This window comes from Heptranchias perlo, chromosome 7, assembly GCF_035084215.1.
Source record: "Heptranchias perlo isolate sHepPer1 chromosome 7, sHepPer1.hap1, whole genome shotgun sequence".
In the NCBI taxonomy this organism is placed as follows: domain Eukaryota; kingdom Metazoa; phylum Chordata; class Chondrichthyes; order Hexanchiformes; family Hexanchidae; genus Heptranchias; species Heptranchias perlo.
Genome location: NC_090331.1, coordinates 78907891 through 79052069, shown reverse-complemented (window position 1 = coordinate 79052069; position 144179 = coordinate 78907891).

The window sequence follows — 144179 nt, the reverse complement described above, 5'->3', positions numbered from 1 at the left end:
GAACTTGCTCTATTCTGCCCTGGCTGTGCTTAGCACTTTGAGCATTCCCTGGGCTAAAATAAATAGTCACCAAATGTAGTCATTTATCAGATTTTAAAAAAACAAATAAAAAGGTTGTTAAAGGTGGCTCAAGAAGCAGATGGGTTATTGAAGAATGGATTTGCACAATATTGGGTAGGATTCAGGCTTGATATAGAAAGTCACTGTTTTCATTTGTGGTTCTGGAAGAGAAGCAGCAACTCAGAGGAGGGGGTGGGGACATAGCAATACAATGTCTATACCTAGTTTGCTGTTCTGATGGAATACTTGAGTTGGTGCACTATTAAATTAATTAAAGACGCATTAACCACTTTTCTAGGCTGCTTCTCCAACTTGTTTCCCCCTTGCAAAAAAAACCCACACAATCCTTAGCTTTCACATCAGATGCGCACCATCGAACATATTGGCATTTTCTTAAAATGAACTTTCTCAACAAATTCAAGTTGACGAAAAAATTAGGATCATAAAACAGCGACTAGAAAAATAATGGCTCCTAGTCAACTTCTCTCCGAGAGAGAGAGAGAGAGAGAGAGAGAGAGAGAGAGAGAAAGAGGTGTCATATTCCGGTACAGTTCCACAGGAACCAGGGGTCTTACTGTGTCTCATCCAAGTGACCGTTTGAGTGTGAAACCAGCCAATAAGTGTGTGAGTTGTTGGGAGGGGGAAATCATAGCTCAGGTCCATCCTCACTGCTGTACATAATCTAACATGGGTCTGGATAACATTTAGAACCTGCAACCCAAGCCCTGGGGTTTGCAGAATAGTGTTCCCACTCTGCTTTGGCTGACATCAGCTAACTTAAGACAGGCTAGGGACCAAACCCGAGACTTTTTGGTTCCATACTGTACGTTTGCCCAAAAAGCCATCAGGGAGCTCTGGTTCTCCATCTTCAACAGATATTTCTGACTGAGGCTAGTTGACAGTTTAGCAACAGATAGAAAAGTCCAATAAAATGTTAGAATCCACAAGATTATTAGAAACATAGAAAATAGGAGCAAGAGAAGGCCATTCGGCCCTTTGGGCCTGCTCCGCCATTCAAAATGACCATGGCTGATCGTCTAACTCAGTACCCTGTTCCCGCTTTTTTCCCATATCCCTTGATCCCTTTAGCATTAAGAAATATATCTATCTCCTTCTTGAATACATCTAATGACTTGGCCTCCACTGCCTTCTGTGGTAGAGAATTCCATAGGTTCACCACACTCTGAGTGAAGAAATTTCTCCTCATCTTGGTTCTAAATGGCATACCTCATATCCTGAGACTGTGACCCCTGGTTCTGGACTCCCCAGCCATTGGGAACATCTTCCCTGCATCTAGTCTGTCTAGTCCTGTTAGAATTTTATATGTTTCAATGAGATCACCTCTCATTCTTCTAAACTCTAGTGAATATAGGCCGAGTCGACCCAATCTCTCCTCATACCTCAGTCCTGCCATCCCAGGAATCAGTCTGGTAAACCTTCGTTGCACTCCCTCCATGGCAAGGACATCCTTCCTCAGATAAGGAGACCAAAACTGCACACAATACTCCAGATGTGGTCTCACCAAGGCCCTGTATAACTGCAGTAAGACATCCCTTCTCCTGTACACAAATCCTCTTGCAATGAAGGCCAACATACCATTCGCCTTCCTAACTGCTTGCTGCACCTGAATGCTTGCTTTCAGCGACTGGTGTACAAGGACACCTAGGTCTCGTTGCACCTCCCCTTTTCCCAATCTATCACCATTCAGATAATAATCTGTCTTTCTCTTTTTTAGAACCAAAGTGGATAACCTCACATTTATCCACGTTATACTGCGTCTGCCATGTTCTTGCCCACTCACCCAACTTGTCTAAATCACATTGGAGCCTCTTTGCATCCTCCTCACAGCTCACATTCCACCCCAGCTTTGAGTCGTCTGCAAACTTGGAAATGTTACATTTAGTTCCCTCATCCAAATCATTGATATATATTGTGAATAGCTGGGGCCCAAGCACTGATCCCTGCGGTACCCCACTAGTCACTGCCTGCCACCCGGAAAAAGACCCGTTTATTCCTACTCTCTGTTTCCTGTCTGTCAACCAATTCTCAATCCATGCCAGTATATTCCCCCCAATCCCATGTGCTTTAATTTTGCACACTAACCTCTTGTGTGGGACCTTCTGAAAATCCAAATACACCACATTAATTGGTTCTCCCATATCTATTCTACTAGTTACATCCTCAAAAAACTCCCGTAGATTTGTTAAGCATGATTTCCCTTTCATAAACCCATGCTGACTTTGTCCAATCCCGTTAATGCCCTCCAAGTGTTCTGTTATCACATATTTTATAATAGACTCTATCATTTTCCATACTACTGATGTTAGGCTAACTGGTCTGTAATTCCCTGTTTTATCTCTCCCTCCTTTTTTAAATAGTGGGGTTACATTTGCCACCCTCCAATCTGTAGGAACTGTTCCAGAGTCGATAGATTTTTGGAAGATGATCACCAATGCATCCACTATTTCCAGGGCCACTTCCTTTAGTACTCTGGGATGTAGATTAACAGGCCCTGGGGATTTGTCAGCCTTTAGCCCCATTAAATTCTCTCGCACTATTTTTTTATTAATACTGGTTTCCTTCAGTTCCTCCCTCTCACTAGACCCTTGGTTCCCTAACATTTCTGGCAGGCTATTTGTGTCCTCCTTTGTGAAGACAGAACCAAAGTATGTGTTTAATTGTTCTGCCATTTCTTTGTTCCCCATTATAATTTCCCCCATTTCTGACTGTAAGGGACCTATAATTGTCTTCACTAATCTTTTTCTCTTGACATATTTATAGAAGCTTTTATAGTCAGTTTTTATAACAAACATAGGAACATAGGAACAGGAGTAGGCCATTCAGCCCCTCGTGCCTGCTCCGCCATTTGATAAGATCATGGCTGATCTGTGATCTAACTCCATATACCTGCCTTTGGCCCGTATCCCTTAATAACTTTGGTTGCCAAAAAGCTATCTATCTCAGATTTAAATTTAGCAATTGAGCTAGCATCAATTGCCGTTTGCGGAAGACAGTTCCAAACTTTTACCACCCTTTGTGTGTAGAAATGTTTTCTAATCTCGCTCCTGAAAGGTCTGGCTCTAATTTTTAGACTGTGCCCCCTACTCCGAGAATCCCCAACCAGCGGAAATAGTTTCTCTCTATCCACCCTGTCTGTTCCCCTTAATATCTTATAAACTTCGATCAGATCACCCCTTAACCTTCGAAACTCCAGAGAATGCAACCCCAATTTGTGTAACCTCTCCTCGTAACTTAACCCTTGAAGTCCAGGTATCATTCTAGTAAACCTACGCTGCACTCCCTCCAAGGCCAATATGTCCTTCCGAAGGTGCGGTGCCCAGAACTGCTCACAGTACTCCAGGTGCGGTCTAACCAGGGTTTTGTATAGATGCAGCATAACTTCTGCCCCCTTGTACTCTAGTCCTCTAGATATAAAGGCCAGCATTCCATTAGCCTTCTTGATTATTTTCTGCACCTGTTCATGACGCTTCAATGATCTATGTACCTGAACCCCTAAGTCCCTTTGGACATCCACTGTTTTTAATTTTTTACCATTTAGAAAGTACCCTGTTCTATCATTCACCTAATCTATCAATGTCGCTTTGTAATTTTATGTTTTCATCTACACTGCTTACAATGACACCAATCTTTGTGTCATCGGCAAACTTAGGTATGAGACTTTCTATGCCTTCATCTAAGTCGTTAATAAATATTGTGAATAATTGAGGCCCCAAGACAGATCCCTGCGGGACTCCACTAGTCACAACCTGCCAATGTGAGTACCTACCCATTATCCCTACTCTCTGTCGCCTTTCGCTCAGCCAACTTCCTAACCAAGTCCGTACTTTTCTCTCGATTCCATGGGCTTCTATCTTAGCTAACAGTCTCTTATGTGGGACCTTATCAAATGCCTTCTGGAAGTCCAAATAAATAACATCCATTGACATTCCCCTGATCACTACTTTAGTCACCTCTTCAAAAAATTCAATCAGGTTTGTCAGGCACGACCTACCTTTCACAAATCCATGCTGGTTCTCTCTGATTAACTGAAAATTCTCGAGGTGTTCAGTCACCCTATCCTTAATTATAGACTCCAGCATTTTCCCCACAACAGATGTTAGGCTAACTGGTCTATAATTCCCTGGTTTCCCTCTCTCCTTTCTTAAAAAGCGGAGTGACATGTGCAATTTTCCAATCCAGAAGGACTGTTCCTGAATCTAGAGAACTTTGAAAGATTATAGTTAGGGCATCTGCAATGTGCTCACCTACTTCCTTTAAAACCCTGGGATGGAAACCATCTGGTCCTGGGGATTTGTCACTCTTTAGTGCTATTATTTTCTTCATTACTGTTGCTTTACTTATGTTAATTTTATCTAGTCCCTGTCCCCGATTCAATATTAGTTTTCTTGGGATTTCCTGCATACTATCCTCTTTTTCTACTGTAAATACTGACGCAAAGTAATCATTCAACATGTCCGCCATTTCCCCATTGTCAATGACAATATCCCCACTTGCAGTTTTTAAGGGGCCAACACTGCTCCTGACCACCCTCTTTTTCCTAATATAACTATAAAAGTTCTTTGTATTGGTTTTGATATCCCTTGCGAGTTTCTTTTCATACTCTCTTTTTGTAGCTCTTACTATCTTTGTATCTTTCCCATTCGCCAGGATCTGTACCATTTTTTGCCGTTTTGTATGCCCTTTCCTTATGTCTTATACTGTCCCTTACCTCTTTAGTTGTCCATGGCTGTATTTTTTTGGCAAGTAGAGTTCTTGCCCCTCGGGGTATAAACCGATTCTGTATCACGTTAAATGTTTCTTTAAACATTTCCCACTGATCATCAGTCGTTTGACCCATTAACAGATTTGCCCAGTTTACTGTGGACAGTCTCTGTCTCATCCCATTGAAGTCGGCCTTACCCAAGTCTAGAATCTTAGCAGCTGATTCACTTTTTTCCCTTTCAAACACTACCTTGAACTTGATCATGTTATGATCGCTATTGGATAGATGTTCACGCGCAGTCAAACCGTTAACTAAATCTGGTTCATTACTCATTACTAAATCTAGTATGGCTTGCCCCCTTGTTGCCTCCAGGACATACTGCTGTAGAAAACTATCCCGGACACATTCAAGAAATTCACTACCTTTCTGACAGTTGTAAACAATTTTACAACACCAAGTTATAGTCCAGCAATTTTATTTTAAATTCACAAGCTTTCGGAGGCTTCCTCCTTCGTCAGGTGAACGATGTGAAAGTTGCAAGATCTGACAGTTGCAAGTCTGCTTTTCCCAACCTATGTGAAGGTTAAAGTCCCCCATTAAGACACTATGCCTTTCTTACACACTTGTCTAATCTCTGCATTTATACAATCTAGCACATCAGAGCTGCTGCCAGGGGTCCTATACACAACTCCCACTATAGTCTTAGATCCTTTCCTATTTCTCAATTCAACCCATAAGGTCTCTGTTGGCTGCTTACCTCTCGTTATATCCTCCTTTATCATTGAAGTAATTTCATCTCCAATCACTAATCCTACTCCTCCCCCTCTTCCATTTTCTCTATCTTTCCTGTAGACCTTATAACCCGGTATATTTAGTTCCCAATCCTGACCATCCTGCAGCCATGTCTCAGTAATAGCTATCATGTCATACCCTCCAATTTGAATTTGAACCTGTAGTTCATTTAATTTATTCCTTATACTCCGTGCATTTGTATATAGAGCTCTTAGTTGGGCCACACACCCTAGCCTGACCTTCAGCTTTGATGCTGGGTTAATCGCCTTACACCTTCTAGTTTTCACTTTATCTGTAGTGCCTAAAGTACACTTTCTTTCTGCTGCTCTATGCTTTTCCCTTTCACTTGTTCTTGAACAACTGTTTGTACTATTTGTATTATAAATTTCCCCTGGGTCTTCCCCTCTCTTGCTGCTCTCAACTTTACTCCCTTCTGACTCCCCTCTCGGGTTCCCATTACCCTGCCACTCTTGTTTAAACCTTCCCCAACAGCACTAGCAAACACCCCCGCGAGGACATTGGTCCCAGTCCTGCTCGGGTATAACCTGTCCCGCTTGTACAGGTCCCACCTTCCCCAGGACAGGCCCCAATGTCCCAGGAATCTAAATCCCTCCCCTCCTACACCATCCCTGCAGCCACGCATTCATCCTGTCTATTCTCCTGTTCCTATACTCACTAGCACGTGGCACTGGTAGTAATCCTGAGATCACTGCCTTTGAAGTCCTGCTTTTTAATTTATCTCCTAACTCCTTAAATTCACCTTGCAGGACCTCATCCCTTTTTTTACCTATGTTGTTGGTACCGATATGGACCACGACTACTGGATGTTCACTCTCCCCCTCTAGAATGCCCTGCAGCCGTTCCGTGACATCCTTGACCCTCGCACCAGGGAGGCAACATACCATCCTGGAGTCACGTTTGCGGCCACAGAAATGCCTATCTGTTCCCCTTACAATTGAATCCCCTATCACTATAGCCCTGCCACTCTTCTTCCTCCCCTCCTGTGCAGCTGAGCCACCAGTGGTGCCATGAACTTGGCTTTTGCAATTTTCCCCTGATAAGCCATCTCCCCCAACAGTATCCAAAGCGGTATATCAGTTTGAGAGGGAGATGGACTCAGGGGACTCCTGCTCTACCTGCCTAGTCCTTTTACTCTGTCTGGCGGTCACCCATTTCCTTTCTGCCTGCGTAATCTTTACCTGCGGTGTGACCACCTCACTGAACGTGCTATCCACGATAGTCTTAGCATCACGGATGCTCCACAGCGAATCCACCCACAGCTCCAGCTCTGAAATGCGGTTAGCCAGTAGCTGCAGCTGTACACACTTCCTGCACACATGGTCGCCAGGGACACCGGTAGTGTCCATGACTTCCCACATAGTGCAGGAGGAGCATATCACGGGTGCGAGCTCTGCTGCCATGAATTACCTTAGATTTACCCTGCGTTCACATCTCCGACTCTCCTCCCGCTCTCGGTCTCTCCTTTTACACTGTGCTCACCTCAGACTCTCCTGCCTCACCTGTGACTGCTGCTGCTTTTATTCCCCACTCTCAGTCTTCTGCTGCTCAGGTCCACCGCCGCTCTGCAGAAAAAGTTAGGAAAAGCAAGGCAAAGCAGCACCTCTTTCCCCCACTTCACCGAACTCCCACACTCACCAAACTCTCAGCTGTTCACTCTGTGCTCCGTTGCTAGTTTACTCTCATACTCTATGTTTCCCCTCTTAATCAATCTCTTTGTCCTCCTTTGCTGAATTCTGAACCGTTCCCAATCCTCAGGCTTGCCGCTTTTTCTGGCAATTTTATATGCCTCCTCTTTGGATCTAATACTATCGCTAATTTCTTTTGTAAGTCACGGTTAAGCCACCTTTCCTGTTTTATTTTTGTGCCAGACAGGAATGAATAATTGTTGTAATTCCTGCACACGTTCTTTAAATATTAGCCATTGCCTCTCCACCGTCATCCCTTTTAGCAAAGTTCCCCAATCTATCATAGCCAACTCGCACCTCATACTTTCATAATTTCCTTTATTTAGATACAGGACCCTAGTTTCGGATTCAACTACTTCACTCTCCATCTTAATGAGGAATTCTATCATGTTATGGTCGCTCTTCCCTAAGGGATCCCGCACAACAAGATTGTTAATTAATCCTTTCTCATTGCACAATACCCAGTCTAGGATCGCCTGTTCTCCAGTTGGTTCCTCAATGTATTGGTTTAGAAATCCATCACGTACACACTCCAGGAATTCCTCCTCCACAGTATTATTGCTGTTATTTAGCAATAGTTGACCCCTTCACCATAATCAAGTTACTTCAGTCTACATTTTTGACACTACACTTTTCCGGCACATATGTCAATGGCTCATAAGTCAGAGAAGTCTAGTTTTATTTAAGTGAAAATATTGGTTTGGAATTGTACCAAAAAAATTGTGACTTATTGTCTTTTATGAAGCCTTATTCACTACAGAGACAGAGAATAGATCCAGCTATATTCTAGATCAAAGTTTTAAAAAATGTTTCCCAGTTAATTGTACCCCTGTGCTCATGAAGTCATGGGCTTTTACAGCACAGGAGGTGTCAATTTCTGAAAAGGCTTTCCACCTAGTTCTATTCTCCTGAACTTTCCCCATATTCTAAAATTTTTATTTTTCACACATTTATCCACTTCCCTTTTAAAAGCTATTTCATATTTAGCTTCTACCACTGTTCCTACTAGGTGATTCCATGTCTTAACACTCTTCACCGTTAAAAGAAAATTCTCCTCAACTCTCCCTTCATTCTTTTGATGATGATCTTGTAAGAACACTGGGATCGAGACCCTGTAAAGAATATTTACGAAGGGCACCAGAAAAATCCTTAGCCCCTCCACCGTCACTCCTTACCAAGGAACTGTTTGGGGTTTAGCAACCCAATCTATGCCTAGGTATTAATGATGCCGAGAAAGAAAATCAGGGTGGGGTGAGGGGAATAGAAGGAAAAGGGAAGACAAGGCAAGTAAAAGTCAAGTCATTTAAAAAATACAGCATGTTTCAATGTCCGATTTCAGGGAATGAGCTGATGATTTACATAGTCATTCCCCTGGGTCACTGGCAGTCAAAGGAACGACACTAACTTATTATCCCCACTACTCATTGTAGAGATCTCACACCCGCCCGCTTCTGGCAAGTAGTGTCTAATATTTGTAGTTATAATACTGTGCTCCATTGATGCACACTTTATTCTCTTGATGCACAATGACTTTTTCACCATCTGTCGCAACATCACTGCAAGGTTTCAGTGATGTAAATAAGGAGAAACTGTATCCACTGGCAGAAGGATCAGTAACCAGAGGACACAGATTTAAGGCAATTGGCAAAAGAACCAGGAGGCAAGATGAGGAGATTTCTTTTCACTCAGCGAGTTGTTATGATCTGGAATGCACTGCTTGAAAGGGTGATGGAGGCAGATTCAATAGTAACTATCAAAAGGGAATTGGATAAATACCTGGAGGAAAAATTTGCAGGGCTATGGGGAAAGGGCAGGGGAGTGGAACTAATTGGATAGCTCTTTCAAAAAGCCAGCTCATTATCTGTAGTGCATTATTGGGCAAAAACAATCACTTCCTAGATCATTATAAAGTTAACTGGGCTGGTGGAGCTTGGCGATAACTGATCCTGTCAAAATGATCTTCAGTCCATCTCTAAGCCATAGTGAAGAGCTGTGGAAGATGAATTGTTGCATCAATTACTTTTTGAGTTAGGTTGTTTTATTATAGCAGTTTATTACACTTAAAAATAAAAACTTACTTATCAGATATTTGTGTAAGTAACCTCTCCCCAACCCACATAAAGCTCTGATCACCCACAGAGTCACATTCTCTTTCATAACCTTTGGAGTTCGAGTAAGTGTTTCTCTGGCTTCACACCAAAAACATCAAGTTAGAAATTGAGAAAATGTGAGCATGCTGCTAATATTACATTTTATAAATCTTTTCATTAGAATTGAAAGGATGCCAGGAATTCTGCTGTACTGATAATAAAAGAATACACATTTCTGTTAAGTAAAGACTCTTGCCAAGTTTAACAATTATAGGATAAAGTCACGAGCTGTGCTCAGTGAGACTGTGGGTCAAGGATAGGGCTACAACCCTGTCAGTTCTCTGACCCGCCCTCCTTTCCAGTGTGGTTTCCCACTGGGAGAGCAGTACTGGTGAATGTACCCTTAAATATACATTATATACCTTCGTGAACTGATTATTTCCTGTAAATATGATCAAGTCTACTGAAAAATGTCAGTAAATGCTATGGATAGCTATTCAGTGAACAAGTACACGGAGTTGTGTACTCAGAGCAGACTGGTCTGAGTACACAACTCAGTGTAGCAAGTTAATTGGTTAGCTAGATTCAATTTGGTACCTGAAGGTGGGGCAGGCCTGACTCATCTGAGTCTCAACTGTAGAAATACAGGGGCCTGTCAGTGCGGACAGCACGGTGTGAGGACAACAGTGTGCTGAGAGTTCGGTAAGTGTGGGAGTTTGGTGAAGTGGGGGAAGGAGGTGCTGCTTTGCCTTGCTTTTCCTGCAGAGCGGTAGTGGACCTGAGAGTAGAAGACTGAGATTGTGGAATAAAAGCAGCAGCAGACCTGCACCAAGAGACCACTACTGTGCGACATCACAGGGACTTAACTCCTGGACCTAAGATAAATAAGAAGCAAAAAGTAATCCAAGTGGGACGTCACCAAGGAAGAGGTAAGTGATTGGCTGGTGAGTATTTTCCTGCTGAATTTGTCTAAGGTTAGAGTTTGTGGATTCTCTGGTCTCTGTTGTGTAGTGGGGGACTGCTGTTCAGCAAGGGCCCTTGAGTATACCTTTTTAATTGAAGTGAAATTGGTGGGATTCATTTAATTTGAATTAATTAGTTAAAGGGTAAGTCATGTCAGGACAGCCCAGCCCCATGTTATGCTCTTCCTGCTCTATGTGGGAAATCAGGGACCCTTCCGGTGTCCCTGACGACCATGTGTGCGGGAAATGTGTCCAGCTGCAGCTACTGACAAACCGCATTGCGGCACTGGAGCTGCGGATGGATTCATTATGGAGCATTCGCGATGCTGAGAACGTCGTGGATAGCACGTTTAGTGAGATGGTCACACCGCAGGTAAAGGTTGTACAGGCAGGAAGTAATTGGGTGACCACCAGGCAGAGTAAGAAGAGCAGGCAGGCAGTGCAGGGGTCCCCTGTGGCCGTCCCCCTCTCAAACAAATATACCGCTTTGGATATTGTTGAGGGGGATGACTTATCAGGGGTAGGCAGCAGCAGCCAACTTCCTGGCACCAGGGGTAGCTCTGCTGCACAGGCTGGGAGGAAAAAGAGTGGAAGAGCTATAGTGGTAGGGGATTCTATTGTAAGGGGAACAGACAGGCGTTTCTGTGGCCGTAAACGTGACTCCAGGATGGTTTGTTGCCTCCCTGGTGCCAGGGTCATGGATGTCACTGAGCGGCTACAGGGCATTCTCAAGGGGGAGGGTGAGCAGGCAGAGGTCGTGGTCCACATTGGGACCAACGACATAGGTAGGAAGGGAGATGAGGTCCTGCATCAAGAATTTAGGGAGCTAGGTAGCAGATTAAAGAGCAGGACCTCAAAGATTGTAATCTCTGGATTACTCCCAGTGCCACGGGCTAGTGAGTATAGAAATAGGAGGATAGAACAGATGAATGCGTGGCTAAAGAGTTGGTGCAGGAGGGAGGGTTTCAGTTTCCTGGATCACTGGGCCTGCTTCTGGGGAAGGTGGGACTTGTACAAGTCGGACGGGTTGCACCTGAACCAGAGCGGGACAAATATCCTTCCGGGGAGGTTTGCTAGCACTGTTGGGGGGGGTTTAAACTAACTTGGCAGGGGGATGGGATACAGAGTGGAGCTACAATAGGGGGTGATGTGCAGCCAAATATAGAGAAAAAAACAAGTCAGCTTGGAAGACAGGGCAAATATGTAAGGGCAAGGCTGGATGGCATCTATTTTAATGCAAGGAGTCTTGCGAATAAGGTGGATGAACTGAAGGTGTTGATAAACACATGGGAGTATGATATTGTTGCTGTCACAGAGACATGGTTGAGGGAGGGGCAAGACTGGCAGCTTAATATTCCGGGGTACAGAATCTTCAGGCGAGACAGAGGGGGAGGTATAAGAGATGGGGGGGGTCGCAATATTAATTAAAGAATCAATTACTGCCATAAGGAGGGATGATATATTAGCAGGTTCCTCTAATGAGGCCATATGGGTGGAGCTTAAAAACAAAAAGGGGGCAAGCACTTTGATGGGAGTGTACTATAGGCCCCCAAACAGTCAGGGGGAGATCGAGGAACAGATATGTAGGCAAATCTCAGAAAATTGTGCAAATAATAGGGTAATAATCATGGGGGATTTCAACTTCCCCAATATTAACTGGGATACTCAGTGTAAAAGGCTTAGAGGGTACAAAATTCTTAACGTGCATCCAGGAGAGCTTTTTGAGCCAGCATGTAGAAAGTCCTACAAGAGAGGGGGCGGTACTGGACCTAATTCTAGGGAATGTGGCCGGCCAAGTGGAAGAAGTGCTAGTAGGTGAGCACTTTGGTGACAGTGACCATAATTCGGTGAGATTTAAGGTGGTCATGGAAAAGGACAGGGAGGGGCCGGAAATAAAGGTTCTAAATTGGGGGAAGGCCGATTTTAATAGGATAAGGCAGGATCTGGCCAAAATGGACTGGGATCAGCTGCTTGTGGGAAAATCCGCATCGGAGCAATGGGAGTCTTTCAGAAGGGAGATTGAGACCATACAATGGCAACATGTTCCCGTAAAGGTCAAGGGTGGTTCCAAGAACTCCAGGGAACCTTGGATGTCAGGGGATATACGAGAATGGATTAGGAAAAAAAGGAGGGCTTTTGGCAGATACAAAGGGCTAAAGACGGAGGAAGCCCTAGAGGAGTACAAAAAGTGCAGGGGGATACTTAAAAAAGAAATTAGGAGATCAAGGAGGGGCCATGAAATAACACTGGCGAGCAAAATAAAGGAAAATCCTAAGATGTTTTATAAGTATATTAAGGGTAAGAGGATGACTAGGGAAAAAATAGGGCCCATTAGGGACAAAAATGGCAATCTGTGTGTGGAGCCGGCAGATGTAGGAGGGGTTCTAAATGAATTTTTTGCATCTGTTTTCACTATGGAGAAGGACGATGTAGACATAGAAATACGGCAGGGGGACTGTGATATACTCGAACATATTAACATCGAGCGGGAGGAGGTATTGGCGGTTTTAGCAGGCCTAAAAATGGATAAATCCCCAGGCCCGGACGAAATGTATCCCAGGCTACTGTGTGAGGCAAAGGAGGAGATTGCGGGGGCTCTGACACATATATTCAGAACCTCTCTGGCCACAGGGGATGTGCCAGAGGACTGGAGAACCGCTAATGTAATACCATTATTCAAGAAGGGGAGTAGGGAAAAACCGGGGAACTATAGGCCAGTGAGCCTAACATCAGTGGTAGGAAAATTATTGGAAAAAATTCTGAAGGACAAAATTAGTCTCCACTTGGAGAAGCAAGGATTAATCAGGGATAGTCAACATGGCTTTGTCAAGGGAATGTCATGTCTGACTAATTTGATTGAATTTTTTGAGGGGGTGACTAGGCGTGTGGATGAGGGTAACGCAGTGGATGTGGTATGCATGGATTTCAGTAAGGCCTTCGATAAAGTCCCCCACAGGAGACTGGTCAAGAAGGTACGAGCCCATGGAATCCAGGGTGCCTTGGCACTTTGGATACAAAACTGGCTTAGTGGCAGAAGGCAGAGGGTGATGGTCGAAGGTTGTTTTTGTGACTGGAAGCCTGTGGCCAGTGGGGTACCACAGGGATCGGTGCTGGGTCCCTTGCTGTTTGTGGTCTACATTAATGACTTGGATATGAATGTAAAAGGTATGATCAGTAAGTTCGCTGATGATACAAAGATTGGTAGGGTGGTAAATAGCGAGGAGGATAGCCTCAGTCTGCTGGACGATATAGATGGGTTGGTCAGATGGGCGGAACAGTGGCAAATGGAATTTAACCCGGAAAAGTGCGAGGTGATGCACTTTGGAGGGACTAACAAGGCAAGTGAATATACAATGAATGGGAAGACCCTAGGCAAGACAGAGGGTCAGAGGGATCTTGGTGTGCAAGTTCACAGATCCCTGAAGGTGGCGGAACAGGTAGATAAGGTGGTAAAGAAGGCATATGGGATACTTGCCTTTATTAGCCGAGGCATAGAATATAAGAGCAAGGAGGTTATGATGGAGCTGTATAAAACACTGGTTAGGCCACAGCTGGAGTACTGTGTGCAGTTCTGGTCGCCACACTACAGGAAGGATGTGATCGCTTTGGAGAGGGTGCAGAGGAGATTCACCAGGATGTTACCAGGGCTGGAGCGCTTCAGCTATGAAGAGAGACTGGGAAGATTGGGTTTGTTTTCCTTGGAGCAGAGGAGGCTGAGGGGGGACATGATTGAGGTGTACAAAATTATGAGGGGCACAGATAGGATGGATACTAAGGAGCTTTTTCCCTTCGTTGAGGGTTCTATAACAAGGGGACATAGATTCAAGGTAAAAGGCGGGAGGTTTAGAGGGGATTTGAGAAAGAACTTTTTCACCCAGAGGGTGGTTGGAGTCTGGAACTCACTGCCTGAAAGGGTTGTGGAGGCAGGAACCCTCACAACATTCAAGAAGCATTTGGATGAGCACTTGAAATGCCATAGCATACAAGGCTACGGACCAAATGCTGGAATATGGGATTAGAGTAGACAGGGCTGATGGCCGGCGCGGACACGATGGGCCGAAGGGCCTCTATCCGTGCTGTATGACTCTATGGTCAAGTGAACAAATTTCCTGTTCATTTGAATCTCAAATCCTGAGGCGGTAATTTTAAGGTTTTTGAGATGATAGTATATGACACTGATACTGGATCATACAAGACTGTGGAGCTGCAGATTTCTTCTCCCACCTCAACCCAATATCTGACTCTCCTCTTGTGAAGGCATGGGCTCATGCTGCATTCCAGTTTTAGGGGTATCAGTATTCCTTTGATACCTCACTGAACGTTCCATTCTTCTTACAGCTGGTCCCAACTCCAATGATCATTCTTGCTCACCTGCAGCGGAAAAGATTGCTTCTGGAGCCAAGAGATAGCTTCGGGTAAAAGCTGGGAGCTGAGCAGGAGTGAGAAATGCATCGGGGGCCACACAGTGATTGCTGCAATCTCTAGCAAAATTCCTTTCTAATTTAATAGGACTGGCACCAAGTGTATTCCTCGGTCCTCTAGCTCCACCTCCATGTCCCAAATCATGGACCGGCACCTGAATTGAAGCAGGCTTGTGAGACAGTAACGCATTGAAAAGGCATGTTTCAGTCTTTTGCTAATCTTGGGTAATCAGTGGCCAATAATTTTAAAAACTGAAATGATTGCTGTAATGATTGGTTGAGGCAAGAATCAGCCCACATTAACCCTCATTTGAACCAACCCATTCCAGCCCACTTTAATCCCCATCCAAAATGAAAAACAAAACTGTATGCCTCACCTTGGAGCATTCACACATGCCTTTTTCGGTTCTACCCCTCCATGTCAAATGAAGCACTGTGTAAATCACGTCATTATAAAAGCAGAGCCAATACAAAGGCAGAGGCATCGTGGGCTGCTGCCATCAAGTTCTGCTGGCTCTGTTAATCACCTATGGAATGCAAGTTGTTAGAATTGAGCCCCTACGCCATTAAGGTTGGATTATCAGGGAGTATTGCTCAATTAATCTTGGGAGGCAGGGAAAATTTCCACAAAGGTTTATCTTTCTGGAACCTTTACCTGCAATTTACCTCCTTGAGTGATGTGCCCCAACCCACACAAACAGTGAACTCGAAGTGTTGAAATGGTAAAACTTGAGGCAGCAGCACACAAATCAGCAGATGTTGCCAACTTGGGAGTCTTGTACTACGGTGTTCCTCAACAGCACAGTTTAATGCCGAAATGTCTGAATTAAAATGATGCAATTAATGGTACAAGTTGGGTAGGATCAAATTGCGGAGAGAACAGTTTTGATCTACTAAATCTACTTTATTAATCCAATGGCTCTGAGAACTGGTAAAAGTCCTATGTGTAAGACAAGTGATCCACATACTCAACTGTTGTACAAGTGACTCATCCACAGTGCCAGCAGTGAATAAACCATTGAGCCTTAGTTCAGCTACTTCTGACTTTATATTTAGAATATTTAATTGTATTCTGAAACAAGTATTAAATCCAGTTTTAAAAAAAACTTCAATTGGTCATTGTAGCATTTATTGCTTTAATTGGACGTCTGTTCCATGTAGCCACTACTCTGTGGGTGAATAATAGAAGATATCTTCTAGTCTTGCTTAAAGTTTATTAATTTTCTACTCATGGACTTATAAATATGTCTATTGTCTTCATCGCATTTTTAATTAGAGCTCAAATAACTGGTCAATCAAGAGAACAAAGGGGTACTTTGATTCCAGAACAAGGATAATTCATGGATTTAAATTACTAATGGCTACATCAATATAAATAGCAGAATTTCCTGTTACCTGAACAAGTGATAGTTTATCCATTACGAATGTCTGAATTTTTTGCAAACACAAATATAGTTTCCTGCTGACCTGATTATTTTAATCTGGTTAAGCTTCACTTCAATTTACCCAAAACTCTGCCATCCATATCCTATTCCTTACTAAGTCCTACTCACCTATCAATTGAGGAGAGCTGTCCCCTCAATTTCTGCTGGCTCTTCATTCCCCATTGCATTAATTTCAAAATCCTTATATTTTTCAAATGCCTAATCCTCCACTCCCCTCTCTGGAATTCCTCTAGTCCCAGCTCCCAGTTTGCAGAGCCTTCAGTCATAACAGGCCTGCATTCTAGAATTGTCTTCCTAATGCCTCTGCCCATATATACATATTGCCTACTGCTTCCCACCTTCGAAAGCCTTCTCAAAACTGTTCTTCTTGATCAAGTCTTTGATCACCTCTCCTAACTTCTGCTCAGTGTCTATTCCTCTCCCCTCATGTAAGCACCTTCCATGTTTTGCTGTATTAAATTAGCATCTGTGCATGCATATGCGAATAGTTGATTGTGAATTCTGTATTAAAGAATTGTGTCACACCGTTCAATTCTTTTGAAGACTGATTTGTAACAAACTTAATGCTTAAAACAGACACTGGAAAAGTCTTGTAGTTCTGCTAGATGCTTCAGTCAGAGAGAAGGCTTATTTCTTATTTGAGGGAAACATTTCAAATTACAATCACACAAATACTAAAAATTGTACGAGAGGACCAAAACTATTGAATTCATTTTGGCAGTAACCAGAACTTAGTTTTTTAAACTCCCTAAGATTTGTTTATAGCCAAAGACATTTCTTCTGAAGGGTATCTAGCCCATTCATCTTTTCTCATTGTTGTTTATATTGTGTTATGTTAGTATGTTACCAAGTGTTCTGCACTTCATATGTGTTTAATTGTAAATTAACTATTGTAGTCTGACTGCCTGAATTTAATATCTGCTGTAGTAAGTATTTTATTACAAACAAGGACAATTGTTAATCCCTCAGGTGACACAGCCCAACATTGAGCACAGGCAATGTTCCATCTCAGAGCAAGGAAAGGTTGGCACTTGGCCTTGATCCAAAACATACAAAGAAAATTACCATGCTACCTTCCCAGCTGTGGATGACTGCATGGAAGGAATTGTGTCACATAAACCAACATCATTAAAACAGATTATCTGGTCATTATCACATTGCAGTTTGTGGGACCTTACTGTGTGCAAATTGGCTGCTGCGTTGCCTACATTACAACAGTGACGACACTTCAAAAGCACTTCACTGGCTGTAAAGCATTTTGGGACATCCTGAGGTCGTGAAAGGCATGATATAAATGCAAGTCTTTCTTTCTTTATAAAACCAGCTTAAATACATTTTTGCTCTTCATTCCATATGTATATTTAACAGTTAATACAATGGAAGGTAACAGCAGATCCAATGAATGTCATTTTGCTTTGTAAGGTGAAATACAATTAGTTACACTGAATCTACCCTTAAAATAAAAGACGCATGACCATAATAGATTTATATGTTCAATGTTTATGCAGTGGATTTGATTATAACAGACAACTTGTAGATCAGCATGTTGATAATGCCGAGGAGTTCAGTCCAGATTAAATACATGTACCTTTGGACCCAGTCCACAGTGTGTCTGACAATTTTCAGAAAGATACTGGAGCCTGACAAAGCTTGTACACTGACAGAGAGTGGAACATGTTTCAATCCTTAAAAACAAAATTCTTCTATTCTAATTAGCTTTTTCTTAGGATGTTTCACTATGTAAAGGTGCTATATAAATGAAAGTTGTTGTTTGTCAATTTTATGTCAGTTTCACCTACAGTGAAGTGAAGCAATGTCAAGAGCCTGACTTACGTATCTGCTGCTGTGAAATATCAGGCCAGGAAATGACCCAATCACCACCCACCCCCCAAATCAGTGCACGTTTATCAATTTCTGACTGAGAACAGATACAAAACAGATCCAAAGAACTTCAAGACAACACTGCCTTTGTTTTAACACTATACCTTAGGGTGCATATAACACTAAAACTGTACCATTAGCGTGAGGCAGTTTTGCTTGCAGTTATGGTGTAGATGCAGCCTGAATCTAGAGTCTCACTTTGCTTCAGAGTCACATCAGGCGGTAACACCTTATTTACACTACACAGGTTTAGTGTTGTGAAGCCGAAACTTGGCACTGACATTAAACTAGTGGTGTTAATGCACCAAAACACTGTCTGGTCTTTAATACATGCAATTAGGCTTCTTAACAAGATCAGTGATCACTCAGTGAAATTAGGCACAAAAACAAGATTACTAGGATTGTCTGAGCATAGGCAGCACTAGCTGAAGCCAATACTGAGGGGAGTAACTCTTCACACCCAATATTCGATTATGTTTAGACCCAATGGGGGTTAAATTCGATAACCCCCAAATCCAGGCGCGGAGGTCGCAGTACGCGATTAACCCACGCCCAGTCGTTCCGACGTAGGCAGCACGTGAGATTCGTCCGCACAGAGTCTGAACGGAGATCAGACATTGCACACTTAAAACACAGATGTAGATCCCGTCCCTATGTTTACAAACTGTTGAGTTACGTTAAAACATTGAATAAAGGTTGCGCACTACTAAATCCCACATCCTCGTTAATCTGCCGTTCTGAGTTTGTACCAGGCCTGCGAGAGACCGTGCACCAAGATTCTCTGATGATGTACTAGAGGCCTTGGTGCAAGAGGTGGACAGAAGGGGGGGGCAAGAAGCCCTCCAGACATATGCTCAAGAGGCAGTGGGAGGCAGTGGGGATGAAGTCAATGCCAGGTGCAAAACACCACGAACATGGATGCAGTGCAGGAAGAAGTTCAATGCTTTGACACGAGTGGTCAAGATGAGTGAGGTCAACTGTCAAGTGTCGTCTCCTACCAACTGCACCACAAGCCGCATCCACTGCTCCACACACTACACCCTCCATCACCCACATACCAACAAACTCTTTCCATCAGTACTCAACTCTTCCAATCAGATGCTTCCTCTCACCCTCACACATTACATAAGAACATAAGAACTAGGAGCAGGAGTAGGCCATACGGCCCCTCCAGCCTGCTCCGCCAGTCAATCAAATTATGGCGGATCTTCGACCTCAACTCCACTTTCCTGCTGTTACCACAGTTGCAAGCCGCAGACCCACAACTCACAGGCCACACACATTGGCAGCTATTCAACCATGACAGGCGCATCACTCAACCATCCTGCAGGACACTCACCAACGCACATCCCGCTTTCTTGCAGGAGAAGGTGGCGCATATCAGGAGGCAGCAAGCGGCAGTGGCATTTAGCCCCTCGAGCCTGTTCCACCATTCAATGAGATCATGGTTGGTCTGTGACCTAACTCCATACCCCTTAATACCTTTGGTTAATAAAAATCTATCAATCTCAAATTTAAAATTCACAATTAAGCTAGCATCAACTGCTGTTTGCAGAAGAAAATTCCAAACTTCCACTAATCTTTGCGTATAGAAGTGTTTCCTAACTTCGCTCCTGCAAGTCCTGGCTCTAAATTTTAGACTATGTCCCCGTGTCCAAGTATTCAAGTATAGGAGATGTTCAAAAACCGTTACCACTGCATCAGCAGCCAGAAGCAATAATCCAGCAACTAACCTATAAATCCTGCATGGTCCCTTTAAATAGCGCGAGTGGGTGGTCCTTCAGGCTTTCTACAACATGTTCAGCTGCTCGTGGCTAAGACAGTGCATTGGCTGGAGCATTGAGCGCCAAAATGATATCTATCCCTTTAAATCTGCGTTGCGTACTGATCTAACGCATATTCTCCTTACTTTACATGGTACTAGCGTTCGTTATCTGCGCCTGGGCAAATGCCTTGACCAAGATGGCGTCCAGTACACATCATGCCAGAAGTGTGTGCGTGCATTCCGGACGTCATTTTGGGACCTTAGGAGGCTGTGTTGCGCCTAAAAAATGGGCGCTACACGGCCAAATTTATAGCCCATTTTATCCAGTCTTAGATTCAGAACAAATTTTCCATTTCCCTCCCTCCACACCTCCCACCCAAAGCCAATGTTAGAGATTAAATAAATAAAATAGTTATGACAGGGCAGGAGATGTGTTGCAGCTGCAATATGTGGGAGCTACTGGACAGGTTTGTCCAGGGTGACTACATCTGCGGTAAGTGTCTGCAGCTCGAGGAACTTCGGCTCAGAGTTGAGGAGCTGGATCCGAGCTGCAGACATTGCGAGGCATCAGGGAGGGAGAAAGTTACCTGGGCACTTTGATCCAGGAAGCAGTCACGCCCCTTAAACTAAATACTGTAGAATCGGCACGTGGTCAAGGACAGGACGGTGTGACTGCGAGTGAGGCAGGTACGGAGATCCAGGAGGTAGCATTGCAGGAGCCTCAGCCTCTGCACTTGTCCAATAGATACGAGGTTCTTGCAGCCCTTGTGGACGACTGCAGGGACTGCAGGGAGGATGAGCAAACTGGCCACGGCACCGTGGTTCAGGGGGCCATTCAAGTGAGGGGAGTAAAAAGGAATGTGGTTGTCGTAGGCGACAGTACAGTTAGACACTGTTCTCTGCAGCCAAGAGTGAGAGTCCCGAAGGCTGTGTTGCCTACCCGGTGCCAGAGTTAAGGACATCTCCTCAGGGCTGGAAAGAAACTTGGAGTGGGAGGGAGAGGATCTAGTTGTCGTGGTCCACGTAGGTACCAACAACATAGGTAGGACTAAGAAAGAGGTTCTGCTGAGGGAGTTTGAGCAGCTAGGGACTAAATTAAAAAGCAGAACCACAAAGGCGATAATCTCCGGATTATTACTTGAGCCACGAGCAAATTGGCACAGAATGCGTGGCTCAAAGATTGGTGTGGGAGATGTGGGTTTCGATTCTTGGGGCACTGGCACCAGTACTGGGGAAAGAGGGAGCTGGTCTGTTGGGACGGGCTACATCTGAACCATGCTGGGACCAGTGTTCTGGCAAACCGAATAAATAGGGCGGTAGGAAAGGCTTTAAACTAAATAGAGTGGGGTGAGGGCTCAGGTGGGGCGAAGTTTAGATTGATAAAGAGAAAAGACAAGGAAGTGGTACAGGAAAGTGATGGGGGTAATGATAAACAGAGTGTGTCAGGAAGGGACAGAGCGTATAAACATAAGAGTGAACTAACAAATGGGGTCGGGATAGGAAAGAATGGTAAAAAGACAAAATTAAAGGTTCTTTATCTGAATGCGCGCAGCATTCGTAATAAGATAAATGAATTGACGGCACAAATAGAAACAAATGGGTATAATCTCGTGGCCATTACAAAGACATGGTTGCAAGGTGACCAAGGTTGGGAGCTAAATATTCAGGGTTATTTAAGATTTCGGAAGGATAGGAAAAAAGGTAAAGGTGTTTGGGTAGCTCTGTTAATAAAGGATGAAATTGGTATAATAGTGAGAAATGATCTTGGCTCAGAAGATCAAGATGTTGATTCAATTTGGGTGGAGGTAAGAAATAGCAAGGGAAAGAAATCACTGGTGGGAGTAGTATATAGGCCCCCTAACAGTAGCTACACTGTAGGGCAAAATATTAATCAGGAAATAAGGGGGGGTTGGTAAAAAAGGTAATGCAATAATCATGGGCGATTTTAACTTTCACATAGATTGGACAAATCAAATTGGCAAAAATAGCCCTGAGGAGGAGTTCAGAGAGTGTATTAGGGACTGTTTCTTAAACCAATACGTTGGGGAACCAACCAGGGAACAGGCCATTTTGGATCTGGTAATGGGTAACGAAACAGGATTACTTAGTGATCTCAAAGTAAAGGATCCTTTGGGAAGTATTGATCATAACATGATGAATTTCACATCCAGTTGGAGAGTGAGGATATGGGTCTGAAACTACTGTATTAAATTTAAATAAGGGCAATTATAAAGGAATGAGGGCAGAATTGGCTAAAGTGGACTGGGTAAACAGATTAGATGGTACAATGGTGGATAAACAGTGGCAAACATTTAAAAAGATATTTTATGACTGGCAACAAAAATATATCCCTGTGAGGAGGAAAGAGTCCACAAAAAGGGTGAACCAACCATGGCTAACTAAGGAAGTAAAGGATGGTACCAGGTTAAAAGAAAAAGCATACAACATGGCAAAGATTATTGGTAAGCCCGAAGATTGGGAAAACTTCAAAAACCAGCAAAGGATGACTAAAAGAATAATAAAGAGGGAGAAAATAAATTATGAGAGTAAACTAGCAAGAAATATAAAAACTGACACTAAAAGCTTCTACAAGTATATAAAAAGGAAGAGGGTAGCTAAAGTAAACATTAGTCCCTTAGAGGATGAGACTGGGGAAATAATAATGGAAAACAAGGAAATGGCAGAGGAATTGAACAGATATTTTTTAATCTGGCCTCGCAGTAGAAGATACTAATAATATACTAATAATGGTAGAAAATCAAGGGGCAAAGGGGAGGGAGGAACTAAAACAAACAATCACTATCACTAGAGAAAAAGTACTAGGTAAACTAATGGGTCTGAAGGCTGACGAGTCCCCTGGACCTGATGGCTTGCATCCAAGGGTCTTAAAGGAAGTGGCTACAAAGATAGTGGATGCATTGGTTGTAATCTTCCAGAATTCACTAGATTCTGGAAAGGTTCCAGCTGATTGGAAAACCACAAACGTAACACCCCTATTCAAGAAGGGAGTGAGACAGAAAGCAGGTAACTATAAACCAGTTAGCCTAAGATCTGAAATTGGGAAAATGCTAAAATCCATTATTACGGAAGTATTAGCAGGACATTTGGAGACTCATAATACAATCAAGGAGAGTCAACATGGTTTTATGAAGGGGAAATCATGTCTGACAAATTTATTAGAGTTCTTTGAGGAAGTAACAGGCAGGGTGGATAAAGGGGAACCAATGGATGCAGTATGTTTGGATTTCTAAAAGGCATTCGATAAGGTGCCACATAAAAGATTACTGCACAAGTTAAGAGCTCATGGTGTTGGGGGTAATATACTGGCATGGATAGAGAATTGGCTAACTAACAGAAAATAAAGAGTTGGGATAAAAGGGTCATTTTCAAAATAGCAATCTGTAACTAGTGGGGTGCCGCAGGGATCAGTGCTGGAGCCTCAACTATTTACAATATATATCAATGACTTGGATGAAGGAACAGAGTGTCTTGTGGCCAAATTTGCAGATGATACAAAGATAGGTGGAAAAGCAAGTTGCGATGAGGACACAAAGTGTCTGCAAAGGGATATTGACAGGTTAAGTGAATGGGCAAAAATTTGGCAGATGGAATATAATGTGGGAAAATGTGAAGTCATCCACTTTGAGAGGAAAAATAAAAAAGCAAAATATTATTTGAATGGAGAAATATTATAAACTGCTGTGGTACAGAGGGATCTGGGTGTCCTCGTTCATGAAACACAAAAAGTCAACATACAGGTGCAGCAGGTAATCCGGAAGGCAAACAGAATATTGGCCTTTATTTCTAGGGGGATGGAGTATAAAAGCAGGGAAGTCATGCTACAACTGTACAGGGTGCTGGTGAGACCACACCTGGAGTACTGCGTACAATTCTGGTGCCCTTATTTAGGGAAGGACATACTTGCATTGGGGGCAGTTCAGAGAAGGTTCACTAGGTTGATTCCGGGTATGGAAGGGTTGTCTTATGAGTAAAGATTGAACAGGTTGGGTCTATACTCATTGGAGTTCAGAAGAATGAGAGGAGATCTTATTGAAACATACAAGATTCTGAGGGGACTCGATAGGGTAGATGCTGAGAGGATGTTACCCCTCATGGGGGAATCTAAAACTAGGGGACATAGTCTCAGAATAAGGGGTCACCTGTTTAAGACGGAAATGAGGAGGAATTTCTTCTCCCAGAGGGTCGTGAATCTTTGGAATTCTTTACCCCAAAAAGCTGTGGACGCTGAGTCATTGAATACATTTAAGGCTGAGTTAGACAAATTTTTGATCAGCAAGGGAGTCAAAGGATATGGGGAAAAGGCAGGAAAGTGGAGTTGAGGTAAAAATCAGATCAGCCATGATCTCACTAAATGGCGGAGCAGGCTCGAGGGGCCGAATGGCCTCCTCCTGCTCCTATCTCTTATGGTCTTATGATTGCTGTAGCTTTTTTTTTTGGGACGTATCTCACTTTCAGAAGATAGGTTAGCAAAAACAAAATGGAAATGTTGCAATGAAAGCATCAGGAATATCAATCTCATCATAACTTTATCCTTATTAGGATTGTCCCTCAAGAATGCAATGTCTAGATGCTTGAGCTGTGCCTAAGTTTTCTAACTTGGATTAAATCCTTGTGCTCCTTTTCCAACACTACCTTGCCCCAAATGGTCTTCTCTCAACCATTTTCAATTTGCCAGCTATTATTATCGTTACTTGTTTCAACTCTAGATAGCCCTCAGCATAAGGATGGATTTGCACATTCGCGGATTCCAGATTAGAAAATCAGCACATAAATTAGGTCTATAAGTAGACAACACCCTGACCAATATAAAGGACATAGAGACAACAGTATCCTTGTTGCCAGGATACATCACAGAACACATTGTTTCAGCCCACTATTGTGGCAACTAGAAGAAAACAGCAGTCTTATCAGAGAGGTTTAAGTCTGAAATATTCCCTAAAGGGGATTAATTACTTATGAACTCATACATACTTTTTCCAGAATTGTGTGGTAGAAGCCAATGGAAAAATAAGGATGATCAAGAAAGAGAGAATAAACCTCCCTTTTCAATACACAGATAGATTTATTAAAGGGGAAGCACAGTTTTCTGTATTTTCCCATGGTTCTAAGTGTGACCATGGAAGATATTTATACACTGATAAATGTCTTATTCTCTCTTTTACCTCACAGCAGCGCTACCAATGGTGGCCCCAAGTTAAATACAGCATTGCGAGGTAAATGAGATGGTGCTGCTGCTTCTCGAGGCATCGAGTCACCTAAAGAGGTGGGCTTCTTCAGCATCTCTGGAGATAGTGCTGTCCAAGCAACAATACAAAAGTTGCCTCCAGAGGCAGAAATTCCCATTCATTTTGGCTGCCAGCAGCCCAAGCATCCCATGCCACCCATACCAGCCAGTAATGCAGTTTTCCACTCGCTGGCTTCCACAATCATTGGTGTTAAATGAGGAATGGAAGAGGGTGACGTGTTCAAAAGAAGAGAAGGTGCTGGAGGGGTAGGGGAAAAGGCCAGTTTGTGATTTGGAGATGAAGGCCACTCTCCGAGCACAGTCTCCATCTCCAAGTCACAAAATGGCCTTTCCCCCTACCCCTCCAGCACCTTCTCTTCCTTTAAGTACTTCACCCTCTTCCATGTCTCACATCTTTCATTTGAAATTATTGCCATTTATTAGTCTCCTTTCCCCAAGCTCCATACCAGCTTCCTCCCCAAGATATTTGACTTCTCTCTTTCCTTAGCCTCTGCAACAAAAGAATTCACTAAATATTTGGGGTCAATCTTCAACTAGGTCCCTCTCCTCCAATCTCATCTTCTATATTAATTCCCTGACCTATATTCTTGGCCACTCTTCCCACTTTGCCATCTCTCGTGGCCTTTCTGCACCCATGGTCTCAGTTTCTGACACAGCTTTGTGAGCCATCAGCAGCAGCAGAATTGTATTCCACTACAATCTGTAACCTCATGGCCCGGCATATCCCTCACTCTACCATTACCAGCAAGCCTGGTTCAATGAGTGTAGAACAGCATGCCAGGAGCAGCACCAGGTGCATCTAAAAATGAGGTGCCAACCTGGTGAAGCTACAATACAGGACTACATACATGCTAAACAGCAGAAGCAGCACGCTATAGACAGAGCTAAGTGATTCCACAATCAATGGATCAGATCAAAGCTCTGTAGTCATGCCATATCCAGTCATGAATGGTGGTGGACAATTAAACTACCAACGGGAGGAGGAGGCTTCGTGAACATCCCCATCCTCAATGATGGCAGAGTCCAGCACGTGAGTGCAAAAGACAAGGCTGAAGTGTTTGCAACCATCTTCAGCCAGAAGTGCCAAGTGGATGATATCCCCACCATCACAGAAGCCAGTCGTCAGCCAATCAAGAAACGGCTAAGTGCACTGGATACAGCAAAGGCTACGGGTCCTGACAACATCCCGGCTGTAGTGCTGAAGATTTGTGCTCCAGAACTAGCCGCACCTCTAGCCAAGCTGTTCCAGTACAGCTACAACACTGGCATCTACCCGACAATGTGGAAAATTGCCCAGGTATGTCCTGTCCACAAAAAGCAGGACAAATCCAATCCGGCCAATTACCACCCCATCAGTCTACTCTCAATCATCAGCAAAGTGATGGAAGGTGTCGTCGACAGTGCTATCAAGCGGCACTTACTCACCAATAATAACCTGCTCACCAATGCTCAGTTTGGGTTCCGCCAGGACCAATCGGCTCCAGACCTCATTACAGCCTTGGTCCAAACATGGACAAAAGAGCTGAATTCCAGAGGTGAGGTGAGAGTGACTGCCCTTGACATCAAGGCAGCATTTGATCGAGTGTGGTACCAAGGAGCCCTAGTAAAATTGAAGTCAATGGGAATCAGTGGGGAAACTCTCCAGTGGCTGGAGTCATACCTAGCACAAAGGAAGATGGTAGTGGTTGTTGGAGGCCAATCATCTCAGCCCCAGGACATTGCTGCAGGAGTTCCTCAGGGCAGTGTCCTAGGCTCAACCATCTTCAGCTGCTTCATCAATGACCTTCCCTCCTTCATAAGGTCAGAAATGGGGATGTTCGCTGATGATTGCACAGTGTTCAGTTCCATTCGCAACCCCTCAGGCAATGAGGCAGTCCATGCCCGTATGCAGCAAGACCTGGACAACATCCAGGCTTGGGCCGATGAGTGGCAAGTAACATTCGCGCCACATAAGTACCAGGCGATGACCATCTCCGAAAAGAGAGAGTCTAATCATCTTCACTTGACATTCAATGGCATTACCATTGCCAAATCCCTCACCATCAACATCCTGGGGATTACCATTGATCAGAAACTTAACTGGACCAGCCACATAAATACTGTGGCTACAAGAGCAGGTCAGAAGCTGGGTATTCTGTGGCGAGTGACTCACCTCCTGACTCCCCAAAGCCTTTCCACCATCTACAAGGCACAAGTCAGGATTGTGATGGAATACTCTCCACTTGCTTGGATGAGTGCAGTTCCAACAATATTCAAAAAGCTCAACACCATCGAGGACAAAGCAGCCCGCTTGATTGGCACCGCATCCATCACCTTAAACATTCACTCCCTTCACCACCAGTGCACCGTGGCTGCAGTGTGTACCATCCACTGGATACACTGCAGCAACTCGCCAAGGCTTCTTCAACAGCAACTCCGAAACCCGCAACCTCTACCACCTAGAAGGACAAGGACAGCAGGCACATGGGGACACCACCACCTGCATGTTCCCATAGAAGTCACACACCATCCCAACTTGGAAATATATCACCGTTCCTTCATCGTCGCTAGGTCAAAATCCTGGAACTCCCTACCTAATAGCACTGTGGGAGAACCTTCACCACACGGACTGCAGCGGTTCAAGAAGGCGGCTCACCACCACCTTCTCAAGGGCAATTAGGGATGGGCAATAAATGCTGGCCTTGCCAGCGATGCCCACATCCCATGAACGAATAAAAAAAAAGTTATCTTAGACCACTTTCTTTTATCCCTTATGTTCCACATCCACTTATCCTCCGCCATACACCCCTATGGGAAATAAAACTCATCCAGGTCCCTTACAGTCTCACTCTCAAATCCCTCAATTTTTGCCCTCTTCTCGACATGACACCTATGCCACTGTTGATTTGCTTACCTGCTCCCTCATCTCTACCTATGATGCCCTTGTTCCCAGCAAAACAATCATCGGCTACAACCTCTATTACTGCCCCAGTACAGCGCCACCATCACTCCTTCATGTCAGAAGGTATAAATTTTCACGTAGCTGACGCACAACTGGTCTAGCCATTCATCATCAGGTCTGGTTTGATCACCTCAAGCACTATCATGCTTTGCTCTCTTCAGCCCACTATTCCAGGATCATCCCAGGGGGGCAAGGATAACCCCAGATTCAATTTTCCATAATTAATCACCTCCTTAAACTCCTCTTGCTCGCCAGCTTCACCGTGACCTCAGACATCCAGTGCGAGGAGCTCATGAATTTCTTTATCACCATGATGCAGACCAACCATGCAACTGCTTCCACTGCTTCCTTCCTTTTGCCTCACCCTCATGTCCTTCTTTCTGCAGATTCTTCCTTACCCCCCTCTCTAAATTCATTTCACCATGAGATCTGCTACCTCAATCACCTCCCGACTCCCCACCTAACTCCAATCCCCTTCAAACTGCCACCGTCACCCCCGCACAAAACCCATTTTTGACATTTCCATCCTTGCCAACTATCATCAATGCCCAACCTTCCTCTCCTCTCTAAGATTCTCGAATGTGTCATCACCTTCCAGCTGCATGTCCAACCCTCCCAAATCTCTCTCTTTGAATCCATCCAGTCCAACTTCACCATTCTCAGCATTTAAAGGGCCTTGACCAAAGTCATGAATGACATAATTTAAGAGTGACCACAATGTATTATCCATTCTTGGTTTTTCTACAGTGTTAGACACTGTTGACCATGACATCTTTCTCCAAAATCTCTCTTCTGTTGTCCAACTCCACATAACTGCCCTCGCATGGTTCTTCTTTTACCTATCGAAACTTAGCCAATGCATCTCCAGCAACAGCTTCTCTTCCCTCCCTCAATCCATCGCCTCCAGATTACCCCCCCCCCCCACTAGAAGAATCTATCCTTGGTCCTCTCCTCTTCCTCATTTACATTCTACCTTGTGGTAACATCATCCGCAGGCTGACGGTCACCTTGCACATTTATGCTGATGACACCCAGATCATCTTCTCCTGCAACTCTCCTGATCCTCATCTGCCTCTGTACCATCAGATTACTTGCTCAACAACTTCTTCCAGCATAACAGTGGGAAAACTAAAGCTGTTGTCTTCAGCCCCCACCACAATTCAATACCGCTGTCATTAATTCCATCCTCCTGCCTGGCCACTATCTCAGACTGAACCAGACTGTTTGCAGGCTCAGCATCCTGTCCGACTCCGAGATGAGTTTCTGACTCCGTATCCTCTCCATCACAAAGACCGTGTAATTGCTCCTCTGCAACATTGCCCATGTCTGCCGCCAGGTCATCAAAGTTGTCACCGAAACCTTTGTCATCTCCAGAATCAATTACTCTCATGCTCTTCTTGCTGGCCTCCCATCCTTCATACGCTCCCAACTTGTCCAAAACTCTTGCCGCACATATCCTATCCCGCTCGCCCATTAGCCCTTCTCTTGCACATCCCCTTCATGGGAACAAATGCAATTTGTACCAGTGATAATATAGTGAGAATGGTTCAGCTTGGCTCAGTGAAGCAGATGATTTGTCAATTAATATGGGGAGATTATATCCTGAAATCATTAACTCAGAATCAATAGAAGTGGGAAAGAAGTACGCCTAACTAACCCAACAAACTACAATTTAACATTCAAGTGAAACAATCCAGTGACATGTTTTCCTACCTTCAGACATGATGGCCTGACCTTTGCAGTAGGATCCCTAATGAAAGGAATTGGCAATAAATAGCCCTTTTATAAAGACCTCTGAAGTGTCAGGCAATCCTGGAATTCGAATGTGCAATATGTGAGCTGTGATAGTCGAATCTTATTGGCTGTTTTTGATTGATTGAACAGATTTTGATGTCAAAATGATGGGTAGTGATTCTGGAATCAGCTGTTGGTAAAGAGACATGGCATAAGGTGCTCTATTAATAGCACAGTACTTTGGGGAAAAAAAGCCAAATAAATGTTAAAAATGTGAAATCAAAACCCAGCTATCTTGTTGGTTGAATTAACCAATAAAAATGGGCTTTGTGTCTATAGTTTTGTTAAATTAAGGCTACACTCAATAATTGACAGACTGCAACCTTTTCTCTTGTCCAGTTTATTCTCAATTGGATAGAAAGTCGAATGATTGTCCGATATCTTTTCAACTTTTAAACTAGATTACAGACATTACAATTTCAATTGGAAAAAGAGACTGCCAAAGCAATCTGATCAGACTTACTCAAATTAAACTGACTAATGACAGAGGAAGACTTTCATAATTTCCAGGCAGCTGTGTTACTAAAGAAATAATCACTCTGAGTTGAAGACTGTACTAAAGGCCTAATTAGAAGAACGTACTAACATTTAATTAGCAAATAGGGACTGTTTAAGGTGCACTGGAGAAAGCGCGAGTGTGTGTGTGTGAGGTGTGTGCTGGTAATAAGGAATATTCAGGTGCACTATTAGGCAGTATGTCCTGCCCCAGAGGGTTGAGATGAGTCTTGCACATGCTGCTGGTACTCAGCAGATACCATTAGGACAGAAACCGAAGGAAATCGGTGCGACTTGTATAAGAATAAGACAAACTACAGAATAGGAAAAGGTTCTTTAGCCCACTAAGTCATCCCTTCCACACATCATGTATGGTTCGGCACATCGCAAACTCCATCCAATTTATTTAATCTCCTGAGGGAAAGCTTTCCTAAGTGTCTCCTTCCACTCCAAAAATAATTGAGCAAGATGCCAGGATATCTATGCAACCTCACGGCCCATATTGTTCAACCTATCTGGTTGTTTTAAGCAGATGACTTTCCCATTGCCCACAGAAATCTGTGCAAATTGGACTTTATTTCTAAAGCCATTACAGCTTGGTCTGTGAAGGGGGAAACAATTATTCAGTTCTGACATGTAGGAAGGTTTGTGAAATGATAATGTAGCTGTGACTGCTGCAATTGGTGTGTGTGTGTGTGTGTGTGTGTGTGCATTGCCACCTAATTAAATAACTTGACAGCATTCTTAGCACTTAAGATATGAAACGCTGGGAGCACACTGAGGTCGGGTGGGATTTACTTTGTCAGAAGCTTGTAGGGGGGGAGCTGGCCACCCCGAATGTTGCGGTTCTGCTTGGGGTGAAAAACGGTTGGGTGCAGAACAGCCCCACTCAGCAATCAGGCATCGGAGGTCCTTCTGCAAATGGTGGCCTTATTTGGAGGGAAAGGCTCATGTGGAGATAATAGTTGTGCATTTCTTCTTCATCCTGAAACATGGTTCAGGCAACAATAATCTCGGAGACTTTGGCTGGGCTGAAATATAGAACTCCACCTCATACGTCCAAGCAACAGACTGACTGCTTGAGGATACCTAAGGTATGCTCTGCTCTAATCCTGATGGAAATGTGGACCACATTGTACCTCTCCTGAGGTCTTGTCCTTTGGTGATATCAGGAGGTGTCGTTGCAGGCTAATCCTTGGTTCTTTGACAGCCATCCCTGGAGTTTTCTTAGCTCTCCAAATAACATTGGCACTATTTACTGCCACAGGATGTAGGAGTCATGGGAGCTGCCAGGGTAGCGAGCACTAACATACATAATTCTGTTGTTATGATCACAGAACAGCTGCACAACCATGGAATGGCAGCCCTTTTGATTGATGAATGGAGTTGCTTTGAGGGTAGAAAAGAAAGACTTGCATTTATATAGCGCCTTTCACAACATCAGAACACCCCAAAGCGCTTTATAGCCAATGAAGTACTTTTGAAGTGTAGTCACTGTTGTAATGTAGGCAACGCGGCAGGCAAATTGCACACAGCAAAATCCCACAAACATCAATTAGATAATGACCAGATAATCTGTGTTTAGTAATGTTGGTTGAAGGATAAATATTGGCTAGGGCACCGGTGAGAACTCCCCTGCACTTCTTTGAAATAGTGCCATGGGATCTTTTACGTCCACCTGTGGCGGCAGACTGGGCCTTGGTTTAACACCTCATCCAAAAGACAGTGCCTCAGTACTGCACTGAAGTGTCGGCCTAGATTTTGTGCTCAAGTCTCTGGACTGGGGCTTGAACCCACAACCTTCTGACGCAGAGGCAAGAGTGCTACCAATTGAGCACTATAGCTACATGAGTGCAGTGAATTAAACCCTGCACTTAAGAACATACATAAGAAATAGGAGCAGGAGTAGGCCATACGGCCCCTCGAGCCTGCTCCACCGTTCAATCAGATCATGGCTGGTCTTCAACCTCAACTCCACTTTCCAGCCTGATCCCCATATCCCTTGATTCCCCTAGAGTCCAAAAATCTATCTATCTCAGCCTTGAATATACTCAATGACTGAGCATCCACAGCCCTCTGGGGTAGAGAATTCCAAAGATTTACCACCCTCTGAGTGAAGAAATTCCTCCTCATCTCAGTCTTAAATTGCCCACCCCTTATCCTGTGACTATGCCCTCTACTTCTAGACTCTCCAACCAGGGGAAACAATCTCTCAGCATCTACCCTGTCAAGCCCCCTCAGAATCTTATATGTTTCCATGAGATCACCTCTCATTCTTCTAAACTCCAGAGAATATAGGCCCATTCTATGTAATCTCTCCTCATAGGACAACCCTCTCATCCCAGGAATTAATCTGGTGAACCTCCATTGCACCACCTCTAAGGCAAGTATATCCTTCCTTAGATAAGGAGACCAAAACTACACACAGTACTCCAGGTGTGGTCTCATTAAAGCCCTGTACAATTGTAGTAAGACTTCCTTCCTTTTGTACTCCAACCTCTTGCAATAAAGGCCAACATGCCATTTGCTTTCCTGATTGTTTGCTGTACCTGCATGCTAGCTTTCTGTGCCTCTTGTACCAGGACACCCAAGTCTATTTGGACACCAACATTTAATAGTTTCTCACCATTTAAAAAATATTCTGTTTTTCTTGTGGGAAACCTGCCACATCGTAGAAGTGGAGGGCTTGCTCTTACTGCTGGCTCCTTTCTAGAGGAAATTTGATGAAACCATTAGCGCTAGGCAAAAAAATGCCAGTGACCTGACTGTACTTGTGTGCAATAAAGGTTGGGAGATGTGACAGAGATCGCCAACATTTGTCTGGAAGGAACCTACCTCCAAAAAAAGTCAACACAGCTGTAACCTTCACAGCCACAGACTAAGGCATCTCTGTGTTGGAATTGGTTTGCGAGTTTGAACTGCAGGATTCTGCACAGTTCTGTTGTGAATCTTTTGGGAATAGTAGGTGAAGTAGGCACACATGATTGGCAGCATAAGCGTGTGTTCAAATGGAGTATCTAAGGTGCAGTTACACATGCCATGCCTGTCTCCTCTGATCCCCTTTCTCTCCCCCCTCCAGAACCTGCAATTAGAGAGGGCATGCCCATAGGGATGCCCATAGCTGCACGCACCATGCTCACTAACAGAAATAAAAACAGAAAAAGGCTGCAGCAGGTCAGACAGCATCTGTGGAGAGAGAAATAGAGTTAACGTTTCAGGCCGATGACCTTTCCTCAGAACTTACTAACTCTCACTAACAGCTTCAGCTGTACAAACAGTTGCAGAAAAGAGATGCACAGTTTTTAAGAAGCATCAGGAAAGCTCAAAAAGTCTCGCTACAAGGCCAAAACAATGCAGAAGCACTGAGTTGCTAAGATATATAGAAAAAACAGCAACGTGCCTTCAAGAACAAGGACCCAATTAAAGTGAAAAGGTTTCCATCGCAATGTTTGTCTTATATGGATGCTCAGCCGATTGGGGGTGGCTCAGGCCTCGAGATTGCATCATTTACATCAAATTTGGTCCTTTAATAAGCCTTACACGCAATCTGCATGCAGGCTCCAAGAACTCAAGGCACTTCCACATCACATTGCCACAAGCTGCGTGCATTGAGCGCAGAGTAAGTCTCAGGTCTTGGTGCTCGATAGTATGGGGCTTTGGCACGTGAAGCACAGCGGTACTTTGGACATCTCCGATCGCATTATTGGCCTTATAGCATGAGATCATGCCCTGATACAGTACAATGTTCAACTTCTTCTAGATTGGTCACTTTCTGACATGGTTTTCATTTGTTCCTACATTGGTGCTCCCACATCTGTGTCAATTGAGTAGAATAGGCTCATATTCTCTGGAGTTTAGAAGAATTAGAGGTGATCTCTTTGAAATGTATAAAATTCTTAGAGAGCTTGACAGGGTAGATGCTGAGAGGCTGTTTCCCATGACTGGAGAGTCTAAAGCTAGGGGACATAGTCTCAGGATAAGGGGTTGGCCATTTAGGACTGAGATGAGGAGAAATTTCTTCCCTCAGAGGGTGGTGAATCTTTGGAATTCTCTATCCCAGAGGGCTGTGGATGCTCAGCCGTTGAGTATATTCAAGGCTGAGATCAATAGATTTTTGGACTCTAAGGGAATCAAGGGATACGGGAATAGGGCGGGAAAGTGGAGTTGAGGTTGAAGATCAGCCATGATCTTATTGAATGGTGGAGCAGGCTCGAGGAACCATGTGGCCTACTCCTGCTCCTGCTCCTCTTTCTTATGTTAATTTGGTTGTCGCGTAATTGACCAGTTTTAGTTGATTAATTTGCAGATTGTTTGGAATGTCCTGGAAATACTTGCATTATTTGTGCTCTGGTCAGGCACAACTTGAGTTCTGTGATCAGCTCAGGTTGCCGAGACACAAGGCTGAAATTCAAAAGCTGGAGTTAGCTCAGAAAAGAGCCAAAAGTCTGATTCTTAGTGTTAGAGGCCTGGAACTAGGGCTTTTCGGCCTGGAAAAGAGGCATCTGAGAGGAGATCTTATAGAGGTATACAAAATAGTAAAGGGTATAGAAAAGGTTAATCCAGAATATTATTTTAAAGTAAATTATGAGAGTAGGTCAAGTGGACTAAGATTCAAACTAGGAAACGGCAAATTTAGGACTGAGGTCAGGAAATTCTTCTACACACTACGAGTGATAAACACATGGAACAAACTCCAGGGTAGAGTTGTGAAGACAAAAATCTGGAATCATTTATGAACAAATGGATGCTGCAGTGGGAGAAGTGCGGGGGTGAGGGGGGATGAGGGTACTCTTGGATGGAGGAAGTAGGATCGGCCGATTTGCCTTCCTTATTCGTAATTATCTTGTGATCTTGTGAAATTACTTATTTTAACAAAATCCCAAGATTCGCACATCCAGCCAATATTGCAATTTCTTATTGGAAGGCTATTCGATTGAGAAGAAGATGAAGGAACATGTGCAAATATGATAGTTTTAAAGTTAATGTTATTGAAGTCAATAAATTACCCTTTAAAACTAGCCGATACTCAAAAGGCGAAACAAGCTTCAGCAAGGTGCTAAGTCACCAGGGAAAAGTTTAACTAGTTTGGAGGAAAAAGTTGGAAACATCTTGAATATTGTTCCTGAGAGGGAAACATTTACATAGAATTACACGGAAATTACAACATGGAAACAGCGGTTCAACTCCATACAAGCAGTAGTCCTAACCCCATGCTGTTCCCATAATCCCTTTATCCCCCTTTCCTTCAACCACCTAATTTACTCTTAAATATTGACATGGTTTCTGTTACAATCATTAACTCCAGTAGTTCATTCCACAGCCTCATAACCCTCTGTGTAAAAATGTTTGTCCTGCTCTCTGTCCTAAATCTATTACATTTACTCTTAAATCTATATCCCCTTGTTCTTGACTCTTCTATCACTGGGAACGGTCTGTTTCTATCCACCCATTCTCATCCCTTCATAATGTTTTCTCCTTATTTGTATTTCCTCGAAAGAGGCAGCATTCTACTGTATCCGTGCTGTGCGAACATAGGAGCAGGAGTAGGCCATTTAGCACCTCGAGCCTGTTCTGCCATTCAATGAGATCATGGCTGCTCTGAGACCAAACTCCATATACCCGCCTTAGACTTAGCCCCATACCCCTAATATCTTTGGTACCCTCTCTATTGCCTCAACATCCTACTTATAGTGTGGAGCCCAAAACTGCACACAATACTCCAACTGTGGTCTTATTAGGGATTTATATAGATTGACCATTACATCTTGACGTTTATATTCAGCAACTCTTGGCATAAAACCCAATATATTCCATTAGCTTTTTTATGGCCTTATCCACTTGAGATGCTACTTTTACTGTTTTGTGAATCTATCCCACAGTCTGATGTCTCGTTCACTTCAATTACTAGTGCTCCTTCCAGTCAATCTTCTAGTGCCCAAAAAAAATGTTTAGAAAAGCTCTGTGCAGAAATATAAGTTGAGCAGAATGCCAATAAATGAGTATTAAGTATCGAACCTGCACAAAATATCCTGTGACAATACCATATAGTTGCACTCTGCATATATAAATCTTTTACTGCAGATGCCCCATCTCCACTTCCACAGAAAATATACAAAAAGTGTTTGTAATTTATCCCTTTCTGTCTACCCTAATAGGTTCTTGGCCTCTACCAGCTGTGCTCCACCTATTGCAGAGGCCATTTCCATTTGTGAGGGGACTAGCAAGGCATCAGCGGTCGAGAAATTCACTGGCAAGAAGTATTGATTATCTGCAGCTGCAAAATCTATCCATGTACGGAAAGGTGTCCACAATCAGTTGCTAAGTACTGGGAGGCCCATCACTTGTCACTAAATCCTCCATAGTGCCTACCAAGGCGTACCTCAAACAATCATGAAGTTCCACACTGGCAGACGGAGGAACGCATCAGGCACAAGAGGCAGACTCCAGCTTTGTTACAGCTCCTCTCCCAACATCCAGAAGAGGGTATGAGAGTGCTGAAGTTGGCCACAGAGAATGTCCATGACATTGTGAGATCTGGGAACACCCAAGATGCAAACTGATATGTTTCACCTGCATAACACTCTTTCAGTTGGGGTGGGCTCAACAAACTGACTTTTCAGTTAATCTCTTCACCCATACTGGAGCAAAAAAAACATTCCTCTGCCACATTGCACTGAGCTGCATACATTTGCAGTGGAGATAACTGGAGTAAAGTCTTATTATTCTAATAGAATATAATAATATTTTACTTATGTTAATTGTGCCATTCAGAGCTCTTCAGAGACATTTAAAAGTCTTTCCATGGAGCAGTAGGGCCAACATCGCTTTACATAGAATTACATATAATTTACAGGACAGAACCAGGCCAACTGGTCTATGCCAGAGTTTATCTCCACATGAGCCTCCTCCCACCCTACTTCATCTAACCCTATCTGCATATCCTTTTAGTCTTTTCTCCCTCATGTGTTTATCTACCTTCCCCTTAAAGGCATCTATGCCATTCACCTCAACTACACCATGTGGTAGCGAATTCCACATTGTAACCACTCTCTGGGTAAAGATTTTTCTCCTGAATTCTTTATTGGATATATTAGTGACTATCTTCTATTTATGACCCCTAGTTTTAGATTCCCCTACTGCTCTGTGTGGTCCCTTCTCTCTAGGGTACCATCCTGTGGAGAATCCTTCAGCAGACAAGTCCTCCAAAGCGTAAAAAACAGTTTTTCTTAAATCTGAAAAATTCAAAAGAGAGATCCTGTGTTAGTGTATGTATCCTACACATTGAGATTCAAATAATAGTTTGATTAACACTATTTTATACCAAATATTTGCACAGAAATACAAGGTAATGGCAGACTTTGCCCTGAGATACAGTGCTGTATAAATATCACTTACAAGTTGAACAAATCAGGCTGTAGTGGAGATAACTGCAGTAAAGTCGGTCTTACCTTTGTATGGAATATAACAATATTTAACATGTGTTCCTTTTAATGATTTTCCAGTTGTTGAAATAAGGCCCCTTTTCCTCCTAATGTCAGTCTTTCAAACCTAGTTCTTATGTAGAGTGAATCCTTCCATATGGTGGTTGCTCTCCCTCCCTCTCCCTGGTGGGCCTGTAATTGCATCTGCAATGTTCAATCCAAATGGAGCTCTTTTCTCCCTGGGGTCCTGACAATATTACAATATGCACTTGGAGGTCATCTTGCCTGGTGCCAGTTGTGAAAATGCAGTGCTGTTCACCCAAGTATATACTGCACACATGTCCATTCAGTGAGCGTGCATTCGGCTCCTCAGCACCATACTGCACTTTATAATTAAAACCCGCTTTCATTGTACTGATTTTCCAACTCTGTCACCAAGTTAAGGCTGATCTTAATGTGATGAGGAAATTTGGAAATTGCTATCTGGCCAAAGTTACTTAGATCCATCCCATTGATAATTGGCTTAATTGCTACTAATTGACCAGTGTTAAAATTTTACTGCCCAGTTAAACCTATGCTATAAAATGACAACCAGCTTCACCATCAGCTAGCTGCAGTTTTATGTCCCATATGACACAGGCGCATGGTATTAGATGGACTTTAAAATTACCAGCAGGTGGAATATCATCACCTTTTATGTTACGATTCCTCTAACCCATCTAAGACTTGATGACATCACCAGCTCTCACTGTTTAAACAAATATATTTTACTTAGGTAGACATAAAAAATCCATAAAGGATTTTAAGTAACTCAATTTGTGACTGTTTGATATCTAAATGGAGCAGCAATGATGAAACGCAATATTCAAATGCAGACCATGGTGCCTGGAACAAAGCAGCCAATGTCATGCCACATGCCACACTCGATTAACATTGATTCATGAATTGGCACCTTAAAAAAGTGTAGTCACCCTGATATGGTCATATGGAAATAATTTACTCGCTGTTTGTAAACAATGATGTGCAATATTGTAATTGATGACAGTTTCTGAAAAAGAAAATCTAACTGTATGCAGACTTCTCCAACAACTAGTATGGTGGGCCCATGAAAGGGGTCAAAGCCTCTTTAAACTCCTCAGGAACTGGAGGAGGGAATTTCCAAATTACCTGGTGTTTGTGAGTCTGCAGTCTAATTAGAGATTTATTTCAGAAAAGGCCTGGAAACAGTGAGAGCATGTAGATGGTTGGATTGGATAGGGTTGGATTTCGCTGTGATGGTTCCAGTGGTTAATTAGCCGGCCAGTACTCACTATCTAGACATACATATGCAAAATGGCCACTGGAGTGAGGTACTGGGAGGGCTTGCTGTTAGCACCTGTGGAACACATGTCCCCATATCTTCCGTCAAAGTTACAACGGCCAATCAGGAGAACCCCTGAGGAAATTCCTGGCAGTTATATCTATAAAGATGCTCACTATATTTAACACTCACTACTAATGACGTGGCTGACAGGACATTGAAGGGTGACAAAGGGCTTTGGAAGAGTTGTGGAAGTGGCCCTGGAAATAGTGGATGCATTGGTGGTCATCTTCCAACATTCTATCGACTCTGGAACAGTTCCTACAGATTGGAGGGTGGCAAATGTAACCGCACTATTTAAAAAAGGAGGGAGAGAAAAAACAGGGAATTACAGACCAGGTAGCCTAACATCAGTCGTGGGGAAAATGCTCAAGTCTATTACAAAGGATGTGATAACAGAACACTTGGAGGGCATTAACGGGATTGGACAAAGACAGCATGGGTTTATGAAAGGGAAATCATGCTTAACAAATCTACTGGAGTTTTTTGAGGAGATAACTAGTAGAATAGATAGGGGAGAACCAGTGGATGTGGTGCATTTGGATTTTCAGAAGGCTTTTGATAAGGTCCCACACAAGAGGTTAGTGTGCAAAATTAAAGCACATGGGATTGGGAGGAATATACTGGCATGGATTGAGAATTGGTTGACAGACAGGAAACAGAGAGTAGGAATAAACGGGTCTTTTTCCAGTTGGCAGGCAGTGACTAGTGGGGTACCGCAGGGATCAGTGCTTGGGCCCCAGCTATTCACAATATATATCAATGATTTGGATGAGGGAACTAAATATATCATTTCCAAGTTTGCAGACGACACAAAGCTGAGGTGGAATGTGAACTGTGCGGAGGATGCAAAGAGGCTCCAATGTGATTTAGACAAGTTGGGTGAGTGGGCAAGAACATGGCAGATGCAGTATAACGTGGATAAATGTGAGGTTATCCACTTTGGTTGTAAAAAGAGAAAGACAGATTATTATCTGAATGGTGATAGATTGGGAAAAGGGGAGGTGCAACGAGACCTGGGTGTACTTGTACACCAGTCGCTGAAAGCGAGCATTCAGGTGCAGCAAGCAGTTAGGAAGGCGAATGGTATGTTGGCATTCATTGCAAGAGGATTTGAGTACAGGGAGCAGGGATGTCTTACTGCAGTTATACAGGGCCTTGGTGAGACCACATCTGGAATATTGTGTGCAGTTTTGGTCTCCTCATCTGAGGGAGGATGTCCTTGCCATGGAGGGAGTGCAACAAAGATTTACCAGACTGATTCCTGGGATGGCAGGACTGAGGTATGAGGAGAGATTGGGTCGACTAGGCCTATATTCACTAGAGTTTAGAAGAATGAGAGGTGATCTCATCGAAACATATAAAATTCTAACAGGACTAGACAGACTAGATGCAGGGAGGATGTTCCTGATGGCTGGGGAGTCCAGAACCAGGGGTCACAGTCTCAGGATATGGGGTATGCCATTTAGAACCAAGATGAGGAGAAATTTCTTCACTCAGAGTGTGGTGAACCTGTGGAATTCTCTACCACAGAAGCCAGTGGAGGCCAAGTCATTAGTTGTATACAAGAAGGAGATAGATATATTTCTTAATGCTAAAGGGATCAAGGGATATGGGGAAAAAGCAGGAACAGGTTACTGAGTTAGATGATCAGCCATGATCATTTTGAATGGCGAAGCAGGCCCAAAGGGCCGAATGGCCTATTCTTGCTGCTATTTTCTATGTTTCTATGTTTGTAGACTTGGTCCTACATGGTCGTTGTTGGGACAGGGAATGGAGACTGAATTCGAGAAGTTACAACAGAGTAACTTGTGGTCCATGTAAGATGCCCATGAGATTTAAACATTGATGGAAGCTTTTGAAGTAATTTTAATGTCTCCATAAGCTTGAAAAAAATGTAAGGAGACACGTTTTATGATTATATATTGCCCCATTTATTGCTTTCTTGGAACGGTTCAGACACTTTTATTGTAATGGGCCAAGAGGAAATCTGACTGCTCTTGATGTGCACTAAAATAATCATTCCGACTTCATTATAGACAAAGAAACTGAATTTGATAAGGTACGGCAAATGAGAAAATGGATATATAAAGATAATTTGTGAATTTATCGAAACATTAGAATGTTAAATCATTATTAAACATCAGGTTCTGTATCCTTCCACAAAAGTAAATTTTAGATAAATATCATACTGCATTAAACACATGGGCCTAGAAATCGGATTGCCTCCGAAATCGGGCATGCACGGGGTAGGACGCACACTGCCCGCTGTCATGGTGGAATAACTGATAGTCTGTGTGTGAGATGTGTGTTGTGAGTAAGTGAGGGTTGTAATTGTGGTGAGTGTGAGGAGAAGGGGGTTTAGTGAAGAGTGCTGCAGTGATTGTAGGAGAGTGAAGGGTAGTGGGCGAGGGCAGTGTTGCGAGTCCTGTGAATGTTGTAATTAAAGAGGCAAATTCAATGATCTATCTAGAATTGTTAATGTTACTACAACTTTCTCATCACAGCTACTCATAGCCGGCAATGGCCATTTGCACCATTTCTCTATGTGTTCCACCAAAGCTACAGTGGGAAACTGGGAGAATCCTCACGGAATTTCAGGGCAGAGATAGCTAGTGTGGAAAAACATAAGGGAGAATTGGATAGATATTTGAGGGAGTGAGTGATACGGAAGTATTCGTTTTTGACTCGCCAGATGAATAACCGTTAAGTGCCACTGCTTTGACTGAGATTAGCGAAGTAGCACAAACTGGGGATTAAACCTGGTTTTTGTGACTTAGTACCACACCCAGAGGAAAATACACCCACTGAGCCTTTGGAGCAAGGTCTCTAAATGTTTCAGGTGAAAAGAATTTTCAATATCTAGCGGTGTCCCATTATAGGGTAGTGGAGGGAGATCTACTGTGGTCACTTTGTGGAGTGGAATCTTTTCGAACATGTTTACGATGTCACCACACAGCGTGTTCTACCTCCACTATGATGTCTAATTTCTGGGACATGATTACACCATTCCCTTTCGATACTAGTGCTTTCAAATAGAAAGCTCTTACAACACCAGGCCCTCAGTAGCTCTTAAATCCCTAATCATGATGACCCTGAAATGACCTCTCGGGATACTCACATTCGAATATTTAACACGTTTGCCTGAAGTTCATCTCTCTGCTGTTTTAGTGAACACAACAATCTATTTAAAATAAATATATTCGCACCTCCGATCAAATACCAGAGAGAGGAATTTCAGGCACAGGTTAAATGCTCGGACACAATTACTCCACGGCTTAATTTCAGGGCCCGATAAATGTAAGCGGCATTGGTTGAGTTTAACATGCGAAATTGAAAAGCATTGGAAAGATGCAATGCCCATTTCAACATCAATCTCTGCAAAGCCGATTCCAAGGAGATGTGCTCAGCGATGCGAGTGACGTCATTGCAACACTTGTGTACAAACACACCCCAAGAGATTCTGCTGAAATCTTTCCAGCAGGTGATGATTCTGAATCTGGACATGGCCATTGATCTGACGTGAGTCGTGTTGGAAGAGGAGACAGAGAGCTGATTAATTCACGGAGCACGGCCACGTGCTTTAATCAACTCAAGGGCCTCTCTCTTCCACAGGCCACACTGGCAGCTTTCAATACAATTATTAATGGACACAAGTGATGGTAAACAGATAATGCCAGTTTAAAGAAAGATAGACTTGTATTTATATAACGCCTTTCATGACTTCAGAACAGCCAATGAAGTATTTTGAAGTGTAGTCATTGTTGTAATGTAGGAAACACAGCAGCCAATTTGCAATTTCCCACAAACAGCAATGAGATAATGATCAGATACTCTGTTTTAGTGATGTTGGTTGTGGGACAAATATTAGCCATGACGCTGGGGAGAACTCTGCTCCTCTTCTTCTAAATAGTGCCATAGGATCTTTTACATCCACCTCAGAGGGCAGACGGGGCCTCGGTTTAACGTCACATCCAAAAGACAGCACCTATAACAGTGCAGCACTCCCTCAGTACTGTCCTGGAATGTCAGCTTAGATTTTGTGCTCAAGTCTCTGGAGTGGGACTTGGTTTAACAAGCTCTACATACCGGTGGTGGTCATACTGTGGCCCACCTCCTCTCTACGTCTGGCCCTCAGCAGTCGAGCTGCTTCATGTGTCTCTGGGTCTCGATCCACAGCCCGCCATGATCTGTGGAGTTGCTGCTGCCAGGATAAATACATATGTAGGAGAGAGAAACAGATATGAGGATTGTGGCTCTTGACAAAAATCCCAGTGAGTAACCCTGCTCCATATCATAATTAAAATCACTAAAATTCCAGTTACCATGTGCTGTCCCTGCCCGAACAATCTGTACTATTTATGTAACTGCTTATTAACTTAAAGTATTTCTTCTAAAACATTGATTTTATTGGCCTAGTCTCTCCATAACATGGCCAGGACTGCCATTTTGGACTCCACGCAGCTGGTCCACCCCATAATGCATTTGGTGTAGCACCGTAGCAACCTCAATATTCTTATTTTAAAGAAATCAGTACATATCTTGCTGCTGGAAACTGCAAAGTGGAAGCACCATGGGGCTGAAATTGATCTTTGGCAGTCACGCAAAACAGGCGATAACGAATCGGTGGCCTGGCTTACACCCCACCCAATTTTCTTTTCCAATGGAAAAGTGAATCGAGGGGGTTTTAAATGAGCTGTTATTGCTCGTTTCATCTGATCGCTGAAGACCAATTTCACTCCCCAAGACCTTCCAACCTGAGGAAAACTTTATCAGCTTGACCAATTGACAAAGTGCTAAAATAAGACATAGACAAATAGCTTTAGGGTTTAGGTGACCTCAGATATGATCCGAGTCATTTTTGAGCATACAAAACTTGGAAAAGCTGACAATCAGCTTCAAAAATGGCTGGCCCAGCCCCCAGAAAAGCTAACAACTCAAAAACCAATACATAACTGAGAAACATCCCTGAATAAAGGCCTATGACTAAGGCCACTGCTTCAAGGAGACTGAATAAATAAACTTTTTATTATTATATTGGATTTTCTGATTATTGCTCGTGTTTTTGGATCACATTCTACAGTTCAGTTTGTTTTTTTTCTATTAAAACTGAAACTCGATGGGCCCACATATGAAGAGAAGTAGTTACAATGGGAGTGCAGCGGGACGTGAACATGTCATGACTTAATCTGTACTTATACCCAATATTCCATCAGTCATATTATTGGGGAAAAATTGAAATACACAAAAGTGCAATTTTTGCAGAGGTGGATTTAGAAATTTTTTAAGGGGAAGTGAACCGAAGGGTCCAAAATTAATTTCCTTATGGAGTCTTGGGTGGATGCCCCAATACATTTTTATTTTTGATACTTTCTGATGCATTTTCCGTCCCTCTGATCACCCTCGTAATGTCTGTCTGCTTGTTTCTACTTTCATCCCGGTGAACCCCTCCCCCTTTCTCCCTGCAGAATTTATTTTTGATCATCTGATGCAAAGGCTATGCGGAGGACCCAGAAACAGCAATGAGATAAATGAGCAGTTTATCTGTTTTGGTGGTGATAGTTGAGGGGGATCCTTCCTACTCTTCTTTGAAACCGTGCCGTGAAATCTTTCGTGTCCACCTGAATAGACAGGCAGGGCTTCGGTTTAACGTCTTATCCAAAAAAACAGCACCTCCGTCAATGCAGCACTCCCTCGGTATTGCACTGCCAGCCAAGAGTGTGCCCAGAGTGGAAGTTGAACTCATGACCTTATGACTCTTTGAATGCTACCATAGGGTCAACATTATAAATGCAGGTGTAGTAATAAGGTGTTGTATAAGCGGAAGTAATTGATTTCTTTTTCAGTCAAAGATCGATTAACTGCCAGTGCTAGGGACTTAAATAAAATAGATTCCACATGAGACATATTCTGGTTCCACCGAATCCTGGAGAACTTTGGCCGCTCCAAAATCAGCTGAATTTGAGCTCTCTGATGTGCGGTAATTACTATACATTCACACCGAACTCTGGCAAACCAGAATAACTGAAAGCTGATGTTCCAAGCAGGATGCTGTCCAACTTGCCCTGTAACCCACTGCATTATATTTCCAGTCTAGGTCCTATTCTGAAATGCTCCTCAGAATGCATCACAGTCTGGCACAATAAAGCTAGCAACATGATGATGTCACTACCCACGAGCAGTAAAATGCTTCAGGCCTATTTGGTTCTGGTTATGTCCTGAACTGTGCTGAGGCCAGCGTCGATGGGGACAGTTGGCATCTACGCAAAACGACATAAAATATACTATTTATCTGGAAGTTTAAAATCAAAAGGTAGAGCTGGATGTAGAAAAGTGGCACAGTGCTCTGGAATGCTATGAAGCAGTCTGGCCGAATGAGGATTCATCCTCACAAGTGACCACATGCTCACAGAGTGACCTATCCCCAAATCTCAGCCAGCTCTGCTATTGAACTGGTCACTTGGAAATACAGGAGATTGGCCAATGGTTACTTGACCTCTCATTTCTCTTTATACTCTGTGCCTGACCTCTGAACCGGTGTTACTTGTAATGGCATGTATGAGACTGACATCACACCATGTGGGGAATCTTAAGAGTAAACCATCTACCATTTGAAACAATTGTTTACAATACAAATTCCCTGCATCACCTTTTTGACAATGTATCTTTCCTTGGATTCCAATACCATGCACTGTTGAACAGTTGTTGTTTCACTCAGGGAACTATATTTGATTGTCAGATGATTAAAAAGCAGCCCTGTAGGTAGTGACTTTACAAAGAAACACACAGAATACCTGCACAAATGTCAGAAACAAAAAGAAGTAATGAACTCAAAGACCTATTTTTAAGAACTTGGCTTCTTATGTTGGCTTTGGCATGAACTCGAATTGAGATGCCAGAAGTTTGCAAAGGTAATACCGTACAATGATGTAATCTGTAAAGAAGGACATCATTGATCACATTCGTTGAGCTGTACCAATTCCCCTCGGGGCCAGGTAGTAAGAGAATGGGTCGGTGGCCGTTACCCCAGTCTGTTGTGCGTAGTTTTAATCACTTACCCGATTGGACTCTTCCTGCTCTCCTCACACACCTTCCCACCACTCTGTCCAGTTGCTACTCCGGCCAATCAGGTGCTTGGAATTCCACATGTCTAGAAAAGTCTGCACATGCTCAGAGGCATTCTGGGGTGACTTAGCCCAACGTGCTGCTGGAGGAATATAACAGCGGACTTTCAGCAGCAAACACTGACGTGCAGACAACAAAAACCTCAAAAACGTGGACTGTCCATGCGAAACGCAAACGGTTGGCATCTTTGGCTGAGACTCTGATGCATCTGTCAGTTTTCTCTCATTGCCGTAAAACATTACAGAGTGGCTCTCCTTAGCTTGAATCAGACCTCACCAGCCAACAACAACTTGCATTTATGTCACACTTTTAACATAGTAAACAATTCCAAAGTGCTTCACAGAGGTGAAGACAAGGGACGAGCTGTGTTGGGTGAAGAGTAAGAGAGCTGACCGAGCGCATGGTCATAGAAGTAGGTTTTGAGGAGGTTTTTAAAGGACAGAGCTATAAGGAGGCTCTGAAGGTTGAGCGGGGTAAGGTGCGATACAAAAGAGGCCAGAATCAGAAGGGCACGTAGTGGCACGGAGGAGACTGCAGAGGTACAGTGTGATGAGGTTATACTTGTGAACAAAGACTAGAATTTTGATTTCAATATGTTGGGGAACAGAGAGCTATTGGAGATTGGCGATGACAGAGGTGATAGGAGAGCCGGACTTAGTACCTGCAGTGGAGTTTTGGGTGACTTGTAGTTTATGCAGGATGGAATGTCAGGAAACGGACAAGGAGAACTTTGGGGAAGTCGAGCCTGAAGGTGATGAAGGAAGGATTTAATGGTGGAGTGAGGAAAGGATGGAGATTGGTGATTTACGGAGGTGGAAACAGGAGGTGTTAGTGATGGATAGGTAGCATTACATGAGCACTGGCCAGTGAATCAACCCTCTGTTCCACCTCTGTACTGATCTTCCCTCAATCTTATTGGGGTGCTGTTCTTGATTGATTGGATGGCTCATTAGGTAGCAGAGTGGAGCAGCGCAGGAGGAAGAAAACTAGTAATCACCAGGGGCCTTGATTTGTATTCTGGTTCTAAAGGAACTGATGTTTATTAAAAAAAACCTTCATTTATTCTGTTTGATACAAAATATACCAGAAATTAGATAAATGGATGCATAAACAACTGTATATTAAAAGGGTGGATGACACTTGTTTATAGGAGTGATTTTAAGAAACTTGGAAGGCCTGGAGCATTTCCATAATCATCAGTTTAAAAAGCCTTAGTTGGGCTACACTTCTAACACGGCCCTTTTGAAATAGGATGAAGAAAGCTATTCAATTCATCTTTGTTCATCCAACCAGAAAGGCCCTACCCCTCCATCACATTATCTAATGACATCTTTTATGGTTCCAAGATATTTGCCTCCATTACCCTACCCACAAGGTCATTCGATCTGTTGATCACTCTTATGTGACAAGCCCAGCACATGTAGAGAATAGACAGAATACACTTCAAAAAGCCAGTTCAGGAAACAACACATCAAATTCATTGGGTAGTCAAAAAAAAGATTAAAGATTAAATATACAGTTTGAAAAAGGATTAGATAGTACCAAAGGCAATAGAGAATTCATCAACAGAACAAATGTTCAGTTTTCCGAAAGGGTGTGCATGTGGCGGAGTTCTCTGTCTAATCCCACACCTGTCTGCCTGTTGGCTCTGAAACTACCTCAGTCAGTACAGGCCAGATTTATAGCGTCATGATCCTCACAGAAGGGGAGGTGTTTTTATATGTTTCAACCACTTTCATTCACGCAGTTCTCACACAACAAACGAGGTCAGTAATAGAAAGCAACTGCATGGAAAGCAAACTGTGGGAGGTGGGGGCAGTTGGGGAAGTTTCTATGCAACATTGTGATTCTGGGGTGGAGTACGTTTGGTGACATAGGGGTAGATTTTCAGCTTGCCACCCAAAGGTAAAACTAATGTTGCGGTTTGAAATAAATGCAAAGGAAAATCGTGCGGTTTCTATAATGGGCGGCCAATCCGCAGCACCAGTTTTACGACCAGGCATCAAGTTGAAAATCCATCAGACCAGGATCTCAGGTAAGTATTGGATAATTCAGGGACCCGCAGGATACAATCCTACATCCATTTGCAACACTAAACAAGTGTATCTGCCTACCTCTCCAGGGCATGTTAAATTGGAAAAAGTAAACTGTCACCAGTGGTTGACTTCCTCTACAGTCCTACAAAGACAGAGCACACAGTGTGCCATTATAAATATTGAAAACCAGGATAAGAACATAAGAAATAGGAGCAGGCATAGGCCATATGGCCCCTTGAGCCTGCTCCGCCATTCAATCAGATCATGGCTGATCTTCAACCTCAACTCCACTTTCCTGCTGAATCCCTATATCCCTTGATTCCCTTAGAATCCAAAAATTTATCCATCTCAGTCTTGAATATGCTCAACGACTGAGTATCCACAGCCCTCTGAAGTAGAGAATTCCAAAGATTCACAACCCTCATCTCAGTCCTAAATGTCCGACCCCTTATCCTGAGACAATGGGCATGATTTTAGCCTGGGGGCGGAGGGGGGGGAGGGATGTGGAACTCCTATCGGGAAACCTGGAAGTATGGGTTTCTCGGACGTCCTTACGATTTTGACGTAAGCGCATCATTTTTTTTTTGCCGGTTTCCCGCCCGACAGGCCATCCTGATTGATAGGCTGGCTCTCAGTCAGATAGGAGAAGAGCCAGGAAGAGGACGTGCTCAGGTAAGTGTTGATGGGGGATGGGGGGGTCGGGTATCACTGGAGGGGCGGGGTCGGGGTCACCGGAGGGGTCAGTCATCAGGGGGCTGTCACTCACAGATGGGAGGGGTCAGTCAACGAGGGATCTGTCATCCAGGGGGGTCAGTCATCGGGGGGCTGTCATTGGTGGGGGGAATCAGTCATCAGGTGGGTCAGCCATTGCGGGGGGGGGGTCAGTCATCGGGGGGCTGTCAGTCATCGGGCGGCTGTCAGTCATCAGAGGGGTCGGGGTTGTGGGTCATCGTGGGGTCAGAGGTCGCAGGTCGGGTCGGAGATCGTGTGGGGTCAGAGCTCGTGGAGGGGTTAGTGATCATGGGGAGGATCGGAGATCGTAGGGTGAGTCAGAGATGGTTGGAGGGCTGGAGATTGTGGGGGGGTTCGGAGATCACGGAGGGGGTTTGGAGATCGTGGAGGGGTTCGGAGATCGTGGCGGGGTTGGAAATTGTGGGGGGGATTTGAAGATCGTGGGGGGGGGTTCAAAAATCATAGGGGGGTGGGAGATCGTGGGGCGGATGTCGAAAATCGTGGGGGGTTCAAAGGTCATAGGGGGGTTGGAGATCGTGGGGAGGGGGTCGGAGATTGTAGGGGTGGGGTTGGAGATTGTGGGGAGGGGGTCGGAGATCGTAGAGGTGGGGTCGGAGATTTTGGGAGCTGTCGGAGATCGTGGAGGGGGGGGTCAGAGATTGTGGGTGGGGGGGTTGGAGATCGTGGGGGTGGTCACTGCAGGTAGACGTGTTGGGCCTGGGGGAAGCACTCCTGCACCTCTGGTCCTACAAGCTGTGCTAAAAGGGCACTTACCTGCACGTGGGATGAAGAAGGTCCAGGAATCCCGACCCTCAGGGGCTAAAATCAAAAAACCTTTGAAAATGGGGCCCGCAACCTCCTCAAAAGCTTTTAATGACCTGCCCACCTCCTAAGAGTGGGTTGGTCATCCACCCCTCGTCCCGCCCCTGTGAAAACCAGAAATGGGCGGGTTGGGAGCGGGTTTTAGATTTTTGCAATTGTTACTGGCCCCCACCCCCAACCCACCCATTTTTCCAGGCTACAATCATGCCCTATGTCCCCTAGTTCTAGACTCTCCAGCATCTACCGTGTCAAGCCCTCTTAGAATCTTATATGTTTCAATGAGATCACCTCTCATTCTTCTAGGTTCCAGAGAGTACAGGCCCATTCTACTCAATCTCTCCCCATAGAACAACCCTCTCATCCCAGGAATCAATCTAGTGAACCTTTGTTGCACCCCCTCTAAGGTAAGTATATCCTTCCTTAGATAAGGAGACCAAAACTGTACACAGTACTCCAGGTCTCACCAAAGCCCTGTACAATTGCAGCAAGACTTTCTTACTCTTGTACTCCAACCCCCTTGAAATAAAGGCCAACATACCATTTGCCTTCCTAATTGCTTGCTGTACCTGCACGTTAACTTTCTGTGTTTCATGTACAAGGACACCCAAATCTCTCTGAACACCATTTAAAAAATATTCTGTTTTTCTATTCTTCCTACCAAAGTGAATAACCTCACATTTCTCCACATTATACTCCATCTGCCACCTTCTCGCCTGTCTTAACCTGTCGATATCCCTTTGCAGCCTCTTTGCATCCTCTTCAAAGCTTACTTTCCCACCTAGCTTTGTATCACCAGCAAACTTGATACATTACACTCAGTCCCTTTATCTGAGTCATTAATATAGATTGTAAATAGCTGAGGCCTAAGCACCAATCCATGCGCCACCCCATTAGTTACAGCCTGCCAACCTGAAAATTCCTACTTCTGTTTTCTGTCCTATTTGGTTCCTCGACATATTGTTCTAGAAAACTGTCTTGAATGAATTCCATGAACTTGTCCTCCAAACTACTTTTGCCAATTTGGTTTGCCCAGTCTATGTGAAGATTAAAGTCCCCCATGATTATTGCATTACCCCTGTTACATGCTCCTCTAATTTCCTGATTTACACTCTATCCAACACTATAACTACTGTTAGAGGGCCTATAAACTACTCCCACCAGTGTTTTCTGCCCCTTATTATTTCTTAGCGCCACCCAAACTGATTCAACATCCTGATTTTCTGAGCTAAGATCCTTTCTCACTACTGTCTTCATCTCCTCCTTTATTATCAGGGCTACCCCCACCCACCCCCTCCTTTTCCATTTTGCCGATCTTTTCTAAAAGTCAAGTACACTGGAATATTTAGTTCCCAACCCTGGTCACCCTGCAACAACGTCCTTGTCAGCAGTGAAAATATATTAAATAGTAATAAACCAAAATGTCAGCATGGGAATAAGTAATGAGTTAGAGAAGTAAACAGCAGCATTGCATCATAGGCCTCCTGCTGACTTTATCAATGATTGCTCATATGCTAAACTACCTCAGCTGCAGAGGACTCCGAACATGAAACAGATGCATTTCATTAGTAAAGTTCACCTCATGAGGTAACCTTCAGCGTCCAAAAAAAACAAACTACATTCCAGCTTCTAGGAACGAATGCGGGGGCAGAGCAGGGGGATGTTGGAAATTCAAATAAGTAATCCTGAATACTGTATTCTATTAGAGAGGCTAATCTCATTGCCATCAAGAAGGTAGCATGAGGCAGTGCCGATCTCTATTACTTTTAGACAACAGCTAGGTATGTCTGAAGATAGGGATTATGGACAGTCCATGGGGTCTCCCACCGGGGGGACGATTTTGAACTTATCGTGGACTTCAGGCGTTTGTGGGAGTGATTACGCTGACTGCCCGGTGTCCTTGGTGATGGGCCCGAGCCACTTTAATAGTTGGGCCTCATTTGCATGGAGTTGGTGATCTGCTAAGCCAGAGCCAAGCTGGAAGTTAACAGTTGGTGAGGGGTGGGGGGGCGGCGGGGGGCAATCGCAGGAGGGGTTCATGGAGTGGCCAGATGTGGGTAAGAAGATATCTATGAGGCCAGAAGGAGCATTACCTTTGCTGTCTTTGTAGGCGGTATGCAAGGGTCCCTTTAAGGGCCAAGGTTAGGTCACTCCATGCCTAGTAACAATTGGTATCTGAAAATTGTGCCAGGGTCCTATTTACGTTATTGGACCCCGAATTGCATCCCTTAATGAGGCACCCGCCTAAAATAGGTGGGCAAACTGGCCGCCCATTTCCAGGACCGACTGTAAATGGTGGAGGGTTGGTCAGAAGCGGGAATGGTGTGGTAAGTTCAGCGCCTTGTTCTCAGAGCGCTACCTGCACCATTCTCACCTGGCAGGGGCAGTGAAAATTGGCGAGGTGGTATTTATTTTACCCACTTCAGAAAGATTAAAAGGGATTAGAACCCAATGCGACATTCAACGAGCTGATGAGCCAGCACCCACTGTCCTTTATTAAAAGGACAGTGAATAATTATCTTAAGTTCTGTTCTGTAATTATGACGTCCTTGCCTGTTATTTTTTGCTTTAAGGTTTGTACTCAAAGTGGGGAACGTCAGTGCTAGGGAGTGAAAAACCTTTTGCACCCCTTGTCAGTACCAGCTCAGGCACAGCATGGGTTAAATGTAGAATAAAGCAGCCTTTCCACTGCCAACACAATTAGCCTTGACCTCAACCTCAGAAGTCTGCCTTCAATAGGCAGCATTTCCCAAACCAGCCAACCTTACGGTCGCTCTGACTGAGAATGCTAATTGAATGATGGGCAGTTTCATGCTGTGGGCTTATGACCATTATGAATTAAGTTGAGACTGCCCCCAAATCATTTCACACAGGACCTCACAGACAGCAGAGAGGGGTAGATCTTGAAGTCAAAGGAAATAAAATCGGGAGAGATGTAAAACCGGCTGCTGACTTGTTGGGGGTAATTTTCACCCCCCCGCCAAGGGCGGGTGGGAGAGGGGCGGAACGGGGGGGTTAAATTCTTAAAAATTGCCAACCCGACCCCGACCCGCTGCGAACGTGCCTACTTCCGGTTTAACCAGGGGTGGGCAACTAACCCACTCTCGAGAGGCGGGTCAGTAATTAGGATATGTTAGTGAGGCACCGTGCCTCAGATTTTAGCAGCCATTTGGATTTAACAGCTGCAGGCCGGATTTCCCAGGGCTCGGGAAAACCAGCAGCTAAAGGGAGGCGAGAACTGCCGGATCCAGCAGGTAAGTGCTTTACCAGCGCTGCTAATGGGCCAGAGGAGCAGAAGTGCTTCTCCCCGGCCCCTCCAGCAAACCCGCCAACCTGGAAAACTAGCAAAAGCTGCCCAGCAGCTCCAAGAAGTGTGGCACAGTCCCTGAAAACTCACAAAGGGTTCTTATTATAAGCCGTGGACATGTGACAGTAAGTAGTTACATGGTTTTTATAACTTAAGCTGTAGGTATACCCAAAATTCCTTCGCGTGTATTGGAGAAAAAAACACATAAATACACGAAAGCTTGAAGGGGGAATTTCAAATGTTAGGGGAACAAAATGGGTGTTGCACCTTGGGGGAGGGGTGAGGCTTGCTCCATAGAATATTTGGAATGGTCACATTAAAAGTGATGGATTCTGTTGAATGTTAAGCAGTTTTATACTTCATAATTGATATATTTTCCATCTATAAATGGAATAACATTTGTATCTTCAACAGACCACCAGAACATCACTTTCCTAAAGTTACCTCAATAGTCACTCCAGCACATCAAACCGCAGTTCACAGATATTGTACCCCATCCAACTCCCCAGAGGCACACTTTTCCCTCTCCCCTCTCAATTCTACTCAGAAATCTTCTCTTGCTCTAACCTCGATCAAGGTGGTAACTCTTCTTCCAGGCCTCCTGTTTTTCCCTTCCATTCAAGCAAGCCCTTCAATCCCCTCCATTCATGCTCGCATTCTTCCCACTCTATCTCAGTTAATAATGGCACTCTGCTTCCCACAAAGCATCACTCCAAGTTTCTTCCCTGCAAACTACTACCACCAGCTTGTGTCCCTTCATCTCCTCTTCATCACCATCCATTTCCCACTTGCCTCTCCTTTTCTTTGTTCCCCATTTATTCCATCCCTTTTCTCAGCATTGCCATCCATTTAATCCGCTTTTATTCTACCTTTAATTGACATGCATTCCCCCTTCCCCATCCCAGCATTGCCATCAGTTTCCATCCCTTTCCCTACTATTGTCATCAGTTTCCATCCCTTTCCCTACTATTGCCATCAGTTTCCATCCCTTTCCCTACTATTGTCATCAGTTTCCATCCCTTTCCCTACTATTGCCATCAGTTTCCATCCCTTTCCCTACTATTGTCATCAGTTTCCATTCCCTTTCCCTACTATTGCCATCAGTTTCCATCCCTTTCCCTAGCATTGTCATCAGTTTCCATTCCCTTTCCCTACTATTGTCATCAGTTTCCATCCCTTTTCCTAGCATTGCCATCAGTTTCCATTCCCTTTCCCTAGCATTGCCATCTCTTTCCCCTTTCCCTTTCCTCTTCATTGCCATCTGTTTCCCTCCTCCCCTCTTCCCTCAATGTCACCCCTACCTGACTGCTGCCGTGAATGGATTGGACTGGGACCCCTTCCCTCAGTGCCACTTCTGTTCTTGTGACCGTTCCCAACTACGGTGGCCAGAGGCAGGGATTCCTTCCATAGCAGCAGTACTCGAGGAATGGCAATGAGGGAGAGTGGCCAGGTCTACAGGTGCTACAAAAACAGCTGACTAAAGCACATGCAACAATAGCCAGGGACTGAAAAGAAAGCAGTCTCCTGAAGTTGAATTGAATGTATGATGTATACCAGAAAATGCCCCTGACTACACTCCTGATCCCACAGGTAAAACAGCAGTGTGACAAAGATAGATTGACAGAGATGAACTTGTTTTCATTGGAGAAAATAGGAATAAGAGGAATCATCAGACAGATTATATTAATGCTGAGTGACATGAATAATGCAATTGTAAATAGGTTATTTAAATTAGACAGTGAGCACAGAACTTGAGAATATAAGAAAAAAAAATCATTATGCAAAACTAGAAAATGGAAGGATTTATTTACTAATAGTGTGAGTTGAATGTTTCTTGTTTGGCTGGATTGGGGGCGTTCTTGAGTTTTTCTTGATTATCTCTAGGAAGCATGAAGGATCTCTGCACAAACTTCCCTCACCAGATTCGGTAAACTGAATAGAATCAATATGGTGAGGCAGAAACAAATATCTGGTTGTAAAATGGAATCTAACAGTATCACAAAGAAATGGATATTCCCACCTGCCAGTATGGGCCATTGGATGCAGATTAGGAGAAGCCCCTGCTGGAAAGTACCTGACCTCAATGCAATATGCGGGAAACTAGAAAGAAATTGTAGAGAACTGAGTCCATTCATATCTGCATTGGGGGACCCTAATGACCCTCCAAAGCTGGAAATGTTGGGCCCCTTTGACCCCCCCCCCCACCAACAGAGGTTACAATGATACCAGCCTCCACTCTCATGACACATCTGGTAGATACAAAAAGCAGCTGCAGGCATATAACTGTAGCTCTCTCTTTCTCTTTCACAACTTTATGTGAGGCAAATCTAGGATGGGCATGTCTGGTCTGGTGCTTGGCACTTTAGGAGTGGGTGACGCAAGGGGCTGGGAGGTGCTCGTTTGAGTAAGTACATTGGACTGCTCTTGGGCACCCATAGGAGCAGAAGAACATATTTTAGAACGCTGAGCTTACAAGGTGAGACATCGTAGTATATTATGCTGCATCACTGCAGTGTATGAGGAAATGAGAGAGCAAGTCAGGGCACCAAGAATGAAAAACAGAGAATGATACTACATTCTCCCCTTCTCGCCAATTGCCTCCAGGCCAGAAGCTTCAGGGCCTCTCTTCGTAAGGATTCAAAGGTCATAGGTTATATAACCCTCCCCCTTACTCCAGGTCTGCACTGATTGCTGCCTTTACGTGCCTTTTCCTGCAGGCAACTAGGAAATGGATAAATGATGGAATATGGGAGATGTGTGTGTCACCAAAGTGTTCAGGCCGGCAGCCCTCTTGTGTGAGTTTGAGCATGCAGATACCTCATGCTGGCAGTGTGCTTGCTGCTCGCTACATTTAATGGACTACGGGGAAAATGCATTAACGGCAGCAATGCAGAACATCCTGGTAAAACACAGGTAGGCCTGTCCATTTGAAAAATTGACAGTGCACTGTGCACAGTTCCTCCGTCATGCTGCTCCAAACTACCAGTGGAGTGTTGTCGTTAAGATGTCTTATGAGAGAACATTGTAAGATTAAGCAAAAATGTGAGCAATACTTACCTTGGCAACCTTCCTGAGTCCAGCAACTTTCTTCTTCAACTGTTCCTACAATCTGTGTAGTGGTGAGACAGCACTGTCTGTTCCAGCCACCCCCATCAAAGCCCTTCTGGTCCTGCTCTTCTGTGGAGGATAGCCCTCTGCACCTTCTCTGTAGCAAGAGCTCCAAAGCTGGTTCCTTGAATGTTGCGATCGGGCCCCTTGGCTTTACTGCAGCCATTTTTCAGCACAGATATTATTGCCCCTTTATGGGCTAGCAGCAGCCCTTTAATGGGTGCTGGTGCCAAATATCATGCCCCAAATCCTGGTTGTGCTGTATGCCTGAAGATCCACAATAAGATGCTAATGAGCTGACCTTGTATTATAGCACGAGGTCAGCTCGCTGCAAGGTGCAATGGTCCTGGTTACTTTTGCACCCGGACCACCATTTAATGCTCGGCAACAAAAAGAAAGAGCTCTTTGAGGCACATCATGTGTGGATCAGGTCCGCACGTGTGCAAATGGCCGACGAATGAACGTTTGTGTGGAGTTCCCCTGTAGAGGTGACGGGGAGGAAGGAAGATCTAATGGCTCGTTGTACAAATGGCATTTTGGGTCATCCGTGGCCATGAATGCCAAAACCAAATTATCTGGCTGCCCACAGCAAAAAACAAACAATCTCTGTTTAATAAAGACAAACATTAAATAGACATTAATAACAAGCAAGCATATCCAATTAGTCAGTTGTCCTTATTTTTGATTGATTGCACCTATATTACTGTAATAACTGCTCACCAGTTTTTATCTACTGTTATCATAATCTTTCCAACTACAAATAACCATACAATATATGTATTAATAGATTCAATCACAAGCCAGGTCACTGAACCACGGCTAGAGGCTGCAGGAACAGTCTGAACAGCGACGGTACTGAGCTGTGGTCAGAGGCTGAGGGAACAGTCAGATCAGCGACTGTACTGAGCTGTGGCCAGAGGCTGAGGGAACAGTCAGATCAGCGACTGTACTGAGCTGTGGCCAGAGGCTGAGGGAACAGACAGATCAGTGATTGTACTGAGCTGTGGTCGGAGGCTGAGGGAACAGACAGATCAGCGATGGTACTGAGCTGTGGCTAGAGGCTGAGGGAACTGTCAGATCAGTGATTGTACTGAGCTGTGGTCAGAGGCTGAGGGAACAGACAGATCAGTGACTATACTGAGCTGTGGTCAGAGGCTGAGGGAACTGTCAAATCAGCGACTGTACTGAGCCGTGGTGAGAGGCTATGGGAACAGTCAAATCAGCGACTGTACTGAGCCGTAGTGAGAGGCTATGGGAACAGACAGATCAGCGACTGTGCTGAGCCTTGGTGAAAGGCTACAGGAACAGTCAGATCAGCGACTGTACTGAGTTGTGGTGAGAGGCTACGAGAACAGTCAAATCAGTAGGTGTAGTGAGCCATGATGTGGAGCTGTTGGAACAGTTTGATGAGAGACTGCATTGAGCTGCGGAGAGAGGCTGTGGGCACTGACTGTGATGACCCCCATAGTTGAAGAGCCCACTAACACTCGCTGTCAAGTTTCATCTGTGCAGAATGGCCACTATGGTGAGGTGCCGGTGGGTTGCCAGTCAGTGCCCATGGAACCAAACCTCAGCAAGAGCCAGCCCCTTCAGCAGAGGCAGTTACAGACAGACTCTGTCACTGATGTCAGCTGAGCAGAGCTCTGGATCCCGCCTTTGATGATGCAGCATTAGCAAGTTATATCTCTCCTTACAGTAAGCAGATTTATATATTAAAAAGTCCACAATGAGAAATCATTTACCTGTGGATAGAAGCATTTCTGTTAAGAATTTTTCACTTGGAAAATCTTCCTTGTCCTTAAGATGCAACAGCTATAATTCTTACTTAGCTGTGAGTGCACTTTAAACATAATCCACAGATTGTGAGGGACTTTGAGATGTCCTGAAGCACAATCAAGCACGATAGAATCAGAAGTTCTTTTCCCAAATTATGTACATGATTGTTGAATTGCAGTGTACATTGCCCCCTACAGGGATTTAATACCAACTGCCACACTACAGCAGCACGGCCTTATTATGGCTTTATGAGTGAGACTGCCCAATAGTTATTGACAGTTCGTTCCTTTGGATTTGCTTCCATGTGTATCCTGATGACACCCAGCTCTACTTCTCTGCCCTTGAATCCACAAATACTACTTGCTGTCAGACTGCTTGTCTGACATCAAATCATGGATGAATCAGGACTGTCTCTAACTTAACACTGGCAAGATTGATGCTATCCTGTTCAGCTCCTGTCAAAAATACCGTACCCTTTCCTGCAATTCACCTCCCTCCCCGGCTGCTCACTCAGGCTGAACCCAATGATGTGAACCTTAGGTTTGTTTTCAACCGTGAATGGAGCTACAAACCCTACATCCAGTTGATCACCAAGACGGCTTTCTTTCATTTTTGTAATATCACCCCTCCTTGCCCTTACCTCACCCACATATCTGCTTGCCTTTCCAGCCCTGTTCTCACAGACCTCCACTGGTAACTCATCCTCAAATGCATTGAATTCAAAATCCTTGTCCTTGTTTACAAATCCCTTCACATCCTTGACCCACCCGGCCTCTGCAACCTCCTCTAGCCCAGTTCACAACCTCTGGTCTTCTGTGCATCCCACCCCACTCTCATACCACCACCGTTGGCTGTGGCGTTACCTATGTTGGCCCTACAATCTGGAACACTCTATCTCACCCCTTCACCTTGCTATCTCTCAACACCTTCAAAATGCCTCTTCGATCATCTCCTCCAAAGAACTTCCATTGCAGCTAAGTGTCCATTTCTCCTCTGCACAGTATTGACCTGCAGAATTACCTTTGGGATGCCTTCCTTGTTAAAGGTGCTGTGTAAGTGTAATTTCTCGTAGTTTAGGGGTTTTGAATTTTTTTTCACTGTATAAACTCCTTAACCAGCTTAATTTTTTATAGTCTATGTTAAAGTACACTGTATACCTCACTGTTAAACTACACTGTATACCCTACCATTAAACTACATAGTATACCTCACTCTTACACTACACTGTATACCTCACTGTTATGCACTGTATTACCCACTGTTAAACTACACTGTATACATTCCTGTTAAGCTATACTGTACACCTTTCTGTTAATCTACAGTGTATACCTCAGTGTTAAACTACAGTGTATACCTCACTGTTAAACTACACTGTATACAATACTGTTAATCTACAGTGTATACCTCACTGTTAAACTACACCGTATACAATACTGTTAAGCTGTACTGTACACCTCGCTGTTAAACTACACTGTATACATTACTGTTAAGCTACACCGGATACCTTACTGTTAAACGACACTGGATACCTCACTGTTACACTACATTGTATACATTACTGTTAAGCTACACTATATACCTCACTGTTAAGCTATACTGTATACATTACTTTTAAGCTACACTGTATACCTCACCGTTAAACTGCAGGTGTATTTGTAAACTGACACAATTTCATCACACATCACACTGACTAAACAGCACAATGTTGAAATCAGATCAAATGGAGTTGGGATACATTATTCAAAATAATTGATTGCAACAGTATTTTGCAACACCGTATAATATCCCACGGGAAAGGGTTATTCTAATTGGGATAAACTCAATGGTGCTTGGACAAGAAGAAATAAAAGGTTACCACCTGGATATTATCTTGTCAATTAAAATGCATCATTAAAACAGGGCTCGGTTTTGCCTTGTAAGGAATAGTAACAAAATGGATCAGTGTTGTAAATGGTGAGTTTTAAAGGCTAAATGCAACCATTAGGAGTCAGTAATGTGATTATTTATTCTAGATTTGTCACAGGTTGTTTTTGATTGGGGGGCGGGACAGTTAAACACTAGTTTTTTTTAAGTAATCCTGATGAAGGATGTGACGGGAAAACCTGTATAATATTCATTAATAGTGGACGGTGCTAGCCCTCTTCCTACCATCACTGTGACACTTCTGACCATTCACAGTATCGCCGAGTCATTCGCCTCACCATTCAGTGTGTGGACCCCAACAGTCCAAATCTGATCTTCACTGGGGTCTGACACATCAAAACCTTTGCAAGGATTAATTCCCTATCCGCTAAGGTATTTGGTTTATGATATACTGTGGTGCTGGTCAAAAAAAAACCATTTAATTCGTGGTCCTGGGGCTCCAGTAAGTCCAGTGTATCTGCACTTACTGCGAAACAATGAACTACATTCACAAACTCTTGGCATGCTCAGAGAATGCGTGCCTTTGCAATGTGATCTTTTAATCTATTTTTAGAATGTACTGGCATTTGTTTCTCTCCTTTGTTTAAAACATTCTTTTATAATTCATTGGGGCACTGTTTAATTTTAAACTGACTTTACTGAAATTAAGTCAAAGCTGGTTTTATCGAAACTGTGTAAATGGGGCTGTGTCACCACTGATGAAGCATTTCTCACTGTATAAACTCCAACAGTGCTCATATCTACCATAACAAGCTATCCTTTTTATAACAAAATGCAAACTGTGCATTGATTAGGTTCAGAGCACAAGAGATATGGCATTTGTTGCAGTACAAACTGACATCTAACGTCATGACTACAGGGCTGAATTTTCCTCACAGTTTTCCCCTACCTGGTCTGAATGTGCCACCAGCCTTTAAATGATCCAAAACTTACCACCAACCAGGAAGGTCTCGGTCTTTGGTACGGGCCAAGTCAGCTGATCTCAGCTAGCACGCTGGCGAGTGTGGTGAAACCAACCTCAGACGGGGCCTCCTCTCCTCCTCTATCAACATAGGGAAGAGATATAAAAACAAATCAAGCCAGGGTTTCTGTTCCTGATCGACATCCAGTGAGCCCATGTATGTGGGTCAGGTGAGGGCAGTGGTGGGCTCAGTTGTGATCCCCTCTCTATGGGCAACACTTACTGTCTAGACTAGTAGATCAAAAAAATGGCCACTTGGACAGGATGAGAGCTGGTAAACCACACCTCAGCAAGGAGTCGGCACCTTCCGGGAGAAGAGAAAACTGATGGAAATGTTACCACAGCAACAGTGTATAATGTGGTGGAGTGTTCCATCCAAAACATTAACCTGTCTTTCTCTTTCAGATTTTGACCGACCTGCTGCATATTTCCAGCAGTTTATACTGTTTTTATTTCCAGTGCTCACAGATCTCTGTTTGCCAACACCATGTGATCCCACGTGCAATCCTATCTTTAATATCCGCTAATATCAGCCCAGAGCAAGGATCAAATCGGAGACCTTCTTGGCCTGTATTCCCACAGCACCACACGCTTTGCTGACCCACTGAGCCATCATGGAAACTCCCAGTAAAATGTATTTAATCGTAGATTCTGGACTATTTAAAAGAGGCGGCAGTGTCGCTATGAATCTTTTCCCAAATATATACTTTAAAGCGCTCCTCAAGTCGAAAGGATTTAAAAAGAATCATGGCTCAATCTGCCGTCTTACCCTGGCCAATATTTATCCCTCGACCAACATCATTAAAACAGATGATCTGATCATTATCACATTGCTGTTTGTGGGACCTTGCTGTGCACAAATTGGCTGCTGCGTTTCCTATAATACAACAGCGACTACACTTGAAAAAGTACTTAATTGGCTGTAAAGCACTTTGGGACGTCCTGGGGTCATGAAAGGCACCATATAAATGCAAATTCTTTCCTTCTTTAAAAAACATTAACCCTAACCCTAAAAAGAGGCTTGTTCTTTTCTTATCCTTTAATGCAGCTTTCCCCACCAATGCAACAAAGCCGTACTTGATGGTAACTGTGTCAGGAATATGGGGGCAATTCTCCTTGTTCCCGTGCCTTATTTCCACGCCATGGTTCTGCAGTAAGTACACTTTGATTCTCATAAAAAGCTGCGGGCAGGAAAATTGGCAGCTGCGCTAATAACTAGCTGCTTCCAATCCTTCAGTGCTCAATCAGATGGGACATAGAGGAATTTAGTTTGGGAAAAAAAGTATCAGAAATGCTGCTAGTATGATTATCCAAAATTAAATTGGCCGAACGAATTCTTTGTTCAATTTTCACTCCCCTTCCCAGTGGCATTGCCTTGCATTGCAGTATGGTTGCATAGCTGCTGGAAGCTCTCTGGTATGAGTGGCTGTTCTTCTGTGGGAGCCTGCACAAGCCTGGATCTTTCCAATTGGACAGGAGCCTGGCCAGAAGTGGGAAGGGGTGGGATTCGCTGACTTCCACCGTAATTTCCAGGTCAGTCTCGTTAAAATGTTTTGGACGAGCTGCAGGCATTAGGGACACCTCGGATTGGAAGCCCACCCGTTAGCTAGAGGGATATAGCCCACTCCAGCAGGATTTTTAAATGCCTATGGCAGCTCAAAGCTGCAGACATCGTCGTGGTTTTCACTGAAACAAAGTTCAAAGATGATGTCTGGCAGGGGTGTGGTGTGGGGGGGAGGGAGAGAGGAGGGAAGGGGGCAGAGAAGTCCCATGTTTGCAATGCCAGTGCTGTTGCAGGAAGCGAAATAGATGAGTGAGAGCCTCTCTGGCATGGATTTCTGCAGGGTCCTGAGGTAAGAGGTCCGGAGTCATGAGTTCAAATCCCGCCACCGCAGCTCGAGAATTTAAATTCAATTAATTAAATAAAATCTGGAATTTAAAAAATACTAGTACCAGCAATGGTGGCTATGAAACTACCGGATTGTCGTAAAAACCCATCTGGTTCACTAATGTCCTTAAGGGATGGAAACCTGCCGTCCTTACCCGGTCTGGCCTGTATGTGACTCCAGATCCACAGCAATATGGTTGATTCTTAATCGCCCTCTGAAATGGCCGAGCAAGCCACTCAGTTGTAAAATCTTGCGAAAAAAAGTCACAAGAACAATAAAACGGACAGACCACCCAGCACCGGACACGACAAAGGCAAACCAAGCCCAGTCGACCCTGCAAGGTCCTCCTCACTAACATCTGGGGACTTGTGCCAAAATTGGGAGAGCTGTCCCACAAACTAGTCAAACAACAGCCTGACATAGCCATACTCATAGAATCATACCAGAGCCAACGTCCCAGACTCTTCCATTACCATCCCTGGGTATGTCCTGTCCCACCGGCAGGATGGACCCGCCAGAGGTGGCGGTACAGTGATATACAGTCAGGAGGGAGTGGCCCTGGGATTCCTCAACATTGACTCCGGACCCCATGAAATCTCATGGCATCAGGTCAAACATGAGCAAAGAAACCTCCTGCTGATTACCACCTACCGCCCTCCCTCAGCTGATGAATCAATCCTGCTCCATGTTGAACACCACTTGGAGGAAGCACTGAGGGTAGCAAGGGCACAGAATGTACTCTAGGTGGGGGACTTCAATGTCCATCAACAAGAGTGGCTCAGTAGCACCACGACTGACCGAGCTGGCCGAGTCCTGAAGGACATAGCTGCCAGACTGGGCCTGTGGCAAGTGGTGAGCGAACCAACACGAGGTAAAAACCTACTTGACATCGTCCTCACCAATCTACCTGTCGCAAATGCATCTGTCCATGACAGTATTGGTAGGAGTGACCACCGCACAGTCTTCATGGAGATGAAGTCCCGTCTTCGCACTGAGGACACCATCCAACATATTGTGTGGCACTACCACCGTGCTAAATGGGATAGATTCAGAACAGATCTAGCAGCTCAAAAATGGGGATCTCTGAGGCGCTGTGGGCCATCAGCAGCAGAAGAATTGTATTCCAGCACAATCTGTAACCTCATGGCCCGGCATATTCCTCACTCTACCATTACCAACAAGCCAGGGGATCAACCCTGGTTCAATGAGGAGTGTAGAACAGCATGCTGGGAGCAGCACCAGGCGTACCTAAAAATGAGGTGCCAACCTGGTGAAGCTACAACTCAGGACTACATGCATGCTAAACAGCAGAAGCAACATGCTATAGACAGAGCTAAGCGATTCCACAACCAACGGATCAGATCTGCAGTCCTGCCACATCCAGTCGTGAATGGTGGTGGACACTTAAACAAATAACGGGAGGAGGAGGCTCTGTAAACATCCCCATCCTCAATGATGGCGGAATCCAGCACGTGAGTGCAAAAGACAAGTCTGAAGCGTTTGCAACCATCTTCAGTCAGAAGTGCCAAATGGATGAACCACCTTGGCCTCCTCCCGATATCCCCACCATCACAGAAGCCAGTCTTCAGCCAATTTGATTCACTCCACGTGATATCAAGAAATGGCTGAGTGTACTCGATACAGCAAAGGCTATGGGCCCTGACAACATCCCGGCTGTAGTGCTGAAGACTTGTGCTCCAGAACTAGCCACGCCTCTAGCCAAGCTGTTCCAGTACAGCTACAAAACTGGCATCTACCCGTCAATGTGGAAAATTTCCCAGGTATGTCCTGTCCACAAAAAACAGGACAAATCCAATCCAGCCAATTACCGCCCCATCAGTCTACTCTCAATCATCAGCAGAGTGATGGAAGGTGTCGTCAACAGTGCCATCAAGCGGCACTTACTCACCAATAACCTGCTCACCGATGCTCAGATTGGGTTCCGCCAGGACCACTCGGCTCCAGACCTCATTACAGCCTTGGTCCAAACATGGACATAAGAGCTGAATTCCAAAAGTGAAGTGAGAGCGACTGCCCTTGACATCAAGGCAGCATTTGACCGAGAGTGGTACCAAGGAACCCGAGTAAAATTGAAGTCAATGGGAATCAGGGGGAAATCTCTCCAGCACAAAGGAAGATGGTAGTGGTTGTTGGAGGCCAATCATCTCAGCCCCAGGACATTGCTGCAGGAGTTTCTCAGGGCAGTGTCCTGGGCCCAATCATCTTCAGCTGCTTCATCAATGACCTTCCCTCCTTCATAAGGTCAGAAATGGAAATGTTCGCTGATGATTGCACAGTGTTCAGTCCGAGCCCGCATGCAGCAAGACCTGGACAACATCCAGGCTTGGGATGATAAGTGGCAAGTAACATTCGTGCCAGACAAGTGCCAGACCATCTCCAACAAGAGAGAGTCTAACCACCTCCCCTTGAAAGTCAATGGCATTACCATCGCCGAATCCCCCACCATCAACATCCTGGGGGTCACCATTAACAAAAAACTTAACTGGACCAGCCACATAAATACTGTGGCTACAAGAGCAGGTCAGGGCTGGGTATTCTGCGGCGAGTGACTCATCTCCTGACTCCCCAAAGCCTTTCCACCATCTATAAGGCACATGTCAGGAGTGTGATGGAATACTCTCCACTTGCCTGGATGAGTGCAGCTCCAACAACACTCAAGAAGCTCGACACCATCCAGGACAAAGCAGCCCGCTTGATTGGCACCCCATCTACCACCCTAAACATTCACTCCCTGCAACACCGGCGCACCGTGGCTGCAGTGTGTACCATCCACATGATGCACTGTAGCAACTCGCCAAGGCTTCTTCGATAGCACCTCCCGAACCCGCGACCTCTAGCACCTAGAAGGACAAGAGCAGCAGGCACATGGGAACAACACCACCTGCACGTTCCCCTCCAAGTCACACACAATCCCGACTTGGAAATATATCGCCGTTCCTTCATCGTCGCTGGGTCAAAATCCTGGAACTCCCTTCCTAACAGCACTGTGGGAGAACCTTCACCAAACGGTTCAAGAAGGCGGCTCACCACCACCTTCTGAAGGGCAATTAGGGATGGGCAATAAATGCTGTCCTTGCCAGCAACGCCCACATCCCATAAACTAATTTAAAAAAAGAGGAGCCAGCTGCAACTGCCAAGAATGCGCAGAAGCAAGCATGCCTAGCACTTGTCATGGTCTCCCCCTCACATTGTGTTACAGCACTTTAATTACTTACCACCGATGTCCATTAGATGGTATGGTGCCTCGACAGCCCCATTTACATGCTCGCATGCATTCACTCTGCAAAATTAACTTGTACGGAATGCATCATTTGGTGTTCCCATCTATCGTCACATAGCCATTATGGGCTGTGTGACGACAGTGGCTTTTACTGCATGTTATTGGTAATCCAAGATAATTCTGTATTTTTAAATTCCTTTTCAAGGACTGGACAGCACATAATATGAGAGAGAGCTACAAAAGCCTCCAACCTCCAACCTCTCACCCCTTGTGAGGAAGGAACTCTTCAAAGCATGGAAAGGCACACCATAGAGAGTGTCGGAAATCCTCTCTGTGGCATTTGTCTCCCGGATTTGAAGACAATTTGAACTCTGCCCATCACAAAACCATTAACTTTTCTTCCTCTTTTCTTCAACATTATTACACTGGTGCCTCAATTGACCTCATTATATTCAGCTTATGTCATGGCTGCAGAAGATAGCCTTGAGCCTCAGAAGCGTCTCCAAGAATTGACTTTCAAGGTCAAAAAGTGCTGGCTTAAAATGAAAGCATTGTGGAGGCTGCCAGGGAAGCGAGCATTCACTGGTATAACACAGTGCTGCTGGTCATGAACGGCACACTGAGTGACTGGAATCCTTTCCCATTGACACAGGTCATAGCATCGAGCACAAGTGTGTATAGGGCTGTGCGGGTACAACCTATGACTCCTTGGACTCTCGGGAGTCCTGCCATTTAGTCAAATTGCAGTGACTTGTCAAGCTGCTGCCGACCGTCCATAGGGAGGATGAAACTGCTCCCTCTAGCAAACAATGCATTCATTACTTGCTTAATGCATCTGTGCACAGCTGATTGGCTAATGTTAGTGATGTCCCCAGTGGCAGCCTGGTTGTAACCTTGACAGCTACCACTTCCTCTAGTGAAGCACTTTTTCACACAAAGGATAGCAGAAATCTCGAACTCTCTTGCCCAAAAGGGTGTGGATCCTGGGTCAATTGAAGCTTTCAAGACTGAGGTCGACAGATTTTCATTAGGTAAGGGTATCGAGGGATATGGAGCAACGCGGGTAAATGGAGTTGCGGTCTAGATCAGCCATGATCTAACAGGATGGTGGACTGGCTCGAGCACCTGAGTGGTCTACTTCTGTTCCTATGCTCCTATGTATTGGCAGAGCCATTGCAGCTTGTGGCATAACTTGGTGACAGTATTCTTAGCACAGTGAAGCCTCTTCAGGCATAGCAACATCTCTGTCAAATGCAGGTGTTTGCACCTCGGCCTAGATATTCCGGTGTGGGGGTACTGGCTGGTGGGTCTCAATGGAAAATCCACTCTGTCCTGTGCGAAATTATGTTCCGTGTCATCTGCACTTTTGTAAGCCACCTGCTGCACGTAAGGCCCCGGTGGTGGTGAGGGGGTCCCAGAAAATCTCCTCCCCATCGCACTTTGCCATGTTTCTCAAACATCAACTCTTGCGAAGTGCAGTCACTGCCATTAGGTGGGCTGACACTGCAGCCCTTTTTGCTCACAGACAGCGAGATAACCGAGATATTTGTCTGTGTCTGGTGGGATTTGAGGGATGGGACACCCTCCTGCTCTTCCTCAAAATAATGAAAGAAAAAAGACTTGCATTTATATAGCGTCTTTCATGACCTCAGGGTGTCCCAAAGCACTCCACAGCCCAATGAAGTACTTTTGAATTGTTGTAATGTAGGAAACAAGGTTGCCAAATTGCGCACAGAAAGGTCCCATAAACAGCAATGTGAAAAATGACCAAATAATCTGAATTTTTTTTAATGATGTTGGTTGAGGGGTAAATATTGGCCAGGGCACCAGGAAGAACTCCCCTGCCCTTCTTCGAAACAATGCCATGGATTCTTTTACGTCCACCTGAAGAAGCAGACGGGGCCTCGGTTTAATGTCTCATCCGAAAGACGGCAGTTCCAGCAATTCGGCACTGCTTCAATGCTGCGCTGGAGCTGTCAGCCTGGGCTATGTGCTCGGAGTGTGGCTCGAACCCATGGACCTTTGAAGGTGAGTGCACTGCCAACCGAGCCAAGCTGATAATTAATCCATTAACCCACGGGAACTGGCTGAGGGGATTTTAGGAAAGAGATTATAAAGCGGGCGTGATGCGATTGCAGACGGTTTTGTTTTTGTTTAACCTGGAATTCCTCAGGCAGAAATCAAAACTATTTAATGTGAGGGGAAAAGGTTTTCAATGAAAACCATAAAATAATGACGCTGACTGTTCCGCTATTGCTTACATATAAAAAAAAAGCTGACACACACAACCTGTAATTTAAACAGAACTGTCTATATTATTTAGGGAAGCACAGTGCAGGGTGAATGAGCAAATACAAGTGGATTGAGTCAGCTCCACTGAGTAGATGCCAGGCTCAGCATTTCGGGTAAATGTTTATCTTGGCCGAATCCAATGGGACAGAATGAAAGAAGGGAATTATCTCCCTAGGCACTGCGGAAGTGAGTTAAATAAGTTATGTCAGGTGTCGGGATTTGAAATTCAAACCAGCGTCTCTAAAGTGAAAGTACAGCTATCCAGAGCAGGATTCGATGACTGCCTTAGCACAGTCCCTGGTTAATAATAATGATGGATAGCAAATGCACAAAGGCTGGTATGTAGACTATTCTCATCTTACTGCAAGATTTTTTTTGGTAATGCTCATTCTATTGAACTCCAGTGGGATCACTGCAACATCACTTTGGATTTACAGTTCAGGTCAAGTGAAAGTAGTCCAGGTCAGTCATGTTTCCAGATGCAGCGCATAAATCAAACAAGTGTGACAAAGGAGCCATTTGATTACCTGTAAAATGGGACAGGGAGCAAGAAACACAGTGTATAATAAAAAGCAAGAAGAGGTGAAGGAAGAACAGTAGCTCTCCCAGCCCATAATGAGTCTGGGTGAAGAGAAGGTAGCAGATTGTAAATCAAGACTGGGGACAAAAAAAAGTCGGAGGAAAAGTGAGGGAAGGTGCTGGTTCGATTTGGTATTCTAGGAAGGAGAACTTTCAAAATCAAGTACTTCCCCCAATCTTCTCGACATGCAAATCCATCCTTACATAATATATTAAAAGCTTTGAAACTTCTGGTTTGTGTTTTGTGTTATGATTTCTCCGTCCTGCTATTTGTATGATTCCTGGGTGTTAGCTTTAAATTGTAATGTTTGTATATTTACCGTTATACTCAGTTGTCATTCTAGGGTTGGTATATTTACCGTTATACTCACCTTTCAATCTAGGGTTTGTACATTTACCGTTATACTCACCTTTCAGTCAAGGGTTTTGTATACTTACCATTATAAGAACATAAGAATATAAGAAATAGGAGCAGGAGTAGGCCATACGGCCCCTCGAGCCTGCTCTGCTATTCAATAAGATCATGGCTGACCTTCAACCTGATCTCAACTTTCCTGCCCAATCCCCATATCCCTTGATTCCCCTATAGTCCAAAAGTCTATCCAGCTCAGCCTTGAATATACTCAATGACTCAGCATCCACAACCCTCTGGGGTAGAGAATTCCAAAGATTCACAACCCTCTGAAGAAATTCCTCCTCATCTTAGTTTTAAATGGCTGACCCCTTATCCTGAGATTATGCCCCCTAGTTCTAGACTCTCCAGCCAGGGGAAGCAACCTCTCAGCATCTACCCTGTCAAACCTCCTCAGAATTTTGTATGTTTCAATGAGATCACCTCGCATTCTTCTAAACTCCAGGGAGTATAGGCCCATTCTACTCAATCTCTCCTCATAGGACAACCCTCTCATCCCGGGAATCAATCTGGTGAAACTTTGTCGCACCCCCTCTAAGGCAAGCATATCCCTCCTTAGATAAGGAGACCAAAACAGTACACAGTACCCCAGGTGTGGTCTCACCAGTGCCCTGTACAAATGTAGTAAGACTTCCTTACTCTTGTACTCCAACCCCCTTGCATTAAAGACCAACATACCATTTGCCTTTCTAATTGCTTGCTGTACTTGCATGCTAACTTTTTGTGTTTCTTGTATGAGGACACCCAAATCTCTCTGAATGCCAACATTTAATAATTTCTCACCATTTAAAAAATATTCTATTTTTCTATTCTTCCTACCAAAGTGAATAACCTCACATTTCCCCACATTATACTCCATCTGCCACCTTCTCACCCACTCACTTAATCTGTCTGTATCCCTTTGCACTCTTTGTGTCCTCACAGCTTACTTTCCCACCCAGCTTTGTAATGTCAGCAAACTTGGATACATTACACTTGGTCCTTCATCTAAGTCAATAATATAGATTGTAAATAGCTGAGGCCCAAGCACTGATCCTTGCGGCACCCCATTAGTTACAGCCTGCCAACCCGAAAATGACCCTTTTATCCCTACTCTCTGTTTTCTGTCCATTAACCAATCCTCTATCCATGCTAATATATTACTCCCAATCCCATGAGCCTTTATCTTGCGTAACAACCTTTTATGTGGCACTTTATCGAATGCCTTTTGAAAATCCAAATATACTACATCCACTGGTTCCCCTTTATATACCCTATTAGTTACATCCTCAAAGATCTCTAATAAATTTGTTAAACATGATTTCCCTGTCATGTTGACTCTGCCTAATCACGTTATGATTTTCTAAGTGCCCTGTTACCACTTCCTTAATAACGGATTCCAGCATTTTCCTGATGTCTGATGTCAGGCTAACGGTCCTGTAGTTCCCTGTTTTCTCTCTCCCTCCTTTCTTGAATAGCGGGGTTACATTTGCTACCTTCCAATCCGCTGGGACCGTTCTAGGGAATCTAGGGAATTTTGGAGGATCAAAACCAATGCATCCACTATCTCTGCAGCCACCTGTTTTAGAACTCTCGGATGTAGGCCATCAGATCCAGGGGATTTGTTGGCTTTTAGACCCATTAGTTTCTCCAGTACTTTTTCCCTATTGATGTTAATTACTTTAAGTTTCTCACTCTCATTAGTGCCTTGGTTCCCCATTATTTCTGATATGCTTTTTCTGTCTTCTACTGTGAAGGCAGATGTAAAATATTTGTTTACCGTCTCTGCCATTTCCTTATTTCCCATTATAATTTCTCCTGTCTCAGCCTCTGAGGGACCAACATTTACTTTTGTTACTCTCTCTCTTTTTACATACTTGTAGAAGCTCTTACAATCTGTTTTTATATTTCTTGCTAGTTTACTCACATATTCTATTTTCTCTCTTTTTATCAATTTTTTGGTCATCCTTTGTTGGTTTCTAAAACCCTCCCAATCCTCAGGCTTACTACTCTTCTTCACAACATTATAAGCCTCTTCTTTTAATCTAATACTATCCTTAACTTCTTTAGTTAGCCATGGATGGATCACCTTTCCCATGGAGTTTTTATTTCTCAATGGAATATATATTTGTTGAGAATTTTGAAATATTTCTTTAAATGTTTGTCGTTGCTTATCTACCGTCATACCCTTTAATTTAATTTCCTAACCTATTTTCGCCAACTCACCCCTCATACCTATGTAATTGGCTTTATTTAAGTTTAAGATTCTAGTTTCGGACTTAAGTATGTCACTCTCAAACGCAATGTGAAATTCTATCATATTATGATCACTCTTCCCCAGAGGATCCTTTACTATGAGATTACTAATTAACCCTGTCTTATTACACAATACAAGCTTTAAAATAGCCTAGTTCGTAGATTTACCGTTATATTCACCTTTTAGTCTAGGGTTTGCATAGTTACAGTTATACTCACCTTTCAATCTAAGATTTGTATATTTACCATTATACTCACCTTTCAGTTTATGGTTTGTGTACTTACCGATATACTCACCTATCAGTCTAGGGTTTGTATATTTACCGTTATACTCACTTTTCAGTCTATGGTTTGTATACTTACCAATATAATCACCTATCAGTCTAGGGTTTGTATATTTACCGTTATACTCACCTTTCAGTCTACGATTTGTATATTTATTGTTGTACTCACATTTCAGTCTAGGATTTGTATATTTACCGTTCTACTCACCTTTTAGTCTAGGGTTTGTATCTTGACATTATACCCATCTTTTAGTCCCCTTAAAGCTAGGAGATGCTCCAAAAGTGCTCGATTTACTTTCCCTCTGTGTTCTCTGCCAGTTGTCTCTCTTCACCCAGGAGCTGCTCTGACCAGATCGCTCTCCCCACCAGTGACCCGCCACATCCCACTGGCCTGCGACCGTGACCAGATCCGTCCTCCCAAGGATGATCCAGCACCTGCTATATTTTCCCACCATATTTCGCAGGCTTTCCCCACAACTCCTACATGTAGGGATTCCCTTCCATGCAATCTGGAATCTCCCCATGAAAGAAAAAAGTAAATACTTGCATTTAAATAGCGTCTTTCACGACCTCAGAACGTCCCATAGCACTTTACAGGCAATGAAGTGTAGTCACTGTTGTAATGTAGGAAATGCAGCAGCCAATTTGTGCACAGCAGGATCCGACAAACAGTAATGGGATAATGACCAGATAAGTTGTTTTTCTGTGTGATGCTAGTTGAGGGATAAATGTTGGCCAGGACGTTGAGGAGAACTCCTCTGCTCTTCTTTGAATAGTGCTGTGGGATCTTTTACATGCACCTGAGAGGGCAGATGAGGCCTCAGATTAACATCTCATCCAAAAGACAGCACCTCTGGCAGTCCGCAGTCAGCCTGGGTTTTGTGCTCAAGTCTCTGGAGTGGGACTTGAACCCACAACCTTCTGACTTAGAGTCGAGAGTGCTAAAGTTCCTAGACTCCAGAACACTCCTCCCAATGCTTCTGAACCCCACCAATTTTCAACCTCCCCAAATCCCAGGAAACCCCCCCCCCCGCAATGGTCCCAGATCCCACGACTCTTCCCCAGTGCTGCCAGATCTCAACAGTACGTAGACACCCAATATTTGTGAAAGTGTGTGTGAGAAAGAGAGAGAGAGACATATCCATATGTAATGTGTGTTTGAGTGAGTGAGGGAACAAGATATATATGCATACAAAGAGAAAAGAAGAGAAAGTTTGCAAAGACGCAAACACAGTACGACATATTATGAATGAAAAAGTCAGAAAAAAGACATGCATACATAGAGAGAGAAAAATATATAAACTGTGTGAGAGACAGAATCAAGAAGATACTTATGCAAGGGCAGAAAAATTGGGGTACTTTTCAACTTCCCCACCTCGGCGGTATCCTGGCAGGGCGGAACGCCCACCCGTTGTAGAACCCGCCAGATTTTCGTTCCATTGAAATCATTCTTTCCCAGGGCTACAAGCTCCTTATCTCCCTCAGTCTTTCTTTCCTCCCACAATCTTCAGCTATTTAAAACTCAGATCAGCATCACCTAATCATTACTTGCTGATTTACCTCTTCTATTTTGCTCTTTTCAATCTTGGTGATGTCCTGTGCTATGGGCCTTGACATTTCACTTTGGTTTCCAAATAAATGTTAAAAATCAAGATAACCGATTTTGCTTTCTCTGGCTTTCTTTATCTTGACGATGTAACAAATGATCACAATTATTTTACTTGAATTGGTTTAAATGGTTTGGTGTTTTTTACTTCAATATTGTAAGTCAGGATGTGTAGTTTGATGTACTAGTAATCATAACAAGATATATTTGCTCACCTCTTGTAATACAGTAGACAATTTACAGGGTGAATCCTAGTTAGCAGTAATCCATTCTACAGTGTGATCAGTACACTCCGGGAACAGGTCAAATGGACGTTTTATGGCACCTTCAAATGAAGGCATCCAATAAAGACGTATTGAGAAAACGACAGAACAGATATGGGAAGATTTCATTTTAACCTTGAATAACGTTAGTGAAGGTTCACTTACCTCAGTCATTGACCTTGGTGATTATTTACAGATCAATGCGGACAAAGGCTTATCAGTTGACCATCTTACTATTTTACTTGTTCACTAGGAAAGGATGAGTAACACAGGGGAACTGACAAAGGATGGTTATGAAGAGGGGAAAGTGTGAAAATATTTGGAATCTGAACAAATCTCTTTGTGAACCATACAGACCAGTGAAGTCCCAGGCTCGTGCATGTCTGGACTGAGTTAGCTGATCTCAGTCTAGATGGTACGGGGGTGGGGGGGGTCACCAAAATTGGCCTCAGCTTCTTATGAGGCGGGAGAAGCGTTTCCATGGTTTCCACTCCTTGCTGTGATGCAATGACCTCTGATGGAAAATGCACACTCATGGACACTGAGTGAGGGCAGGTTCAGCCTCAGTAATTATTCTCCCCACAGCCAAATAGTCTGAGGATGTATGTAGGCTCACACATGGAGAATGAAGACTTGGGCGAGGTGCTGCAGGGATGGCAGTAGCCTGCGGAATTGTATCCCCGGATGAGTCACTGCATTCAGAAGAGGAGGAGAAAGAGGGAGGGGCGGGGAATTGCAGAGGAGATAAGATAAATAGACGAACTTCCAGCTAGCCTCTTAGAAAGTATTTTCCTCTTTTCTCTGTTTGTAGATGTTGCAGCATTTCACAATCAAGCTAACTATACTGCAGCCAATATAAGCATCTGAAAATGTAAGGCAAGTCTACTCTGGGCCGGAAAGTGGATATCAAACCCTGCCTTTTGGCATTTGACAAATACAGTATATAAAGATTGATGCTGATTCAGGCTCCAGTAAACTCTAGTGCCACCAGGATCCAGGGCATCACACTGCTATTGATTGAAGAGTGCTATTAGTACTCAGGTAGTCAATTCTACATTTCATCAGTGGGGTTATGATTGATGATGGAGTGATTATTGGAATATGTTACTTAATGGTCAATTAGATCTTTATTCGGTCAGTATTTTAGATAAATGGAGATTACATTCATCCCGTGAGAATTATTATCTGCATTTCGCTATCTCTCACTACATCTTTTTGCCAAGTATTTAGTAAACAAGTATATATCTTTAACTTTTGTGTTTCAAAAGAATTTTACACATTCTTACATGAAGGGTTAAGCCCACTGTTCATCTCACACTAACAAGGGTTCACAAGTGGTAAATTATCAGTAAACAGGGAATTCATGCAGAATCATCTTTCTTACTTCTTATGGTTGTTGGAGGCCAATCATCGCAGCCCCAGGACATCACTGTAGGAATTTCTCAGGGAAGCGTCCTCAGCTCAACTATCTACAGCTAGTTCATAAGTGAACTTCCCTCCATCATAAGATCAGGGGTGGAGCTGTTTGATGATGATTCCAGTGTTCAACTCCATTCCTCCAATAATGAAGCAGCCCATGCCATCCTACAGCAGGATCTGGACAACATTCAAGCTTGGACTGTCAAGTAGCAGGTAATATTTACACTACCTGAGTGTTAGGTAACGTCCATCTTGAACAAGTGAAAGCTCAGTCATCTCTTCAATGACCTTCATTGGTGCCAGCATCACTGAGTCCCCCCACCATCCATATTTTGGGGGTTCACAATTGACCAACGCAGTGGCTATAGGAACAGGGCAGAGTGTGGGTACTCTGCAATCGCAAGTGTGAGCCCGATCCCTTAAAGTCTCTCCATAATCTACAAAATTCAAATCAGGACAGTGATGCATCATTCCCCACTCGCCTAGATGGCTGCAGCCACAGCAACACTCAGGAAGTTCAACACCATCCAGGACAGAGCAATTCACTTGATCAGTGCCTCTGCCATTGGACTCGATATCCACCATCGCCACCACCGGTGCATTGTGGCTGCCCTGTGTACATCGAGTTACATCAAGTCTAAAGCACAGAAACAGGCCATTTGGCCCAACTGGTCTATGCCGGCTTTTATGCTCCACATGAGCCTCCTCCCTCCCTACTTCACCTAACCATATCAGCATATCCTTCTATTCATTTCTTCCTCATGTGCTTATCTAGCTTCCCCTTAAATGAATCTATTCGCCTCAACTACTCCTTGTGGTAGTGTGTTCCACATTCTTACCACACTTTGGGTAAAAAATGTTTCTCCTGAATTCCCTATTGGATTTATTAGTGACTATCTTCTATTTATGACTTCTAGTTTTGGACTCCCCACATCTTCTCTACGTCTACCCTATCAAACCCTTTCATTATCTTAAAGACCTCTATCAGGTCACCCCACTGCCTTCTCTTTTCTAGAGAAAAGAGCTCCAGCCTGTTCAGTTTTTCCTGATAAGTATATTCTCTCAGTTCTGATATCATCCTTGTGAATCTTATTCGTACCTTCTCCAATGCCTTTATATCCTTTTTACAATATGGAGACCAGAACGGTGCACAATTCTCCAAGTGTGGTTTAACTAAGGTTCTATACAAGTTCAACATAAGTTCACTGCTTTTCAATTCTATCCCTCTAGAAATGAACCCCAGCACTTGGTTTGCTTTTTTTATGACTTTATTAGCCTGTGTTGCTACTTCTAGTGATTTGTGTATGTGTTCCTAGATCTCTTTGCTCCTCTACCTCATTTAGACTCTTATTATCCAAGCAGTGTGTGGCCTCCTTATTCTTCCTACCATAATGCATCACCTCCCACTTATCCATATTGAAATTCATATGCCAATTACATGCTCATTCTGAAGTTGCTGTCTTCTTATTAATGTCTTCTTGTTTTTGTCCCTTTCTTCCTTTCTATTATCTACACCCTCCAATTTAGTGTCATCCACAAATGTTGAAATTGTACTTTCAATTCCCGAGTCCAAATCGTTAATGTAAATGGTGAACTACAGTGGTCTCAGCGCCGATCCTTATGGAACACCACTTCCCACCTTTTGGCAGTCTGAGTAGCTACCCCTAACTATTACTTTCTGTTGTCTGCTTTGTAGCCAGCTTGCTATCCATTCTGCTATTCATGCCCTGACTCCACATGCTCTGACCTTAGTCATAAGTCTACAATGCTGTACCTTATCGAAGGCCTTTTGAAAATTCAAATATATTACATCCACTGCATTACCCTTGTCTACTCTTTCTTTTACTTCTTCAAAGAATTCAATAAGATTGATGAAGCATGACCTTCTCTTTTGAAATCCGTGCTGACTATTCTTTATTATATTTTTGTCTATGATCTGCAGGTTGCATTGCAGCAGCTCACCAAGTTCAACCTCCTCCCTCACCTGCAATCTCTAACACCAAGAAGAATAAGAGCAGCAATGTTGTGGGAACACCATCATTTCCAAGCTCCTCTCCAAGTCTCACACCGTCCTGACTTGAGAATACTTCTTTGTTCCTTCATCATCGCTGGGTCAACGTCCTGGAATTCCGTAGCTAACATCATCGTAAGAGCACCATCACCACAAACACTCCAACAGTTCAAGGGGAAGGCCCACCAACACTTTCTCAGGGCAACTAGGGATGTGCAATAATTGCAGCCTTGCCAATGTCCCACATATCCTGAGAACAAATTTTAAAAATATAGATATTTACACCTTATAAAAACTGAATGGTGTAAACCACATGAAGGAGAAGTGATTGTATCTCACCTAGTGGTGGAAATAAATTGTGTTCCAAGATCCATTTCTCCACAGAAGGTTAGCACAGCACACACCCAGAAGTGAAGACGCAACTTTAAGTCTCGCCTTCTATTCCTATTTCACATTTGCCCTTTTGGGGGGCAGTCATGCAGGTCTGGCAAGACATATGCCACCATTTCCATGTTCTGTGAGATCTATCTGGCTGCTCCTCTTTGTGGAACAACCCAAATATTCCTCTAAGTGACACTTGGATCTTTCACAGTTTATGCCTTTGCTGGAGGGTGACTTGAGCCACTCTATTTTCCTGCGGGAGAGTATTTTCTTAAAGATGATGTGCATTTTAGGTATCTCCAGAACTTCAAATTCCATTCCAAGCCAGAAGGCCATGCATTGGATTTCCAGGCAGGTGTTGAGGCTGGAGTGCCTTTAGATGATTGATTAATTTAATTGATCTATTTTATATCGATTTCTATAGACATGATGAACTCCTCTCCAAACACATGTTACGAGAGATGTCGGTAGCTAATCTTAATTGTCTAACTTCAGATGAAATCGACTTAGTCTGCAGTTCCTCAACCATCGACCAGTAACTGCCTAGCCAAGGGACAACTGAAAATTCTTCACTGTATCTACACCAGACCAGAGGAGTGGTATCATTGGTGGCATGAGATTACAAAGCAGCGTTAAAGAGAGTGTGGAGGAGTTAGCTTCTGGACTTCTCCCTTAATCCAGTCATATTGGGCAATAATGCTGCATTACGTCAAGCCCATCACAGGTATCGCTACTGCACCCAATCTACTGCATTATCTTTTGGATCTTCCCCTGGAGGATTCTGCAATGTGACATGAGACTACGTTTATACTGCAGCTACTGACCTTAGATAAGAGTGATTAGCAGCTGGCAGCTCCTTATTCATACGCCTGGAGTATAAATGAGAGAACTATGTATTCCATTTGTTCATCTCAAGTAACATTTCTTCAAGTCTGGTCTCAGGAATTATTGAGCAGAGGAGCAGGTTGTACTAGTCCCAGTGTTCCCAGTTACCACTTGGGAATGCATAAGGTCGGACTTTACTGTGATGAGGTCCAGAAGAGGTCGGTAATTTACTCCCCCCACCAATCTCAATGTACAGAGGGATAGCTACCCAAAGCAATGCCCAGGCTGCACCTTCCCTTCCCATATTGTTATTTGCTTATTTTCCTTTCATTTTTATCCTCTCTCAGGCATGATGTTTAAGTGACTTAAAAAACTTAGGCACTTCAACCCCAGAAAGAGCCAGGAACTCACAGGGGTCCTTTAAGACCCTCTTTAAAGCCCATCTCTTTGGCCAAGCTTTTGGTCACCCCTCCTAATATTTCCTTTTTTGTCTGATTATGCCTCTGTGAGGGCCTTGGGATGTTTTTCTACGTTAAAGGCGCTATATAAATGAACGTCGTTGTAGTAAAAGTATATGATATATTTAATGGGAGAGAGAAACTGTACTTTCAGTTACAACCATGCAGCAGGACAACGTGGCACAGGTTCAAGGTGGGTGAAGGATAAATTTAGAGCAGACACCAGGACATAGGGGGGTGAAATTGGTGTAGGCCAGTAACGCGGGAGTGGCTGGCAGTGAATCGGCTGCCTCTTTTACACTGGGCCTGCTTTTCTTTTCCATTATGGGTAATGAAAATTGGGCACGGTGTAAATGGGCTGCCTGTCCGCTATGTGCTCGTTTCACACGACTGGCCTACACCAATTTCACCCCCTATTCCTTTACAGAGGTTGTGCTCCACAGCTGAAAAGAGTTGCCAAAAAGAGTAGTTGAGGGCAGGACACTGGACTAATTTAAGAACCAGCTGAATGGTGTAATGAGAAGAGAGCAGGGTTGGCTATCCTGAACGGATGAGATTGAAGGGACCAAAAGGCCTTCTTCATCAAATCTATCTTATGGAATACACATCCAGCCTTTTTGGATTGATCATTAGGAACTTTGAAAATCATGCCTAAAACCTTTCCTAGTGCAAGCTCCATGATTTAATCTCCTGATCCCAATCATCCCTGACAGCATTGGACCACACTCAGCCTCTTTGGCTTAGTCCTTATCAAGACTCACTACAATATCTTGTGTCTCGGACCTTTCAATGTTATTGTTTACTAACTTCATGTTGCCTCAGGTGTTTCACATTATAAATTTGTACTTAAGTTTATGCTGATGCAATATTGTTAACCTGCTCCACACAGTGTGAGGTTAATCGACTCACATTTTATTTCATTTTATTTGTACTTTTCCTTGGGTTTTTCCCTCGTGCGTTGTAGCTACTGTTTTAGAATTCGAAAATTCCAGGAGTGAAAGAGCAGGACTGTGTTTGGGTGAAAACCTTCAAATTAAAGACCAACAGAGAAAACGGATTCTTCCTCACACAATATTGGTTTGAAAAAGGGCCGTGTACTCAATGCATCAAGGACCCAGTGAGCTACATTTGTCTCCCAACACAGCCGCCTGCAAGGAACAAGAGACACATCCTTCACCATTAGGCTCTCGATGGTTGTGCACTCCCACCCCAACAGACTATTAATGATGTTCAAATGAACACAGCTGGCAAGTGAAATAGTAGCAGGATTTCAAACTAAAGATAATGTACCTTTATTTCCTTACATTTTTCTTTGAGGCCCAGACAAAGTGATGTACTGTTTTTAATCTCATTTTGATTCCCTATAGTAGTTTATCGACTTTAAGACTAACAGCCTTAAAGCAGATTAATTTGCCCCATCGAGCTGAGAGAAAGTAATAAATGGGGCCTGGGATCGCACATGTCCCAGTCACAAGTAGTAGTGGAATGAATCAACAATTTGTGCATCTGTGGGCCTCTGAGTTAGCAAAATGATTACTAATAGTGAACGTTATGGCTGCAGCTATTGATTGGGAAATTCTCATTTTATGAAAAATTCCGGACGTGAAACCGACAATGAAATCTTTCGGGATTAATCAATGCAATCTCATGTGAATTGATAGTCTCAACATTTTAGCAAGATTATGTCACACACAGAGTTTAAATCTTCAGGGACTAGGTGGAACGAGAACAATAAAATTATGAAACAATATATTTAATCATAGAATCTTACAGCACAGAAGGAGGCCATTCGGCCCATTGTGCCGGTGACAGCTGTTTGAAAGAGCTGTCCAATTAGTCCCACTACCCCGCTCTGTCCCCATAGCCCTGCAAATTTCTCCTTTTCAAGTGTATATCCAATTCCCTTTTGAAAGCTACTATTGAATCTGCTCCCACCACCCTTTCAGACAGTGCATGCCCGATCACAACAACTTGCTGCGTAAAAAAAATTCTCCTTATCTTCCCACTGGTTCTTTTGCCAATTATCTTAAACCTGTATCCTCTGTTTACCGACCCTTCTGCCAGTGGAAACAGTTTCACCCTATCTACTCTATCAAAACCCCTCATAATTTTGAACACCTCCCATTAATTCTCACAAAAATTTACTGAGAAACTAAAGTGAAGGGCCAAAGCCCAAGGACACCACCAGGTTTGAAGAGTAAAAGACAAGTGATAAGGTGACGTCAACATTGGGTTTTAAAGACTCAAGTGTCAGCTTGAGTCAATTGGTCACTTTCCCATTTCTGAGTCAGAAGGTTGTGGGTTCAAGCCCCACTCCGAGGACTTCAGCATTTAATCTCAGCTGACATTTTGATTCGGACAAAATGACCATAAAAACTTTAGGAAATGGATAGGCCATTTTTGCCACAACAGTCAGTGGTGTCCTGAGTTGAACTTAAAGTGTGTGTGACAATAGTGAATGAAGGAGCTGTCATCATATCTGACCAGTGCTGTATACCTGGCTCTGAACTGTTCTACACACTCCATGACAGAAAAGGTGAAAACATCCCATTGCCCAGCATCACCATTCCTCAGTTGGATGGGCACAAATTCACGACAAAAATAGAAAAAATTAAAGAGAGGGGATAGCTTCTGAGAGTTAGAGGGCAGGAATTAAACTGAAGTCTTTGGATGACAAATATAACCCACTAAAGTGAAGAATCTTACAACACCACCTGACGAAGGGGATAATCTCCGAAAGCTTGTGATTTTAAAATAAAATTGTTGGACTATAACCTGGTGTTGTAAGATTCCTTACATTTGTCCACCCCAGTCCATCACCGGCATCTCCACATCATCACTAAAGTGAAGGCCAAGTAATTCATACTTAACACCTGAAGATTGGATTTCTCTCTTTAATATCATGAGGTTTATTTTCTACTATTACTTTTTCTTAACAGCTGTGATATTTTATTTCCATTTCAGAGTGTCGTGTGACATATAAGCAGAAGCAATTAAAGTTTTTTGACATATTCTTGAATTAATATAGTATTTCTGACATAGGCTGTAAGGTAGTATTAACCTTATTAGTTCTGACGATGAGCTCCCCTGTTGATTTAATAGTTAAATGTAGTGCCTGGTGTGGAACGACACCGCACAGACCCGATGATTCCTGGTCTGTGCTGCATTAGCTGATCTCAGCGCCGCTGACTAGGGATAGGGGGGGGAAAAAAATCAACCTTGGTTCCTGCTGTTGACCAGTGGCTCCAGCTGGAAATAGAACGCCAGTGGCGAGCAGGGGTGGGATTGATCTTGCTTTCCAAGGCAGAATAGCCTGCCGATATTTGTTGTTTAGGCTTACACATGAAGACAGCTTGCCGGCTCCTGCAGAATTGTACGTCAGTCAGCAAGCGTCAGTCTCTATAGGAGAGAAAAGTACAGAACAGAAACTGCGACTAGAAAATAGAGGATTCATTCCCCGCCTTGCATATAGTGCCCAGCTTTACTCCACCGACACGCTGAGATTTAAATATATCTTTAGCAGTTCTGATGAAAGGTCATTGACCTGAAAGGTTAACTCTGTTTCTCTCTCCACAGATGATGCCTAACCTGCTGAGTGTTTCCAGCATTTTCTGTTTTTATTTCAAATTTCCAGCATCCGCAGTATTTTGCTTTTGTTTAAATATATCTCGTTAGGCTGAGCAATGCCGTCAGGAATTGGGGTGAGAGTGCCCAAAGTCATTCTAAATAAAGAAACAGATAATGGAAATCTGAAAAAAAAGCAGAAAACACTGGGAATACACAGCAGATAACGAATTGGAACCGAGATGGACTCTAGTTAAGACCTTTGCAGGCAGCGTGGGTGGAAGATTTTCATCTCATCAGCTAAGGCTACATTTGAATCCAGGTCCTGGAGGCAAAAGTATAACATGCTCACTCACTGACCACCGAGTTCCCCTCTGAGGCGGTGATGAGCTGCTTCTGGATAGTGCTCCCAGTGCTTGTGTGGTACTGTCTGAAGTAGAAGCTAACTTTTAATAGCACAAAGTTGTGACAGAAAAATAAAACCGATTGGTCTGTCTGAAGAAACATCCTTTACCAAAAAAAAATCAAAATGGTCCTGGATGCTCTTTCATCCTATTATTCATAATACAACAAGCACACAGTAGCCACTTGGTGTAAGATCTCACAGCCTCTGATGCAACAGGAACTGTGCATGGGTTTCTTTCCAACAGGGAAACTGGATAAAGCACCCTCTCCATTATAGTTTCTCTAGAATGTGCTTTGATGTACAGGTTTCCTGCCTTCATTCAAAAAGGGAGCTGGATAAGTTCCTAAGAGAGGAGAACACTTGATGTTGTAGACATTGATGTATAGTGGGATTCATGAGTCCTGGAGCTTTGCTTGATTGCCTTCAGGGTCAGAGAGGAATTTCTCAGTGTTTTTCCGAAACTGCTCTCGGGTTTTTCCGTCTCTCCCAAGACGTTACGGGGGTCGAGAAGTAGAGTTTCCGCTTACGGTAAAATCAGGATATTGCACCCAAAATGTGCTTGACATTGCACTGGTTAAGTTACAGTTCAAGTTTCAACTAAAATTCATTTGCATAATCACAAACTTAAAATCTTCCAGCACAATCAGACAGCGTAATAGAATGTAATCATTTCTTTTTTTTTCCCATTAAAAGTATTTCTTTTCTTTATTCGTTCATGGGATGTGGGCGTTGCTGGCAAAGCCAGCATTTATTGCCCATCCCTAATTGCTCTTGAGAAGGTGGTGGTGAGCCGCCTTCTTGAACTGCTGCAGTCCGTGTGGTGAAGGTTCTCCCACAGTGCTACAGGATTTTGACCCAGCGACGATGAAGGAACAGCGATATATTCCAAGTCGGGATGGTATGTGACTTGGAGGGGAACGTGCAGGTGGTGTTGTTCCCATGTGCCTGCTGCCCTTGTCCTTCTAGGTGGTAGAGGTCGCGGGCTTGGGAGGTGCTGTCGAAGAATCCTTGGCGAGTAGCTTGATATCATGCGGAGTGAATCGAATTGACTGAAGACTGACTTCTGTGATGGTGGGGATATCAGGAGGAGGCCGAGATGGATCATCCACTCGGCACTTCTGGCTGAAGGTGGTTGCAAACGCTTCAGCCTTGTCTTTTCCACTCACGTGCTGGGCTCTGCCATCATTGAGGATGGGGATGTTTACAGAGCCTCCTCCTCCCGTTAGTTGTTTAATTGTCCACCACCATTCACGACTGGATGTGGCAGGACTGCAGAGCTTTGATCTGATCTGTTGGTTGTGGAATCGCTTAGCTCTGTCTATGGCATGTTGCTTCTGCTGTTTAGCATGCATGTCGTCCAGTGTTGTAGCTTCACCAGGTTGGCACCTCATTTTTAGGTGCACCTGGTGCTGCTCCTGGCATGCTCTTGTACACTCCTCATTGAACCAGGGTTGATCCCCTGGCTTGTTGGTAATGGTAGAGTGAGGAATATGCCGGGCCATGAGGTTACAGATTGTGCTGGAAAACAATTCTGCTGCTGCTGATGGCCCAAAGCGCCTCATGGATGCCCAGTTTTGAGCTGCTGGATCTGTTCTGAATCTATCCCATTTAGCAGGGTGGTAGTGCCACACAACACATTGGATGGTGTCATCAGTGTGAAGATGGGACTTCATCTCCACAAGGACTGTGCGGTGGTCACTCCTTCCAATACTGTCATGTGCAGATGCATCTGCAACAGGTAGATTGGTGAGGACGAGGTCAAGTAAGTTGATGTATTTAAGAGTGGTAATCTGGTGCAGTTTTATTAATACAGCTGAAAATGGGCTTATCACCAAAAATAAGCATTTTTAATAAGGGTGTCTAGTCCTCCATCTGTGAGTAACCTGAAAATGATTTTTAAAAAATTATACTGAACCATTTAATAGAAATTTTTAAATGGAAGATTTGACGTTTGCGATTATGCAAATTAATTTTAGTGGAAGCTTGAACTGTAACCTAACCAGCGTAATTTCAAGTGTATTTTGGGCGCAATTTCATGATTGCGCCCAAAGCGGAAATTCTACCCTTGAACGTCTATGGCGAGCAGGTCATTGTTCCCAGATTTCTGTCTGGTAGCTTTTTCATTCACAAATTTATATAGGGAAATGATCAAGGAGTCAAAGAAAAAGAAATACAAAGGTAGACTGTATGTTACAGACCATGACTTGTGGGCCCAAGAAACCAAAACCTGTCCTTCTCCCGATCTCTAAGATATTTTCTCAGTGATTCCTCTTTAGTCACATTTACTGGTTAGAATCCCGTATGTGTTCCGTAGAGGTACATTTTTCTGCGATGCTTTGAAATGTTGAATAAAAATATACTGTAGGATGTTTAAGTGAAGGACAAGTCACATGGAAAAATTGGGTCCATGCTGAGTTGCTGTTGATTTGTGACTACAATTAATACCCGTTGTGTCATTGAGTCACTTTGCAGCACATTTTTCCCGCGTTGCAGTGGGAGCTGACTTAACTACAAAAGAATTACCTGCAGCTAACGTGCTGGGATTACTGAGTTCAGCCACAATGTCAGAGAGGTAACACTTGATGGATTTACTTTAAAAGCTTCTAGTGCCCTCTTGTGGTGGTTAGCTCACTAAAGTGCAATTCTCAAGGGCAATTAGGGATGGGCAATAAATGCTGGCCTCGCCAGCGACGCCCACATCCCATGAACGAATAAAAAAAAAGGTAATCAATAACAACAATTTTCATTTATATAGCACCTATAATGTAGAAAAACGTCTCAAGGCATTTCACAGAAGCATAATCAGACAAAAATTGATGGCAAGTCAAAGGAGATTTTAGAAGAAGTGACCAAAAGTTTGGTTAAAGAGGTGGATTTTTAGGAGAGTCTTAAAGGAGTGGAGGGAGGTGGAGAGGCAGAGAGGTTTAGGGAGGGACTTTCAGAGCATGGGGCCTAGACAGCTATGGGGCAAAGGGAGTGGGGGATGCACAAGAGGCCAGAGTCAGAGGAACAGAGACTTCTGGCTGTTTGTAGGGCTGGAGGAGGTTAGAGATAGGGAGGGGAACGGCCAAGAATTTTAAATTGGAGGTGTTGGGGACTAGTAGACAGTGTAGGTCAGCAAGGACAGGGGTGATGGGTCAGCAGGATTCGGTGTGGAATAGGAAACGGGCAGCAGAATTTTAGATGAGCTGCAGTTTACGGAGCGTGGAGGTTGGGAGGCTGGCCAGGAGAGCATTCGAATAGTTGAGTCTGGAGGTGAGAATGGATGAGGGTTTCAGCAGCAGATGGGCTGAGGCAGGGCCGCAGGCGGGTGATGGTTTGGAGGTGGAAGTATGCAATCTTTGTGATGGAGAGGATATGGGGTCGGTAGCTCAGCTCATGGTCATATAGGACGTTGACGTCGTGAACAATCTGGTTCAAATTGATATAGTGTCCGGGGAGGGGGATGAAATTGATAGCAAAGGTATGGAGTTTGTGCTGGGGGCCGGAGACAATGATTTTGGTTTCCCCAAGGTTTAACTTGACGAAATTATGGCTCATCCAAGACCGGATGTCTGACGAGCAGTCTGACAACATAGAGGCAGTGGAGAGTTTGAGAGAGGTGGTAGAGAGGTATCATCAGTGCACATATAGAAGCTGACCCCGTGTCGCTAAGGAGTAGCTTGTAGATGAGAAAGAGGAGGAAGCCAAGGATAGACTCTGGAGATAACAGTCTAGTGGCCAGAAATGAAGCCACTGTAGAGATTCTGTGGCTACAATTGGATAGTTAACAAACGAGGGCAGTCCCACTAAGCGAGACACCATACGAGACGCGTTAAAGGAAGGTGGTGTGGTCAACTGTGTCAAAGGCCGTAGAGAGGTCGAGGAGGATGAAGAAGGTGGTGTGGTCGACTGTGTCAAAGGCCGCAGAGAGGTCAAGGAGGATGAGGAAGGAGGTGTGGTCGACTGTGTCAAAGGCCGTAGAGAGGTCGAGGAGGATGAAGAAGGTGGTGTGGTCGACTGTGTCAAAGGCCGTAGAGAGGTCGAGGAGGATGAAGAAGGTGGTGTGGTCGACTGTGTCAAAGGCTGCAGAGAGGTCAAGGAGGATGAGGAAGGAGGTGTGGTCGACTGTGTCAAAGGCCGCAGAGAGGTCGTGGAAGATGGGGAAGGTGGTGTGTTGACTGTGTCAAAGGCCGCAGAGAGGTCAAGGAGGATGAGGAAGGAGGTGTGGTCGACTGTGTCAAAGGCCGCAGAGAGGTCAAGGAGGATGAAGAAGGTGGTGTGGTCGACTGTGTCAAAGGCCGTAGAGAGGTCAAGGAGGATGAGGAAGGTGGTGTGGTCGACTGTGTCAAAGGCCGCAGAGAGGTCAAGGAGGATGAGGAAGGAGGTGTGGTCGACTGTGTCAAAGGCCGTAGAGAGGTCAAGGAGGATGAGGAAGGTGGTGTGGTCAACTGTGTCAAAGGCCGCAGAGAGGTCGTGGAAGATGGGGAAGGTGGTGTGTTGACTGTGTCAAAGGCCGCAGAGAGGCCGAGGAGGATGAGGAAGGTGGTGTGTTGACAGTGTCAAAGGCCGCAGAGAGGTCGAGGAGGATGAGGAAGGATAGTACACTGCGGTCAGTCATAAAGGATATAAATGACAGAGAGTCTATTGACACCACTGTATCAGCCTAAGAGTTGGAGGCAGGCAGGATTTACAACAAAGTCTATTTACTCAGCAAATAGGGTCTATTCAAATAGCGCACTACAGAAAAATAGTCTAAAGAGTCCATTTAAAGAGTTTCTACAAACTAGAGGAAACAGAACTCATGACTGAAATGACAGCAACTTCTCCTAATAAAAGCAGGGAGATTGATCCAGCAAAATGCAGTGAGCAGAGGATAGTTACATAATACAAATTGATTATTTCTCCAGCAAACTGTAGTGAGTGGAGAATAGATACATAATCTATGAATTATATGCATAAAATTAATCCCAGTCACTTACAGCAGTGCGGTCTCCAGGCGTGATTGACAGGGGAATTACCCAATCATCTCCGTTCTGGCCGGGAGTAGTGGTCTCACTGTATGCAACCTCTAATTTGTGACTTTGATTTGGACTGTTTCAGTGTTGTGGCAGGGGCAGAAACCTGATTGGAGAGATTCAAACATGGAGTTGCGGGAGAGATGTGCATAGATTTGGGAGGCAACAACACGTTCAAGGACTTTGGAGATGGGGCAATAGTTTGCAATGAAGGAGGGGTCGCGGGTGTTTTATTTTGAGGAGGGAGGAGTTGACAGTGGTTTTGAAAGGGAGGGGGACAGTACCTGAGGAGAGGAAACCATTTACAATATCAGCTAGCATGGGCGCCAGGAACAGAAGTTGGGTGGTCAGCATTTTGGTGGGACTAGGAACAAGGAAGCAGGAGGTGGGACTCATGGGCAAGATGAGCTTGGAGAAGGAATGAGGGGAGATAGGAGAAAACCTAGAGAAAGACACGGATTCAGGATTGGATCTCCAGTATCATAAGAAACACTGATGATAAACCATCAATTTATTTCCTACAGCACCCTAGCTTGTCATTATAACATGCTGTATAAACAAAAATCTCTGATAACACATTCTCAGATAGCACAAATCTGCAGCGTGTTACTCACAATAGAGCTCATGGATTTGATTATGTTAAGTGCAGGATATGTATAATAAGTAATCCGTTACACACAAGCTGGAGTATATCACATGCAGAGTAATACTAATAATGGACAGTATTAAACACATTATAATACATTGGGCTGGAGTGGGTTATGTACAGGAGAAGACACAGGCTGCTACAAATAGGATGCAGTACAATAAGATACAGGACAATATTTGGGCTGGACTGTGATTACATTCTGGACAACACACAAGGCAAGACCAAAGCTTGAGTGCTTTAATAATATTGTCTCAATCTCTTGACTTAGTTCCTCCTTTGAAAGCAATGCCCCTCTATGTTATTATACGTGTGTATGGACAATGGCATTTCCGGGGGCAAGATATAATTTTATTTTATTCTTATTTTAGTGGTGGATGCCTTGGTGCACTGTGGCACACGGCATACTCCTGTGATCAAATCTCATGATATGGAGAAGTATTTCACCTCATGTTACAGGGGAACAGCGTGTTACAAGGCAGTAACATATCTCAACATTCAGGCAGCACATGTACTGCAAGAATAAAGCTAGAGAGATATGCCACAAACTGGTTTGTTGTTTGCAGGTGGAGTTCTGGGGCTCCCTTCAGCACAGAGAGAAATGTCAAAGATAAATCAAGTGTCAGAAGGAACAGTGCTAGATGGCAGATTTACATGGTCAGATCATATAATGTGAAATGAAATGGCACATTGCTGTGTGATTTGTCCTGGTGTGATATCCAGTTACAAAACACTAACACATTGTGGTGTACTATAAACCACAAAGACTGTTTTATAATATACACCGTGGCCCAGATTTTCCTGGGGTCTTGCACCAATCGTAGGGACCCTTCAATGGCGCAAAAAGAGAGGAAATTGTGGAGTAAGTGACTTACGCCATTAATTACGCCACTCCATACTTTCCTGGGACTTATGCGCTGCTCTGCCATTGCCCCCCCTGAAAACAATCAAAAGGTCATTATTATAGTTCCGTCCCCATTAAAATCAACGGCGATTGCGGTTTTCCTGTATTTAAGCCAGTTTTCACGTCGCTGCCACTTAGACTTAAAAATAATGGTCTAACTGGCCTGGCAGCGGTGTGATTTATTGCTCCAAGATCGGGTTTAAACACCCAGTTGTTAAAAATGTTTTACTGCTTAGAGATTAAACAACTAGAATCTTTGAGTATCCATTTCCTGCACCTGGGATTTATAATTTTAATATTGCCTCGCCATATGTCTGGAGCCCATCCAATTTATGAGAGTGTTTTCAGAATTTAATTGACCCCCTTCTCTGTTTTCCCACAGTGCTCAATCTCACGAAAGCCACTAACACAACAAACATATCTTCTCTAGTAACTCTAATTTGCTTATTAATCACTACTGCTTCAATCAGTAATGAGAAAATCGACTTACATATACCTCAAAAACATATTTTTGCTGTCCACAAAGATTTACGATCTTCAGTCTTGTTCAAACCGAAATAATTGTCAGAGCCTTTCAATATGTTAAAAATTCAAGGGTACCTTGCTTAGCCCTCGCGTTCCACGAAAATAAATCATTTATTTTATTCCCGAATTATGAAGAATTTATAATGTGGCGACTTGGAGTGGCCTGAGTTCATCGATCACACACCAGAGTGAAACCGATAAAAATCTCAAAACTCGAAAAGGGACACTGCAGCGTAAAATAATTGTAGATGAAAGTTTATTTTAAGAAGTTACACCTCCGGACACTGAAAACCCTCTCACAGCCCCGAACGGTGAATGTGTCGTCACTTCAGCTCTTAGATTGGCACCGAGTGCCTGATTCGGCAATGTGCTGGTTGCGTCCTATTCTAATTAGAAAACCAGCAAAAGGCGGAACAAGTTAGCAGAGATCGGAGAGATCAGAGCGCGAGATGGTGAGATTTACAGTGCACGTCACGAATCTCCCCATTGCAGAAAGATCTGGGCCGACATGTTTTAAGGGGTGTTTTTAATGTCATTTTGACCGATCTTGTGCCAACAGCCATGGTTAGTCTAGATCCTGCCAGCCAGTCTTATGACACACGCAACTTCCACGCCAGATTAATTGCCCTCACTGCAAGTTTATCGAGAAATAACTTTGCAGTCACTCCCTTGGGAAATTCTACAGCCACCACACAGTGTAAAATCAAAGGGTTAACTAACAAACCTATTTAAGATTCTCTTCAAAATTTCACACAGCTTAAGGTACAATCAATTTACAACAAAAAAAATTCAAACGTGCTGCCAGCTATACGCTTTAAAAATTGACAACCGCTACTTTACTGCTCAATGCAAATTGCTTTGTAACATCTGAAGGTAACATTTTAAGAAAGTATAGTTCATGAAATAGTGGGTAAGGGATGAATTATGGCACCTTTTCCCTTTCACTCTATTGCGAGGTCTGGAAAGGTCACAAGACGTTTGAGTGAATAATTGAGGTAGAGGATTTACATAATTTGAAAACACACTGACAAACGATTGTTATAAATTTCCAGGACATAGTCTGCATCCTATTTATAACTGTGGCTGAAAACTGAAAGGTTACTATTAGTGTTACAAAGGATGGGCAAACCGTTTGGTTTGGATTCCTTTCTTAAAAGGACAAGGACCAGTAATCCTACGTCTGGATAAATCATTTTTGCTGTTTGAGGTGAGGGATGTGGGGACAAAACTGGAGGGGTCCCTCTCCAAACACCACTTGATGCACCCAAGTGTCAGCATCAGGGACTCACAAGTCAAGAACAGAGCATCCACAAGCAGTGTTAAGATGCATCTTATTCTGCCCTAACCAAATCTCAGAAGTACATCTCCTGCCGCACCAGTAGGACATTTCCATTTCTCACACTGGCCGTCCTTGTGACTCTTTTGGGTAAGATTGTCAGTTTATTGCCTGAAATTTGAGCAGCTTTGTGCTGTGGGTCCATGTTCACTAGGATCTGAATTGAGACTAATCCAACCTATTCCACAAAGAACTCCACAGCAGAAAGGTCATTTTCATCCCTACAGCTGGGACTGGATTTGAATACCAATGAAAAGTGAAAGCACTTCAGTCCCTGGTGTAGCCCAGTCCGCCCAGTCTCCAGTATAAATATTTACTGCACTCTCATATTTTAAACCATACCCCAATAAACCTCTGCGAGGGGCTTCACTGGGATTCCGAGCTGGCCCACAATTTACAAATGACTCACTCTATCTTCCAGATCTCATATAAAATACACTTATTAACTTCAAATAACTTTCCTTCATTTTGTTAAATGAACATGTCATGTTGCTCCTGCTTTTTCAAAGGAGAGGAACCTTGGATCCCTTTGCTTAACTTGACAGTACAATGACCAGAATTCAGTACAATGACCAGAATTCAGTACAATGACCAGAATTCAGTACAATGATCCAAGTTCAGTACAATGATCCGAGTTCAGTACAATGATCCGAGTTCAGTGCAATGATCCAAGTTCAGTACAATGATCCGAGTTCAGTACAATGATCCAAGTTCAGTACAATGAACCGAGTTCAGTGCAATGATCCAAGTTCAGTACAATGAACCGAGTTCAGTACAATGATCCGAGCACAGTACAATGAACCGAGTTCAGTGCAATGATCTGAGTTCAGTGCAATGATCCAAGTTCAGTACAATGAACCGAGTTCAGTACAATGATCCGAGCACAGTACAATGATCTGAGTTCAGTGCAATGATCCCAGTTCAACACAATGATCCGAGTTCAGTGCAATGATCCCAGTTCAACACAATGATCCGAGTTCAGTGCAATGATCCCAGTTCAACACAATGATCTGAGTTCAGTGCAATGATCCCAGTTCAACACAATGATCCGAGTTTCACAGAATGATTCGAGTTCAGTACAATGATCTGAGTTCCACACAATGATATGAGCCCTGTACAATGATCCAAGCTCCACACAATGATGCGAGTTCAGTACAATGATCCGAGTTCAACAGAATGTCCGAAATCAGTAAAATGATCCGAGTTCCACACAATGATCCGAGTACAGTACAATGATCAGAGTTCAACACAATACTCCGAGTCCAGTACAATGATTCACGATCAGCCCAATGATCCAAGTTCAGTACGATGATCCGAGTCCAGTACAATAATCCGAGTTTAAAACAATGATCCGACTCCAGCACAATGATCCGAGTTCAACAGACTGTCCCAGTTCAGTACATTGATCCGAGTCCAGTACAATGATCCGAGTCCAGTACAATGATCCGAGTTCAGTACAATGATCTGGGTTCACTACAATGATCTGAGTTCAACACAATGATGCGAGTCCAGTAAAATGATCCGAGTTCAACACAATGATCCGAGTTCAGTACAATGATCCGAGTTCAGTACAATGATCCGAGTTCAGTACAATGATCCGAGTTCAACAGAATGTCCCAGTTCAATACAATGATCTGAGTTCAACAGAATGTCCCAGTACAGTACAATGATCTGAGTTCAACAGAATGTCCCAGTTCAGTACAATGATCTGAGTACCACTCTATGATCCGTGTTCAGTACAATGATCCGGGTCCAGTATAATCACCGAATTCAGTACAATGATCCGAGTTCAACAGAATGATCCGTGTCCAGTACAATGATTCGAGTTCCACACAATGATCCGAGTACAGTACAATGATCCGAGTTCAGAACAATATCCCGAGTTCACCACAATACTGCGAGTCCAGTACAATGATTCGCGATCAGCCCAATGATCCGAGTTCATTTCGATGATCCAAGTTGAATACAATGATCCGAGTTCAACAGACTGTCCCAGTTCAGTACAATGATCCGACTCCAGCACAATGTACGAGATCAGTACAATGATCCTAGTCCAGTACAATGATCCGAGTTCAAAACAATGATCCGAATTCAACACCATAATCCGATTTCAACACAATGATCCGAGTTCAGTACAATGATCTGAGTTCAATAGAATGTCCCAGTTCAGTACAATGATCCGAGTTCAGTACAATCATCCGATTTCAGTACAATGATCTGAGTTCAACACAATGCTCCAAGTCCAGTATAATGATCCGAGTTCAGTAGAATGATCTGAGATCATCACAATGATCCGAGTCCAGTACAATGATCCGAGTTCAACACAATGATCAGAGTTCAACAGAATGTTCCGAATTCAGTACAATGATCCGTGTTCAGTGCAATGATCTGTGTCCAGTATAATCACCGAGTTCAGTACAACGACCTAGTTCAGTCCAATGATCCGAGCTGCACACAATGATCCGAGTACAGTACAATGATCCGAGCTGCACACAATGATCCGAGTACAGTACAATGATCCGAATTCAGTACAATGATCCAAGTTCAGCAGAAAGTCCAAATTCAGTACAATGATCCGAGTTCCACACAATGATCCGAGTTCAACAGAATGATCCGAGTTCGACACAATGATCCGATATCCCCACCAATACAGAAGCCAGTCTTCAGCCAATTCGATTCACTTCACGTGATATCAAGAAACAGCTGAGTTCACTGGTTACAGCAAAGGCTATGGACCCCGACAACATCCTGGCTGTAGTGCTGAAGACTTGTGCTCCACAACTAGCTGCTCCTCTAGCCAAGCTGTTCCAGTACAGCTACAACACTGGCATCTACCTGACAATGTGGAAAATTGCCCAGGTATGTCCTGTCCACAAAAAGCAGCACAAATCCAATCCGGCCAATTACCGCCCCATCAGTCTACTCTCAATCATCAGCAAAGTGATGGAAGGTGTCGTCGACAGTGCTATCAAACGGCACTTACTCACCAATAACCTGCTCACCGATGCTCAGTTTGGGTTCCGCCAGGACCACTCGGCTCCAGACCTCATTACAGCCTTGGTCCAAACATGGATAAAAGAGATGAATTCCAGAGGTGAGGTGAGAGTGACTGCCCTTGACATCAAGGCAGCATTTGACCGAGTGTGGCACCAAGGAGCCCTAGTAAAATTGAAGTCAATGGGAATCAGGGGGAAAACTCTCCAGTGGCTGGAGTCATACCTAGCACAAAGGAAGATGGTAGTGGTTGTTGGAGGCCAATCACCTCAGCCCCAGGACATTGCTGCAGGAGTTCCTCAGGGCAGTGTCTTTGGCCCAACCATCTTCAGCTGCTTCATCAATGACCTTACCTCCATCATAAGGTCAGAAATGGAGATGTTCGCTGATGATTGCACAGTGTTCATTTCCATTCGCAACCCCTCAAACAATGAAGCAGTCCATGCCCGCAAGCAACAAGACCTGGACAACATCCAGGCTTGGGCTGATAAGCGGCAAGTAACATTCGCGCCAGACAAGTGCCGGGCAATGACCATCTCCAACAAGAGAGAGTCTAACCACCTCCCCTTGACATTCAAAGGCATTATCATCGCCGAATCCCCCACCATCAACATCCTGGGGGTCACCATTGACCAGAAACTTAACTGGACCAGCCATATAAATACTGTGGCAACAAGAGCAGGTCGGTGGCTGGGTATTCTGCGGCGAGTGACTCACCTTCTGACTCCCCAAAGCCTTTCCACCATCTACAAGGCACAAGTCAGGAGTGTGATGGAATACTCTCCACTTGCCTGGATGAGAGCAGCTCCAACAACACTCAAGAAGCTCGACACCATCCAGGACAAAGCAGCCCGCTTGATTGGCACCCCATCCACCACCCTAAACATTCACTCCCTTCACCTGGAATCCTGGAACTCCCTTCCTAACAGCACTGTGGGAGAAACGTCACCACACGGACTGCAGCGGTTCAAGAAGGCGGCTCACCACCACCTTCTCAAGGGCAATTAGGGATGGGCAATAAATGCCGGCCTCGCCAGCGATGCCCACATCCCATGAACGAATGAAAAAAACCCACCGTGGCTGCAGTGTGTACCATCCACAGGATGCACTGCAGCAACTCGCCAGGCTTCTTCAACAGTACCTCCCAAACCCGCGACCTCTATCACCTAGAAGGACAGGAGCAGCAGGCGCATGGGAACAACACCACCTGCACGTTCCCCTCCAAGTCACACACCATCCCGACTTGGAAATATATCGCAGTTCCTTCATCGTCGTTGGGTCAAAATTCTGGAACTCCCTTCCTAACAGCACTGTGGGAGAACCTTCACCACACAGACTGCAGCGGTTCAAGAAGGCGGCTCACCACCACCTTCTCAAGGGCAATTAGGGATGGGCAATAAATGCTGGCCTTGCCAGCGACGCCCACATCCCATGAGCGAATAAAAAAAAGTACAATGATTCGAGATCAGCACAATGATCAGAATTCAGTACAACGATCCGAATTCAGTATGATGATCCGAGTTCAGTACAATGATCCGCGCTCAATACAATGATCCTAGTTCAACACAATGGTCCGAGTCCAGTACAATAATCTGAGTTCAACAGAATGTTCCAGTTTAGTACGATAATCTGAGTTCAACACAATGATCCGAGTTCAGCACAATGATCCGAGTTCAACACAATGATCCGAGTCCAGTACAATGACCGAGTTCTGTACAATGACCGAGTTCAGTACAATGATCCGAGTTCAACACAATGATCCGAGTTTAACAAATTGATCCGATTTCAGTACAATGATTCAAGTCCCGTAGAATCATCCGAGTTCAACACAATGATTCGAGATCAGTACAACAATCCGCGTTCAACACAATGATCCGAATTCAGTGTAATATTCCGAGTTCACCACAAGGATCCAAGTCCTGTACAATGATCCAAATTCAGTACGACGATCCGAGTTCTGTACGACGATCCGAATCCAGTACAATAATCCAAGTTCAGTACAATAATCCAAGTTCAGTACAATAATCTGAGTTCAGTACAATAATCCAAGTTCAGTACAATAATCCGAGTCCAGTACAATGATCCGAGTTCAGTACAATGATCCGAGTTCAGTATAATGATCCAAGTTCAGAACAATGATCCGAGTTCAACAGAATGATCCGAGTTCAGTGCAATGATCCGAGTTCAACAGAATGATCCAGTTTAGTACGATAATCTGAGTTCAACACAATGATCCGAGTTCAGCACAATGATCTGAGTTCAACACAATGATCCGAGTTCAGCACAATGATCCGAGTTCAACACAATGATCCGAGTTCAACGCAATGATTCGAGATCAGTACAACAATCCGCGTTCAACACAATGATCCGAATTCAGTGTAATATTCCGAGTTCACCACAAGGATCCAAGTCCTGTACAATGATCCAAATTCAGTACGACAATCCGAGTTCTGTACGACGATCCGAATCCAGTACAATAATCCAAGTTCAGTACAATAATCCGAGTCCAGTACAATGATCCGAGTTCAGTACAATGATCCGAGTTCAGTATAATGATCCAAGTTCAGAACAATGATCCGAGTTCAACAGAATGATCCGAGTTCAGTGCAATGATCCGAGTTCAACAGAATGATCCAGTTTAGTACGATAATCTGAGTTCAACACAATGATCCGAGTTCAGCACAATGATCTGAGTTCAACACAATGATCCGAGTTCAGCACAATGATCCGAGTTCAACACAATGATCCGAGTTCAACGCAATGATTCGAGATCAGTACAACAATCCGCGTTCAACACAATGATCCGAATTCAGTGTAATATTCCGAGTTCACCACAAGGATCCAAGTCCTGTACAATGATCCAAATTCAGTACGACAATCCGAGTTCTGTACGACGATCCGAATCCAGTACAATAATCCAAGTTCAGTACAATAATCCGAGTTCAGTACAATAATCCAAGTTCAGTACAATAATCCGAGTCCAGTACAATGATCCGAGTTCAGTACAATGATCCGAGTTCAGTATAATGATCCAAGTTCAGAACAATGATCCGAGTTCAACAGAATGATCCGAGTTCAGTGCAATGATCCGAGTTCAACAGAATGATCCGAGTTCAGTGCAATGATCCGAGTTCAACAGAATGATCTGAGTTCAGTACAATGATCCGAGTTCGGCACAATGATCCGAGTTCAGTACAATGATCCGAGTTCAGCACAATGATCCGAGTTCAACACAATGACCTGAGTTCAGTACAATAATCTGAGTTCGGTAGAATCATCCGAGTTCAGCACAATGATCCGAGCTCAGTACGATGTTCCGAGTTCGGCACAATGATCCGAGTTCAGTACAATGATCCGAGTTCAACACAGTGATCCGAGTCCAGTATAATGACCGAGTTCTATACAATGACCGAGTTCATTACAATGATCCGCGTCCAGTGCAATGATCTGAATTCAGTGCCATGATCCGAGTCCAGTACAATAATCCGAGTTCAACACATTCCTCCGAGTTCAGTACAAAGATCCGAGTTCAACACAATAATCCAAGTTCAACGCAACGATCGGAATTCAGCACAATGATCCGAGTTCAGTACAATGATTCAAGTCCCGTAGAATGATCCGAGTTCAACACAATGATTCGAGATCTGTACAATGATCCGAGTTCAACAAAGTGATCCGAGTTCAGTACAATATTCAGAGTTCACCACAATGCTCCAAGTCCTGTACAATGATCCAAATTCATTACAACGATCCGACTTCAGTACGATGATCCAAGTTCTGTACGATGAACCGAATCCAGTACAATGATCCGAGTTCAGTACAATGATCCGAGTTCAGAACAATGGTCCGAGTTCAGAACAATGATCCGAGTTCAACACAATGATCTAAGTACAGTATAATGACCGAGTTCTGTGCAATGACCGAGTTCAGTACAATGATCTGCGTCCAGTGCAATGATTTGAATTCAGTACCATGATCCGAGTCCAGAACAATGATCCGCGTCCAGTGCAATGATCTGAATTCAATACCATGATCCGAGTTCAGTACAATGATCTGAGTTCAACACAATGATCCGAGTTTAACAAATTGATCCGATTTCAGTACAATGATTCAAGTCCCATAGAATGATCCGAGTTCAACACAATGATTCGAGATCAGTACAATGATCTGAGTTCAACAAAGTGATCCGAGTTCAACACGATGATCCAAATTCAACACAATGATTTGATTGTAGTACAATGATCAGAGTTCAACACAATGATCCGAGTTCAACACAATGATCTGAGTTCAGTACAATGATTCGAGTTCAGTACAATGACCTGAGTTCAACACAATGACCCGAGTTTAGTACAATGATCCGAGTTCAACACAATGATCCGAGTTCAACGCAATGATCGGCGTTCAGCACAATGATCCGAGTTCAGCACAATGATCCGAGTTCAGTACAATAATCTGAGTTCAGCACAATGATCCGAGTTCAGCATGTTGGCCAGGGGCTGCAGAAAACTACTGAGCTTAATTCGAATTGCTAACAAAGACACTGACTTTTGAACTGAGATGACCTGGAGTTCAGTCACTGGTCTGAACTGGCCAGAACCAGTTTGAATTCGTTCCGCTTCTTAGAGGGACAAAGGAGCTTTGATGAGACACCAGGCCTTATTTAGAAAAGGAGTAATGAGGTGATGCTACCGAGCCCCTTGGAACAGAGCCAATCAGGGGATGACACTGACCACTGAAGGAATTTTAAGCCAACCGAAGAAGACAGCATCATTCGAAAAGACAGACTTGGAGTTAAAACTGAAGAATTGCAGGCTTGGTGCCAGAGTGTGTGTTTTTGAGGGAGACTCCGGAGACTAACCATCGCGGAAGTTCAGTACAATAATCCAAGTTCAGTACAATAATCCGAGTCCAGTACAATGATCCGAGTTCAGTACAATGATCCGAGTTCAGTATAATGATCCAAGTTCAGAACAATGATCCGAGTTCAACAGAATGATCCGAGTTCAGTGCAATGATCCGAGTTCAACAGAATGATCCAGTTTAGTACGATAATCTGAGTTCAACACAATGATCCGAGTTCAGCACAATGATCTGAGTTCAACACAATGATCCGAGTTCAGCACAATGATCCGAGTTCAACACAATGATCCGAGTTCAACGCAATGATTCGAGATCAGTACAACAATCCGCGTTCAACACAATGATCCGAATTCAGTGTAATATTCCGAGTTCACCACAAGGATCCAAGTCCTGTACAATGATCCAAATTCAGTACGACAATCCGAGTTCTGTACGACGATCCGAATCCAGTACAATAATCCAAGTTCAGTACAATAATCCGAGTCCAGTACAATGATCCGAGTTCAGTACAATGATCCGAGTTCAGTATAATGATCCAAGTTCAGAACAATGATCCGAGTTCAACAGAATGATCCGAGTTCAGTGCAATGATCCGAGTTCAACAGAATGATCCAGTTTAGTACGATAATCTGAGTTCAACACAATGATCCGAGTTCAGCACAATGATCTGAGTTCAACACAATGATCCGAGTTCAGCACAATGATCCGAGTTCAACACAATGATCCGAGTTCAACGCAATGATTCGAGATCAGTACAACAATCCGCGTTCAACACAATGATCCGAATTCAGTGTAATATTCCGAGTTCACCACAAGGATCCAAGTCCTGTACAATGATCCAAATTCAGTACGACAATCCGAGTTCTGTACGACGATCCGAATCCAGTACAATAATCCAAGTTCAGTACAATAATCCGAGTTCAGTACAATAATCCAAGTTCAGTACAATAATCCGAGTCCAGTACAATGATCCGAGTTCAGTACAATGATCCGAGTTCAGTATAATGATCCAAGTTCAGAACAATGATCCGAGTTCAACAGAATGATCCGAGTTCAGTGCAATGATCCGAGTTCAACAGAATGATCCGAGTTCAGTGCAATGATCCGAGTTCAACAGAATGATCTGAGTTCAGTACAATGATCCGAGTTCGGCACAATGATCCGAGTTCAGTACAATGATCCGAGTTCAGCACAATGATCCGAGTTCAACACAATGACCTGAGTTCAGTACAATAATCTGAGTTCGGTAGAATCATCCGAGTTCAGCACAATGATCCGAGCTCAGTACGATGTTCCGAGTTCGGCACAATGATCCGAGTTCAGTACAATGATCCGAGTTCAACACAGTGATCCGAGTCCAGTATAATGACCGAGTTCTATACAATGACCGAGTTCATTACAATGATCCGCGTCCAGTGCAATGATCTGAATTCAGTGCCATGATCCGAGTCCAGTACAATAATCCGAGTTCAACACATTCCTCCGAGTTCAGTACAAAGATCCGAGTTCAACACAATAATCCAAGTTCAACGCAACGATCGGAATTCAGCACAATGATCCGAGTTCAGTACAATGATTCAAGTCCCGTAGAATGATCCGAGTTCAACACAATGATTCGAGATCTGTACAATGATCCGAGTTCAACAAAGTGATCCGAGTTCAGTACAATATTCAGAGTTCACCACAATGCTCCAAGTCCTGTACAATGATCCAAATTCATTACAACGATCCGACTTCAGTACGATGATCCAAGTTCTGTACGATGAACCGAATCCAGTACAATGATCCGAGTTCAGTACAATGATCCGAGTTCAGAACAATGGTCCGAGTTCAGAACAATGATCCGAGTTCAACACAATGATCTAAGTACAGTATAATGACCGAGTTCTGTGCAATGACCGAGTTCAGTACAATGATCTGCGTCCAGTGCAATGATTTGAATTCAGTACCATGATCCGAGTCCAGAACAATGATCCGCGTCCAGTGCAATGATCTGAATTCAATACCATGATCCGAGTTCAGTACAATGATCTGAGTTCAACACAATGATCCGAGTTTAACAAATTGATCCGATTTCAGTACAATGATTCAAGTCCCATAGAATGATCCGAGTTCAACACAATGATTCGAGATCAGTACAATGATCTGAGTTCAACAAAGTGATCCGAGTTCAACACGATGATCCAAATTCAACACAATGATTTGATTGTAGTACAATGATCAGAGTTCAACACAATGATCCGAGTTCAACACAATGATCTGAGTTCAGTACAATGATTCGAGTTCAGTACAATGACCTGAGTTCAACACAATGACCCGAGTTTAGTACAATGATCCGAGTTCAACACAATGATCCGAGTTCAACGCAATGATCGGCGTTCAGCACAATGATCCGAGTTCAGCACAATGATCCGAGTTCAGTACAATAATCTGAGTTCAGCACAATGATCCGAGTTCAGCATGTTGGCCAGGGGCTGCAGAAAACTACTGAGCTTAATTCGAATTGCTAACAAAGACACTGACTTTTGAACTGAGATGACCTGGAGTTCAGTCACTGGTCTGAACTGGCCAGAACCAGTTTGAATTCGTTCCGCTTCTTAGAGGGACAAAGGAGCTTTGATGAGACACCAGGCCTTATTTAGAAAAGGAGTAATGAGGTGATGCTACCGAGCCCCTTGGAACAGAGCCAATCAGGGGATGACACTGACCACTGAAGGAATTTTAAGCCAACCGAAGAAGACAGCATCATTCGAAAAGACAGACTTGGAGTTAAAACTGAAGAATTGCAGGCTTGGTGCCAGAGTGTGTGTTTTTGAGGGAGACTCCGGAGACTAACCATCGCGGAAGTAGGGACCCTACGTCAGGGACGTAGAGACGACGTCGAGAGAGAGAGAGCGAATCGTCTCGCCAGCGTTATCTCTCCTTTCTGGGTAATATAATATCCTTTCTATTCTGTGACCACTCAGGGAGTGTTAGTCAGAGAAACCTAGTGGGTGTGCATTTAAATCCTAATACTCAGGGAGTATTAGTCAGGGAAACCTAGTGGGTGTGCGTTTAAATCCTAGTTTGAGTATAAAACTGTATAACCTGCTGTAAACTGCATGCCTATATCTAACCAGACATATAAGCGGTATGTACATGATCTAATAACGTTAATAAAGCGAATTGAGAATTACAAGAGAATTGACTCTTCCTCTGTGTACTAAGCCAAAACCGTTAACTGGTGACTTCCGGTCAACAAGCACAACGATCCAAGTTCAGTACAGTGATCCGAGTTCAGTACAATGACCCGAGTTCAGTACAGTGATCCGAGTTCAGTACAGTGATCCGAGTTCAGTACAGTGATCCGAGTTCAGTACAATGACTCGAGTTCAGTACAATGACCCGAGTTCAGTACAGTGATCCGAGTTCAGTACAATGTTCCGAGTTCAGTACAGTGATCCGAGTTCAGTACAATGACCCGAGTTCAGTACAGTGATCCGAGTTCAGTCAAGTGATCCGAGTTTTTTTCTATTCGTTCATGGGATGTGGGCTTCGCTGGTGAGGCCGGCATTTATTACCCATCCCTAATTGCCCTTGAGAAGGTGGTGGTGAGCCGCCTTCTTGAACCGCTGCAGTCCGTGTGGTGAAGGTTCTCCCAGTGCTGTTAAGAAGGGAGTTCCAGGATTTTGACCCAGCGACGATGAAGGAACGGTGATATATTTCCAAGTCGGGATGGTGTGTGACTTGGAGGGGAACGTGCAGGTGGTGTTGTTCCCATGTGCCTGCTGCTCTTGTCCTTCTAGGTGGTAGAGGTCGCAGGTTTGGGAGGTGCTGTCGAAGAAGCCTTGGCGAGTTGCTGCAGTGCATCCTGTGGATGGTACACACTGCAGCCACTGTGCGCCGGTGGTGAAGGGAGTGAATGTTTACGGTGGTGGATGGGGTGCCAATCAAGCGGGCTGCTTTGTCCTGGATGGTGTCGAGCTTCTTGAGTGTTGTTGGAGCTGCACTCATCCAGGCAAGTGGAGAGTATTCCATCACACTCCTGACTTGTGCCTTGTAGATGGTGGAAAGGCTTTGGGGAGTCAGGAGGTGAGTCACTCGCCACAGAATACCCAGCCTCTGACCTGCTCTTGTAGTTACAGTATTTATATGACTGGTCCAGTGAGGTTTCTGGCCAATGGTGACCCCCCAGGATGTTGATTGTGGGGGTTTCGGCGATGGTAATGCCGTTGAATGTCAAGGGGAGGTGGTTAGACTCTCTCTTGTTGGAGATGGTCATTGCCTGGCACTTGTCTGGCATGAATGTTACGTGCCATTTATGAGCCCAAGCCTGGATGTTGTCCAGGTCTTGCTGCATGCGGGCTCGGACTGCTTCATTATTTGAGGGGTTGCAAATGGAACTGAACACTGTGCAATCATCAGCGAACATCCCCATTTCTGACCTTATGATGGAGGGAAGGTCGTTGATGAAGCAGCTGAAGATGGTTGGGCCTAGGACACTGCCCTGAGGAACTCCTGCAGCAATGTCCTGGGGCTGAGATGATTGGCCTCCAACAACCACTACCATCTTCCTTTGTGCTAGGTATGACTCCAGCCACTGGAGAGTCCCACACAATGATCCGAGTTCAACAGAATGATACGAGTTCAACACAATGATCCGACACCAACACAATGATCCGAGTTCAATAAAACAATCCGAGTTCAACACAATAATCCCAAGTTCAACGCAATGATCGGCATTCAGTAAAATGATCAGAGTTCAGCACAATGATCCAAGTTCAGTACAATGATCCCAGTTCAACACAATGATCCCAGTTCAACACAATGTTCCGAGTTCAACACAATGATCCGAGTCCAGTGCAATGATCCGAGTTCAACACAATGATTTGTGTGCAGTACAATGATCTGAGTTCAACACAATAATCCGAATCCAGTACAATGTTCCGAGTTCAGTACAATGATCCGAGTTCAATAAAACAATCCGAGTTCAACACAATAATCCAAGTTCAAGCAATGATCCGGGTTCAGCACAATGATCCGAGTTCAGCACAATGATCTGGGTTCAGTAAAGTGACCCGAGTTCAACAGAATGATCTGGGTTCAACATAACGATCAGAGTTCAACAAATTAATCCGATTTCAGTACTATGATTCAAGTCCCATAGAATGATCCGAGTTCAGTACAATGTTCCGAGTTCAGTACAATGTTCCGAGTTCAGTACAATGTTCCGAGTTTAGTACAATGATCCGAGTTCGATAGAATGATCCGAGTTCAGCACAATGATCTGATTTCAACACAATAATCCCAGTTCAATACAATGATCCATGTCCAGTATAATGACTGTGTCCAGTGCAATTATCCAAGTCCAGGACAATGTTACGAGTTCAGTGCAGTGATCCGAGTTCAGTACAATGATCCGAGTTCAACACAATAATCCGAGTTCAGCACAATAATCCGAGTTCAGGACAATGATCCGAGTTCCGCACAATGATCCGAGTTCAACACAATAATACAAGTTCAACACAATGATCCCAGCTCAGTACGATGTTCCGAGTTCAACACAATAATACGAGTTCAACATAATGATCCGAGTTCAGTACAATGATTCGAGTTCAACACAATGATCCGAGTTCAGTACAATGATCCGAGTTCAACACAATAATACGAGTTCAACATAATGATCCGAGTTCAACACAATGATCTGAGTTCAGCACAATTATCCGAATTCAACACAGTGATCCGAGTTCAGTACAATGATCCGAGTTCAGTCGAATGATCCGAGTTCAGTACAAATATCCGAGTTCAACACAATAATCCGAGTCCAGTATAATGCTCCGACATCAACACAATGACCGACTTCAACACAATGATCCCAGTTCAATACAATGTTCCGAGTTCAACACAATGATCCGAGTTCAGTACAATGATCCGAGTTCAGTACAATAATCTGTGTTCAGTAGAATGATCCGAGTTCAGCACAATGATCCGAGCTCAGTACAATAATATGAGTTCAGCACAATGATCAGACTTCAGTGCAATGATCCGAATTCAACACAATGATCCGAGTCCAGTACAATGATCCGATTTCCACACAATGATCCGAGTCCAGTACAATGATCCAAGTTCAACACAATGATCCGAGTCCAGTACAATGATCCAAGTTCAACACAATGATCCGAGTTCAGCACAATGATCCGAGTTCCACACAATGATCTGAGTCCAGCACGATGACCCGACATCAACACAATAATCCGAGTTCAGTACAATGATCCGAGTTCAACACAATGATCCGAGTTCAACACAATGATCCGAGTTCAGCCCAATGATCCGAGATTGATAGAATGATCCGAGTTCAATAAAACAATCCAAGGTCAACACAATAATCCCAAGTTCAACGCAATGATCGGCAATCAGCAAAATGATCCGAGTTCAGCACAATGATCCAAGCTCAGTACAATGATCCGAGTTCGGTGTAATGATTCGAGTTCCACACAATGATCTGAGTCCAGTATAATGCTCTGACATCAACACAATCATCCGAGTTCAGCACAATGATCCCAGTTCAACACAATGATCCCAGTTCAACACAATGTTCCGAGTTCAACACAATGATCCGAGTCCAGTGCAATGATCCGAGTTCAACACAATGATCCAAGTCCAGTACAATGATCCGAGTTCAACACAATGATCCGAGTCCAGTGCAATGATCTGACATCAACACAATGATCTGTGTGCAGTACAATGATCCGAGTTCAACACAATAATCCGAGTCCAGTACAATGTTCCGAGTTCAGTACAATGATCCGAGTTCAATAAAACAATCCGAGTTCAACACAATAATCCGAGTTCAGCACAATAATCCGAGTTCAGGACAATGATCCGAGTTCCGCACAATGATCCGAGTTCAACACAATAATACAAGTTCAACACAATGATCCCAGCTCAGTACGATGTTCCGAGTTCAACACAATAATACGAGTTCAACATAATGATCCGAGTTCAGTACAATGATTCGAGTTCAACACAATGATCCGAGTTCAGTACAATGATCCGAGTTCAACACAATAATACGAGTTCAACATAATGATCCGAGTTCAACACAATGATCTGAGTTCAGCACAATTATTCGAATTCAACACAGTGATCCGAATTCAGTACAATGATCCGAGTTCAGTCGAATGATCCGAGTTCAGTACAAATATCCGAGTTCAACACAATAATCCGAGTCCAGTATAATGCTCCGACATCAACACAATGACCGACTTCAACACAATGATCCCAGTTCAATACAATGTTCCGAGTTCAACACAATGATCCGAGTTCAGTACAATAATACGAGTTCAACACAATGATCTGAGTTCAGTACAATGATCCGAGTTCAGTACAATAATCTGTGTTCAGTAGAATGATCCGAGTTCAGCACAATGATCCGAGCTCAGTACAATAATATGAGTTCAGCACAATGATCCGAGCTCAGTACAATAATATGAGTTCAGCACAATGATCAGAGTTCAGTGCAATGATCCGAATTCAACACAATGATCCCAGTTCAATACAATGTTCCGAGTTCAACACAATGATCCGAGTTCAGTACAATGATCCGAGTTCAACACAATAATCCAAGTTCAACACAATAATACGAGTTCAACACAATGATCCGAGTTCAGTACAATGATCCGAGTTCAGTACAATGATCCGAGTTCAACACAACGATCCGACTTCAACACAATGATCTGACTTCAACACAACGATCCCAGTTCAACACAATGATCCGAGTTCCACACAATGATCCGAGTTCAGTACAATAATCTGAGTTCCGAGAATCATCCGAGTTCAGTAGAATCATCCGAGTTCAGTACAATGACCTGAGTTCAACACAATGATCCAAGTTCAACACAATGATCCAAGTTCAGTATAATGATCCGAGATCAGTACAATGTTCCGACATCAACACAATAATCTGAGTTCAGCACAATGATCCGAATTCAACACAGTGATCCGAGTCCAGTACAATGATCCGAGTTCAGTCGAATGATCCAAGTTCAGTACAATGATCCGAGTTCAACACAATTATCCGAGTTCAGTACAATGTTCCGAGTTCAACACAATGATCCAAGTTCAGTACAATGATCCGAGTTCAACACAATGTTCCGAGTTCAACACAATGATCCGAGTTCAGTACAATGATCCCAATTCAACACAATGATCCGAGTTCCACACAATGATCTGAGTCCAGCACAATGACCCGACATCAACGCAATGATCCGAGTTCAGTACAATGATCCGAGTTGAACACAATGATCCGAGTTCAGTACAATGATCCAAGTTCAACACAATGATCCGAGTTCCACACAATGATCTGAGTTCAGTACAATGATCTGAGTTCAACACAATGATCTGAGTTCAACACAATGATCCAAGTTCAACACAATGATCCAAGTTCAGCACAATGACCCGACATCAACACAATGATCCGAGTTCAGTACAATGATCCGAGTTCAACACAATGATCTGAGTTCAACACAATGATCCAAGTTCAACACAATGATCCAAGTTCAGCACAATGACCCGACATCAACACAATGATCCGAGTTCAGTACAATGATCCGAGTTCAACACAATGATCCGAGTTCAGCACAATGATCCGAGTTTGATAGAATGATCCGAGTTCATTAAAACAATCCAAGTTCAACACAATAATCGAAGTTCAAGCAATGATCGGCGTTCAGTACAATGATCTGAGTTCGGCACAACGATTTGAGTTCAGTACAGTGATCCAAGTTCAGTACAATGACTCGAGTTCAACACAGTGATCCGAGTACAACACAATGATCCGAGTTCAGTACAATAATCGCAGTTCAATACAATGATCCGTGTCCAGTATAATGACCGAGTCCAGTACAATTATTCGAGTCCAGTGCAATGTTCCGAGTTCAGTACAGTGTTCCGAGTTCAGCACAATGATCCGAGTTCAACACAATGATCTGAGTCCAGTACAATGATTCGACATCAACACAATGATCGGAGTTCAGCACAATGATCCGAGCTCAAGAGAGTGATCAGAGTTCAGTACAATGACCGGAGTTCAACACAATGATCCGAGTTCAACACAATGATCCGAGTTCAACACAATGTTCCGAGTTCAGTACAATGATCCGCTTCCAGTGCAATGATCTGAATTCAGTACCATGATCCGAGTCCAGTAACTGATCTGAGATCAGTACAATGTTCCGACATCAACACAATGATCCGAGTTCAATACAATGATCCGAGTTCAGTACAATAATCTGTGTTCAGTGGAATGATCCGAGTTCAGCACAATGATCCGAGCTCAGTAGAATAATATGAGTTCAGCACAATGATCTGAGTTCAGTGCAATGATCCGTGTTCCACACAATGATCCGTGTTCCACACAATGATCCGTGTTCCACACAATGATCCGAGTTCCACACAATGATCCGTGTTCCACACAATGATCAGAGTTCCACACAATGATCCGAGTTCCACACAATGATCCGAGTTCCACACAATGATCTGAGTTCCACATAATGATCTGAGTCCAGCACAATGACCCGACATCAACACAATCATCCGAGTTCAGTACAATGATCCGAGTTCAACACAATGATCCGAGTTCAGCACAATGATCCGAGTTTGATAGAATGATCCGAGTTCAATAAAACAATCCAAGTTCAACACAATAATCGAAGTTCAAGCAATGATCGGCGTTCAGTACAATGATCTGAGTTCGGCACAACGATCCGAGTTCAGTACAGTGATCCAAGTTCAGTACAATGACCCGATTTCAGTGCAGTGATCCGAGTACAACACAATGATCCGAGTTCAGTACAATAATCCCAGTTCAATACAATGATCCGTGTCCAGTATAATGACCGAGTCCAGTACAATTATCCGAGTCCAGTGCCATGATCCGAGTTCGGTACAGTGTTCCGAGTTCAGCACAATGATCCGAGTTCAGTACAATGATCCGCGCCCAGTCTAATGATCTGAATTCAGTACAGTGATCCGAGTCCAGTACAGTGATCCGAGATCAGTACAATGATCCGAGTTCAACAGAATGATCCGAGTTCAACACAATGATCCGAGTTCAACAAAGTGAACCGAGTTCAGTACAATGATTTGATTGTAGTACAATGATCTGAGTTCAATACAATGATTCGAGTGCAGTACAATGATCCGAGTTCCACACAATAATCTGAGTCCAGTACAATGATTCGACATCAACACAATGATCGGAGTTCAGCACAATGATCCGAGCTCGATAGAGTGATCCGAGTCCAGTACAATGATCCGAGTTCAGTCGAATGATCCAAGTTCAGTACAATGATCCGAGTTCAACACAATGATCCGAGTTCAGTTGAATGATTCGAGTTCAGTGCAATGATCCGTGTTCAGCACAATGATCCAAGTCCAGTATAATGACCATGCTCTGCACAATGACCGAGTTCAACACAATGATCCCAGTTCAACACAATGATCTGAGTGCAGTACAATGATCCAACATCAACACAATGATCCGAGTTCAGTACAATGATCTGAGTTCCACACAATGATCTGAGTGCAGTACAATGATCCAACATCAACACAATGATCCGAGTTCAGCACAATGATCCAACATCAACACAATGATCCAAGTTCAGTACAATGATCCAAGATCCACACAATTATCCGAGTTCAGTACAATCATCCGAGTTCAACACAATGGTCGGAGTTCAGCACAATGATCCGAGTTTGATAGAATGATCCGAGTTCAATAAAACAATCCAAGTTCAACACAATAATCGAAGTTCAAGCAATGATCTGAGTTCGGCACAACGATCCGAGTTCAGTACAGTGATCTAAGTTCAGTACAATGACTCGAGTTCAACACAGTGATCCGAGTACAACACAATGATCCGAGTTCAGTACAGTAATCCCAGTTCAATACAATGCTCTGTGTCCAGTATAATGACCGAGTCCAGTACAATTATTCGAGTCCAGTGCAATGTTCCGAGTTCAGTACAGTGTTCCGAGTTCAGCACAATGATCCGAGTTCAGTACAATAATCTGAGTTCAGCACAATGATTAGAGTCCAGTACAGTGATCCGAGATCAGTACAATGATCCGAGTTCAACAGAATGATCCAAGTTCAACACAATGATCCGAGTTCAACAAAGTGATCCGAGTTCAGTACAATGATTTGATTGTAGTACAATGATCTGAGTTCAATACAATGATCCGAGTTCAGTACAATGATCCGAGTTCCACAGAATGATCTGAGTCCAGTACAATGATTCGACATCAACACAATGATCGGAGTTCAGCACAATGATCCGAGCTCGATAGAGTGATCCAAGTTCAGTACAATGACCGGAGTTCAACTCAATGATCCGAGTTCAACACAATGATCCGAGTTCAGTACAATGATCCGCGTCCAGTGCAATGATCTTAATTCAGTACCATCGTCCGAGTCCAGTAAATGATCTGAGATCAGTACAATGTTCCGACATCAACACAATGATCCGAGTTCAGAGCAATGATCCGAGTTCAGTACAATAATCTGTGTTCAGTAGAATGATCCGAGTTCAGCAGAGTGATCCGAGCTCAGTACAATAATATGAGTTCAGCACAATGATCAGAGTTCAGTGCAATGATCCGAGTTCATTACAATGATCCGCGTCCAGTGCAATGATCTGAATTCAGTACAATGACCCGAGATCAGTACAATGATCCGAGTTCAACAAAGTGATCCAAGTTCAGTGCATCAGTCTGCGTTCAACACAATGATTCGAGTTCAGTACAATGATCCGAGTTCAACACAATGATCGTAGTTCAGCACAATGATCCAAGTTTGAGAGAATTATCCGAGTTCAGCACAATGATCTGAGGTCAACACAATGATCGGAGTTCAGCACAATGATCCGAGCTCGATAGAGTGATCCGAGTTCAGTACATTGACCGGAGTTCAACACAATGATCCGAGTTCAACACAATGATCCGCGTCCAGTGCAATGATCTGAATTCAGTACAATGAACCGAGATCAGTACAATGATCCGAGTTCAACAAAGTGATCCGAGTTCAGTACATCAGTCCGGTTCAACAAAATGATCGGCGTTCAGCACAATGATCCAAGTTTGATAGAATAATCCGAGTTCAGCACAATGATCCGAGTTCGACAAATTAATCCAAGTTCAACGCAATGATCGGCATTCAGCACAATGATCCGAGTTCGTTACAGTGATCCGAGCTCAGTATAATGACCCGGTTCAACACAATGATCCGAGTTCAGCACAATGATCCCAGTTCAATACAATGATCCGAGTTCAGCACAATGATCCCAGTTCAATACAATGATCCGAGTTCAGCACAATGATCCCAGTTCAACACAATGATCCGAGTTCAGCACAATGATCCCAGTTCAGTACAATGATCTGAGTTCAGTACAATTATCCGAGTTCAGTATAATGGCCATGCTCTGCACAATGATCCGAGTTCAGTACAATGATCCGAGTTCAGCCGAATGATCTAGGTTCAGTACAATGATCATGCTCTGCACAATGATCCGAGTTCAGTACAATGATCCGAGATCAGTACAATGTTCCGACATCAACACAATAATCTGAGTTCAGCACAATGATCCGAATTCAACACAGTGATCCGAGTCCAGTACAATGATCCAAGATCAGTCGAATGATCCAAGTTCAGTACAATGATCCGAGTTCAACACAATTATCCGAGTTCAACACAATGATCCGAGTTTGATAGAATGATCCGAGTTCAATAAAACAATCCAAGTTCAACACAATAATTGAAGTTCAAGCAATGATCGGCATTCAGTACAATGATCTGAGTTCAGCACAACGATCCAAGTTCAGTACAGTGATCCAAGTTCAGTACAATGACCCATGTTCAACACAGTGATCCGAGTACAACACAATGATCCGAGTTCAGTTCAATAATCGCAGTTCAATACAATGCTCCATGTCCAGTATAATGACCAAGTCCAGTACAATTATTCGAGTCCAGTGCAATGTTCAGAGTTCAGTACAGTGTTCCGAGTTCAGCACAACGATCCAAGTTCAGTACAATAATCTGAGTTCAGCACAATGATCCGAGTTCAGTACAATAATCTGTGTTCAGTAGAATGATCCGAGTTCAGCACAATGATCCGAGCTCAGTACAATAATATGAGTTCAGCACAATGATCAGAGTTCAGTGCAATGATCCAAGTTCATTACAATGATCCACGTCCAGTGCAATGATCTGAATTCAGTACAATGATCCAAGTTCAACAGAATAATACGAGTTCAACATAATGATCCGAGTTCAACACAATGATCCGAGATCAGTACAATCATCCCAGTTCAACACAATGATCCGAGTTCAACACAATGATCCAAGTTCAATATAATGATCTGAGTTCAACACAATAATAAGAGTTCAACAGAATGATCAGAGTTCGGGACAATGATACGAGTTCAGTACAATGATCTGAGTTCCACACAATGATCTGAGTTCAGTACAATGATCCAAGTTCAACACAATGATCGGAGTTCAGCACAATGATCCAACATCAACACAATGATCCAAGTTCAGTACAATGATCCGAGTTCCACACAATGATCCGAGTTCAGTACAATGATCCAAGTTCAACACAATGATCTGAGTCCAGTACAATGATCCGAGTTCCACACAATGATCTGAGTCCAGTACAATGATCCAACATCAACACAATGATCCGAGTTCAGTACAATGATCCGAGTTCCACACAATGATCCGAGTTCAGTACAATGATCCAAGTTCAACACAATGATCCGAGTTCAGTACAATGATCCGCGCCCAGTCTAATGATCTGAATTCAGTACCATGATCCGAGTCCAGTACAGTGATCCGAGATCAGTACAATGATCCGAGTTCAACAGAATGATCCGAGTTCAACACAATGATCCGAGTTCAACAAAGTGAACCGAGTTCAGTACAATGATTTGATTGTAGTACAATGATCTGAGTTCAATACAATGATTCGAGTGCAGTACAATGATCCGAGTTCCACACAATAATCTGAGTCCAGTACAATGATTCGACATCAACACAATGATCCGAGTCCAGTACAATGATCCGAGTTCAGTCGAATGATCCAAGTTCAGTACAATGATCCGAGTTCAACACAATGATCCGAGTTCCGTTGAATGATTCGAGTTCAGTGCAATGATCCGTGTTCAGCACAATGATCCAAGTCCAGTATAATGACCATGCTCTGCACAATGACCGTGTTCAACACAATGATCCCAGTTCAACACAATGATCCGAGTTCAGTACAATGATCCGAGTTCCACACAATGATCCGAGTTCAGTACAATGATCCAAGTTCAACACAATGATCTGAGTCCAGTACAATGATCCGAGTTCCACACAATGATCTGAGTCCAGTACAATGATCCAACATCAACACAATGATCCAAGTTCAGTACAATGATCCGAGTTCCACACAATGATCCGAGTCCAGTACAATGATCCAAGTTCAACACAATGATCCGAGTTCAGCACAATGATCCGAGTTTGATAGAATGATCCGAGTTCAATAAAACAATCCAAGTTCAACACAATAATCGAAGTTCAAGCAATGATCGGCATTCAGTACAATGATCTGAGTTCGGCACAACGATCCGAGTTCAGTACAGTGATCCAAGTTCAGTACAATGACCCGATTTCAGTGCAGTGATCCGAGTACAACACAATGATCCGAGTTCAGTACAATAATCCCAGTTCAATACAATGATCCGTGTCCAGTATAATGACCGAGTCCAGTACAATTATCCGAGTCCAGTGCCATGATCCGAGTTCGGTACAGTGTTCCGAGTTCAGCACAATGATCCGAGTTCAGTACAATGATCCGCGCCCAGTCTAATGATCTGAATTCAGTACAGTGATCCGAGTCCAGTACAGTGATCCGAGATCAGTACAATGATCCGAGTTCAAAAGAATGATCCGAGTTCAACACAATGATCCGAGTTCAACAAAGTGAACCGAGTTCAGTACAATGATTTGATTGTAGTACAATGATCTGAGTTCAATACAATGATTCGAGTGCAGTACAATGATCCGAGTTCCACACAATAATCTGAGTCCAGTACAATGATTCGACATCAACACAATGATCGGAGTTCAGCACAATGATCCGAGCTCGATAGAGTGATCCGAGTCCAGTACAATGATCCGAGTTCAGTCGAATGATCCAAGTTCAGTGCAATGATCCGTGTTCAGCACAACGATCCAAGTCCAGTATAATGACCATGCTCTGCACAATGACCGAGTTCAACACAATGATCCCAGTTCAACACAATGATCTGAGTGCAGTACAATGATCCAACATCAACACAATGATCCGAGTTCAGTACAATGATCTGAGTTCCACACAATGATCTGAGTGCAGTACAATGATCCAACATCAACACAATGATCCGAGTTCAGCACAATGATCCAACATCAACACAATGATCCAAGTTCAGTACAATGATCCGAGATCCACACAATTATCCGAGTTCAGTACAATCATCCGAGTTCAACACAATGGTCGGAGTTCAGCACAATGATCCGAGTTTGATAGAATGATCCGAGTTCAATAAAACAATCCAAGTTCAACACAATAATCGAAGTTCAAGCAATGATCTGAGTTCGGCACAACGATCCGAGTTCAGTACAGTGATCTAAGTTCAGTACAATGACTCGAGTTCAACACAGTGATCCGAGTACAACACAATGATCCGAGTTCAGTACAGTAATCCCAGTTCAATACAATGCTCTATGTCCAGTATAATGACCGAGTCCAGTACAATTATTCGAGTCCAGTGCAATGTTCCGAGTTCAGTACAGTGTTCCGAGTTCAGCACAATGATCCGAGTTCAGTACAATAATCTGAGTTCAGCACAATGATCCGAGTTCAGTACAATGATCCGCGTCCAGTGCAATGATCTGAATTCAGTACCATGATTAGAGTCCAGTACAGTGATCCGAGATCAGTACAATGATCCGAGTTCAACAGAATGATCCAAGTTCAACACAATGATCCGAGTTCAACAAAGTGATCCGAGTTCAGTACAATGATTTGATTGTAGTACAATGATCTGAGTTCAATACAATGATCCGAGTTCAGTACAATGATCCGAGTTCCACAGAATGATCTGAGTCCAGTACAATGATTCGACATCAACACAATGATCGGAGTTCAACACAATGATCCGAGTTCAACACAATGATCCGAGTTCAGTACAATGATCCGCGTCCAGTGCAATGATCTTAATTCAGTACCATCGTCCGAGTCCAGTAAATGATCTGAGATCAGTACAATGTTCCGACATCAACACAATGATCCGAGTTCAGAGCAATGATCCGAGTTCAGTACAATAATCTGTGTTCAGTAGAATGATCCGAGTTCAGCAGAGTGATCCGAGCTCAGTACAATAATATGAGTTCAGCACAATGATCAGAGTTCAGTGCAATGATCCGAGTTCATTACAATGATACGCGTCCAGTGCAATGATCTGAATTCAGTACAATGACCCGAGATCAGTACAATGATCCGAGTTCAACAAAGTGATCCAAGTTCAGTGCATCAGTCTGCGTTCAACACAATGATTCGAGTTCAGTACAATGATCCGAGTTCAACACAATGATCGTAGTTCAGCACAATGATCCAAGTTTGATAGAATTATCCGAGTTCAGCACAATGATCCGAGTTCAGCACAATGATCCGAGTTCAGCACAATGATCCAAGTTTGATAGAATTATCCGAGTTCAGCACAATGATCCGAGTTCAGCACAATGATCCGAGTTCAACAAAATAATCTAAGTTCAATGCAATGATCGGCGTTCAGCACAATGATCCGAGTTCGTTACAGTGATCCGAGCTCAGTACAATGACCCGAGTTCAACACAATAATCCGAGTTCAGCACAATGATCCCAGTTCAATACAATGATCCAAGTTCAGTACAATAATCTGAGTTCAGTACAATTATCCGAGTTCAGTATAATGACCATGCTCTGCACAATGGCCGACTTCAGTACAATGATCTGAGGTCAACACAATGATCGGAGTTCGGCACAATGATCCGAGCTCGATAGAGTGATCCGAGTTCAGTACAATGACCAGAGTTCAACACAATGATCGTAGTTCAGCACAATGATCCAAGTTTGATAGAATTATCCGAGTTCAGCACAATGATCCGAGTTCAGCACAATGATCCGAGTTCAGCACAATGATCCAAGTTTGATAGAATTATCCGAGTTCAGCACAATGATCCGAGTTCAGCACAATGATCCGAGTTCAACAAAATAATCCAAGTTCAATGCAATGATCGGCGTTCAGCACAATGATCCGAGTTCGTTACAGTGATCCGAGCTCAGTACAATGACCCGAGTTCAACACAATAATCCGAGTTCAGCACAATGATCCCAGTTCAATACAATGATCCAAGTTCAGTACAATAATCTGAGTTCAGTACAATTATCCGAGTTCAGTATAATGACCATGCTCTGCACAATGGCCGACTTCAGTACAATGATCTGAGGTCAACACAATGATCGGAGTTCGGCACAATGATCCGAGCTCGATAGAGTGATCCGAGTTCAGTACAATGACCAGAGTTCAACACAATGATCCGAGTTCAACACAATGATCCCAGTTCAACACAATGATCGGAGTTCAGTACAACGATCCAAGTTCAACACAATAATACGAGTTAGGAACATAGAACATAGGAACAGGAGTAGGCCATTCAGCCCCTCGTGCCTGCTCCGCTATTTGATAAGATCATGGCTGATCTGTGATCTAATTCCATATACCTGCCTTTGGCCCATATCCCTTAATACCTTTGGTTGCTAAAAAGCTATCTATCTCACATTTAAATTTAGCAATTGAGCTGGTATCAATTGCTGTTTGTGGAAGAGAGTTCCAAACTTCTACCACCCTTTGTGTGTAGAAATGTTGTCTAATCTCGCTACTGAAAGGTCTGGCTCTAATTTTTAGACTGTGCCCCCTACTCCTAAAATCCCCAACCAGCGGAAATAGTTTCTCTCTATCCACCCTATCTGTTCCCCTTAATATCTTATAAACTTCGATCAGATCACCCCTTGACCATCGAAACTCAAGAGAATACAACCCCAATTTGTGTAATCTCGCCTCGTAACTTAATCCTTGGAGTCCTGGTATCATTCTAGTAAACCTACGCTGCACTCCCTCCAAGGCCAATATGTCCTTCCGAAGGTACGGTGCACAGAACTGCTCACAGTACTCCAGGTGCGGTCTAACCAGGGCTTTGTATAGCTGCAGCATAACTTCTGCCCCCTTGTTCAACACAATGATCCGAGTTCAGTACAATGATCTGAGTTCAACACAATGATCCGAGTTCAACACAATGATCCAAGTTCAACACAATGATCCAGGTTCAACACAATGATCTGAGTCCAGTACAATGATCCGAGTTCCACACAATGATCTGAGTCCAGTACAATGATCCAACATCAACACAATGATCCAAGTTCAGTACAATGATCCGAGTTCCACACAATGATCCGAGTCCAGTACAATGATCCAAGTTCAACACAATGATCCGAGTTCAGCACAATGATCCGAGTTTGATAGAATGATCCGAGTTCAATAAAACAATCCAAGTTCAACACAATAATCGAAGTTCAAGCAATGATCGGCATTCAGTACAATGATCTGAGTTCGGCACAACGATCCGAGTTCAGTACAGTGATCCAAGTTCAGTACAATGACCCGATTTCAGTGCAGTGATCCGAGTACAACACAATGATCCGAGTTCAGTACAATAATCCCAGTTCAATACAATGATCCGTGTCCAGTATAATGACCGAGTCCAGTACAATTATCCGAGTCCAGTGCCATGATCCGAGTTCGGTACAGTGTTCCGAGTTCAGCACAATGATCCGAGTTCAGTACAATGATCCGCGCCCAGTCTAATGATCTGAATTCAGTACAGTGATCCGAGTCCAGTACAGTGATCCGAGATCAGTACAATGATCCGAGTTCAACAGAATGATCCGAGTTCAACACAATGATCCGAGTTCAACAAAGTGAACCGAGTTCAGTACAATGATTCGAGTGCAGTACAATGATCCGAGTTCCACACAATAATCTGAGTCCAGTACAATGATTCGACATCAACACAATGATCGGAGTTCAGCACAATGATCCGAGCTCGATAGAGTGATCCGAGTCCAGTACAATGATCCGAGTTCAGTCGAATGATCCAAGTTCAGTGCAATGATCCGTGTTCAGCACAATGATCCAAGTCCAGTATAATGACCATGCTCTGCACAATGACCGAGTTCAACACAATGATCCCAGTTCAACACAATGATCTGAGTGCAGTACAATGATCCAACATCAACACAATGATCCGAGTTCAGTACAATGATCTGAGTTCCACACAATGATCTGAGTGCAGTACAATGATCCAACATCAACACAATGATCCGAGTTCAGCACAATGATCCAACATCAACACAATGATCCAAGTTCAGTACAATGATCCGAGATCCACACAATTATCCGAGTTCAGTACAATCATCCGAGTTCAACACAATGGTCGGAGTTCAGCACAATGATCCGAGTTTGATAGAATGATCCGAGTTCAATAAAACAATCCAAGTTCAACACAATAATCGAAGTTCAAGCAATGATCTGAGTTCGGCACAACGATCCGAGTTCAGTACAGTGATCTAAGTTCAGTACAATGACTCGAGTTCAACACAGTGATCCGAGTACAACACAATGATCCGAGTTCAGTACAGTAATCCCAGTTCAATACAATGCTCTATGTCCAGTATAATGACCGAGTCCAGTACAATTATTCGAGTCCAGTGCAATGTTCCGAGTTCAGTACAGTGTTCCGAGTTCAGCACAATGATCCGAGTTCAGTACAATAATCTGAGTTCAGCACAATGATCCGAGTTCAGTACAATGATCCGCGTCCAGTGCAATGATCTGAATTCAGTACCATGATTAGAGTCCAGTACAGTGATCCGAGATCAGTACAATGATCCGAGTTCAACAGAATGATCCAAGTTCAACACAATGATCCGAGTTCAACAAAGTGATCCGAGTTCAGTACAATGATTTGATTGTAGTACAATGATCTGAGTTCAATACAATGATCCGAGTTCAGTACAATGATCCGAGTTCCACAGAATGATCTGAGTCCAGTACAATGATTCGACATCAACACAATGATCGGAGTTCAGCACAATGATCCGAGCTCGATAGAGTGATCCAAGTTCAGTACAATGACCGGAGTTCAACACAATGATCCGAGTTCAACACAATGATCCGAGTTCAGTACAATGATCCGCGTCCAGTGCAATGATCTTAATTCAGTACCATCGTCCGAGTCCAGTAAATGATCTGAGATCAGTACAATGTTCCGACATCAACACAATGATCCGAGTTCAGAGCAATGATCCGAGTTCAGTACAATAATCTGTGTTCAGTAGAATGATCCGAGTTCAGCAGAGTGATCCGAGCTCAGTACAATAATATGAGTTCAGCACAATGATCAGAGTTCAGTGCAATGATCCGAGTTCATTACAATGATCCGCGTCCAGTGCAATGATCTGAATTCAGTACAATGACCCGAGATCAGTACAATGATCCGAGTTCAACAAAGTGATCCAAGTTCAGTGCATCAGTCTGCGTTCAACACAATGATTCGAGTTCAGTACAATGATCCGAGTTCAACACAATGATCGTAGTTCAGCACAATGATCCAAGTTTGATAGAATTATCCGAGTTCAGCACAATGATCCGAGTTCAGCACAATGATCCGAGTTCAGCACAATGATCCAAGTTTGATAGAATTATCCGAGTTCAGCACAATGATCCGAGTTCAGCACAATGATCCGAGTTCAACAAAATAATCCAAGTTCAACGCAATGATCGGCGTTCAGCACAATGATCCGAGTTCGTTACAGTGATCCGAGCTCAGTACAATGACCCGAGTTCAACACAATAATCCGAGTTCAGCACAATGATCCCAGTTCAATACAATGATCCAAGTTCAGTACAATAATCTGAGTTCAGTACAATTATCCGAGTTCAGTATAATGACCATGCTCTGCACAATGGCCGACTTCAGTACAATGATCTGAGGTCAACACAATGATCGGAGTTCGGCACAATGATCCGAGCTCGATAGAGTGATCCGAGTTCAGTACAATGACCAGAGTTCAACACAATGATCCGAGTTCAACACAATGATCCCAGTTCAACACAATGATCGGAGTTCAGTACAACGATCCAAGTTCAACACAATAATACGAGTTAGGAACATAGAACATAGGAACAGGAGTAGGCCATTCAGCCCCTCGTGCCTGCTCCGCTATTTGATAAGATCATGGCTGATCTGTGATCTAATTCCATATACCTGCCTTTGGCCCATATCCCTTAATACCTTTGGTTGCTAAAAAGCTATCTATCTCACATTTAAATTTAGCAATTGAGCTGGTATCAATTGCTGTTTGCGGAAGAGAGTTCCAAACTTCTACCACCCTTTGTGTGTAGAAATGTTGTCTAATCTCGCTACTGAAAGGTCTGGCTCTAATTTTTAGACTGTGCCCCCTACTCCTAAAATCCCCAACCAGCGGAAATAGTTTCTCTCTATCCACCCTATCTGTTCCCCTTAATATCTTATAAACTTCGATCAGATCACCCCTTGACCATCGAAACTCAAGAGAATACAACCCCAATTTGTGTAATCTCGCCTCGTAACTTAATCCTTGGAGTCCTGGTATCATTCTAGTAAACCTACGCTGCACTCCCTCCAAGGCCAATATGTCCTTCCGAAGGTACGGTGCCCAGAACTGCTCACAGTACTCCAGGTGCGGTCTAACCAGGGCTTTGTATAGCTGCAGCATAACTTCTGCCCCCTTGTTCAACACAATGATCCGAGTTCAGTACAATGATCTGAGTTCAACACAATGATCCGAGTTCAACACAATGATCCAAGTTCAACACAATGATCCAGGTTCAACACAATGATCTGAGTCCAGTACAATGATCCGAGTTCCACACAATGATCTGAGTCCAGTACAATGATCCAACATCAACACAATGATCCAAGTTCAGTACAATGATCCGAGTTCCACACAATGATCCGAGTCCAGTACAATGATCCAAGTTCAACACAATGATCCGAGTTCAGCACAATGATCCGAGTTTGATAGAATGATCCGAGTTCAATAAAACAATCCAAGTTCAACACAATAATCGAAGTTCAAGCAATGATCGGCATTCAGTACAATGATCTGAGTTCGGCACAACGATCCGAGTTCAGTACAGTGATCCAAGTTCAATACAATGACCCGATTTCAGTGCAGTGATCCGAGTACAACACAATGATCCGAGTTCAGTACAATAATCCCAGTTCAATACAATGATCCGTGTCCAGTATAATGACCGAGTCCAGTACAATTATCCGAGTCCAGTGCCATGATCCGAGTTCGGTACAGTGTTCCGAGTTCAGCACAATGATCCGAGTTCAGTACAATGATCCGCGCCCAGTCTAATGATCTGAATTCAGTACAGTGATCCGAGTCCAGTACAGTGATCCGAGATCAGTACAATGATCCGAGTTCAACAGAATGATCCGAGTTCAACACAATGATCCGAGTTCAACAAAGTGAACCGAGTTCAGTACAATGATTTGATTGTAGTACAATGATCTGAGTTCAATACAATGATTCGAGTGCAGTACAATGATCCGAGTTCCACACAATAATCTGAGTCCAGTACAATGATTCGACATCAACACAATGATCGGAGTTCAGCACAATGATCTGAGCTCGATAGAGTGATCCGAGTCCAGTACAATGATCCGAGTTCAGTCGAATGATCCAAGTTCAGTGCAATGATCCGTGTTCAGCACAATGATCCAAGTCCAGTATAATGACCATGCTCTGCACAATGACCGAGTTCAACACAATGATCCCAGTTCAACACAATGATCTGAGTGCAGTACAATGATCCAACATCAACACAATGATCCGAGTTCAGTACAATGATCTGAGTTCCACACAATGATCTGAGTGCAGCACAATGATCCAACATCAACACAATGATCCGAGTTCAGCACAATGATCCAACATCAACACAATGATCCAAGTTCAGTACAATGATCCGAGATCCACACAATTATCCGAGTTCAGTACAATCATCCGAGTTCAACACAATGGTCGGAGTTCAGCACAATGATCCGAGTTTGATAGAATGATCCGAGTTCAATAAAACAATCCAAGTTCAACACAATAATCGAAGTTCAAGCAATGATCTGAGTTCGGCACAACGATCCGAGTTCAGTACAGTGATCTAAGTTCAGTACAATGACTCGAGTTCAACACAGTGATCCGAGTACAACACAATGATCCGAGTTCAGTACAGTAATCCCAGTTCAATACAATGCTCTGTGTCCAGTATAATGACCGAGTCCAGTACAATTATTCGAGTCCAGTGCAATGTTCCGAGTTCAGTACAGTGTTCCGAGTTCAGCACAATGATCCGAGTTCAGTACAATAATCTGAGTTCAGCACAATGATCCGAGTTCAGTACAATGATCCGCGTCCAGTGCAATGATCTGAATTCAGTACCATGATTAGAGTCCAGTACAGTGATCCGAGATCAGTACAATGATCCGAGTTCAACAGAATGATCCAAGTTCAACACAATGATCCGAGTTCAACAAAGTGATCCGAGTTCAGTACAATGATTTGATTGTAGTACAATGATCTGAGTTCAATACAATGATCCGAGTTCAGTACAATGATCCGAGTTCCACAGAATGATCTGAGTCCAGTACAATGATTCGACATCAACACAATGATCGGAGTTCAGCACAATGATCCGAGCTCGATAGAGTGATCCAAGTTCAGTACAATGACCGGAGTTCAACACAATGATCCGAGTTCAACACAATGATCCGAGTTCAGTACAATGATCCGCGTCCAGTGCAATGATCTTAATTCAGTACCATCGTCCGAGTCCAGTAAATGATCTGAGATCAGTACAATGTTCCGACATCAACACAATGATCCGAGTTCAGAGCAATGATCCGAGTTCAGTACAATAATCTGTGTTCAGTAGAATGATCCGAGTTCAGCAGAGTGATCCGAGCTCAGTACAATAATATGAGTTCAGCACAATGATCAGAGTTCAGTGCAATGATCCGAGTTCATTACAATGATCCGCGTCCAGTGCAATGATCTGAATTCAGTACAATGACCCGAGATCAGTACAATGATCCGAGTTCAACAAAGTGATCCAAGTTCAGTGCATCAGTCTGCGTTCAACACAATGATTCGAGTTCAGTACAATGATCCGAGTTCAACACAATGATCGTAGTTCAGCACAATGATCCAAGTTTGATAGAATTATCCGAGTTCAGCACAATGATCCGAGTTCAGCACAATGATCCGAGTTCAGCACAATGATCCAAGTTTGATAGAATTATCCGAGTTCAGCACAATGATCCGAGTTCAGCACAATGATCCGAGTTCAACAAAATAATCTAAGTTCAATGCAATGATCGGCGTTCAGCACAATGATCCGAGTTCGTTACAGTGATCCGAGCTCAGTACAATGACCCGAGTTCAACACAATAATCCGAGTTCAGCACAATGATCCCAGTTCAATACAATGATCCAAGTTCAGTACAATAATCTGAGTTCAGTACAATTATCCGAGTTCAGTATAATGACCATGCTCTGCACAATGGCCGACTTCAGTACAATGATCTGAGGTCAACACAATGATCGGAGTTCGGCACAATGATCCGAGCTCGATAGAGTGATCCGAGTTCAGTACAATGACCAGAGTTCAACACAATGATCCGAGTTCAACACAATGATCCCAGTTCAACACAATGATCGGAGTTCAGTACAACGATCCAAGTTCAACACAATAATACGAGTTAGGAACATAGAACATAGGAACAGGAGTAGGCCATTCAGCCCCTCGTGCCTGCTCCGCTATTTGATAAGATCATGGCTGATCTGTGATCTAATTCCATATACCTGCCTTTGGCCCATATCCCTTAATACCTTTGGTTGCTAAAAAGCTATCTATCTCACATTTAAATTTAGCAATTGAGCTGGTATCAATTGCTGTTTGCGGAAGAGAGTTCCAAACTTCTACCACCCTTTGTGTGTAGAAATGTTGTCTAATCTCGCTACTGAAAGGTCTGGCTCTAATTTTTAGACTGTGCCCCCTACTCCTAAAATCCCCAACCAGCGGAAATAGTTTCTCTCTATCCACCCTATCTGTTCCCCTTAATATCTTATAAACTTCGATCAGATCACCCCTTGACCATCGAAACTCAAGAGAATACAACCCCAATTTGTGTAATCTCGCCTCGTAACTTAATCCTTGGAGTCCTGGTATCATTCTAGTAAACCTACGCTGCACTCCCTCCAAGGCCAATATGTCCTTCCGAAGGTACGGTGCCCAGAACTGCTCACAGTACTCCAGGTGCGGTCTAACCAGGGCTTTGTATAGCTGCAGCATAACTTCTGCCCCCTTGTTCAACACAATGATCCGAGTTCAGTACAATGATCTGAGTTCAACACAATGATCCGAGTTCAACACAATGATCCAAGTTCAACACAATGATCCAGGTTCAACACAATGATCCGAGTTCAATATAATGATCTGAGTTCCACACAATGATCTGAATCCAGTACAATGATCCAAGTTCAACACGATGATCCAAGTTCAGTACAATGATCAGAGTTTCACACAATGATCCGAGTTCAGTACAATGATCCAAGCTCAACACAATGATCGGAGTTCAGCACAATGATCCGAGTTTGATAGAATGATCTGAGTTCAATAAAACAATCCAAGTTCAACACAATAATCGAAGTTCAAGCAATGATCGGCATTCAGTACAATGATCTGAGTTCAGCACAACGATCCGAGTTCAGTACAGTGATCCAAGTTCAGTACAATGACCCGAGTTCAACACAGTGATCCGAGTACAACACAATGATCCGAGTTCAGTACAGTAATCCCAGTTCAATACAATGATCCGTGTCCAGTATAATGACCGAGTCCAGTACAATTATTCGAGTTCAGTACAGTGTTCCGAGTTCAGTACAGTGTTCCGAGTTCAGGACAGTGTTCCGAGTTCAGCACAATGATCCGAGTTCAGTACAATAATCTGAGTTCAGCACAATGATCCGAGTTCAGTACAATGATCCGCGTCCAGTGCAATGATCTGAATTCAGTACCATGATCCGAGTCCAGTACAGTGATCCGAGTTCAATACAATGATCCGAGTGCTGTACAATGATCCGAGTTCCACACAATGATCTGAGTCCAGTACAATGATTCGACATCAACACAATGATTGGAGTTCAGCACAATGATCCGAGCTCGATAGAGTGATCCGAGTTCAGTACAATGACCGGAGTTCAACACAATGATCCGAGTTCAGTACAATGATCCGAGTTCAACACAATGATCCGAGTTCAGTACAATGATCCGAGTTCAACACAATGATCCGAGTTCAACACAATGATCCGAGTTCAACACAATGATCCGAGTTCAACACAATGATCCGCGTCCAGTGCAATGATCTAAATTCAGTACCATGATCCGAGTCCAGTAAATGATCTGTGATCAGTACAATGTTCCGACATCAACACAATGATCCGAGTTCAGCACAATGATTCGAGTTCAGCACAATGATCCGAGCTCAGTACAATAATATGAGTTCAGCACAATGATCCGCGTCCAGTGCAATGATCTGAATTCAATACAATGACCCGCGATCAGTACAATGATCCGAGTTCAACAAAGTGATCCGAGTTCAGTACATCAGTCCGCGTTCAACACAATGATCCAAGTGCAGTACAATGATCCGAGGTCAACACAATGATCGTAGTTCAGCACAATGATCCAAGTTTGATAGAATGATCCGAGTTCAGCACAATGATCCGAGTTCAGCACAATGATCCGAGTTCAACAAAATAATCCAAGTTCAACGCAATGATCGGCGTTCAGCACAATGATCCGAGTTCGTTACAATGATCCGAGCTCAGTATAATGATCCGAGTCCAGTACAATGATCCGAGTTCAGTACAATGATCCGAGTCCAGTACAATGATCCGAGTCCAGTATAATGATCCGAGTTCAGCACAATGATCCGAGTTCAGTACAATGATCCGAGTTCAGCACAATGATCCTAGTCCAGTATAATGATCCGAGTTCAGTACAATGATCCGAGTCCAGTATAATGACCATGCTCTGCACAATGACCGAGTTCAGAACAGTGATCCGAGTTCAGTACAATAATCCGAGTTCAGTAGAATGATCTGAGTTGAGTACAATGATCTGAGCTCAGTGCAATGATCCGTGTTCAGCACAATCATCCGAGTCCAGTATGATGACCGAGTTCAGTACAATGATCCGATTTTGACACAATAATCCGAGTTTTTTTTTATTCGTTCATGGGATGTGGGCGTTGCTGGCGAGGCCAGCATTTATTGCCCATCCATAATTGCCCTTGAGAAGGTGGTGGTGAGCCACCTTCTTGAACCGCTGCAGTCCATGTGATGAAGGTTCTCCCACAGTGCTGTTAGGAAGGGAGTTCCAGGATTTTGACCCAGCGACGATGAAGGAACGGCGATATATTTCCAAGTCGGAATGGTGTGTGACTTGGAGGGGAACGTGCAGGTGGTGTTGTTCCCATGTGCCTGCTGCCCTTGTCCTACTAGGTGGTAGAGGTCGCGGGTTTGGGAGGTGCTGTCGAAGAAGCCTTGGCAAGTTGATGCAGTGCATCCTGTGGATGGTACACACTGCAGCCACAGTGCGCCGGTGATGAAGGGAGTGAATGTTTAAGGTGGTGGATGGGGTGCCGATCAAGCGGGCTGCTTTGTCCTGGATGGTGTCGAGCTTCTTGAGTGTTGTTGGAGCTGCACTCATCCAGGCAAGGGGAGAGTATTCCATCACACTCCTGACTTGTGCCTTGTAGATGGTGGAAAGGCTTTGGGGAGTCAGGAGGTGAGTCACTCACCGCAGAATACCCAGCCTCTGACCTGCTCTTGTAGCACAGTATTTATATGGCTGGTCAAGTTAAGTTTCTGGTCAATGGTGACCCCCAGGATGTTGATGGTGGGGGATTCGGCGATGGTAATGCCATTGAATGTCAAGGGGAGGTGGTTAGACTCTCTCTTGTTGGAGATGGTCATTGCCTGGCACTTTTCTATTGCGAATGTTACTTGCCACTTATCAGCCCAAGCCTGGATATTGCATGCGGGCATTGACTGCTTCATTATCTGAGGGGTTGCAAATGGAACTGAACACTGTGCAATCATCAGCAAACATCCCCATTTCTGACCTTATGATGGAGGGAAGGTCATTGATGAAGCAGCTGAAGATGGTTGGGCCTAGGACACTGCCCTGAGGAACTCAGGGCAGCAATGTCCTGGGGCTGATTGGCCTCCAACAACCACTACCATCTTCCTTTGTGCTAGGTATGACTCCAGCCACTGGAGAGTTTTCCCCTGATTCCCATTGACTTCAATTTCACCAGGGCTCCTTGGTGCCACACTAGGTCAAATGCTGCCTTGATGTCAAGGGCAGTCACTCTCACCTCACCTATGGAATTCAGCTCTTTTGTCCATGTTTGGACCAAGGCTGTAATGAGGTCTGGAGCCGATTGGTCCTGGTGGAACCCAAACTGAGCATCAGTGAGCAGGTTATTGGTGAGTAAGTGCCGCTTGATATCACTGTGGACGACACCTTCCATCACTTTGCTGATGATTGAGAGTGGACTGATGGGGCGGTAATTGGCCGGATTAAATTTGTCCTTTTTTTGTGGACAGGACATACCTGGGCAATTTTCCACATTTTCGGGTCGATGCCAGTGTTGTCGCTGTACTGGAACAGTTTGGCTAGAGGCGCGGCTAGTTCTGGAGCACAAGTCTTCAGCACAACAGCCGGGATGTTGTCAGGGCCCATAGACTTTGCTGTATCCAGTGCACTCAGCCGTTTCTTGATATCACGTGGAGTGAATCGAGTTGGCTGAAGACTGGCTTCTGTGATGGTGGGGATATCGGGAGGAGGCCGAGATGGATCATCCACTTGAGAAGGTGGTGGTGAGCCGCCTTATTGAACCGCTGCAGTCCGTGTGGTGAAGGTTCTCCCACAGTGCTGTTAGGAAGGGAGTTCCAGGATTTTGACCCAGCGATGATGAAGGAACAGCGATATATTTCCAAGTCGGGATGATGTGTGACTTGGAGGGGAACGTGCAAGTGGTGTTGTTCCCATGTGCCTGCTGCTCTTGTCCTTCTAGGTGGTAGAGGTCGCGGGTTTGAGAGGTGCTGTCAAAGAAGCCTTAGCGAGTTGCTGCAGTGCATCCTGTGGATGGTACACACTGCAGCCACAGTGCGCCGGTGATGAAGGGAGTGAATGTTTAGGGTGGTGGATGGGGTGCCAATCAAGCAGGCTGCTTTGTCCTGGATGGTGTCGAGCTTCTTGAGTGTTGGTGGAGCTGCACTCATTCAGGCAAGTGCAGAGTATTCCATCACACTCCTGACTTGTGCCTTGTAGATGGTGGAAAGGCTTTGGGGAGTCAGGAGGTGAGTCACTCGCCACAGAATACCCAGCCTCTGATCTGCTCTTGAAGCCACAGTATTTATATGGCTGGTCCAGCTAAGTTTCTGATCAATGGTGACCCCCAGGATGTTGATGATCTGAGTTCAACAGGATGATCCAAGTTCAGTACAATGATCCGAGTTCAACACAATGCTTTGAGATCAGTACAATATTCAAATTCAACACAATGATCTGAGTTCAACACAATGATCCGAGTTCCACACAATGAGCCGAGTCCAGTACAATCATCTGAGTTCAGCAGGATGATCCGAGTTCAAAACAATGATCCGAGATCAACACAATGATCCGAGTTCAGTACAATGATCTGAGTTCAGTACAATGATCTGAGTTCAGTGCAATGATCCAAGTTCAGTACAATAATCCCAGTTCAGTACAATGATCCAAGTTCAATACAATGATCCGAGTTCAGTACAATAATCCAAGTTCAATACAATGATCCGAGTTCAGTACAATAATCCCAGTTCAGTACAATGATCCGAGATCAACACAATGATCTGAGTTCAGTACAATGATCTGAGTTCAGTACAATCATCCCAGTTCAACATAACGATCTTCCTCTGCTTCATCAATGACCTTCCCTCCATCATAAGGTCAGAAATGAGGATGTTCGCTGATGATTGCACAGTGTTCAGTTCCATTCGCAACCCCTCAAATAATGAAGCAATCCGAGCCCGCATGCAGCAAGACCTGGACAATATCCAGGCTTGGGCTCATAAGTGGCAAGTAACATTCGCGCCAGACAAGTGCCAGGCAATGACCATCTCCAACAAGAGAGAGTCTAACCACCTCCCCTTGACATTCAACGGCATTACCATTGCTGAATCCCCCACCATCAACATCCTGGGGGTCACCATTGACCAGAAACTTAACTGGACCAGCCATATAAATACTGTGGCTACTAGAGCAGGTCAGAGGCTGGGTATTCTGTGGCGAGTGACTCACCTCCTGACTACCTAAAGCCTTTCCACCATCTACAAGGCATAAGTCAGGAGTGTGATGGAATACTCTCCACTTGCCTGGATGAGTGCAGCTCCAACAACACTCAAGAAGCTCGACACCATCCAGGACAAAGCTTGATTGGCACCCCATCCAGCACCCTAAACATTCACTCCCTTCACCACCGACGCACAGTGGCTACAGTGTTTATCATCCACACGATGCACTGCAGCAACTCGCCAAGGCTTCTTCAACAGCACCTCCCAAACCCGCGACCTCTACCACCTAAAAGGACAAGAGCAGCAGGCACATGGGAACAACACCACCTGCACGTTCCCCTCCAAGTCACACACCATCCCGACTTGGAAATATATCGCCGTTCCTTCATCATCGCTGGGTCAAAATCCTGGAACTCCCTTCTTAACAGCACTGTGGGAGAACCTTCACCACACGGACTGCAGCGGTTCAAGAAGGCGGCTCACCACCACCTTCTCAAGGGCAATTAGGGATGGGCAATAAATGCTGTCCTTGCCAGCGACGCCCACATCCCATGAACGAATAAAAAACAACTCCCTCTCCAGTGGAGTGTTAGGATATAGATTTACAACCCCATCTCTCCCTGCCGTGTAGAGTGTTAGGATATGGATTCACATTCCCATCTCCCTGCTCTTTGAAGTGTTAGGATGTGGGTTCACACCCACTCCATATTAGGAAGGCCTGGTATTACCAGTTTTAATGGCAGTAGGCGCCTCAAGGGATAAAGTTCATTGCTCAAACAAGATTCCCTGAGGGCATGCCAATGGAAAATATATTCTGATGCCAAATGGCTCCAAGATTGTTGATACTGTTGTGATAGAAATTCAAATTCCTCGGGACAGGAAAAAGACATTTGGACCAACAAGCCTGACCCTGTTTCACTGCACTGAAGCACATCTATCCACCTTCTCATTATATCCCTTAAGCCCCTCTCTCTCTATCCTATCTATACCTTTCATTTCAATGACCCTCCCTTATAACTTATGTTTATTAGCTTTTGTGTAAACAAGTTCTGCCTGACTTACCTTCTTACTTCATTTTTAACTGAGTCTCTGATATTTAAGCCCTTCACCATAGTGAATTACTTGAATGGACTAACTTTGTCAATCCTCTTCACAATCTTGAAGAACTTCAGTTCGATCACTTTGCTCAAGGACTTTTGCTTGTGGATGAGCAGTGGCACCATATCCTGACTATCTTCTAGGCTGCTACATTTTAACGCAAGACCAGACAGACTTGTCTGACTTTCAAAACAGATTTATTTATCAGACGCCAACAACATTTTGGCTAATTCTTACAACACACTCCAGAAGGATCCAGCAGCCGATTGAGTCAGCCAGTCTTAGTCACAGGACTGATATTTAACTACTTCTCTTAAAGTGAAACACATTCCCATCACATCTCCCTAAGGAAGGAAACACCTCCTAACCGTACTTCGGGCTAGATGACCATAGCTCTGACCACAAGAATATTCCGTCCTTACAGCAATTTGCTGTCCTTGACCTTGAAGAAAGGACAGAAACAGATTCAGCAGCCTTAAGGTACACTGTGAAAGGTCAAATAATGACTTGACTATTCCAATGTTCTCCTGCCCAGCCTCCCATCTTGCACCCTCTGTAAACATTGAGCTCATCCAAAACTCTGCTGCCCGTATCCTAACTCGCACCAAGTCCCGTTCTCCCATCATCTCTGTGCTCACTGACCTACATTGGCTTCCGGTCCGGGCATGCCTTGTTTTAAAAATTCTCATCCTTGTGTTCAAATCCCTCCATGGCCTCGCCCCTCCCTATCTCTGTCAACTCCTCCAGCCCTACAACCCTCCGAGATCTCTGTACTCCTCCAATTCTGGCCTCTTGTGCATCCGTGATTTTAATCGCTCCACCATTGGCGGCCATGCCTCCAGCTGCCTGGGCTCTAATCTCTGGAATTCCCTCCTTAAAACTCTCCTCCTGTCTACCTCTCTCTCCTCTTTTAAGATGCACCTTAAAACCTACCTCTTTGACCAAGCTTTTGGTCACTTGTCCTAATATTTTTTACGTGGCTTGGTGTCAAATTTTATTTGATAACGCTCTTGTGAAGCATCTTGGGACGTTTTACTATGTTAAAGGTGCTATATAAATGCAATTTCTTGTTGTATTTCAAACGTCAATAATTATTTGTTAGGAGGAGGAGATGGAAGATGTGCTGATCCCCCTCCGCCCCATTCAGTCAGTGTCACTTTGCTGTGCTGCGCTAAATGTAGAACTAGAAAGAAGGTACCAGAGTAAAGATTTAGCCATTCAACTAACAGCTTAAAACGATCTCTAACTTTGTTTGTATTTCCTTCCTTGGATAATATAAATATATGGAACTGTACACTACATAGCTCCCACTTGACTCCCTCCTGCATGTATACTGACAAGACGTGGATATCGAGAGGGCATTGACCTCACACTGAAATGGGATGTTTCAGCCATCACATTGGAGAGGCAATTTTCTGACTATTATCACAGTAGGACAGCATATTGCAACCTCCATACTCCTTTCAAAGGATAAATGGGGAAGTTACAACTGAACATGGGCCTCACCACGGGTCTCTGAATCAGTTGGCATGAGGCGCAATTCCATGGATGAGGCAACTTTCTGTTCCTATAACGGACCACCAACCCACTACCCAGTCTGAGATTTCACAAACCTGGTCACCTACACAGTGTGCCTCTTAGAGTACCAGGTCCTATAATCACAGTGTATTACATTTGGCTTCTACTATATTTACACAGAGGGTGGTAAGTCAGGAATGAATAAAATGTGCTGCACTTAGTTTGGATCAAACCAGGACTATTCTATGATTCAATTGGATTTTTGAGATGGTGTACGTAAGCTACAGATTTTACTCTGTCGGATGCACATACTTTGAAAAAAAAAATTCCAGATCAAAGAGTTTTCAAAAGTTATTTGCACTTTAAGATGTTCATATCAAGGCCTGGGTGACGCAGGAGATTAGGACGCTGTCCTTTTTACCTCTCATTCAGCCCAAATTAATGGATCAAAAGTCTGCTTTGTCTGCTAGTTGTAAAGGTTATACATGAAATGAGTTCGAGTAGTATCGGCCATTACCTAGTAGAGCAGACCCGCTGCACAAAACTGCTCAAAATTGGCACTAATGTCCTTTTGATAACAACAAATAGCCCAGCTTCATTCACGTCATCCAGGTTATACTCCCCACATATAAAGACACTTTCTGAAACTTGAAACACTGCTGTATAAAAGACAATACATAATCTGGATGCCTTTCTGGCAGCATAGCCATGAAGCAGGAATATTGGAATAGGAGTAAGCCATTCAGCCCCTCAAACCTGTTCCGCCATCCAATTAGATCATGGCTGACCCATACTTCAACCCCATTTACCAGCCTTTGCTCCCTATCCCTTGATACCCTTACCAAACAAAAATCTATCAATCTCAATCTTGAAAGCTCCAATTGTCTCAGCATCTGCAGCCTTTTGGGGGACAAAGTTCCTGATTTCTACTACCCTTTGTGTAAAGAAGTGCTTCCTGATTTCACTTCTGAATGGCCGGGTACACCAGGTTCAAATAATGACAATGCAGCACAGGCACAGGTGGTTTATTCTCATGCAACGTGCTTCCTAATCCTGTGCAACCCAAAATGCCCAGGTAGCATCAGCTTCCACTGAGAACTCATATAGACTAGTGTAAGAGAAAACCAGAGTAATAGACAGCGAGTAGTCACCTGATGTTTCTGCTAGCTGTTTCATTATTCTTTCCTCTGATTCATTTTTCAGTGTGTTGGAACCTACAATGAACATCCCTTTTTTTCCATCGAATAAAGAAGGGACCATAAAGGTTTACGACACAGGATCAACATCCTGGGGGTCACCATTGACCAGAAACTTAACTGGACCAGCCAAATAAATACAGTGGCTACAAGAGCAGATCAGAGGCTGGGTATTTTGCAGCGAGTGACTCACATCCTGACTCCCAAAAGCCTTTCCACCATCTACAAGGCACAAGTCAGGAGTGTGATGGAACACTCTCCACTTGCCTGGATGAGTGCAGCTCCACCAACACTCAAGAAGCTCGACACCATCCAGGACAAAGCAGCCCGCTTGATTGGCACTCCATCCACCACCCTAAACATTCACTCCCTTCACCACCGGCACACTGTGGCTGCAGTGTGTACCATTCACAGGATGCACTGCAGCAACTCGCCAAGGCTTCTTCGACAGCACCTCCCAAACCCGCGACCTCCACCACCGAGAAGGACAAGATGTGGAGATGCTGGTGATGGACTGGGGTTGACAATTGTAAACAATTTTACAACACCAAGTTATAGTCCAACAATTTTATTTTTAATCCCACAAGCTTTCGGAGGCTTCCTCCTTCGTCAGGTGAACGGTGTGGAAATAACATTTTCGAATCCTTCGCATTTTAAGATCACAGAACAATGCCTGGTGATTACTGCCCGTTGCCAAGGCAATCACAGTGAGCAGACAGAAAGGTGTCACCTAAAAAGGCCACCGAATATACAAACCCCCAAAAACAAAAAAAGAGAGATAAGGAAGACAGTCAATGACCCGTTATATTAAAAACAGATAACATTTGTTCGCTGGTGGGGTTACGTGTAGTGTGACATGAACCCAAGATCCCGGTTGAGGCCGTCCTCATGGGTGCGGAACTTGGCTATCAATTTCTGCTCGACGATTTTGCGTTGTTGTGTGTCTCGAAGGCCGCCTTGGAGTATGCTTACCCGAAGGTCGGTGGCTGAATGTCCATGACTGCTGAAGTGTTCCCCGACAGGGAGAGAACCCTCCTGTTTGGCGATTGTTGCGCGGTGTCCGTTCATCCATTGTTGCAGCGTCTGCATGGTCTCACCAATGTACCATGCTCTGGGGCATCCTTTCCTGCAACGTATGAGGTAGACAACGTTGGCCGAGTCACAGGAGTATGAACCGTGCACCTGGTGGGTGGTGTCCTCTCGTGTGATGGTGGTATCTGTGTTGATGATCTGGCATGTCTTGCAGAGGTTACCGTGGCAGGGTTTTGTGGTGTCGTGGACGCTGTTCTCCTGAAGGCTGGGTAATTTGCTGCGAACGATGGTTTGTTTGAGGTTGGGTGGCTGTTTAAAGGCGAGTAGTAGAGGTGTGGGGATGGCCATAGCGAGGTGTTCGTCATCATTGATGACATGTTGAAGGCTGCGGAGAACATGGCGTAGTTTCTCCGCTCCGGGGAAGTACTGGATGACAAAGGGTACTCTGTTGGTTGCGTCCCGTGTTAGTCTTCTGAGGAGGTCTATGCGATTTTTCGCTGTGGCCCGTCGGAACAGTCGATCGATGAGTCGAGCATCATATCCCATTCTTACTAGGGCGTCTTTCAGCGTCTGTAGGTGTCCATCGCGTTCCTCCTCGTCTGAGCAGACCCTGTGTATTCGCAGGGCCTGTCCATAGGGGATGGCCTCTTTGACGTGGTTAGGGTGGAAGCTGGAAAAGTGGAGCATCGTGAGGTTGTCCGTGGGCTTGCGGTAGAGTGAGGTGCTGAGGTGCCCGTCTTTGATGGAGATTCGTGTGTCCAAGAAAGAAACTGATTCTGAGGAGTAGTCCATGGTGAGCTTGATGGTGGGATGGAACTTGTTGATGTTATCGTGTAGTCTCTTCAGTGATTCTTCGCCGTGGGTCCATAGAAAGAAAATGTCGTCGATGTATCTGGTGTATAGTGTTGGTTGGAAGTCCTGTGCAGTGAAGAAGTCCTGCTCGAACTTGTGCATGAAAATGTTGGCGTATTGGGGTGCGAATTTGGTCCCCATGGCTGTTCCGTGTGTTTGGGTAAAGAACGGGTTATCGAAGGTGAAGACATTGTGATCCAGGATGAAGCGGATGAGTTGTAGGATGGCGTCTGGAGATTGGCTGTTGTTGGTGTTGAGTATTGATGCTGTCGCAGCGATGCCATCATCGTGGGGGATACTGGTGTAGAGTGCCGAGACGTCCATCGTGGTGAGAAGTATTCCTGGTTCAACAGGTCCGTGGGTACTGAGTTTTTGTAGAAAGTCTGTAGTGTCGCGACAGAAGCTGGGGGTTCCCTGCACGATGGGTTTCAGGATGCCCTCGATGTATCCAGAGAGGTTCTCACACAGGGTTCCATTGCCTGATACGATAGGACGTCCGGGTGTGTTGGCTTTGTCAAAGAGGCCATCCCCTATGGACAGGCCCTGCGAATACACAGGGTCTGCTCAGACGAGGAGGAACGCGATGGACACCTACAGACGCTGAAAGACGTCCTAGTAAGAACGGGATATGATGCTCGACTCATCGATCGACTGTTCCGACGGGCCACAGCGAAAAATCGCGTAGACCTCCTCAGAAGACAAACACGGGACGCAACCAACAGAGTACCCTTTGTCATCCAGTACTTCCCCGGAGCGGAGAAACTACGCCATGTTCTCCGCAGCCTTCAACATGTCATCAATGATGACGAACACCTCGCTATGGCCATCCCCACACCTCTACTACTCGCCTTTAAACAGCCACCCAACCTCAAACAAACCATCGTTCGCAGCAAATTACCCAGCCTTCAGGAGAACAGCGTCCACGACACCGCACAACCCTGCCACGGTAACCTCTGCAAGACATGCCAGATCATCGACACAGATACCACCATCACACGAGAGGACACCACCCACCAGGTGCACGGTTCATACTCCTGTGACTCGGCCAACGTTGTCTACCTCATACGTTGCAGGAAAGGATGCCCCAGAGCATGGTACATTGGCGAGACCATGCAGACGCTGCGACAACGGATGAACGGACACCGCGCAACAATCGCCAAACAGGAGGGTTCTCTCCCTGTCGGGGAACACTTCAGCAGTCATGGACATTCAGCCACCGACCTTCGGGTAAGCATACTCCAAGGCGGCCTTCGAGACACACGACAACGCAAAATCGTCGAGCAGAAATTGATAGCCAAGTTCCGCACCCATGAGGACGGCCTCAACCGGGATCTTGGGTTCATGTCACACTACACGTAACCCCACCAGCGAACAAATGTTATCTGTTTTTAATATAACGGGTCATTGACTGTCTTCCTTATCTCTCTTTTTTTGTTTTTGGGGGTTTGTATATTCGGTGGCCTTTTTAGGTGACACCTTTCTGTCTGCTCACTGTGATTGCCTTGGCAACGGGCAGTAATCACCAGGCATTGTTCTGTGATCTTAAAATGCGAAGGATTCGAAAATGTTATTTCCACACCGTTCACCTGACGAAGGAGGAAGCCTCCGAAAGCTTGTGGGATTAAAAATAAAATTGTTGGACTATAACTTGGTGTTGTAAAATTGTTTAGAAGGACAAGGACAGCAGACACATGGGGACAACACCACCTGCACGTTCCCCTCCAAGTCACACACCATCCCGACTTGGAAATATATCGCCGTTGCTTCATCGTCGCTGGGTCAAAATCCTGGAACTCCCTTTCTAACAGCACTGTGGGAGAACCTTCACCACACGGACTGCAGCGGTTCAAGAAGGCGGCTCACCACCACCTTCTCAAGGGCAATTAGGGATGGGCAATAAATGCTGGCCTTGCCAGCGATGCCCACATCCCATGAATGAAGAAGAAAAGGAGGCCATTTGGGCCATTGTGTCTGTACTGGTTCTTTGTTGAAGCAATCCAAAAGTAATCCTACTGCCTTGCTCCCACCAGAGCCCTGTATCTTTCTCTGCTTCAATATTTATCCACTATGGAGTAATTTGTTGGATTTTATTGAAAACTAATCTCTATTTGCCATTTCAAAATGAATTGTCTTTCATTATATTTTATAACTTCTTTCTCCCAGTAGCAGCAAGTTATTAATGGGAGCAAAAAGTTTTAATTCATTTTCTTTTTAAAAAGTTACCCAATAACAAATAGGGGACTTGAAGCCCATTTTACTCACCAAGGGATCATTCCTGTCAGGGATGTAAACATTACATTTAGATTTGTGCACACTGCTTCCAAATTCAGCCCTCTCCGCACCATGCCCACTGGGAGGGAATGTCCGAGGGCATGCTCTCACAGAAAAATATTTAATTTTTATATTAAAAATGATATATTTTGATTAATATTAAACACTTTCAAACCTCATAATTGCTAGATTTTTTTAAAAATGAAAAACAAACTAACATTTGGGTTTTCAACAGACCATCACTTCTCCAAAAGCTATCTCAACAGTTTTTCTCCTACATCCAATTCGCCCCTTGTCCTAGTTCTAACTCCTTTCGACCCAGTTCAAAGAGATATTATACCCCTTCCAGCTCCCTACCTACTTAACAAAGACACTTTCTTCTCCAACCCTACCAGTTTATGCCAGCAGTCTTCTGCCCTCCAATCCCCCCAGTTCATTTTGGTACTCTTCTCTCCTCCCTCCTCATATCAACATGGCACTCTTTTTCCACCTCACCATTCAAGCTGACACTCTCCTTCCATTCCCCACCCCCCCAGTTCATGTTGGAAATCATCCACTTCCCAAAATACTGCACCCAGTTTTTTGCCCTCTTCCCTCCCACCCACAGCAGGAATTCAAGATCTCGCGAGAATTCCCACCCACATTCTGGAGCGGCCAGAATCACTGATAAGAGCAACAGGATTCAGGCATGAGTGGCACATTGAAGGCACGTGGGGATGCGAGGGGGCCTGGTCTGTGACAATTTTTCTCCATGTGAACCAGGCCCCCAAAACGCTGACTGTCTGCATTGCCATGTGTCTTGGTTCGAGTTTTGACGGAAATTAGAGCGGCCAAATTGTGTGGCCCACGTAACCCAAGAGCTGTTGTGTCAAACCTACGTATGAGCATGAGCCTACCAGGTCAAGAGGTTTGACTATTCCGATAAGTAGATATTCCTGTCATGACATTGTGGTGTCATGGCGTGCACGGGATTCTGGAGTGTTGTGTTAGACTGAAGCCAACACACCACCACTTCACCACAAAGTCATCAATTGGGTTGGTCTCCGATTTGTGTTGTCACGTCAGAAAGGTTGCAAACACAACTGAAAATAGTTTACCAATATCTCATGAATGTAGCATCCCTATAACTTAAACAGTGTTATGAATTAGAAATGTGTTTCCACCACTGGACTGAGCTTTGCATCATACTTAGGGAATTCCCTGATCAAAGCCACACAACACTGCTGCAACACAGAGCAGTGAAAGAGAGTCTATCACAGTCTCTACCTTACCTTAGCGAATCTGATCCAAACAATGTTTGTCCTGTCAGATAAACATTGAGGTTCCTCCGAGTTTTCAATATGAAAAATGAATCAGAGAGGCAACCACCCAGCTTTTCCAGTATGGGTCCAGTTTACTTACAAGTGGCTAGAGACAAATGCAAAGCTTATCTGAAGTGTCGTGTGCTGATTCACAGCAGCAGGTGCAGCTCTGTACACATGCAGAGAATTGTAAACAATTTTACAACACCAAGTTATAGTCCAGCAATTTTATTTTAAATTCACAAGCTTTCGGAGGCAGAGAGAGAGGCTTGTGGTGAGACTGGGAAATTATGGAAATTTAACAGGGATGCCGACACTTACAGGGAAGTGACAGAATAGGGGGCCAAAAATTCTTACAGCTTTTGGAAAGGTTCAAAAATGCTTTTCAACCCATTGGCAGCCTTTGCCCAAGGTGGAAGTGGGAGAGGGGAAAAAAGTTACAGGTAAACATGAAGTGAAAGGCAGCCCAATGTGGGGGCACAAAATAGATATTGCAGGGAAGGAACAGAGCAGCTGAGACCCCAACCCATTGTTTGATGGAGGTTAAAGTGTGGGTGGTGCTGCATTAGGTGGTTGTGAGGAGGACTGCCCTCTGTGCTACTTCACGGCACCATCCCCATGGAGCAGCATGCCTGGAAGGAGGTGGAGATAGATTTAAGGCCATAGCTGATGGTTTCTGTCACCGGAGGTGCAAGCTCCATGCTGTGGGTGTCCTTGCAGCAGATGGCTCTGCCGCTTGCTGTCTGGTGACCTGAGGCCTGTGAAGACAGCTCCCTCCAGTCATTGCCAAGTAAGTATGGAAGGACCTTCAGATATGGTTGGTGGCATCTTGATGACTGTTGATCACCCTGGAATATCACTTAAAGCAAGACATACTCTCATTGGGGTACTTCCAAAAAACCATCAGCATTAAGGTTGGTCAGGCCTTCACATATCATGTGTGGGCCTTCAGTTCTGCTGCTATGGCCTCCTTCAGGAACTGGAGTCTCCACACAACTTGTATTTATATAGCGCCTTTTACGTAATAAAATGTCCCAAGGCCCTTCATAAGAGCGTTATCAGAAAAAATTTGACACTGAGCCATATAAGGAGATATTAGGACAGATGGCCAAAAGCTTGATCAAAGATATAGGTTTTAAAAGAAGAGGCGGAGAGGTTTAGGAGGAATTCCAGAGCTTAGGGCCTAGACAGCTGAAGACATGGCCGCCAATGGTGGGGTGAAAGAAGTGGGGAATGCACAAGAGGCCAGAGTTGGAGGAACACAGAGTTCTTGTAGGGCTGGAGAAGGTTACTGAGATAGGGAAGGGCAAGGCCAGAGAGGGGTTTGAACTCAAGGATGAGAATTTTAAATTCGAGACTTTGCTGGACCAGGAGCCAATGAAGATCGGTGAGAACAGGGGTGATGGGTGAATGGGAATTGGTGCGAGTTAGGATATGGGCAGCAGAGTTTTGGATGAAAACACGCACCAATCCTCTGACAAAGTGAGGCGTGTTACACCTGTCTGTAGATGTGGGCATAGAACCTGCCTGGCAAATTTCCATTGGTCCTCCTGTTTGTCCTTTGATAAGTTCAGATATAGAGGAGTTCCCACTAGGGAACTCACTGTGGCACTACTGAAAAAAGGCAGCAACTGAACAATTGAACAAAGGCTGTTGATGAATCAAGAAAAACAGTGTGGAAATGGCCTACAAATTGTTCACTGAATCTTCTTACAAAGCCCTTTAAATTTACTTCCATTTTATTCCCCCAGCAACTCTAGGCAGCCATTAAGTACGAGTGTGAAGATTATTCAGCATCCTGCACACTCAAAACATTGACAAATATTGTGCAGGATGTGGTGGCATCTCCCACCCAATATTTATATTAGAATGAAGCTTTCCACGAAGCAGGTGGGAGTTCCCTGCCCCTCTCTCTTCATTGGCACAAATGCGTGCGAAGTGGACGAAGATCCAACGTTACAGATCACTGCCTAATTCTTCGATCTGGTTCATCTGATTTCTGCCTGTTTATCAGGCGAACACAATCGGAAGATATACTCTTACACGTCTGTCACATAATGCACTGGCCTTTTGTAGAGTAGATCTGCTGTGCTTGTCAAAAGTGAACCGTTTTGACAACAGTTGTGTGTGCTTCATTGCATCAATAACCTGATATTCTTTGAATCATCATCACACATTCTTTTCGCCTCTAGAATCATAGAAAATTTACTCACAGAAGGAGGCCATTCAGCCCATCGTGTCCGCGCCGGCCGAAAATGAGCCACCCAGCCTAATCCCACTTACCAGCATTTGGTCCGTAGCCTTGTATGTCACGGCACTTCAGGTGCACATCCAGGTGCTTTTTAAATGAGTTGAGGGTTTCTGCCTCTACCATTCTTTCAGGCAGTGAGTTCCGGACCCCCACCACCCTCTGGGTGAAAAAATTTTTCCTCAGCTCCCCTCTAATCCTTCTACCAATCACTTTAAATCTATGCCCCCTGGTTATTGACCTCTCTGCTAAGGGGAATAGGTCCTTCCTATCCACTCTATCTAGGCCTCTCATAATTTTGTACACCTCAATTAAATCACCCCTCAGCCTCCTCTGTTCCAAAGAGAACAACCCCATCCTATCCAATCTTTTCTCATAGCTAAAATTCTCCAGTCCTGGCAACATCATTGTAAATCTCCTCTGTACCCTCTCTAGTGTAATTACATTCTTCCTGTAATGCGGTGACCAGAACTGTATACAGTACTCAAGCTGTGGCCTAACCAGTGTTTTATACAGTTCTGGCATAACCGCCCTGCTCTTATATTCTATGCCTCGGCTAATAAAGGAAAGTATTCCATATGCCTTCTTAACCACCTTATCTACCTGTCCTGCTACCTTCAGGGATCTGTGGACATGCACTCCAAGGTCCCTCACTTCCTCTACTCCTCTCAGTATCCTCCCATTTATTGTGTACTCCCTTGCCTTGTTTGCCCTCCCCAAATGCATTATCTCTCACTTCTCCGGATTGAATTCCATTTGTCACTTTTCTGCCCACCTGACCAGTCCATTGATATCTTCCTGCAGTCTAAAGCTTTCCTCCTCACCATCAACCACACAGCGAATTTTTGTATCATCTTCAAACTTCTTAATCATGTCCCCTACATCTAAGGCCAAATCATTAATACATATCACAAAAAGCAAGGGACCTAGTACTGAGGCCTGCAGAACCCCACTGGAAACAGCCTTTCAGTCACAAAAACACCCGTCGACCATTACCCTTTGCTTCCTGCCATTGAGCCAATTTTGGATCCAACTTGCCACTCTCCCTTAGATCCCACGGGCTTGTACTTTTTTGACCAGTCTGCCATGTGGAACCTTGTCAAAAGCCTTGCTAAAATCCATGTAGACTACATCAAATACACTACCCTCATCGACCCTCCTTGTTACCTCCTCAAAAAATTCAATCAAGTTTAGTCAGACACGACCTTCCCTTAACAAATCCATGCGAACTGTCCTTGATTACTCTGTGCCTTTCTAAGTGATGATTTATCCTGTCCCTCAGAATTGATTCCAGTAATTTGCCCACCACCGAGGTTAGACTGATTGGCCTGTAATTACTCGTCTATCCCTCGCTCCCTTTTTAAACCATGGTACAATGTTAGCAGTCCTCCAATCCTCCGGCACCATGTCTGTATCCAGTGAGGATTGGAAAATGATGGTCAGAACCTCCGCTATTTCCTCCCTAGCTTCTTTTAACAGCCTGGGATATATTTCATCCGGCCCTGGTGATTTATCTACTTTCAATGATGCTAATCCCCTTAATACTTCCTCTCTCACTAAGTTTATCCCATCCAATATTTCACACTCCTCCTCCTTAACTTCAATATTTGCATCGTCCCTCTCTTTTGTGAAGACAGACGCAAAGTATTCATTAAGAACCATACCCACATCTTCTGCCTCCACACATAGGTTTCCTTTTTGGTCTCTAATAGGCCCTACTTTTTCCTTAGTTATCCTCTTGCTCTTAATGTATTTATAAAACATCTTTGGTTTTCCTTGATTTTCCTTGCCAATATTTTTTTTATGCCCTCTCTTTGCTTTCCTAATTTCCTTTTTAATACTCCTCTCGGCTTTCTGTCGTATTGAGTTCTCGATGTCTGACATAAGCTTTCCTTTTCTGCCTTATCTTACCCAGTATGCTCCTTGACATCCAGGGGGCTCTAGATTTGGCAGTCCCACCCTTTTTCTTTGTGGGGACATGTTTACTCTGAACCCCTTGAATCTCCCCCTTGAATGCCTCCCGCTGCTCTGACATTGATTTACCTTCAAGTAGCTGTTTCCAGTCCACTTTTGCTAAATCACTTCTTAGCTTAGTAAAATTGGCCTTTTCCCCAATTGAGAAATTTAACTCCTGTTCTATCTTTGTCCTTTTCCATAACTATGCTAAAACTAACTGAATTATGATCATTACCACCAAAATGCTCTACCACTGATACTCCTTCCACCTGACCAGCCTCATTTCCCAAAACTAAATCCAGAACTACCCCCTCTCTTGTTGGGTTTGCTACGTATTGGCTAAAAAAGTTCTCCTGAATGCAATTTAAGAATTTTGCGCCCTCTATACCCTTCAGACTGTTTGTGTCCCAGTTAATATTAGGGTAGTTGAAATTCCCTGTTACTGTCCTACTGATTTTGCACTTCTCGGAAATTTGCCTACATATTTGCTCTTCCATCTCCCTCTGACTGTTTGGGGGAATAGGAATATAGTACACTCCCGGTAGTGTGACTGCCCCTTTTTTGTTCTTTAGCCCAACCCATATCTCTATAAAGATATTTTTGACAGAGGCAGCTGTACTGTTGGCAAGAGAAGAGAAGCTTTGATGCATGAATATTAATGCCTCTTACAGCATGATGCCTCACCACTTCCTCAGACAAAAGCCAAGAGACAAACCCGAGTGTAACCAAATAGCCTTTCAAGGGTCGGAATATTTCAACACTCTCTGCGAAAAGGGATTCTTTTGCATTGAGGAAACAGTCAATGGACTCAACACATTTTTACCTGTGTTATCAAATGCTCTAAGGTTCCAAAAGTGACCCAATGTGAGGATCTGTTCAGGTCAGTCTGGCTATTTGACTTGTTGCTTTATTCTTGTTCTATTTCAGCTGCATTTTTTTAAAGGAGGCCTTCAAATAGGAGATAGTTCGGGTACAGATTAGACACAAATCCACAAGGGGGAAAGGAAGGTCATCCAAAGCTAGAGCTCCCTGGTTGACTAACGATACAGGAATTGAAATTAAA